The sequence below is a fragment of the Botryllus schlosseri genome, chromosome 15, assembly GCF_051294905.1.
Source record: "Botryllus schlosseri isolate E-star chromosome 15, Bs_hap1, whole genome shotgun sequence".
NCBI classification, from domain to species: domain Eukaryota; kingdom Metazoa; phylum Chordata; class Ascidiacea; order Stolidobranchia; family Styelidae; genus Botryllus; species Botryllus schlosseri.
This window is the reverse complement of record NC_137250.1, coordinates 597,612-741,790: the sequence shown is the minus strand read 5'-3', so window position 1 is coordinate 741,790 and position 144,179 is coordinate 597,612. Positions and strand designations below refer to the sequence as shown.

Below are 144,179 nucleotides of genomic sequence, written 5' to 3'. Positions count from 1 at the left end.
GCTATCTTACCATGACTCACAGTTTTATCCTTTAACGCCCATTACGTGAAATACGGAGTGCTTGGGACTCATCATAAACGATGCGCCAAAGGATTTGTTCTGTACGCATGATACCTATCACCATTTTTCTTAACGATTTACCAAAATTATAACGTTACACTTCATTACTTCCCTATAACAAACTATGAAAATCTCGTATTTACATCTAAATCTTAAACACCAATTCTTACCTTCGGATTTAGTCATTCTCCGTTGTGTTCCGTATTACTCTTATCGCCATCCATTGACTTGTTCCGTTACGTCTCCTCGTGTTCCTCAGAAGATTCAAGGTTCTACGTCGACGACACCTTATACAACCTACCCATAACACAATCACCAGAGCCATCAACCCTGTTACCACCAATATTACAACCACCGGTTCCATGATAGGTATCAGCTTTGCACCTTCCATAATAACCCTATCGATCAAGGATAATTCTCTTACCTTATATCCACCTTCCATCATCACCAGTTCGTGCAGATATCGAGTATAGTTGTAGTCAACGAAATCTGTGGTTGTCTTCCCCACGGTGGTTCTTGATATTCGGGAATACTCAGGAGCGGGTGTTCCCAAACTTCGGGTTTTCTGCCCGGGCTGCGGTGATGCGTTGGCCATCGTTGACTCCAAGTTAGTATTCATTAGCTCGACACTCTTCGGGGACGAGTCGTCTCCTGTTGAATACAAAACAGTTGTTTCGGTACTTACCTTACGGTTGTGGTCCGGGTTTTGGTAGGCCGTTCCGATGTCGGTCCTGCCGTCTTCCGTGGAGTTCTGCAAAGCCTTCGCAGTGGTGACCGGATGCACTCGCGTCGTTGTAGGTGTTTCACCAATGATTTTCGTCATTCCGTCGGTTTGGTTTCGCGCGCGAAGAGTTTGCAACTGTTGCTTCCCATAAGTCGCATCAGTTGGTTTGACAGTTTTATACTCCCCCTCTTTGTTAGCCATCGATTTCGATCGTCTTACTTGCACCAGCCTCGCTTTCATCCGCCATTGTATTGTTAGGGGTGGCAGATGTTTCAGCGCTGCAGAGCTTGGATCATAGTCTTTCGCCGCTGGAGTTACCCACGTCGGACTGTAGTAAGCGATCCTTTACACTTCTCGGGATGGGGTTCACCTCTGACGTCCGTCTTGCTACTATCGAGTGCGACTCGCCTTGTCTTGTAGTAATTCATTCATTTTCTCATGAACAACAAAAATAGCCAATTTTCATTCGGCAAAACCTTGTTCAATAATACCAAAATCAGGTATTTTATCTATTGCTTCCTTTAGTGCCTTCGCCTGACCCTCCCGCGTCAGGTTGTAAGGGCCAGAAACGAAAGGCTTAGTCGATGGGTCCTTACGTCCGATGTCGCATTGGTATTTCATGGATTGGGGGGCGCTGAGTTGGCCCCGCAGGCTATCAAGTTCGGAAGCAAATGGATCATAAACGGCTGTCAAGACTCCTTCAGGAATGGCGATATTTTCTAGGCCAGTCAAAAGTCAGGAGGTTTGTATGACAGCTTTGCCAGTGCTACCAATTGTGCTCAGAGACTTTCGAGTTCCGTCTTCACGCTGGGACTGGTGTCTTCTTGTAAGGTTACATAGTAATTGGGCCAGTTATTGGCCCAATGCGAATCTCGTGATGAACGGGGTTTTGGTGTTGGTGGAGAGAGGGCGAGGTTCTTCGTTGTCAGCGGGGATTCCCAACCTATTCAATCGGACCTCTGATCTCGGCGTGTGCCCACGCCTACCGTCACGCCGGCGGATTCAGTCGCCGCCGGGGGCCCGTTTCTGGGGAGACGTGCATCTTAAAATCCCCAGACTCCTTGCCGGACATGACCGGGCGTGTATCCGGTTGACCGGCAATAGCTGCTTTGTTTGAACCTTTTGGTGTAGTACTCATGACTGTGGCTGTCGTCATGCATCTATTATGTGCCGAATCATTACAGTTATTCGGACAAATGCATCCACGAGAGCATTTAGGACCAGTTTTCTCGTGCAGGTCCTTATTTACGCCAGCCGGGATTCCGCGCTCGACGTCTTCATTAATGGTGCCAGCAGGGATTCCTGACTCGACACATCTTTAGTTAGTGCCAGCAGTGCTAACTGACCCGACACTTTCTCGACTAGTGCCAGCAGGGGCTACCTGACCCAACACTAGGGATTTCCCATATTTTTTGACCTTTTGGGAAAGAAGGTAAGACAGTTGCCGTCGTAAGATCGGCGTATTCATGATTGGTGCCAGCAGGGATTCCTGACTCGACACATTTCGCGCCAGTGGTGATTACCATCTCGACACTTGCGCCAGCGGCAACGGCCTGCGGCGACACAGACAACGTGCCGGCTCGACGCTTATTTGATTTGCAGCTTCCATCAACCCATCATCGGTTACAGTGTCGCGAAGACTGCTTCCGACTTTGGTTCCGTCCCGTTGATCACACGAGATCTCGTCATGAAGCGTTACTAAAGACAACTCTTCGTTTGCATTAGACGGAGATTCAAATTCAGTCGCTATGTTTGGTAATTGTTGTACATGATCAATCCATTTTAGACCTACAATATCGAGAGGTCTCCTTCCTCGATCGCAAATGGAGCCGATAGTCCGTCGAAATTGATTATTACTGAGGAGTCAACGTGGGAGGAGTCACCTATATCACGTAGTTTCATGTCTATAGGTTGCCGATCCTCCCAGCTTGGCGGGTATTAGGTTTCTACGACGTTTTTCAATTTGAGGACGCTTCCCGTGTCGGCGCAGAAAACCCCAGTTGTGATCCTTCGACGATCTTTTCTTTTCATAGATTGGCGTTCGCAGATAGTAAGGAGGTAATCGATGTGTTCGTCTTCAGACTCTCCCCCGTCCATTGAAATTGCCAAGAAATGACGCTGAGCCCCAGAAGACCTTCAGTTGGTGCCTCCATTTGATTATAGTGTAGCTTCATGGCGCTTGCCATGCAAGTATTCCACACTTGGTTCGATTTACTTCACAGAGCTCAACCCCATCTCCTGGCTTTTCCACATTTTTCCACACCCCTTATACAACCCGGTTTTGTCGACGTTGATTGAAGCATTGGTTGTAGATTGATCGAACGAAGTAGTGACCTTGGAAGGTCCAGCGGCTCAAACTATTCATACAATAGACAAGCCCCTTGGCTTAATTCAAGCAACATACTCCAATAATTATCATGCAGACAGCAATGAAGTATCTATGCAAAACTCGGTTAAGTTGGCACACGGTACATACGTCAATCACAACACGAGTCAAGATTTAACCTATTCATATTCATGCACGATTAATAACAGTTCAATACTCCAAGGTGTGTTTACACCATAAATGTGACGGTATTTCCTGCCGACAATATACATGCATATAATATACAATAAATATGCCAATCGATGCCACAAAAAAACAATACCACACAGAGTTCAAGTTGACCAATTTGCCGACCACCTTGTTTATAAGAGTTCCCCAGTCTTCCAGATGCAGATATCAAACTGCAATTAGTCCAGGAACCGACCCCTTGTTTGAGTCGTTACTACTTAGGATCATCAAGTAGCCTACTTGCGTGCTGTCGATTCGGAGATCGGACATTCAAAGTCCAACAGAACGCAGGGTTTGTTGAGGGTTCGTTGTAACGATATCCCGAATGCAATACCTCTATGTTCTTGGCTCTTTCCATCTTTAGCTCATCGGCTTTATGGAGCGATTCCAGCAAATTTGATCGAGCTGCTTCATTTATGTATACATTGCAATTTCGGTTAGCAGTCGCACCCATTTCATCGCGCTGCTTTATTTCTGTATACTTTGCAACTGCAGCAAGCAGCCGATCCAATCAATAGCATGTCAAGATTTTTCAGAGGGACATCGGAACATCACCCTTCAATCTCAAAAGACGTCAAACCCTTTCGCAATGCCTCCGTCAATGTCCGGTTTTCTGGATATAGTCTGCTACTGGATGCTTCGTTTGGGGCTCTGTTTCAGACTGGCGGATTTACTTGGCATAGAGTCACAAGTTCGCCGAAACTAGCGGACGCACCGATGTCGTCTTTATATGCAATAATTGGATACTACAACTGATTGTACAATTCATGTGGACATCATACATGGCATAGATATGCATACATATATCAGTCATACTTCGGCTCACTGTAAAAGCTCGCATACATGAAAAAATGGTGGCGCCATTTTTGGTAAAGCAAACTGATGGTATAGCTAACACTTAACATGCATACGACACAGTCCCAGATAAGCACAAAATGATACCATCTCACTTATAATAGTCATATGTGAACCAATATCCCAATTGTAATCATGCTATATTCCTTAATCTCCAGTATTGGTGTGCTTAAGCTTTTTTATTCATTCGTATATATCGTGCTTCATAGGCAATAGACTAGGCTTATCGCGAATTTCGAACTCACATATGCTCCAATGCGTTACCCCAAGAGGTCTTTAAATACCCATGTTACTATTGTCTTATGGTCCATTACACATCGAATTTTCAAACTTTTGTCCCGTTGGGGTGAAGGGTCCTGACACTAGTATAGGGGCGGGGTCAGTTATGACGCCTTATTAATACCTACAGTTGTAGTACTCGCTATTAAATTACTGCAGTAACAACCGACTATTCTCATATTAAATGTTCATAACTTATACCTATATTTAAGACATGTTAGCGTCATCTTAAAGCAATATGATGGTAAATGTCAAAGATTAGGTAAATGCAGTACTTGAACAATATAAGAAAGATAGGCGTCACGTTGCAATAATACGTCATAGTAAACCCTCCCATGAAAATACCCTTTTGCAGATTGATTTTTGCCAATACAGTAAACTTCATAGTTCATACACGTCATGATTGCAATACGACAAAATGGCGCTCGTCAGGCGCATTCACTTCGTAAAGTGAATACGCGGACAAAGCGGGTTTTAGGCTAGTGTCATATTCCATCATCGACACATCAGTTTCGAAAAACGAATGTGTGGATAAGTTCAACCATGGGTTACTTTTCTAAGGTCTTTATATTAGCAGTACTGGCCTGAAGTATTCCTAATGTTATAGGCCTAGTAATTCCGGTTATATAATATTTCTGTATTTATTGTAGTTGGTGCCTAAAACGTTTTGGAAAGTCTGTCGATATTCTTGGTCTAAAGACCAAGGTATCGATCCATTATTTTAGTAGCCCTAATCGTTTTGGAAAGTATATCGGTCTTCTCCAGGGTCTACCATAGGCTTACCATATTTTGAAAATGCAAAAAGAGGACACTTTTTCAGAAATTTGCAAGATACAAAACCGGAGTAGAATTCCCAAAATCCGGTGAATTTTTCCCAATTTGCGGTCGGTTGACTAAAAAAAAAAAAAAAAAAAAAAAAGGTCTTCACTTCCGCTCAGATCTCAAAATAACGTTTTTTACTCTACATTGCCAGGTGGATGACTAAAAAAAAAAAAAAAAAAAAAAGGTCTTCATTTCGCTCAGAGCTGAAATCACCGCTTTTCCTCCGAAATACCCGCCGGAGCTTCACTTCTTCGCTATTTTGCGGCATATCACTCGCAATTTCCTCTATATCTGACCTAAATTTTCAAAAAAGAGGACAAAATCTCAAAAAAGAGGACAAAAGGGCGTCCTCCGAGGACACTTTCAAAAAAGTCAAAAAAGAGGACAAATCCTCTTAAAAGAGGACGTATGGTAAGTGTAGTGGTAGCTCTATGGCGCCACTAGGGTGTGACGACATCGCAGGTGCTTCGGTGCTTGGTCGTCACTGAATACATGGCTGCTTGAGAACTCACGTCTCGTATATTAGACAGACCGTCAGTCACGTTACTACATGGTGGCAACAGTATAAAAGCAGCTGATAGCAATTACTTAGCTACTCAGAATTATGGCTAGTGGATATACTGCCTTGCAAGGACTGCACCCGAAGCCATTATCACTGGCTGGAACCAACCCACCTCAAGCGTGGGTTGATTGGAAGGAAGACTTTGAAACGTATCTCTGTGCTGCAGAATTATCACAAAAGGATGACTGCGTCAAGGTAGGACACCTCCTGAGTCTTATTGGTCCGGAGGGAAAATCAATTTACAAGAATCTCACGTGGCTTCCTGCTCGACGAGAAAATGATCAAGACATTCCTGCTGAGGATAAAAATGACTACAAACTAGTCATTGAGAAATTTGATGCGTGCTTTGAGCTTCGTGATGATCGCTTCAGAATGCGAAGGAAGTTTTGGCTCTTCTTGAAACGGGAGGAGGACGAGTCTTTTTTGCAATGGTCACTCCGTGTTCGCGAAGCTGCAGCCAAGTGCTGCTATCATCCGCAGAGGTGTCTTGAGGAAGTTATTATGGATAAACTCCTTCTGTGTTGTACGGACACCGGTACCTTGTCAGAACTCTTTGCCGAGGATCCGAAAACCTTGACACTGAGCAAAGTTGAATCGATCATCGATAAACGCGAATACGTCAAACAGGGTGTCGCGTCCTATAAATCTGCTACGATTGATGCAGTCACAAAGAAACCTCCACTAGAAACAGGATCTACTGCTCGACAGAAGGATGGAAAGGATGCCAAGACGTCGCTGATAAAATGCAAATACTGTGGTAAGAAGCACCAGTTTGGTAGATTTTTCTGTCCTGCTGCCGATTACAATTGCTCGGTGTGTGAGAAAACAGGACATTTCGAAACTGTCTGCCGTGCTTCTGCTCGGACAAATATACGCTCCGTGGAATCCGATACTGTTGGTGAAGACGATGTGGACGGACGCTCAAGTCCCATCGCACCAGTCTTTGTGGGATCCGTGATTGCTGCTGTAGATTTGGATAGTGCTCCCAATACCGATACAGTTAACATGGAGCCTGAAATCCCACACCAGGGGCTGACCATTAGCACGGTGGAACCAGCGGAAGATATTGGCTGGTTTGTCAAGCTCAAGGTTGCCCTTGACCTGCTTACATGGTGCGTTGATACTGGCGCACAAGTATCAGTCATGCCCTTGCACATATACAAGCGTCAATATGGATCCATCAGACCCTCCGACAAACGTTTGATGACTGCAGGGAATAAGGAACTTTCCACCCTTGGCTATGTCGCTATGACGCTCGGGTTTGAGGATAACTCCGTTGTGGAAAAGGTCTACGTTGTCCGGGATACGCCTAAACTACTCTTGGGTATCCCAGGGGCATTCAAAATCGGACTCCTGCAAGATGTGCCGGGTACAGTTAGCATCCGTGCAGTAGACTGTGCAGTAACTCCCTCGCTTCGGTCTAAGGAAGAGGTCATGAAAGCTTACCCTGAACTCTTTCAAGGAGTTGGAAAAATGAAAGGACAGTACTCTATCAAACTGAAGGCGAATGCTAAACCGTTTAGCCTGAAAGTACCTCGCAGAGTTCCCATTCCTTTGCTTGGTAGTTTGACTGCTGAGCTAAATAAATTGCAAAAGGCGGACATAATTGAGCCTGTCAACGAGCCAACAGACTGGTGCGCACCGATCGTTGTGGTACCAAAGAAAAACTCTGAAATACGCCTGTGTGTGGATCTAACGAAACTAAATGATTCTGTTGATAGGGAACTCTACCCTATGCCGACAGTTGAGAGCACCCTGGGGAAGATTGCCGAAGGAACTGTTTACACCAAACTGGATGCAAATAGTGGATTTTATCAAATAGAACTTGAACCGGAGTGTCGTAAGTTAACTACATTCATCACCCCTGATGGGAGGTTCAGATTCAAGAGGCTTCCATACGGTATCGCCAGCGCACCCGAAGTCTACCAACGGAAAATGAATCAGGTGCTTGCTGGCATCCCCAATGTGTTATGTCACATGGATGACATCATAATTGCTAGCTCACCACAGGATTACAATACCACCCTCGGACTTGTACTGGATAGACTCCGAGATGAGGGAATTACATTGAATAAAGACAAATGTGTCTTTTCAGCGACTAAACTGGAATACCTTGGACATGTTGTTGGTAAAGATGGCATCGGCAAGGATCCTAAAAAGGTTGAGGCGATTGCCAAGTTCTCCGCTCCCTCAGACGTCCCGGAACTGAGAAGGTTTCTGGGAATGACCAATCAACTCATGAAATTCTCACCCAACCTGGCTGAGCTTACAAAGCCTCTGAGGGATCTACTGAAGAAAAACACTTCGTGGCTCTGGGGTGCTGAACAACAGCTGGCCTTCGACCAGGTTAAGGCAGAGCTGTACTCGGATGTGACTCTTGCTATGTACAGCCCGGATAAGGAAACTGTTATCTCTGCCGACTCCAGCAGTTATGGACTTGGAGCTGTGCTGATGCAACGTCAGGTAGACAACTCTCTACGCCCTGTCGCTTATGCTAGCAGATCGCTGACTGAGACAGAGAGACGATACGCTCAAATCGAGAAGGAGGCCCTTGCTATAACGTGGTCTATGGAGAGATGGAAGGAACTCCTGATCGGCTTGCATCAACTTCGCGTGGAGACTGATCACCAACCATTAGTTCCACTTTTGTCAACAAAGACTCTTGATGAGCTTCCGCTCAGAGTGCAACGATTTCGAATGCGGCTGATGATGAAGTTCAACTTCACCATATCTCATGTTCCGGGGAAACTGCTATATACCGCTGACGCATTGTCTCGTTGTCCGCTGCCAACTTTCGAGGATATTGATGGCCTTCATAATGAGACAGAAGCCTATGTCAATGCCGTCACATCCAGCCTTCCTGCGTCTTGTAAACGGTTGGATGAAATTCGCTCAGAGCTCCAGAAAGATGACGTATTGCGCACAGTGATGCAATATGTATCCTCAGGGTGGCTGAAATGCAAAGAGACGCTGCATGGCCCACTTAGACCATACTGGAATGATAGAGCCTGTTTATCTACTTATGAAGGACTCCTGCTTAAAGGGAATCGCTTGGTGATCCCCTGTACGCTGAGACAAGACGTTTTAAGATACCTTCATGATGCTCACCAAGGGGTGACAAAATCCCGACTCAATGCATCACAGTCATGCTGGTGGCCTGGAATTTCTAAGGACATTGAAGAAACCGTCAGAAATTGCGAGAAGTGCACGGAGCATCAGCGAGAAAAGGTTGAACCGATGCTGTCAGCATCCTTCCCAGAGAGACCCTGATCCCGTGTTGGTGCCGACTTCTTTCAATATCAGAATTCCATGTACCTGCTAGCCGTTGACTACTACTCCAGGGACATTGAGATTTGCATAGTCTCCAAAACAGTTAACGCAGCAGAGACGATTCTGAAATTCAAGAAGATTTTCAGTAGGCATGGCATCTGCGAGACTTTGGTCACCGATGGAGCACCTATGTTCTCTTCCCGCGACTTTGCGTCATTTTGCGAAAGCTGGAAAATTGAACATATCATGTCCTCACCTAGATATCCACAGGGGAACTCGGAGGCTGAGCGTGCCGTTCAGACCATCAAAAACCTTCTGCGAAAATGTGACGATGAATATCTGGCGCTACTCACATACCGCAACACGCCATTGGCTATCGGCTACTCGCCAGCAGAATTGAGCATGGGCCGCAAACTAAGAACAAGAGTACCGTGTCATCCAGACGATCTTCTGCCCAAGTCTGTCGACCGAACCGCCGTGAAGAAAGCTGAAGCAGATTACCGACGCAGAGTTACTCGTGATTACAACAAAAGACACAGAGTAGTACCTGGAGATGAGTTCAAGGTGGGAGATCGCGTCTGGATTCCGGACTGCAAATCGCAAGGTGTTGTGGAAAAACTTGACACTGACACTCAACCCAGATCGTTGGTTATCAGAACTGGGCGTGGCACCTTCAGAAGAAATCGCCGAATGGTGCGGAGATACCAGACGGAGAATGCCCCGCAAGAAGGCGTCGACATTACCGCCAGTGAGGCAGCTGAATTCTTCAAATTTCCCGATCAGGGAGGAGATAGCAGTTCGAGCGCTACTAGTGTCGATCGTGATGACCATCATGAGGCGGCGATAGTCCGACGGTCGGATCGGAACAGAACCGCACCTCGCAGATACATCGAGGAGTACTGATGTAGTTATAGGAGTAGTGTGTGTAAATATGTTGTGTTCTTCATTCACCTCTTGCCTGCCAATTGCTTCATACCTTTGTACCGCTAACTGCCTCAATTCGGATTGTTTATTGTCTTCATTCTGTGCTTGCGTTGTATATGTTTGTGCTGCTTATAAGCATTTGTGCTTGTCCCCGAGGAGGGAGATGTAGTGGTAGCTCTATGGCGCCACTAGGGTGTGACGACATCGCAGGTGCTTCGGTGCTTGGTCGTCACTGAATACATGGCTGCTTGAGAACTCACGTCTCGTATATTAGACAGACCGTCAGTCACGTTACTACAGTAAGCCTAGTCTACCACCAAGGTACCGATGTAGCAATTTGAAATCCGTTGACATTGTTGTTTGCGATTAGATAGCCGGCAACTATACTGGCGCTTCAGCGCTAGGACGTAAAATCGACACAAGGCCCCGATACACATGACAACACAAAATGGACACAGTAGCCAACGAACTGGCTCGCTGCTCCGTGACCATTTACAGCGTCTCCACAGGGGCATTGACGTCCTGATCAGAATGGTATTGAGTGTATTGACCTTGCCGGAATAGTAGCGCTTGTGACGTTCAGATATAGTTAAATATATTTCCATTTCGAGTCAGACCCAGACAACTAGAAAATTTTCAGCTTTTCCGAATTAGATGAGATTTAGAGCTACACAGCTTTTTCAAATTATGTTAAAATTAGAATTAGATTACTGGCATTTCGCTCTAATTCCGTGAGATTAGACGACTAGAATTATTTAGTTGTCCAAGCCTGGTTCGAGTCGCCTGCTGGCAGTACCAATAATAAATCCAATTTGACTTTGTCCTTGTTATTACTTAATGCGACAAGTGGGTATATTTCTGAAGCTATTCTTGAGTTAGTGCGTTTCATCTTACGTCAGCGAGGTAAATTGTCCTCAAAAACACTGAACAAGAATGCTCTAAAATGCTGACAAAACCATGGAATATCTAGGTACAAAGGCACCTGCCTTATTGTCGGCATAAATATGCACAGCGAACGGCACAATTGGCGCACTGCGATACCACACATTTACAACGCCGCAACATACCCTACGGAAACTTTATCGCTGCTAGTGATTATTTTTCATCCTCACTAATTCTTGGTCCTAGTTCGGCCCATGTAAGCTTACACGAAATAATAGAGTGTTTTTCGGCATATTCAAATCTTGACTGGAGTCAGGCTCACTTTCAACTATACACTTTCATCTCGCAAAATCTGTCGCAGCCAATTACTACACGCGACAGGATAGTTAGTACGACTGCCCTGGATCGCAGTTTCGTGGTGTTTTGAAATGATGAAAATATTAATAAAACTGATTGACTAAACGCGGCATAAGCACTCGTCGTTTCCTGCTTTTATATCTCTAGACATTATAGTATCTCTGGACTTTAATTAAACTATACTAACTGTCCTACTCAAATTTTCGCGTAAATGAATTACATACTTTTCGTATTGATTATTCGAGCGGGTTTCTGCAGATATGGATCAATACCGTTAAGCATGATCCGTTTTGAATACTATCGATAAAATGTGTTAATATGGTCTAGCCTTCTTTGTTTCATCCATGGCGACTAGGACTATATACCGCGCATGTTTGAGAACAAACGGCAACATTCGCGAAGGATTTCATATGTCATCACCCATTCGAATTACAACAGAATATGACTGATATCCAGAGGTGGTCAGTCACGAAGTACTTGTACTTTTTGGAAGTACTCAAGTAGTTTTCCTCTACTTCTGGTACTTATTCAAGTAGATCTGATTTTTTCTACTTCTACTTCGTAATATTTTGTGATCTACTTACTTACTTTTCGCTATTTTCAGTTTGTCAAGTAGAAGTAGTCTAATTCCCCAATACGAACGATAACTTGAGGAATTCCGCGGCTGTTTTCATGGAGTACCAACATTTAATATTCATAAGAGTCAAGTAAAGCCCAGGAATTTTATTGCGCTTCGCGCATAGTAGTAATGGAGTGACAAATATGTTTTCGTGAAAGTATCAGTGAATGTAATTTAGGTACCGGATTGCTTGGTTCCTCTCACACCGCATTGTCGTCCTTATCAAATATTTCATCACAGTAAATATGGCCCACCACAACGTTTGAAACTACCGCTTCACAATCTAGCAATTGCCTATCATATTGTAATCTAGCAGCCCCTTACGTGTCTTGATAATCTGGAAAATCCAGCTTTTTTGAACGTTACACCTGTTTTAGCAGATGACCTTTTAAGCTTTGTAGACAAAATACAGGAAATATATTCTCCGCTTTTTAGAAGTGGTATTTGTATTTCATTTTAATTAACGTATAATAATCACGCAAAGTGATGTAACCGTATCCGATACATTTTCTACGTATTGCTCTTCGCCTAAACTTGTGGCCTTATAATATGGGGTAGGGCGCCATCCCATGATATTCTCTAAAAATGGGGTGTTCCAGTAAACAAAAGATAAGTATCGCATTTTCATATCAGTACTATAATTTGAATCCCATGATGCGAAACAATAGTTATTATGTCGAAAGTTGATACCTCCTGGGATGCATCAATACGAATCAAGCTCCCTGCACAGGCCGCATAGCTCAATTCGCAGCTTTTGACAGTCCATGCGAACGAATTAAGACTGTTTTCAAAACTACTTACTTACTTGAGTAGATATAAAGTCAGTTAATTCTACTTCTACTTCAAGTAGTTTTAGGTGGCTTATTGAAGAAGTACTTCTACTTGTACTTGAGTAGATTTTTCCGTCGCTACTCCTACTTCTACTTGAGTAGCTTTCTTGACTACTTTGGCCACCTCTGCTGATATCATCCATAAGTCAGTTTTTCTTTTCTTTAGCAATTGTCATATAATTCGGACCCTCTCTGTCTTTCAGCGTTCCCTTTATTTGAATTCAAAACGACTATCACTTTTTATACAGTTGCACTGTGTTCCAGAATAGCTATAACCATAAACTCTTGTGACCTCAGAACAGTGTGGAGATCAAACCACTACCTTCGAGTCACGAGTCACCTTGAGACATTACACATTTCGACCCGAGCCCAGCCAAGTACCGTCAAGTCATCATTCAAGCCAAATTGAATTTTCGAAGTATGCATGATTGCATGATGATGCAAAGTCACTACACTTTGCCAACTGGGTGTAGGACAAATTAATTGGTCATTTATCTTGAATCAAATACTGAATAAACTTAAATATACATACGCTCTGATCTTCGATGACGAAACCTCGGTGCAACAATGCCAGCCTCGTCCGTGCGTAGATGCGGTCTGTCTAAGCTTCAATTCCTCCGCTTCGTGTTGGAGTCCGAATTGGACTGGATGGATGGTGATTCGAGGCTGCTTATATGCATTTCTGTTTCAAAAACAAACAAGGACTTCCCTGCCAAGAGCTGGCTATAAGTTTCGGGCCCAGTTCGTGATGAGTTATTTTCTTTTTAATCTTTTTATGAATCACAGTTCGTGCTCCAGCCACGGCCATTAACTAATTGTTTTCGGCTCTATCAGCTACCAAAATGGCACAGCTTCGTGTGCGAGTTAATCTCCCTCATCATTATAAATGACCCATTATAACGACTTCGTGCACGAGCAGAAATGACTAAGTGTCACGATTCGGCCTCGGCTCCTTATTTGGATAGAAACATCGGTCGCCCTTTTTGATTTTGTGCCAACCCAATACATTGCAGTACCTCGCTCGCTGCAATCACCTTTCCCCCGCTCAGGGAAATACATTACCTTTGGGTTGTCAGTCCTTTTACAAGCTTACTCAGCAACCCACACACAACAACGTCTAACAACAAGAATTCTTCAATTCGGGTTTTCATGCGAAGCCTAGCTTGAACTCCGGGATCCTAGTATTTTTAGGCGTCAGAGGCATACCCTGTACGACCTTAGCTTGGCTGGCCCATAATTGGTCGAAGCGACGACCTAGCGCATCACAAATAGCCCCCCTTTTTTTATTAAAAGGGCGACTTTTGTTCATATATTTCTTTAGGTCGCCAGCGGGCGCTGTTGTTTCATTATGCGCTCACGAAATTCATTCGAGGCTCTCCTAAACTGGATTATAGCATAGAGAGTACCGCACGAATAATTTGTATCTTCTTTGTACGGGCGAAACCAGAATACATATATTCTTGCGCGCTGTGTCAAATACATGCGACATCATATGCCAACGATTGTTAACACGCGGCGTTGATCACCGGCGTAAATAACAATCCAAATTGGGTTCAAATTTAGGATCACGTACCATTGTTGGTTTTCTTGCCATGAATTTATTGGAATACTTTCAGCAGCAATTCAAAAGGTCATGAATTCCTTGCATTCGCAACGTATCTCCAAGGCTACGCGTAGCTCTCATAGGTCGTGGCTATTTGATACATTCGTTTTCTTTCACCAAATAGTCACAAATGCGCGGAGTTTAAAAGGGTCCAAAAATACAACTACAGGTCACATTTCTATAGTAAATTAACAGTCGGCTGCACGCCTCATATTAACTTTGCTGCAACGATAGTTTTTCGCATCTCATTCTAGTTACCATATGGCATCGATTATGAAATTTGACTCCTTATAATTTCCTGAATTTGCATCGCACGTCAACAAGCTTTAACGGATAGCCTATTCACTCTATCGGGCCAGATTTAAAAATGTTGCCGCAGTTCGCTGATTATAGCCGCGGCGTCGAGTTCATATTTCGGCTCATTCAAAATGGCCGACGAATTATTCTTCTGTCAATTTATGGTTGTTTCTAGCAATTATCCTTGTTACACGTACACTACATTAATACCCTCAAGTTCAGATTACTCTACACTACATTTCCACCATTTTCTTTACGCTTACACGTCAATTTTTGGTGGGGTTAAATTCATCTGTTCCATATAAGTTCAAATAAACTTCAATAAATTATATGCTTCGTCATAATGCACTTCTTTTACAACCATTCTCTCGAATTTCAAACAGTGTTCTCCGTGTAGAGTAGGGTTCTTAGTATACTTGTACCAAATAGTCAATTCTTTGTTATGAGCTGTGATAAAAGCAGAAGGGACATAAAATAACTAATAAATAATAAATATTTTTGAATAAATAAATTGACAGTTTCGCACAAAGCTATAAGGACTTTCGATGAACTCGACTATGGAATTTGCAACTTCCACAGTATTTGTTTAGCATCTGAAAAAGATATCCTGTTTTAACTATGCTGATGAAAACCCATAGGCCATTAATTGAATCTTTTCCTTGTATTCCTACTCTTGCCTATGCATAGCATAAGCAAGAATTGAATACTAAACTGATTATTGGTCGAACTGCTTGTACTCGATCATGGACAAAATACGAAGAGTGAGATGGACATTATTACAGATTATTACAGATATTGATGATGAACATTACATAGAAGATATGGTGACACGGATTTCTGCTGGTAGTCTGGTCTGGTCATTCCATTCATATAGCTGCAACGAAATGTTCTGCTATCACTTTACCATGACCTGTTCATTACAACTGATGTGACTGATCTGGGCATGTCTGGCTGCTATGCTTATTCTGTTATTCACTTACCGGTGAAAATTTCTGGGGTATCGACGCTTTACCATCGACTCTTCATCACTACTGCCGTTACTATTACTTCTCCCGTACGACTCACTGGATATCTTCTTCCGCCTTTTACTACACCCAGGCACAGCAAAGGCTACCACCTGATGAACGTACTATCTTCGACATGTCGAATTACACAGAATATCAATATACTGACACGAGATATTGGGCTGAAACAAATCCTGAATGTTAGAATAATTAGTCATTCAAAGCTCTATACGCATACAATACTACAGAACCAACACGAATCAAATATATTCAAACACTGACCGCTTTTCCATAAGCCCCTGTACTAAATCGATTAACCGAGTACCCACAATGCATCTGCGCATTGGGATCACGCAAATTTGCTTAGCCGGAGATAGCAGTAGTTCGGGGCTTGGTGTAGATACTTGGCCTACGCATTGACGAGCAAACTAATACTTCTGACGTAATAATGAGCAGTGGCGTTTAAAAACCATACGTTTCTGCTATCACTAACATGGCATAATATCTCTTTCTTGTTCACGAATGTTTAGTTTATGTATAGAATGTGACATTCTATAGTTTATGTCATTGCCCTTGTGCAAATACAAATTAATCGTTGTTTCACAAAGAAATCGATTAGATATGTGAAGTAGTCGAATACGATTACTTCTGAATTTTTTCGATTGTAATCGATTGCGATTACGATTACTTGAAAATGATGTAATCGTCGTAATCAATTACGATTACTAATCGCGATTACCCCATGTCTGGTGTAAAGTACCATCCCATAACACATACTCAACATCAACTAGTGATTTTCAAATGGATGTTATTTTGCTTTGCAATGGTTGTTAGCGGACATAAGGTCATAATTTCATCAATATAATCGATTGCGATTACGATTACTGTTGTCACGGGGCTATAACTACGGTTACAGAAAAATCTTGAAGTAGTCGAAACGTAATCACTAGCAGTAAACCACAGACACGCTACTAAGCATAGGAGGAGGATAAATCCCCACTCTGCCTGGTTTCAAATAGTAACGCAATAGACACTTACGTGACCTTTGACACGAACCAATCAGGTTGCAGCAGGATGTAAACAAAGAACAAGGCCGGGCAAGCATACTATGAGCTCTTATGGAAAAGGATTGGAAATTGAAGGTTTCTAGCAACATTACATTGAATTGGGGATGGCTGGTCTTAATGAATAGTAATAGCGTAGAGTAGAGCTAGTATGTAGTTGCATCGTTATAGTCTAGGATGAACATGAATGGTGGCAAGTACGCATCAGCGTCCTATGTCAAAATGCATGGATTTTTGACAACTTCTCCGATGATGCGACGATTTTTGTATATTATACTAACTATAGGATTGTGGTAATGCATATTTTGACGATTTCATAGGCTCCAGGTCTCGAGCAAAATTTTCAAGCATATCTCATTTTCAGAAATGTATGCTAAGCTGCTGCTACACATTACAATTTTGGTGTATTGATTGAAACTAGTGTGGCCTCCCGGGGTTTCTAGAATGTTCGATATTTGCCGCTTAGAAATTACGTTGCGCGTGGTATGGCTGGAGACCGCGTGTGGAGTTGGTTGAGTGGAGAGTTGGCTGAGAGCGTGGCTGAAGCTGGATGTGAGTGAGTATGTCTCTGTGTTTGTTAGCGTGAAGTATGAGTAGTCGCGAACAGCAGCATGAAGTAGTGGTAGTATTGGGCAGTTAGGGTGTGAAGTAGCAGGTAGTTGGCATTGTATTTGTAGGCTTGAGGTGGATGTATCCTGTCGGAATCTATGTTCGGATAGATTGGCTGGGGACATGGAAAGATCACGGACGATGCTGCGCAAGCATCTGGGGAGTGATATTGTCCCGTAGTTAGTCCCTCGCCGGTAGATGGAAACGCCGCTGCTAGTGTAGGTTTAGGCCTAGCTGTTGGAATACGGTTTGGGTGAACTTGTGTGCTGTGTGTAGGCCTGTGTCTCGTATTGTTAGGTCGCATGTTCCGTTATCAGTTTGTATGTATCGCTTTGTATATTGTGTAGTATAAGTCTAGTGTGAAACGCTGTTTTGAGTACTGTGTCGTGGAATATAATCTTATTATAACAGTATGGACTGGTGTACTGTGTTAGGCGTTTCGTGTAGCGAGTGCACGCAGGAGGCGATCGCAGAGAGACGAGGTTCCGAGCCCAGGATCACACCGGCTTCCCTGTTAGGTACGTGACGCCGTATCAGGGTCGCTACACTAGATTCTATCGAATTTTTGGATTTGAATGGAACAGCATTTTCTTCTAACACCGCGGAGAAAGCTACGAAATATTTCATGGAGCGCTACATACACGACTTAAAAATAAAGATTGAGGAGACAATCCGCTCTTTGTGGAAGCAATATTCTAGTGAACAACCAATGTTATCGCAACATGCGGAAAAGTGAGATACCACACTCAATGGAAATATACGTTCTCAGAAAATCCATCATTGATTCGTCTTGCACTTGTAAGACATAGGGTAAGTAAGGAAAAAGACATTTTTCAGAGACTCCTGCAATAGATATCGTAACCATGATTTATTTTCACAGTAGGTTCTGTTATATGCTCTCATGCATATGCATTGATTAAGACAATCCAGCACCTGAAGCTACAAGGACTGAAAGACATATACATTGTGATTTGCATCAGCATCAGCGAGCTCGATTGTGATTACCAAGCCATCTCTCGACCGTACTTGCAACCGGTCAACTCCTGCCTCAAGGTAGATTTTGGTGTATCTGGTGTCTTCAGTTTTATTGCATTCCACCAAACACAAATAATCCTAGAACATTTGCACCTGGAGAACTGTTCATTCAACAAATTGGGCATCTAAATGAGCTTCAACAATGCACACCACTGGAATATAGTATGAATAGACAATTAGACATGCACTGTTGTTACACACTGACCATGGCGCCGCGCAATTAAGATCCGTAGCATGCTATTAGGCATTACGATATCCACAATCGAACTGAATTTGCTCAATTGCCGAATTTGTTGTGTCGTTCATTTTTAATCATGAATTAGAGTAAGCAATTAGTCCATATTTGGTTAGTTGATACACAATGCTGCATAGTACGACACCGGACATGTGCAGGAATATTTAAATCTAGATTCAATTTCTTGATTTCAGACTCAATGGTGAATCCCTTTTCTGCCATGATAGTATTTCCTGGTTCACCATAGCTGAATTCCATCATTTTCTTTAATTTCTTATTGAATCCACATATTTCACCAATATTTCGATCTGTGATGCTCCCTGTGAATAGTTCCTGCACAAAAGTAAGTGCACCACAATCCATCAATCCTTTCAAGGTTGTATGTGATTTATAGACAGACAATAATTATTCTAGTTTTGAGAATTCATGAATGGATGCAAATGGTGCATTTTTAAGAACCACATCTCTACATGGCTAAATCGATATTCAATGAGGCAGTTACCCAATGGTTTAATACTATGCTTACAGCAATAATATAAATTTGACGTCAGTAGGATAAGTCAGGCAATTCAGAAAGAATTTTATGTAGTCCAGTATAAAATTTCAGCTTCTCTGCATCTTTTGACATTATGATGCTCCTCTGGGAACTGAAATTCACTGGCAATAATTGTCCGTCAATTTTTAATTTTCCTGGACGAGTTTCCTGTTTTGTGCTTCTACTTCTTCCAGAAATTTGATTTTCTTGCGTTTTATCCATCGACTTCCTCTTTCTGCAGCTTCATAAAAGATATCCATCATTCCATCAAGCCTGCACAAAATATATAATATGTTCATTTTACAGAGCAACACTGCTGTGCAGGCACCTATCAAGGCGTACTCGTCCGGCTCATGCAACGTAGCACCACTACAAATTTCAACTATCCATCTCATTATTGAATATATTGCTCTCAACAATTTCAATCCATTACACACCATCAAGCAACAACACTGGAGCGGAATAATACGAGACACACACCAAGTCGATTGTTGCATCAAATGTGACTGTATTTCAGATTGGACTTATTTTGAAACGCAATCACGATCCGATATTTTTGGTACAATAATAGATACGTCATTTTATTAATAAAATGAGAATTCAGATGACTACAAGGAAGTCTACATGCCTTTATCCAGATTATACATTCTTCCATGCATGTTATCGGCTCTGGGAAAGGTGCAAGCGCACACCAGAAACAGTCTGGGTAGCCATCTCCAAGTTACACAGGCTATTATTAGCACAGTGTTTATCCGGCATTCATCCTGATTGATTCAATACATGAGCTAGATCAAAAAATGACGATTTCAGCTGGAAACGGATCATGCTGCCCAACGTATATCATATTAATATGATCATTGGATATGCAGACAAGTGTCCAGTGTAACAGTGATTTGCTAAATAATGATACAGACTGTAGGCTGTACCATATACGATTCCATAAACAGAACGCATATAATACCGAGCCCACATCATGAATACCCCACATATCCTGACTGAAGATTCCTCTAATACATGCTGTTCGGTACGAAAATCCTGTAGTATACGACTAAGGATAATACAGCAATAGTTGCTTCATCCGAAAAGTTGTCAGAAATCCATTTATTTAGACGTACCATGCTGATGCGTGCTTGCGACCATTCATGTTCGGTGTAAGTTAGAACACTGCAAATACATACTAGCTCTACGTTATTACCGTTCACCAAAGCCAGCTACTCCGAATTCAATGTAATTTTGCTAAAAACCTTCAGTTTTCAACCCTTTTCCGTAAGAGCTCATAGTAAGCTTGCCCGGCCTTGTTCTTTGTTTACATCCTGCTGCAACCTGATTGGTTCGTGTCAAAGGTCACGTAAGTGTCTACTGACGTTTCGTTGAGTTAAACGCAGTTCGAACCCTGCTGCTTAGCGGGTGGTAGGCCTATGTACAGCGGACATTTATTTGAAATTTTACACTCATCAAATAAATCATGACAATTTCAAAGCATTAAAATCAACCGGTGCTAAAACAAATCATACAGTAAATTATACAGAAATTATATCTCAAGTTTCGTGTCCTTGTCAAGAGGTCAAGCGAGGCGACTCACGCAGTTTATTCGTTTTCGCTACAACATCTCCCCTTTTGATTGCCGTACAACGGGTCATAAAAGAATTGCTGCAAAACTGGGAATCAGCTATGTCTTTAATTATCTATTATATTGATAATCTTAGTTAATGTAAGTTAAATCTTTGTTCGGGCGTCTAATACACACTTACATAACTACATCTAAGCCCCGGCTATGTGCATTAGACGCCCAAACAAAGATTTAAATTGAATAAACTAAGATTATCAATATAATAGATAATTAAAGACATAGCTGATGAAAATATAAAAATTACTAATAAATACACAAGTTTCGTGTCCAGAGGTCAATCGGGGTAAAATCAGGAGGCGAGTGGAAAAGTACAAGTAGAATTACTAATCATCTCACAAGTTTCATGTCTGGCCAGAGTACAAAAGGTCAATCGAGATTCTTGGCTTGTTCTTTTTCTCTCTAGCGTCAATGATTCCCACTTTTTTGATTGCCACACACAGGGTCATAAAAATATTGCTGCAAAATTGAGAATTAGGTAAATCTTTAATTGTTTATAATACTGATCATATTTGTTTGTTTATTTTAAATCGTGTTCGGGCGCGTCGTGCGCATTTGCCTAACTACTAAGAATCACGCTATTGAGATTTCGTCTATCGGTAATGATACTTGAAATTGCGACCAGAAATTGCTAAAAGCAATGAAATATATACAATGATATGAAACTGCCACGCCCCTTAACGCTACAAGATAGGTTCCCGGCGAAATCAGTCCGTCGCGGGATATGCTTGAGCAGAGGTACGGGATTGCGTATGTCGACTTTGGTGAAGTGCTGCAATCGACCTTGCTGGCGTACTAATTCACTGATTTTCCCCAATCGGTTTAGTTTTTGTTGGTTTCCTGAGCATAGTAAGGCAATGCTGCATACTAGGATAGGGTTGCCATACGTCCGGAATTTCCCGGACATGTCCGGAATTTTACTGTTCAAACTAGCGTCCGGGAGGAATTTCTGAAATATGCCAAATGTCCGGAATTTTGAAGACTTGAGGTAGGCTCATAATTTTTTCGTAAATCAGCATAAAAAGAATATTTTTTGGGAATATTTATGCTGACGGATGATATTATTCTTCGCGCGATTTACTATCATATCTATTGATTTTAATATGGAGACTACCAACCACGCATAAACTGCAATAAAATATAAATATAAACAACGTTCATTTACTGGAATAAGCCTAATTGTAATCGCAATCCAAATGGGGGGGGGGTCGTTTGCCTTTATTCTGGGGTTTGCGAATATGTTGAACGTAATCAGCTTTTAATATAGCCAGAGTAAGTCGGGGCAAAGGTGCTGACTTCTTTTAGTAATCAGCTCGTCAAATTTTTATCTGGGTCACGGAACATTTTCAAGTTAGAGATGGAGTCACGGCCATAAAAGGTTGGAAACCACTGGATGAGGGGTGTTTATAAAGCTCCGTGGTGCGTACCAGCATAAGGCTGAGATACAATCTTATCGGTAGGACATGAACAGAACATGACTTAACGATGTGCAATTACGCTCCCTGTATTTTCGAACTCATCATCCTCCACCAGCTCTACCACTAACTCTGATCACGTGGGCAGAGAGTAATATCTATATAGTCATATATGAAACGACAAATATTATTCACAGAATTCATTCAAATAATTTAACGACCAGATGCATATAGAAACCAGATTCATATAGCACGCAAGAAGTTGCATCGATTACCCTATAGTGTGGGCTCGAAAGCAGTGTTTATTTGGGCGGGAGGGGGCTAAAAACATGTGCTTTCGGTCCCGGTTACACAACACACAGCCACATACTCCTGAACCGGATCGTGACCACCTCTGGTCTATGAGCAAAGCTTCGCTAGTGTGACGTCATAACTCATTCTGAAATCCACTGGTGGGCGCTAAAGAGTGTCCGGAATTTGGGTTGCTGAAATATGGTAACCCTATACTAGGATGTAATACAACTTTTAACAATGCACATTTATCAAAGTACCGACTAGCTGCGAGGCATTTTAGCATTGGTTGCAACCATGCATGTACAACACAGCCTAAAAAATTTATAGATACTGTGGGTGAGCGTCAATATAGATGTGCAGAACTTGCTAAAAGAGGATTTGAAAATTTTCTGGCAGCATTTACGTCACCTGATTATTTAAAAGAGAAGGGTTGATTACAATATTTGTGTGAGCAACTAAGTTGTTTTAAATAGTACTGTATATATTGTAATATTGTGGGGCAGAATTTACCAAGGGCCGAGTTCACTGGCAACCATAGTATCAATATATTGAGTGTACCTTCATAATATAAAACCGGAACTAACCGAAAACTATCATTGTACTGATTGCTAAAATGCTAACATATATAACTTTTTATTGGGTCAGGCCGTTAAATCCACATCAATGATGATAATCGGCATTGTACCAAACAATATTCAATCGGCAAAACAATGCACTGATAATCACTACATAGTTGATATTGTTCACAGCGACCTGGCGTGATCTGTCGTACTCCTCTCAATAGTTGAATCTTTCACACCGGGGTGTCCGAAAACGTCTACCAATGCCCATTTATTCAAAATATACCTGGTAAACGTTTTGGCACTTCTTCGATATAAACTACACGTTGTGAAGTGTTCCCCATGAATTGCCTGTAAACCTTGAAAATTAACAAGGAGTACCGTACTCGTTAAGATTGATAGCTGGAAGGATTGTACAAAATAGATGATTTATGCATTTGCGAGCAACATTCTATGGCGTCTTATTCATTGAAAGGTTAGGAAATGATTTCGTAACCTTCATCATTGTATAGTGTGTACGTCTATGGTATTTTATGTAAAACCTTCATAACTTTTCGCTGTTTGCATCACGCTTTATGACCTGAGCATGAGCATCAACTTGCATTTGTATGTACTGCTGCCTGAAATACCCAGGTTATTTTTTCAGCAATGTAACTCCACAATCCTCCAATGCAAAATCTCTCTCTTGAATATGCTCATGCTCATTGCTCATATATATTGCATATGCTGTAATACGGCTTGAATATTTACCTTGATTTCAATTGTAGTTGACTGGCAAAACTGTGACATAACAAATTCCCATTCTGTAAATGTCTAATGCATAAATTTTTTACAGGACCGTCATTAACATTTTTTATAAATTACAGTCCATTCTAACTTTCAAGAAAAGATTGTTCGTGTATTGCAACAGCCGCAAAGTAACCCACAACCGCGAGGAAATTGAAAAGAATTTATGGATCTTAATAAAAGTGCAGATCATTATCTTATGGGATTCCTACACCCCGGGCAGTCCGTGAGAAGCAACCATGTCATGTTCCACTCTGCTTCAGACATTGAGATATTTCCAAAGATTGTAGTCAAAATGAATAATACTTTGACGATTGGTGCCGGATTGGATTGATACTCATTGGATCGATTGATGCAGAGAAAAATAGTCTTGCTGAAAGACTATGCATATTATTCGAGTGCGAGAGGTGAGGAGATGGACACTACAATGCAATCTGTGGATAATTTCGTGTGCCTTGTGAATATGACAAGTGACAACCAAGTTCAGCTACAACTGCCATTTAAAGCCATATTGCATTACAGATAATATTGCTTCACTTGTACTAGCTGGAAAAAGATATGCCGCTACTGCAAAACTGGAGATATTCTTATGCCGCAGAAACAGCAACGAAATTCGTGAGCAGGGAAGCTTATCAAAGAGACAAGAAAACAACAATGATAAATTTGATACGGACATTTTTGCCAATACATCGAGCAGACTACCTCATTATCACCAAAAGATTGAGTCTTGATCCGTTATTGGAATCATTTTTAGCCTGATCAGGAAATCTGGCCGCACCTGCGATATGGTAATTTTCAAAGAATAATTGATTTCCAAAGAGGCTTGAAACATCCTCGTGTTCAAATGCCATGGTACTTGATGCTTCAATGCCCTCCGATGCTCAACGTCATGTAAGATCGCTGCTCTACCATCCATCTGCAGTCCTGTTATTGTCATTAAGAGAGAATATGAAAGCTCGAAAAAATAACATTTGAGAGTATATATTTTTGTTACGTGACAAGGAACATTGACGTTATCAACTATTAGGCACAGTTATTCGATTGTTCATAATAGCACAGCACAGTTTCATAAATTACAACAAAAATAGATGCACACGGTAAATTTATCGAATGGCTTGAACATAGGTATATCTGATATTGTAATTTGCATAAACATGAAAATCCCTTTTTGCTACATATTGACTTGACTTAAATGCTTTCCGTTGACTAGGATTTTGGTTCTTGTTATTCTGAATTTAGATGACAACTAGTCTGACATAATAACAAAAGTTGTTTATGCAGTTTTCAAGTGTTATAGTAAATGAAATATCTATACCCTGTATAAAATTCTCAATGATATTATGGTGTTGGTATCCTCATTGAAATTTAGTCACGACTAGTATCAGCGCATTTAGGAGTCCATGGAAGAGGTGAGGTATTTAAGCTGTCCAAAATCCTGATTCTGTAATACCCATCCGATGACACATTGTTACGACGCTCGGATTCGATCAACTTCTTCCATGATCACCTCGACCGTTGAGGGAATAGATGGTGATGTGTAAGTTCGGAAATTTGTTGAGTGAAGGGGATTGTTGGACAGTCTCTATTCCGTCCCATTCTTCGAAGTCACCATCTTGCAAGTCAACTATGATTCTAAGAGTTGACTAACTGGATATGGTTAATATTACAATTAAATGACTATACAAAGTTTATGCTGTGAACAATCATTTATGTATCATTGGCTGTGCACAAGTCTATCAAACCTGAAATGGACAGTGGCAGGAACTTTATACCTATTGTGGGTCGCTCTTGCGCACACATACACTTATAAGATATACCATCATATCATGGGAAATTGTACTCATGAAGTAGTTTGCAAAAGTAGGTTAAGACCAGATTTTGCAGACGTTTGTTATTCAATTGGATATTGAAATCGACTTGTTCAAGCAGAAAATGAACGGTCTGAAAAGTACTCGTGAACTATGAAGAAATGAGTTAGACCAGCGGTTCCCAACCGGGGGGAATATCCCCCTTGGGGGGAATTTTGAAATTTTTAGGGGGAATTTGGCTTAAATTTTTTAGGGGGAATCTGGCTTTGCCATTGTATCGGAAGATACACTGGGTTCACAAGGTTTTTAGAATTTTGTGGTATATAACTGTTAAGTAGAAATTAGTTCTTAAGAATTGTATGTTTTTTTGGCGGATTTCAAGCTAGGTGTATGTTTAAATGCCTTTCGTTGATATTACACCTACTGATGAAGTGAGGCTCACGAGACGATTTCGATGCGCCCGCGACAATCTCTCGACCAAATTAATACTAAGCAGAAAAACGTCAAGCCGACTTCAGCAAGAAGGCCGATAGTGATGAAATTGTTTAAATTTTCAAGCCAACATATGAGCTAACGTGAAAAACATACCAAATTCATCGATTCAACTAAAGTCCTTAGCAAGCGGACTAGATGATTTATTTTTCGTCAGCGTAAACATGACCGGTCAAATTTAACTGTACTTTACCAAAGTTTAGTGCGGTCCGCATTCGACATAGTTCGAACATATCCGAATATGTTTGGCCATTAATTGCTCAGTCAACAAATGGTTGCGCGTTAAAAAGCACATTATTTTTAGTCACTGGCAACTTTTTCATAGGGGGGAATTTTAGCTCAAATATTGGCCAAAGGGGGCACGAGACGAAAAAGGTTGGGAACCACTGAGTTAGACTATACATTGTATACATCCGTTAGTCAATTGTATACTGTATCCCCAAGCTGCTGGCGATTACTTGCAAGCATATTTTCTGTACCACCATCACTGCCGTGTGTTATGTATTTTGGTTGGATGAAAATAAAGACTCTCTACTCCTGATAGGTATCAAACAAAAATATTTCTATTTATTCAATTGTATATAGGAGCATTCGAATCACAAGATGAATCTCCGTAACAAAGGAATAATGACTATTATTGCTTCAAAAACGTGATGCTTTTTGCGATATCCTCAAGTAGGTTTTGCCTACTTTCACAACTTCAGAAGGCCTGACTTCAGAGTCAGTTTTAGAACCTGCCTGAATTGACTTGAAAAACTTAGAAATGACTTCGTGACTTGATTAAAAATTTGCAATGACTTGAAGATAGTGACCTGATCCCAACTCTACCTCGTACTATGAAGTATCCAACTTTATTTGATACTGCGAGACCACCTCCGATCACAATGTTCATCCCGTAGGCACACTGGTACACCAGTTTCGTCTGAATATTAAGCCATGCTACTGGTATTGGCCAAAACCTGTACAGTATGACCACATTTCACCTGCAACAGAGGTCTCGATAAAAAAACTTTTCACTACGTTAACGCCAGTTCCTGAAGAAAGATTGCTGGCGAACCGTTTGTTTACATCGATTTCATACCCCTGGTGAAGCATGATTCGCGACGCGCTCAAACGCAGAGCTCACTGGAGTTTCCAATCATTGTATATATATCATTGGCTAAAAGTGAGGAAAATCAACGCAAATCATTCGATATCACCAATCAGAGTTATAAAGAGTGGGTTCAACAAGACTTTAACTGAAAACTGAGCAGTCAACACCAGAGTTGGATCAATTGTAATTTGTAATTGAGATGAATGTAATTAATTACATTTTTTCATGTAATTGTAATTGTAATTCTAATTGAAGCATTTGTATTTTGTGTAATTGTAATTGTAATTTGATCAAAATTTTGCTCAATTACAATCTCAATTACATTTTCATGGAAACCTGACAATCACAACATAAAATAATCATTTATTCAGTCATTTATTCGTCACACCAGTGAAAATCCGGTACGAACCAGGATGACGACGAGGGGCCTTAAGGCCTTAGTAAACAGTCACCACATGTGATAATTAGCCTATTTACATCGGTGTTCTACACTGTTAAAAATATTCTATGCCAAATTACTGGTCTGGTCCTGGCAGCAGTTTTACGACTCTGAGACCAGTAAATTTGAAAAATATTTTCCCGTAAATATTATTGACCGTAATTTATTTTTACAAATACTGACTGTTAAAATTTTTACGGAATACTCCCGTTACTTGATGTAACGGAAAACGGCTGTAATACCAAGTTACTGGTCTAGTCCAGTGCAGCAGTTTTACGCTGATGAGACCAGTAAATTCGAAATAACTCTCCCCGTAATATGATTTTACATATGCTGACCGTAGGAAATTTTACGGAACATTTCCGTAACCTAAGGTAACAGAAATCTGCTGTAATATCAATATACTCGTCTGGTCCCTTGCAGCAGTTTTACGTTCCTGAGACCAGTAAATTTGAATCAGGTTTATTTGGTGCGGGAACACGTAAAAAAAAAGTAAGTGTGGATAATGATGGAAATCCAGTCTTTCTTGTGGAGATCATCGGTCAGCAACTGCCTGAATGAAGAGGGCTTCATCAAAACTTCAGCAGCAGTTGAAGGACTGTACTTTGGGCCATGCTCTTTTGTAGGTTCTTCTATAATCTGAACAAAGATTATGCTGTCATCAACACCGTTACAATTTGGAAACTTTGAGACGCTATAGTATGACATACTGCGACTTTTCATATTCTTGTCAATTTCTCAAATGATGATGGCCTAGGATAGCGATGTCGAACGTAAGGCCAGCAGGCCGCATGCGGCCTGCGAAACAATTCTGAGTAGTTTGAAAAACCCCTGTATTACCCAGCACATTTTCTAACAAATGTTGAGATATTATTGTAAGAAATGCTTCCCGCAAGGCCACAAATGTCAAGATCATAGACCGTAATATAATTATCCGACAGTGGTGTTATGGTTTTACTCTAGTCGTCATCAGGAACAAGTTGGTGATACTGACATCCAATTCCAAAAACTCCAAAAAGTGCACACTGAGTTCATATTTTTATGAAGAAATGAGCCAAAAAGTAGTTATTCGTGAAGTGAAAAAAACTGTTATATGCAGGTCGCATGGAGAATATAATAGTTATAAAAAATACAATTCAAATATATTTGGTCGCACTGCTGTATCACTTCTACTCAAAGGCCCCAGACAGACAGAGAAACCCGAATGACGACTTAATAATGAGCCAAATTTTAACGCCTGGTTTACAATTAAATCACTTGTGTTCCTCAAAGCGCATACGATGAGTTAACGGCAGTTTACGATTAAAACAAAGGGAGCATACAAATATGTCAGCTTATTCCGTGGTTAGAGTCAGTGTTTAAGCGGTTGAATTCAAACGATCAATCTTTGAATTTTTGCCAAACTTCCGTTGTTTGCGAGTAAAGGTGCTGCTAGAATATATCCATATGATATGATCGTGAATGTTATGTAATATACCAAAATGTATACAGGATTGATAATAAACTATTCAAGCGAAAAGTAAGGTCGGGCGTTTTGATGTACCGTAACATTTTGGAATGATTTGACTGATCCGGCCCGCGAGCGGTTTGAAAGTTTGAATCTGGCCAGCGACGCAAGTTGAGTTTGGCCTAGGACTTCGTACCTGAATCATCTTTTCCAGCGTGATTGCAAACTTTTCTGGCAATACTCCTTTGCATCGCACGTCCAATGTATTTGGCACTGCATCGTGCTAGAAGCGAGAGGCGAAATGATCCCTTTCTATCACATAAGCATTCGACGTCATGATTCATAATGCCATAACGCTTCCATTTTCGTGTAGTTCAATGTCAGAAAATGTAATACATTCTTATAAGCCATAGCTTCTGTTCACCATTAAACTGTAACGAAAATACATACGTCTTCAGAAACAGGACTGAGAATAACTTGCCAGATTTGAGCTCGGATACTGCTATACCTACAATATCTGCTATCAACACCTGCAATATTCTAAAGCTAGAGTTAAGCTGTGGCTTCGAAACCCTCAATATCTTACAGCAACGCATCTTGTTATTATCCAATACGAAAACATCGCGTCGATATAATATCTGTCTCGGAACATTCAGCCGCACGTGCTCTGGCTCAGATATGTCTGACGCCACTATGTCTGGAATATGTATGACGTCACAATGTACTGTTCGCTCGAGCAGCTACGAATTGATAATCAAACAATTCACAAGGCCATTCGCAGGAAAAAGGTAAAGGACGTCTACTAACTCTCGTCTCAATGGCAAAGGAGCATGGCGGCTAAACACCAGGAGTCTACAATGGTGGCAGAACTGGTCCAACAGATAATTACACAAAATATCATACCTGCAGTAAAACTACATAACATACCAAATTCGCTTGCCATGCTACTATTGCTAGACCTTGATGTCTCAAAGGATACTATTTATAAAGCGATATAAACGATGGTATCTGCAATGCCCAAATGTTCGGATACCATTAACCGATTAGCAATCAGCACGGCCATCGATGTCGTAATTTGGTTGATGATTGAAACATGATGTAATTACGAAAATCATATATATATATTATATATGTCTATAAGACCGTAAGCGTGTAAAATGATCGAATTGTGAGTTCAATAGCAATGTTGCAAATAATGATTATCCAGTAAATCGCTTTTACGAATGCAAAAGTAAATCCTGAATACTTATTATCCAGTAAATTGCTTTTACAAATCCGAAAGTAAATCTGAAATACTGGTTATCCCGTAAATTGCTTCTACGAATTCAATCTGTAATTTTTTTACCCTCTAAAAACAAGTAAATTTACTTTTGACGTGCCCGTATATTAATTTAACGGGCATTTACCGTTAATATAACTGACGGGACAAATTTACCGGTATAATTTGGGTAAATCTACGAATATTTCTAAGAGTGTATGCGTGCCGCGTTATAACTAGATAATTCAGTCACGCTAAACTGTTTCCCATACTTCAGTAGCTACAGAAAACTTTGTGAATTACAATATAGGCTAAACCAGTGGTTCTCAAACTGGGGGCGTGCCCACTTGGGCGGCGTGAAAGCATCTGGACGGGGCGCGACGCTCCAGTGAACTGAAATCTTTTCCGCGGTTGGCCCGATTCACCTCCGTTTTATGGTTATTGCTCGGTGTATAGTCTGAATTTCGTATTGGAGAATTCTCTCACAAACAGTCATAACCTTCCATACCATCAAACTACATGTTAGGATTGCTAACTTTCCGGTTTCATTGTGTGCTATGACGATAAGGGGGGGGGGGCACGAAATATTCACTGTCATAAAGGGGGGCGTGTCTAAAAAAGTTAGAGAACCAGTGGGCTAAACTAAATCTTAATATTTCAAAATTGGATGAACAGCAAATAAACTATTCTGAAACCTGTGCTGAACCATTTCCTACACCACGGTCAAAGTTTTTTTTAAAATCTCTGACCAGTACCGAGGCTTGTTGCAACAATAGCATAGAAATTCAAGTCTCCAACCAAGGCTTTATCAAACTTGATCACGCATTTGTAGAGATGTTATCCCAATCTTACCTCCAATCTTGGCCAAATTTACTGGGGCCAGAAACTTTTCGCACCCTAATGTTCATCAAATGCAATCTAACAGTTTCCGAGCAAGTGAAAATGTAAATTCGAACCAAAATATTGTAATTCTTAGTTATAAGGACGTTCTTTCCTTTAGCATTTATTTTAATTTTACGCACCTTATCGGTATCATCCTTATCGCTGACGCCGTACCAATTACATTTCATTATCCTGACCCAGCTCTGAGTAGCCTAATCGTTTGATTACATTTCATTCACTGTCCTGTAGCCTATTCGCTGTTAGTCGCTCAAACCTTTGGTTCTTAACAGTCACTTGAAACATTTTTCTGTGCTTGTAGTTTTCAGTACTCATGATTAGCAATAGCTCGAATACGTTCGAGTTTTTTTTTAATTAAAGGGTATCCTACATATCAGGAATGAAACATGAATATCTTGAGATTGTTGCTAATTACGTCGCTGCGGTTGTCAAAGAACACCTCTTTACTAAATCAATTACCTGTTTAAAAGTAATTAATTACATGTTTAACAATAATTGTAATTGTAATTTGATATTTTTAGCATTGAGTAATTGTAATTGTAATGTAATTGAAACATGCAAGGAAGTAATTGTAATTGTAATTGAATTAAAATATTGTAATTGATCCAACTCTGGTCAACACAATGACTTGGACTCGGACTCAAGTCATGATACCATGACTCGGACTCGACCCTCTGCACGCTGACTTGGACTCGGACTTGACTCGAGTCAAAACTGTAAAAGGGAAATTGACTTGTGACTCGGAACCTCGTGACTTGGTTACAACCCTGAGTCGAAGTAATGTCTTAAGTATATACTAAAATAAAAATAGCGATTTCCAAGGGGGACCTATGTAAAAGAAAAGTATTGTAGTCCTGGTTTGCTTTAAAAATCGAAAACGGGTTATATCAGAGGTTAACTTTTGTAATCGCGCAGACCTTCAAGTTTTGTGAGTGATTGCACGTACCCCCAAAATTTGGGACACCGATGATTAAAGCAAAAGAATAAGCTCACCACATCAAGCTCAACTTCATTTAGGTAGGGTTTCCTACCGAAAAATATGACACTTTTTTCGAGTTACAGTAACAGGGAAATTTGGGGAAAATATGGTCATGACTCTGATCGCTCGGTAGGTTGACTCAAAAAAGTGATCTTTCCCCGTCAATACCTCAAATCAGGTTTCCACGGACAGTTTCCGTTTATTAGACAATTTTTTTCATTATTTTTAGTCAACCTACCGGGTGATCAGCATTATGACAATTTTTTCGATTTTTGTAGTTTCTTGATGATGTAGTTAGACATTGCCCTTTCACGGACCCCCTGAAACTAGTTCACGGACCACTAAGGGGTCCTTGGACCCCAGTTTAAGAACCACCGGGTTTAAGAAGAAGCGGAAGTAAAAACATATCCATGTGAATAACTATAGCGCCCGTCTCCCTGATGCAGACCGCTGCCAAGCTGTTCGACCGAGTACTGCTCCTTCGCATACGTGAGCAACTCTCTACCAAGCTCCTGAATGCTCAGAATGGATTTCGACCATCCCGCGGTACAACAGAGCACATCCTGGCACTGCGCACAATCATTGACACCTGCCGCTCACACAAAAAGAATGTTGTGGCCGTTTTCGTTGATTTCGCGAAAGCCTTCGACTCGGTCTCGCGCCCAGCCATGGCGGAGATCCTCAGATTCTATGGAATTCCTGAGGTGATAACGTACGCCATTATGGCCCTCTACACTGACACACGAGCGCGAGTCCGAACAGATGACGGCCCAAGCGGAGATTTCAACACTTCGGCTGGTGTGCTTCAAGGTGACACCCTGGCACCATTATTGTTTGTGGTCATCCTTGACTTCGTGCTGCGAACGGCCTTCCCGGATACTACGAACTTCTTCGAATGGCGGCCACGGCAAGGAACGCGCACGCGTACGACTCGCGAGGCAATCCACGTAGGTGTTCTTGCCTACGCAGACGACCTAGCCCTGCTTGCCCCGAACACCGCATCGGCACAGCGTCTCATAAACCAGCTAGAGGCCGCCGCCGCTCTTGTTGGCCTCCAGATCAACGCTAAGAAGACTGAGGTTCTGGCCATACCAGCTCTACCGGCGAACGCGACACCAATTCAACTGGGAGATATCGATCTCAAGTATGTAACGAGTTTTGTATACCTCGGTATTGACGTCGCTGACTCTGGAAAAGCGCTCAAGGCGAGGCGAGCAAAGGCCTGGGGCGCGGCAAGACGGCTACATAGCCTCTTCCACTCAAGTGCCTCAACCCAGCTCAAGACCCGCATCTTCCGTGCCACTGTCGAGCAGGTTCTTCTCTACGGAATAGAAGCAATCACGCTGACAGAAAAGCTGGCTAAGACACTCAACGCCAACTACGATGCACTCCTCCGCTACGCACTCGGCATCCACCACCCGGAGCACATATCCACCAATGCTCTGCGCAAACTCACAAAAACAGTCCCATGCCGTTTGCTGGCTGCTGAACGACGCTTACGCTTAATCGGTCATCTAGTGCGGCATCAAGACGATCAACCAGCCGCCGCCATCATCAACCACATTCCGACGGAGCCATGGCGCAGAGGTGGCTGGAATAGAACCACATGGCGCTCAACAATAGAGACCGAGCTAGCGCAACGCGGGCTATCGCTCGAAGACGCCCACGACCGCCCACGATGGAGGCGCTTAATAAGGGCCGAAAACTCATTATCTTGATGTTCGTTTGTTTCCTGTTTTCTTTTGCCCTTTTATTTAATTGAAAGACGATATATATATACGTAAAACCAATACTTGATCGATTACTTCAAAACAGTAGCAGTACTTCGTCACTGGACACCTCTAGTGTTAGGGTCAGAGTCCCCCTAGTAATTCTATTTCAATCCGCATATAGATACAGTATTCCACTCTCGTTTAGCTTGCTAGTGAAAAGTCCTAACACGGTACTATCACTGATAGACTTTGTTATATTGACCACTAGGAACATATAGTTCCATGAATAAACAGACATGGTGCAAAAGGCCTCAGTTTACCGAGCAGCACCCCGTACCCCCTATCCATGCATATTGAACACCTCTGGTTAACCGACTGGGTCGATTACTCTCAGAAACCATGTACCCTGACTATGCTCATATGTCGCGAAACAACGTAGGGCATGGATAGCATTTGTATTCGATTCAGTGTGTCCCACGCATACAAAACATTTACGGCGATTCTTCAGAAATAGATAATCTGAAATGTTGCCACGCGATCAGATTTTAACGACGTACTTTCCTATCAGCGCAGCCCGATCAAGCTAAAATCCGGAAGAATAGTTCATGCTCCGTCCGAGGACGAAACCCGAGTCATCAAGGTCTTAGATCAGATGGTTCTCAACCGGGGGTCAGCGAAGCCTCAAAATAGTTGATAAGCTAATGTGTCTTTTTTTTAATTAGGAAAATCACGAGGCATTTTCGCTTCATTACTAGTAAAACTCAAGGGCTCACATCAACAGAGAATGGCAGTCTAAGACGAAATATCCTACTTCGTAGATTCATTTTAATTGCTAAATTGCTAAATTGCCAATAGCCTACGGATACAAACATTTTCCTGTTTAGAGATGTTTTGTTGGAGATTGTGGAAAAAAGTTGGATGAATAAAGGTCAACCACTCACGGTGACTTCGAAATGTTTACAAAAATCAATTTTCTCCTGTGATATGTATAACAATTTTTCCATAATAACTTCAAGATAAGCTGCTGGATAGAAATGACAAGGCTTTACGTTATATGTTCATTAAAAAAATTTGCAGTCATATTTGTTGCGATCATACCTAAATGTGCCATCGGAAACGGTACGCGTTATTATTACATTCGCCACCACCTATATTTGTGGAAATGGATTTTCGGCACTCGTTCATATCCAATCGAAGGCGCGGATTTTCAAGACACGACCGCGTATTTCAAGAAATGGGATTGCAGAATTTGCTTCGGAGTAATAAAAGCCAACTCAATCTCTATACATGGATAGTTTGTTCTTATTTTCAAGAAAAGTCATTTTGTTGCCGTTTATCACTAAGCCAATAGTTATCCTTTGCACAAGACAGACAACGATTGCACGCGATAATTGAGCTAAATTTGAACTAAGACTTTGTGGGGGTCCGCGGGGGTCTGCGACGGTCCGAAAGGGGTCCGCGAAGACGAAAGGGCTGAGAACCACTGTCCTAGATGTTCATGATCAACGATCATGATTTGGGATTTCGCGTGATCGGACAGGATTCCAGAAAGTTTTTCTGAAACATGCTTGGATTCGGATTGATATTTTTAGCCCGTAATTTAAATCTAAATTTCTAATAGTGCATGACAGTGACTTTCTGTTTGTTTACTTTCAATGTCTTGCACGAAATGGAACTCTGCCATGTTCTACCATGCAGAATTGGGCTACTTGATAATTCTAGTTGTCCAAGAAGTTATCTAAGAACACTAATTAAATCGAAATGCAGGTAATCTGATTGTAATCTAATTTGTATATTGTTTCCAAGTTCTCATTTTAATTTAATGTAATTTCCCGTTTCCTGAAAATGCAAAAGGAGAAGTGCATCGTGCGAAACGAGCCAAGCTTGCTGCACAGACATTTGCCATTCTCATACTGATGAAAATCAACTCTGATTTGATATGAACGGGACCTGATTCAGTTTGCAAGTGAGTTCAGTTTGCAAACCTTGATTTTTCTATGAAGTGAAGTTGATTTTTGTTGTAATTTACTCGAATTCGGAATTAGATTCAATTTCCATGATTTTGTGAATTCAGTAATTGCCATTCTAGCCTAGCTTGGAAAATAAATGCGTAGCGTGAGTCGACACCGATAAAACCGATTACTACAACAACTCAACTAGATCTTGCCTGATCTTACATTAATTACTCAAGTGGTCCTGGCCTAGAATATGTTTCCTTTTTCACGTACTGGGAAACCGCTACTTGCATTTGTACCCGAGTAGAAATTTATGACGTTACTTCTACTTCTGCTTGTGAACCTACGATGAATACTTTGACCACTTCGGCCTGTAATCTATCAGAAATGAGATCAATATTCCGAGTCTAGCAGATTATAGTTCACTGACCTGACTCCATACTATCATTCTATGACGTGACAAAAATTGCAGGTAGGCCTATTTTTTACCCCTAATGGTTGATACCGACTTTTTTTCAAAGTGTGACATCGAATCGATTTTATCGGCGAACAAAGAATCGGTTGGTTTCTAATTCTAATTTTAATCTATTTTGGAAACGTTCAAAATGTTGTGGATATTTTTTCAATCTGTTGTGTGTAGCAGGATCTTCTCGATCCGGAATTTAATAATAAAGACAGAAGCATAATCTGGATCGGATTCTATATAGTCGATCAGGATTGCATCGTGATCAAATAAACAATGATTCATACGTCTCTATACGGTGATCAGTAAACGCGTGTGTTCAACAGCGTGTCATTTACTGCCGTCTCTCGTGCGTTTGAAACAGCGATTCAAATTCGCCCTCCGAAAAGTCCCCATCGCACATTCCGCGATTATCTTCCGAGCACAGACGCGTAAGATTGTTTTCTGCTAGATGACGAGCGCGCTCTGGAAACTGAGTAGGCGTGGAGTTTACGCGACGAATGTTCGGTCTTATCTTAAAGTCGGACATTTCTTCACGGTGCGCCTTCGTCATCGATCTTGACAGTCCGTTATCGGGCGCCAAATCGCCGATGCTGTCAAGTGGCGAATTAGACACGCTGTCTGCCTTCCTGTTTTCGAGATTCATGATAATCTCGGTCAGGGAGAGGATGTAGTTTCGAGCCAGCGTCAGTGTTTCTATCTTGGACAGCTTCCGGCCGTTTTTAACGTGCGGGCAAATCTCGCGCAGACATTGGAAGGCGTCGTTGAGCTGATGCATTCTCATTCTTTCCCGCTCGTTGCTTTCCAATCGCTTTTTGGTGCGAATCTCTTCGACATCACCGTCTTCCGACGGACACGATTTGACGGAATTGCATTTTGTTCTTGTGGAGGATGCGCGCCTTTTTTTAGATTCGTTGCCGATGCTGTCTGCAGCGCTGCGGGAAAGAAATAGTTGGTTAAACAGTTGCAGGGTGGTTGAATTGTCAGCATTGGTACTCAACTAGAGGTATTTGAAGAGACTCTGGGAAGTAGAGAACTTCAATATACAATTGATTAGTATATTCATATTGAAATACCCTCGAATATTTTCAGCTGATATTCCCTAGGGGTAATCGTCAGTGACTAGAAGAGAAAGGCATCTAGCTCCCAAACTTTGGAGTATTTATTCGAACAGCTTTCCAGCCAAAGCTATGCTTGGACATGACTTTAACTAGAACGTCTGGACATCTGTAAACCATATGAATATTCCCAATCTAGTAGTGGCAGATTATAGTTCTAGCCTCCCAACTACCATCCAAAATTTTTATCTCTAATGGCCCATACCAATAATCCTTTCAAAGTTTGATTTCGACCGAAAATTGATCGGGCACCACTCGTAATATCGAGTGCATATGGTCTACTTCGGACTTGGCATGCGTCACAATGCTGGGAGTGTTGTGCGAAACTGTTTAATGTAGCCTCGTTTAGGACCAGTAGTATGTGAAAGCTAAGAAAACCTTTTAAACAAGTTCAAGTTCAAGTTTATTCATAAAATTTCAAAACATCACAAGACTGCGATACAATGAAAGACAGGAAGATGCCGAAACGGCCTAGAGTAGTCTTTGCGATCATACAAAATATGTATAATCAATAAATAATCAATATAATCACGTATAACTATCAAAAAGACAGCAGGTTTGTAGTAATTACATCGTGTATTATTTTGAAGACTCGCCCGTCCGCAACATTGAAATTTTACCGGTGAACACTCTCAAAAGGTTGAAAACTACTGCGCTACAGCATTCCGAAAAAGTAAAAGCAATCCGTTACTGGCTTTAGGGCTGTTCAAAAATATCTTTTTTCAATTTTACTGGCTTCGCTTCACACCACTTTTAAGTCAATTCTGACCTATATGTAGAAGTATTGCTATGTAAGAAAAAAAGTTTTGGATCTATTTAATAAAAATAAATGTAAAATTTTTGCAAATTTCTCCGGCTACTCCATGAAATTGTTAGGTTGTCTGATAAAACGATGCATAACAATTTTAGCACAATACCAACGAGTAGGAGCGAAGTTATCGGAGTACAAAATTTTTGATTTGAGAAAAATAGTTTTTAATTATTACTTTTAGAACTATTCACCGTACAAATACTCTAGTCACTCTAGTTGTACTATCTCAGTATATGGTGGGGATAATGAAGCCATGATGAGCCTGCGCTGTTTTGCAGTCTATATACATTAATGCATTCAATTGTTTGTGCCGAATCGATCATCACCCGCGACACTTCCCTTCACGTTAAGTGCGAAGGAAGGAAACGCTCGGATACCGGTTTTAGAGACTTTAGCTCTAACGGCAGTGATTTACTTCGGAACACAAGCTAAAAAAGCCTTTTTGAAATTTGCTCATATCTTACACTGGGTCGCGTAGTGCGGTTCGGGCCAAATAATGATAGTCCTTACTTTTAGCACAATGAATTCTAGTCCAATGTCCATACGAAAATGACCTCGTGGCAGCAGTTTCGATAAACGTGGTAAATCAGTACCATCCATGCTCTCGATTTGACAGGACACGGCTGCCGATTTTGTTGAATGAGATTGACTATATTCATATCCAGAGCTGTGCACAATGATTCGAGCACTCAAATCCGAATCCTATATTAATTGTAATGATTGGAGTCGAGTAGTGAAAAGTGAGTTTTTGCAATACTGAAATGATATGCTCCTTGCAACTAAGAGTTAATTAAACAACGAGAATTATAGTTTCGATGCTATTTTCCACTGTGGAAGCCTTCAAACCTCGGTGGGTCGTATCGCAGCATTCGAAACATGTAGTACGAAGGCACATACGCTAGGAAATAATATATCTGTAAATGCGTGGTCAACCCACATCAGCATTACGACCAAGTGCAATGAATTGATATGGTCGAAAAATACCGAATCAATTGTAATGCGGTGTAATAGAACTGGTATTACATATTCTTTGTGGTCGCATAAATGGTACATATTTGAACTCCCCACGTCATTCACACTGTTATTACACCATCATGAACACTGTGCAGTGATTCCCAACCGCGGCTACAAGCTAGACTTCTTGCGGCTCTGATTGACCTCCGAATATGCAACAGAATATATATTATCAGTTGTTGTTTGTTTCCGCGAATAGTTATAGTCAATTTCTGTATGTGAATGCTAAAATAGCGCCAAATGCCGCTTCTGAAAACGGGGAAAGAGAATTCTTGCAGACTAGCTTGATTTCTGCTGGTCATAGACCTTTATAGATAGTGTCTGTGAAGAGTAAATTTCGACACGATTTTACTGACATCAAAGGGCTGACGGCTCATAGTCAAGTATAAATTGCAATTTTACTCAGCGTGCAATTCTCCTCCAACTTGTGCATTAAGTGCTGGAATGTATGAAGACTGAAGAGCTATCACATAACGACATTTATAGTATGCTGTAGTAATTATATGCATTTAGTTTATTTCAATGTAGGCTATAGCACTCGCCAATCTGGGTCTACCAATGCTAAAATAACAGATATAGAATCTATAGAAGTCTATGTGCAATTTGTGCATGCTTTAGAATTGGCTGACGCTGAGATCTAGAGGTAGGCTAGCTACCTTTACATTTTAGTTATACTTAGCCTACTTGAGTTTTTTCATGCGGCTTCATTGGTAGTTTGAAGTTTGAAATGCGGCTCCGACATCCAAAAAGGTTGGGGGCCACTGGTCTGGTCAGAATCGAATTACTTGGGTAGGCCTATTCGATTTTGCCAAGTCATATTCACATCATCCACGCGTTGATTTTATTGCCGGATCACTGATATTTTGAATATATTATTGTTGAATTCAAGTCTTTACAGTACGCAAACGAAGCTACGATAGCCACTGACCAGCCAGATTTCCGGATCATTAATTAGAACTTCGACATAGTCAAATTTACAGTGTACGTACACTCTGAGCGAGAAGAGTTCATTATCAACGCCCAAAAGTACTACACGAAGACAGAGCCTACCTTTTGCCTGTGAATCCACCGGACTTTTTACAAACCAACTACTGTTTTTCAGTAGTTCCAGTTCTAGTTGCGCATTTTGTAAAGCGAGTATTTCTAGTTCTAGTTACGTATTTAAAAAACAAATTCAGTTGCCGAACAACTAAACACGTGTCATCGTTTGGCGTGAGTCGCGAGACCGGCGTTCTGTTGTGTGATGTTCTTGCAGTCTTTGCTTGCTCAGAGTCACTACTACTAACAGTGACGTACAGCCAGGGGCAGGTTTTCAGGGTCGAAACCCCTCCTATTTCAAACATGCATTTATGTTCACGTGGAAGCCGAACAGATTCCGATAAAATAAAAAAAGCTGCTTCGCAATTGAATCAAGTCAGTTGTGTTTAAGTTAGTTAGTTGCGGATTTTTGAAGTTTCTTGTGTCTAGTTGTAGTTGCGAGATTTGAAACGTGTGCATTTCTAGTTCTACTTCCAATTGCCCATTTCGAAAAGCAGTAGTTTGTACGTCTGAAATACGCGCTCCTTGAGAGTGTGCTTTCAATTCTTTTCCCCACCACTGCAAATGGTGGGTTTTGTTCCGTCAATATGTTTGCATATTTTCGAGGTGGCCGAAGTCGCGATTATATTTATTCGTAGTGCATTTTTCATTTCCACGAATACATGCCGAATAAAATATTACAAACAAACAAAAAATTGATGAATAACTCTTAAAATTGAATAACATATTATTATTGAAATCACTCGGCTGACACTCGTCAGGGGTTATCGTAAGCAACTCGTGGAGAATTGGAAATAACATTGTATATGAACGAACATGGAACAACCGTATCACCAGATAACCTCACCTTTCGCTCTTGCGTTTCGGACTGGACGGATTCGAGATGCCTTGGTGTTGCATATTATGTCTGGAAGCCTTTAGCCTGTGGATCGGAGATGGCGAGTCACAACGGTTCATACTGCTATCGCCGCTTCCGGTAATTGGCGCAGAATAGGAAGCTAGATCATGCAGGTTCTTGGTAGGCTGAAAAACGTCGTCTTTTCCATTACGGCGTAGCGCCTGAACGGAATCTTGCCGCATGTAGTCATCATTGCAAAGTCCTATGTAATCTCTAATACTGCGGTCTCTGTCAGGCGAGTATTCCGCATCATCCGGAGAATTAGCAATACCGTCTGACATGTCCACGTTCTTTTTATTGGCGAGAAGAGAAATCGGTGGTAAACGCTGACTGCACGACGATTCCATGTGCAATTCAGTGTAAGCCTGCGGTTGGTTGATACCGTTTGAGTCCTGGATAAACTCTGATGAGATACAGTCTCTTTGCTCTTTGCAGTTAACATGATCGCCGGCGACACCTTTGAGAATGTCAGCTTCGTAGTCTCCACCATCGTAATAAGTACCGTACGGCATACTGCGCTGGGACTCGAACGTATCCATGTAGTATGCTGCTTTGTAGAAACCCTCGTCGTTTTTGCTTTCTCTCCAGGAAGCCCAGGCTGGGAAATTGACATCTTTTGGGGTTACGTTATTATTATTGCTCACGTTGCTCAAAATAAGTTGATCGTCGTCCAAACTGAGCAAAACGCAGTTTCTTTTAGCAGACTTGTTCGCAGATGTATCGTACCGATCTGGGGTTACGTTCATGGATTCAGACCTTATTGGGTTTATCCCGCTGCGAATCGCGTCGCCTTTCCAAGGCACTGCCTCTGAACCCTCCTGGCGATTCATCCCATCGCTCTCTTCCAATTTGAAGCCGTGCATACCGTTTATCGAAGCGTGACCCGCCATTTCAGACATCCTGCCAAAAAAAAAATTATTATTTCAATTATATAAAAGTGATTATTAGTGATTGATTCGATTCTGAATCGAGCTGTTCGAGTATCGCTTATCATGACTCATAACAGTATGAAAGACGTGGAAAATTGAAATATGCAAATTTTATGCTATCACAAAGATCACAACGCCATTTCTACACCACATTAAAGATGATTTGTTATTTTGTAGACCATGCCTATACTTCCTTGCACTTTGTGGCAATACTGTGGGTCGATCACGACTTCGCAAACGTGTCATTTCCACAAACGTGCTTAGCTTTGTGCTAAGTTTCATGCTGCGATGAGGCCAGTCGAGTATTGCAGCCTTACACAGTGTAAAACAGTATCGAAACTACAATTCTCGTTGATACTCGAATCATTATGATAAGCTCCAGTGATTACATATATATCAACAATACTAATATTACCTTGGACTGACTGGCGAATATCTGGTCCAATCTTCCATGATGTAGACAGCAACAGTATCCTCAGCTATATAACTGTAAAGCAATACACAGTATACAATAATCCGCTGGGCGTTATCGTGAACGTATATCTTCCCGACATGCAAAGAATTATCTTGAATGCGAAGCAGATGCATTCTTTGTTATCATATGATAGTCCGTGGATCATGTTACAGCCCAATACGTAGTAAGCGGCACAGTTTAACTCGGCCTCTACCACAAAATCGCGAAGAACACAATGCGATTATTTCAATGCCGGGAAGTAGATCTTCTTATTCACAACGTAAATACGACTTGGCGGCAAATTTAAGACTGGAATTCGCTATTGTATGTCTGTAAATACACTATACCGACTTCTTGTCCTGAGTTCCAGACTTGTACAACTTTATCATTCTAGTTGTATAATTAGAGCTAAACGCCGGTAATCTAATTGTAATCTAATTCGTGATATGTTTCTATGCTATCGTTTCCATTCTAATCTCATTTTCTTTTTCCTGAAAATGCTACAGGAGAACTGCTTGGTGCGAAACGAGTCAAGCTCGGTGTACAGACATTTGCAATTCTCGTGCTTATGAGAAACAACAATGATTTGATATGAGCGTATTCAGTAATTCTAATTATGATTGAAAATTTAGAGCAAACTATGAAACTATCATTCTAATTCCAATATAATTCGGAAAAGCTGAAACTTTTCTTGTTATCCAAGTCTGTAGAGTTCCGCGCAACGAATTGCCTAGGTAAATATATAAATACTGGCATATATGTTGATAGCTGCTGATCGCTCATTCGCAAATTATCGCGGCAACCATCGTGACAACCGTAATTATAGCGGGATGATGATAGAAAGTTATGCGGCGTTTGATGAGGCGAGGAAGGATGTCACCAAAAGACAATGCAGGTTTGCCGGTGTACGGCTTCCGCAAAAAATCTAATCTCTTGATATACTCTTGCGCGACTATCTAGAAATGATGCGCCAAGAGGCTATGCGCTATTCCAGAGCAAGTTTTGCATGCGATCGAACAAGCCGGAACAATAGCAAACGGCCGCGTACAAAAAGGCCAAATATATCCCGACTATACATAAATCGGTGGATGAAGACACATCTACAACGCGATGTCTGAAAAGCACCATTGGAACCTTATATCATCGGTCGCTCGGTTATTTTCATCCGCTCATGACAGAAAATGAACAATGCGATACACACGGCGCGACAAGGGCTGGACGCAATGATTTGAGTGCTCGAATCTGCATCAAGTATTAATTTTGATGAGTCGAGTAATGTGGCGTGATTTTTTTCGAGTAATCAAGTCATGCGATCATTGCCACTTGGAGTTAATTTATCACCGAAAATTATAGTTTCAATACTATTTTCGCCCGTGGATGGCTGTCGCGTCGCTTTGTATGAAACATGCAGTATAAAGGGGCGCTCGCAATGGAATGGGCGTTCGGGCGGCACTGAATACATATATTGGGCGGCAGGGGGCGCTAAGAGCGAATGGGCGCCGTGTAGGTTTAAAAGGAAACTGCTGCGTAGTTTTGAAACGATTGATGAATAAAGCAGTAAAATACGTAGTAACAAATGCAAAATCGATTCAATCAAGTCAATTATGGTCGATCCAGGCGTCGGTCTCTATTCAATCAGCTGTACCGGAAAAGTACATTGTTACTTGCCAATTTTGATCCAGCCCATCAATGGATTGATTCAGCAATCGGCATAATCACTAGACATCGTGGTTGATTGTGCGTTGTGAGAACTACGAAGTATTTGAACAGTTCTTGCTGCATAGCGTGGCTTTGCGGAACGGCTCGCGCGATTTTACTCTCCGTTTCAAACGATCGCAGAATTTTCATACATTGCGAGAAACGATAATGCTTATACTTGACGAAAATATTCTGCAAATTTGCCTTTTTTTAAAATCCCTTTTCATTTTTACTTTACCTGGTATTCACACGTGCTGCTGTGTTTCCAAAATAATCACGAATCAGACGATACCGATATCGTCAGTGATCAACAACGCAATATCGCACCATAAACAAAAATCGCGAAATCGATGAATAATCGCATATCTACCAACGTCTAAAATAGTATCAAAGAATTGCGTGTCATTCTTGTCAAATATTTTATTATACTTCCATGATCTATCTCAGGGTGACTCTACTGGCGCACTGTGGTCAAATGCGGACTTGTCTGCCAAGTTTATTTTTAATAAATTAAATATTGAAAGAACCAGCAAGTCATAAAAATGTCATTTCTCCTACTAGCAGTGACTGAAAAATAAATACATTACGATTATTCCGTTTCCCAATGCAGCTTTAAGGTACTTTATACTTATTTATTGAGACTTTTAACTCGGGCTACCATATTTTGGAATCCGGAAAGAAGGACATTTTCTGCAAATCATAAAAATCAAATTACCGGACTAGAAAGCTGCTGAATCCTAAAATTTGTACTGGATATGTTGTTGGGGTGATTAAAAGAATGTCATTATTTCGACTGGATTCACGAATTACCCACTCTTTAACGATACTGCTCTGGTGTTGACTAAAAGAAAAAAAGCTCATTTTTCTAGTCCTACTCCCGAATGACCCGCTCGAACGTCCGCATTACAGATTTTGCGTCATTTATGGCGTATTTAGTTCAGCCTGTTGATTCGATTAGCCTGGCTGTCAAAGCTATAAAGGAGGACGAATTTACAAAATGGAGGACATTTAGGCGTACTCGGAGGACATTTACGATTTGCTGAAAGAGGAGGACAAATCCTCCTAAAAGAGGATTTATGGCAACCCTGCTTATGACGGACCTGAACAAATTTTAAACTTTTGTAAATGGAGCTTTGCTAAACAATGAGTAGTCCTGCTAGCAACAAAAAGCAATACAAACTGAACATTAACGACAAAATAGCTGGTAACTGCTGACATGAGATAAAACAATCAATAATAGTTACCAGCAGCAGTATATCATATTAGTGGTGGCCAGGCCTGTTTGTAATCAGCCTGCAAGCCGACTTTGCATGACTAAGTGCAAATTTTAATCTGTTATAACTGTACGTGTACGATTGCTAAGAATTTTTGAGTAACCCTGATATATATAGAAGCGGTTCAAAACGAACTAAAGCATTGAGGTACGGGGTTACCCGTCTGAGATAATACCAGCGGTCTTTCGTTGTTTTATGTTATGAAGTAACATGTAAATTCACGGGCCAAATACCTACAAGCAGTCACGAAGACACGGGCCGAACGCGTTCTTAAAAAGTCGGCATGCGTCACGTCGATTCGCCCAGGATACGACAGCTTCATGCGGTGAGAAGTTCTATCTTATCGTGGTCGGCGGGTTCGTTGAAAAGAGAAAGACTTGCGTGCGGTGATTGTAGGACTTGCGACGGTTTCTCGAAAAGTGCGCCCTTACGCGCTAATAATAGACGCTGTGTGCGGATACTTATTTCACGAATTTCAGCATCAGCACAAAAATACTTGCATACAAATAACCACGTTGGCAATTTTATACATGTCAAAATACGGTCATAGTAGTAAATGCTTAACTTTCACTTAATATATTTATATATGCGACAATAGCCTGTCTCAACAGCGTGAAAATGCCATATTCGTTGGTTAGCGTTAGAACCTTGTATAGCAACGCGTAACATACCCACACAACTTGATTGCGTTATTATTAGCGCTTGACACATTGATTCTGATACTCAAATCTGAATCGGGTATCAATTCTAATGATTTGAGTCGATTAGGGAATGTTGATTTTTTCAAGTACTGAAATGATACGATCTGTCACTATAAGAGTTAATTTATCAACGAAAATTATACTTTCGATACTATTTTCCACTGTGGAAGGCTGTGTACACCGCGATTGTTCGTATAGCAACATATGAAGCATGCAGTACAAAAGCTACTCACGTTACTGAAAATTGCATGTCTGTGAAGTCGTCATCAACCCAAAGCATTGCCGCAAGAAATAGATGTGGTGGAAAAATAGCAAATTCTATTTATTGCGATGTACAATTGGCATTATATTGTTTGTGGTCGCAAAAAAGGTACGTATTTGAACTTTCCACGTCTTTAGTACTGTAATGACATCATATGAAATGGTGCTCGGATCAGAAGCGAATCACTATTAAGGTACTCGATTTTGCTCAGACCCAGTTATTATGTCGGGCGATTTAGGATCTGTGAATAGATTTATGCGATTGGACTATAACCTATGAATTGACTTTAATCAAGTAAGTCATTGCGGTATCACAGCTATAAAGTTTAGTCCATTTTATCAATATGATTCAATGGCGTGTATGTACCAGTACGTATTAAAAAATATTTGGACTGACTCCATGGATATTAATGTAAGACCTTGGTAGCTTCCACACCCTATTTATTTATCCACTTGCAAATGAATATAACTTTATTAGTTTCACGAGCTTTAGGAGCTCTTCTCCTTCATCAGAAAGTAACGCGAAAAGAGCAACGTAAAGAGATTTTGAATTTGAACAGATACATATTATGACATCATATTGGGTAAAATCTTTTTAGATTCCAAAATCGCGTACTTTACTTCATATGCACTAAGATCACTTTATATTTGAAATGCATACTGTAATATAAGTTGTGCTCCTAAAAATTGGATACGATAAGGTGTTTATAGTATAATACGCGTGCAGGAAGGTGTCAAGTGAAGTATTACATGGTGTAGTGAGATATGCTCTATCTATATTCAGCCCTTGTCGGAACGTATCAAATTTTTCAATGTATTTTTGTTCAGTAGCCTTGCTTGTGTTCCCGACCAGTGCGTTGATAATTATGTCGTTCTTCGAGCCGAAGAAAAATGTACACCGACAGGTTTCGATTTGTTGACTTTCAGCATATCATGTCGATGACCATTTACTCTCTTGTGCAGAGGTTGACTATATGGTTTCTCCAACATACCATGCATTGGTACATCCTTTTCGGCGGCAAATCAAATACATGATATTACTTGATTTACAGGTGAAATGGCCTTTGGTGTTGTGCTTGGCATGTCTTCATTCATGGATATTGTAATCTTCCGGTGGAGGTTTAGACTTTGATAGTGCTGTCGGTCCATATCCGACTGAAAGCCTGCATCGTACAACGATAAATAAATCCGAATCCAAGATCTACTTGGTGTTTTATGTCAATAGTGCCTTATTTGTATTTATTCTTTCTACCAAGTTTAGTGTCAGCCTTGCTGTAAAAGTAGAGTCGTGAATTTTAACTCAAATACAAGCAGAAGTAGCGATTTCCGGGACACGTCCAAGCTACTTCGAGTGGCATTAAATATTTCATGTCAGACGGCCATTATGTTTATGCGAGTCCTGAAGTTGTAGTAGTTATGAAGCGAAACTGCCTCGTGATTTCTGTAATCTAAAAAAAAAAAAAAATTAGGTTATCAACCATTTGGCAAATTCGAAGGTTTCGCGGATTCCTGAAAATGCGAAGTTATTGGAGTTGAAAATTTTGAATTCGCAAATTTAGCGTGGACGCGGTGGATAATACTAGAATTATGAATAAAAAGTCAAATAACTTCGCTTCTACTGGTTGGAATTGCGTCAAATTTGTTTTACATCGTTTTTGTCGAAAACTCGACAATTTCATGGCGTTGACAGTAAAATTAATCAATTAGTGAATCCCCGGAATCCGTAAAAAAAGTTTTTTTTGAACAACCCTACTTACCACCTACGTTTGCAAATTCGAATTCTTCCTGGTTAAAGATATTTTTGGTCCGTATATGACAGGGGCTGGAAGCCTATTTCGTCAAATGAGCTATATTTACCCTAAATTTTCAATTGTGGATATTTAATCCACTATGGCTTAGAAAAAAATTATACAAGGGCCGTGTTTTAAACATGTTTGTTTTAAACACAACCCTGGCCACAATGATTCGAGTAGGCCACTCCAATCTGAATCTAATGATTCGAATAGAGTAATAGTGAGCGATGATTTTCTTCGAGAAATGATAGTTGGAAGACTGTGAAAGGCTGTGAAATATCGGCTTGTGGTATCGCAGCATACCAAACACGTAATACAGAGCTACGCATGTTATCAGTAATGACATATCTGTGAAGTCGTTATCACACCAAAGCATTATCAGCACCAGGGCTTTGGAGCCGGAGCCGGAGCCGGAGCCCCGGAGCCGTGCATTTTCACCAGAGCTGGAGCCGGAGCCGGAGCTCTACATAAAATTCAGCCGGAGCCGGAGCTGGAGCCCGTTATTTGAGGAGTAGCTCCGGCTCCGACGTATTTCATAAGATGCTATTATATATGCAACAACCACATCTGCTGATTTATCATAATTGAACAGCAGGCCTGAATTTTAATGCTGTGCACAGCAATGGCACGGAGTAAAGTGCGTTCTAGTGCAACTATGATATTATCGACAATTGACAAGTATTCATGATGACGTCACAAGCCGGCCCGGCGGCACCTATGTCTTCGTTGCTACATCGGATGTTACTGACAGTTGACAGACTCTAGATTACTATAGATAACTAACCTATGGGTAGATTAGTAATCTATATAGACCAGGAATGGCCAACCTTTTCGGCTAAAGGGGCACATGCAATTGACGAAAGTGTGCGCGGTCCACTAACCGCGCCAAGCGGGTAAAATTTTCAAAGTTTATAAATAAACTAGGTCAATAATATTATTACTTGAGTATATTGCGGGTCTACTGTATACCGCCCGCTAGGCTCAGTTTGCAAGGACGCGACTATTCGGCGTCTGGACACATCCATATCGAAGGTCTCCGATAATATGCGACTATGATTTTGTGCCTACATTTCACCGTCGACGATCTTTATGCGAGCGCAAACGCGAAAAGACTTTCTCCCGTAATTGCGAATACAGTTAGACTCAATCGGGTAAATTAGGCGTTTTTTTCTTGTTATTTTCGGTAGAGGGTAGGCTACCAAGCAAGAAATCGTGTGACAATTAAACACGCGAAGCGTGAAGAAAAATTTCACTACTATTTTAGTTTATTGTAATGTACGACGATTTACTGAAAATGTGACTGGACCATGGATCTGCCAATGCGTCGGAACTGATATTTTAGTCATTAGCATCCCAAGTGTCGCAGCCAGACTTGTAATTTTTGGTTGGCACTGCAAGTTCACAATCTGAGCAATTCATTTTCGATAATATAATAGGAAATTACCTCCGGGGCACGTTTGGCCCGCGGGTTGGCCACCCCTGATATAGACAGGCCCATTCGATAATTTCAGAGCCGGAGCCGGAGCTGGAGCCGGAGCAGTGGTAATAATGCGGTTCCGGAGCTGGAGCCGGAGCTAATGTATGATAGAAGAAAGCTCCGGAGCCGGAGCTGGAGCAGTTTAAATTTACGGCTGCTCCAAAGCCCTGATCAGCACACAGTTCAATGAAAATCGTGGGGTCGAAAATAGTGCTTTTTAACCTGTGGGATAGTACGCACCAGACATGGGGTAATCGCGATTAGTAATCGTAATCGATTACGACGATTACAGCATTTTCAAGTAATCGTAATCGCAATCGATTACATTCGAAAAAATTCCGAAGTAATCGTAATCGTAATCGACTACTTCTCATATCTAATCGATTTCTTTGCCCTTGAACGATTACTTTTTATTTGCACAAGGACTATGACATAAACTGAACATTCGTCAACAAGAAGATATTATACCAGATTTATTGATAGCACAAATGTCTGATTTTTAAATGCCACTGCTCATTATTACGTCAGAAGTATTAGCTTTGCTCGTCATTGCGTAAGAAGTATCCACACTCCAAAGCCACACATATGAAATAGGCATTCGATGTTCATCGTAGTGCGATTGTAAGAACACCTGTCATGCTATGCTGTATATCAGGTTATCAATACACTCCAGACGCCACTACCTTGCAGCAGGATAATAATCACCACTCTGCCTAGTTTCAAATAGTAACTTATAAGTGGCTACTGATGTCTGCATGGTTATTGGTTATGCTTAGTTAGACCGTTGTTGCTTGGCGGGCAGTAGGCCTATGTACATACGTACTACGTACACCGGACAAAGATTTGAAATTTTGTACTCGTCAAATGAAAGAAACATTACGATTTGCACAATGAATCTGCTGATATATATCATAACCGAGCCTTTGTTCGCCGTTTCTCGTAACGACAGCTTGCAGTATCTGTATTAAGTGGAAGACAAAATTTCATGTTTACCTTATCTTTTTCTCTTATGACTCTACTTGAAACGGTCTCCAATCGTTATTACCCAATTCTTTACTCCACATTTGGAACTGCCGCCATAGCCATCCGCTGAAAGACCACGTTAACTTGGGTTGTAGGTGTAGCTAGAATCAGAACCGAAACAGCAATTCGTACCCCAACTCCAAACGTTAGTCTTGGGCCCCATACGGTGTTAAATTTTCAGGTTGATGACTGGATTTCGTCAGAATATTGGTATTTACAATATATTACTAGTCATTTTTAATCCTTTCAACTTCCGATGGTCAGATTTAATGATAGAGCTGGGGGCACGTAATTCATAATTATAACATGTGATATGTTGTTATAATTGCTTTATTGTATGTTGTTCATTCGTGACCTACCATCTGTTATATAATCGAATTATAGTGTAGTCACTCAAACGTAGCAGACTAAACTTTCGTGAGACGCACACACAAATTGTCATGTCTTCATTCCTGTGTGGGTGCCCCCGGTGGCATTTGTATTGTGGGACTGAGATTGAAACGTCAGGACTATTCGTTACGTCCATCCAGGGCGGCTATTGACAATGGACCCATACTGAAAGCTTCGGCCTAGGACTTACTTTGGTAGCACACTTTGCGGAGTAGCATGTTGACCGAATTTGCATATATCTGTGGGTGGGGCGCCGAAATGCCTACTCCTATAACTTAGGCATGCTTTTACTCTTGAGGGAGAGACGAATGCATTTCAAAATCAAATTATTTAGAGACAATAATTTGCAAAGCTCGAAGAACATTTTTAAGTTAATTAAATCTCTAGAAAATACCCTATATAATTTATGTTATGAAATACTTTGGAGTTCCCTTCGAGCTCACTCCCAACCAGGGTTGTAACCAAGTCACAAGGTTCCGAGTCCCTAGTCAATCTCAGTTCATGGTTTTGACTAGAGTCAAGTCGAGTCATTTTCAATTCACCAACGAGTCAAATCTGAGTCCAAGTCAGCAGGTACGGGGCCGAGTCCGAGTCATTATATGTTCACTGTTCAGTTTTCAGTACAATTCGGTTCAACCCACTTTTTCAACTCTGCTTGAGTGATATAAATGGCTCGCATTCATAATATCGTAACTTTCCTCAGTCTTAACACTTTCTGGCCGCATTTTTCAAGTATCAGGACTGATAGACGAGAGAGAGAGACAGTTTTTATTGAGCAAAAAATTACATTCAAAAACAAAATACATGTTGCAGCGATACGGTTCCTTAGGGACCATCTAGTCAGCTGCGAATTATCAATAATGTGTTAACTTTACTATTCTTCGAAGTTACAATGAAATGTCTGTCTTTGCCGCCCGAGTCTCGAGTCGTATGACTTGGTTTCAGTCATGCATAATGACTCGAGTACAAGTCGAGTCAATGCAAAATTTGACTCGAGTCGAGTCACCAAAATCGCGACTCGAGTCATTACAACCCTGCTCCTCACCCTATTAAGGAGTTTGGGGTGCGGCAGTTACGGACATGGCAAGAAATCAAATGGGTGGGTGCGATAAATCGTCATCTATAAAGTTGGGCATTCGGTAGGCCTATATTATGACGTAACACGCAAATGATGTATCATCTATAAAGAAAGTTGTCATCTCATTACGCCTTTTCCTCACAATATCTTCTAAGATTAGTTCTAAGAAGCAGAATAAATGTAATCGTGATTACTTTTCCAATGTAATCGTAATCGTAATCGACTACTTCCTGATTTTGCTGTAATCATATTCGTAATCGTAATCGCGTGATTCAGAAGTAATCGTAATCGCAATCGATTACATTCATGAAGTAATCAACCCATGTCTGGTACGCACTCGTGCGGACGTGAAAAATTGCAGTACATATGACAAACGAAATATGAAAATCGTGATATTTAGCTATTTTTTCTCGCTTCTGGAATAATGAAAATGAATAAATAGAATAGTAAGTACGATTTCTCCCAAACTTTTGTCGTTGCGACCAGGGCTTTGGAGCCGGAGCCGGAGCCCCGGAGCCGTGCATTTTTACCGGAGCTGGAGCCGGAGCCGGAGCTCTACATAAAATTTAGCCGGAGCCGGAGCCGGAGCTGGAGCCCGTTATTTGAGGAGTAGCTCCGGCTCCGGCCTATTTCAGAAGATGCTATTATATATGCAACAACCACATCTGCTGATTTATCATAATTGAACACCAGGCCTGAATTTTAATGCTGTGCACAGCAATTGTCGCAATTGACAAGTATTCAGTATGAAGTCACAAGCCGGCACGGCGGCACCTATATGTCTTTGTTGCTACATCGGATGTTAATGACGGCTGGCGGACTCTAGATTACTATAGATAACTAACCTATTAGTAGATTAGTGATAGACCAGGAATGGCCAACCTTTTCGGATAAAGGGGCACATGCAATTGACGAACGAGTCCGCGGTCCACTAGCCACGCCAAGCGGGTAAAATTTTCTAAGTGTATAAATAAACTAGGTGAGTATTGCGGGTCTATTGTATACCACCCGCTAGGCTCAGTTTGCAAGGACACGACTATTCGGCGTCTGGGCACATCGATATCGAAGGTCTCAGATAATATGCGACAATCATTTTGTGCCTACATTTCACCGTCGACGATCTTTATGCGAGCGCAAACGCGAAAAGACTTTCTTCCGTAATTGTGAATACAGTTAGACTCAATCGGGTAAATTCGGCGTTTTTTTTTAAATTTTCAGTAGGGGGTAGGCTACCAAGCAAGAAATCGCGTGACAATTAAACACGCGAGGCGTGAAGAAAAATTTCGCTACTATTTTAGTTTATTGTAATTTATGACGATTTACTGAAAATGTGACTGTACCCTGGATCTGCCATTGCGTAGGAACTGATATTTTAGTCATCAATATCCCAAGTGTCGCAGCCAGAATTGTAATTTTTGGTTGGCATTGCAAGTTCACAATCTGAGCAATTCATTTTCGATAATATAATAGGACATTATCTCGCGGGCCACGCAAAACCCTCTCGCTGGCCACATTTGCGGGCCACCCCTGATATACACAGGACCATTCGAAAATTTCAGAGCCGGAGCCGGAGCTGGAGCCGGAGCAGTGGTTATAATGCGGCTCCGGAGCTGGAGCCGGAGCTAATGTATGATAGAAGAGAGCTCCGGAGCCGGAGCTGGAGCAGTCGAAATTTACGGCTGCTCCAAAGCCCTGGTTGCGACGCATTTGTAAAAACTTGTTGAGCTGAGGACGAACCGCTCATCGTAGCTTATACAGTAATTTTGTCTCTCGCCGCGGCCGGAGCAGATTAATATCTGCGCACTGTATAATCATTACATAATCAAAAGTTTGCTTCCTTATCGGGAATAGGACCTGTCCATCCAAGCACTAGAACAGAGCTAATCGAATATTAAGTCTCATAAAATAATTTAGTTTTTGAAATATTGGTTCCAAAGCAGTGGCTATATATTGACCGGTATTCCACACAACCGCAGTCTCATGGATTCCGTGCAGATCAGGACACACTCACAACTCATACATATGATTTGTGATGATCCGAAGATGTTGGCTATTGTAGTAACGTGACTGACGGTCTGTCTAATATACGAGACGTGTAGTTCTCAAGCAGCCATGTACTCAGTGACGACCAAGCACCGAAGCACCTGCGATGTCGTCACACCCTAGTGGCGCCATAGAGCTACCACTACATCTCCCTTCTCGCTTCTCGGGACAAGCACAAAAGCTTATAAGCAGATCAAACACAAGCACAAGCGCAAGCGCAAGCACAGAATGAAGACAATAAACAATCCGAATTGAGGCAGTTAGCGGTACAAAAGTATGAAGCAATTGGCAGGCAAGAGGTGAATGAAGAACACAACATATTTACACACACTCCTATAACTACATCAGAACTCCTCGATGTATCTGCGAGGTGCGGTTCTGTTCCGATCCGACCGTCGGACCATCGCCGCCTCATGATGGTCATCGCGATCGACACTAGTAGCGCTCGAACTGCTATCTCCTCCCTGATCGGGAAATTTGAAGAATTCAGCTGCCTCACTGGAGGTGATGTCGACGCCTTCTTGCGGGGTATTCTCCGTCTGGTATCTTCGCACCATTCGGCGATTTCTTCTGAAGGTGCCACGCCCAATTCTGATAACCAAGGATCTGGGTTGAGTGTCAGTGTCAAGTTTTCCACAACACCCTGCGATTTGCAGTACGGAATCCAGACTCGATCTCCCACCTTGAACTCATCTCCAGGTAGGCCTACTATACTCTGTGTCTTTTGTTGTAATAAGGGCTTTGGAGCAGCCGTAAATTTGCATTGCTCCAGCTCCGGCGCTTTCTTCCATCATACATTAGCTCCGGCTACAGCTCCGTAGCCGCATTATTACCACTGCTCCGGCTCCAGCTCCGGATCCGGCTCTGAAAACTATCGAAGGTGTCTGTCTGTATCAGGGGTGGGCATCCCGCGGCCTGCGGGCCATATGTGGCCCGCGAGAAGGTTTTGAGTATAGTCCGCGAGCTAATTTCCCATTATATTCTCGAAATTCTGTTATATTATCGAAATTGAATTGCTCAGATTGTGAACTTGTGAACCAAAAATATGATTAGTCTGCCAGTTACACTTGGGATGTTGATGACTAAAATATCAGTTTCGACGCATTGGCAGATCCAGGGTCCAGTCACATTTTTAGTAAATCGTCGTACATTACAATAAACTAAAATAGTAGTAAAATTTTTTTTCACGCTTCGCGTGTTTAAATGTCGCACGATTTCTTTCTTTGTAGCCTACCCCCACCTGAAAATGAAAAACCGCCAGATTTAGCCGATTGAGTCTAACTGTATTCGTAATTACGAGAGAAAGTATTTTCGCGTTTGCGCTCGCAGAAAGATCGTCGGCGATGAAATGTAGGCACAAAATGATTGTCGTATATTAGCGGAAATCTTCGATATCGATATGTCCAGATGCCGAATAGTCCTGTCCTTTCAAACTGTGTCCAGCGGGCGATATGCAGTCGACACGCAATATACCCAAGTAATATTAATATTAACTCTGAAAATTTTAGGCGCCTGGCGCGGCTAGTGGGCAGCGCACTCGTTCGTCAATTTCATGTGGCCCTTTAACCGAAAAGGTGGGCCACTCCTGGTCTATATAGATTACTAATTTACCAGTAGGTTAGTTATCTATAGTAATCTAGAGCAGTGCTCTTCAACCTTTTTCGTCATGGTACACCCTTTTAAGGTTTACTGGAAACTGGTACACCCCTGACCGGATAACTCATCATTGATTACATGTAGTAAGCCTAGACCGGGGTGTTCAACCTCCTTGTTATTCACGGCCGTGCTTCGATTCCTTACATAGCATACCGTATTCCGGCGTAGAGTCGTAATCGCCCATCTGGATGTCATATAATCAGGACTCTAACTGCCCCACCCCAAACCCGTCGATGGGGGGGGGGGCGAGCCCAAAGGGGTCCCAAACTTATTTCTTGAATAAACATAAATTATCGAGCATATTTTTAAAAATTTGTTCAACTTCAATCAGTTTTTTGTGTCCTACGCTCAATTTAATGTCAAATTTCTTGATTATTGGGTGGCCTTCCCCAAGAAAAAATATGCAAGATTAATAGCATGGGCATTGGCCATTTCGGTGTCCGCCATTACCGCGCGACGACGCTTCAAGACATATAAAGTTATAGGCCATGTAACGAAATGCGATCCTAGAAGTGTGCCAGAATGATGGGCAGCGAGAAAACATTGGTCAAAAAGGACCGCCTTTGTGCTGACTGAAAACCCCGAGGGGTCCAAGGGGCACGCCCGAATTATTTTTATTTACGGTCGCTACATTTTCCAAAACATTTTATTTTGATTGTAAATCTTGAAGTAAATCTGATTACGTTGGCAGAGAGAGAGAATAACAAAATTTATAACAATAAGTATGCAATTTCTGATACTATTGACGGATTCAATCACAAATTATAGAAAATTTCACACCTCGCGCGATCTTTCGCAATCAACTAGCCCACTAACGTGTATAGCAAATTTCGCTGACAAAGTAGCGGTTATAAAACGTAGACCGTGATGAGGGGTCTACTGTTTGGTTTATATGACGCTATGCGGGCCCAACACCAACGCTTTTTAGGGGGGGGGGCTGACGACGTGCTGTTTCGGCCCTGCATATACTCATGTTAAATTGGCTACTGGCAACTTCACACCGCGGAGAGCGCTTGTGGTGTTCTGCGCCATCACTGATTTCTTGAGGTAGGCTATACCTTGCGTATACAAGTTTTGAATTGTAACAGTAGTCGCGCGGGCGCTGAAAACTTTTACATGTGGAAGATTTATTTCGTCTATAATATGGGTAGTTTCATATATTACTGTCAACTATTTATCTATTCTTGGCACACGTGAATGATTTGGCGATGGAGCTGATGGAGGGGGTGTAGCCATACACGCATACGAATCCGTTTTGGTATTTCTTTATGGGGTGCATCATTTTCCTTTACGGTTTGCATTTGTTCGGTGGGACTCAGATTACACTATAAATAAAATACGAAAAATCCTGGTCCCCTGAATCGCGTAAGCGTGAATAAAATTTTCAAGTTTAAAATCTCTCAAAGATTTGACAACCTATTCGTTAATTCAAATTTCATATTAACGGACGTCAAAACACGCTCTAATTTAATTAATATGTTTTGCATAAATATTGTTTAATGGCTGCATGCGACCGTATGTCTGCAGGAGCTGGCCTGTTGAAATAAGGATGAACAATGCTGCAACGTAGGCCTATTTGAAATGCTAAATACTAATCAGGGCTCGAGGATCCGGACCACCAGCTAGCACAGTGGTTCTGAAACTAGACCCCCTCGAGACACCCTGGCTACGCCCCTGTAATGATTACACTGCGATATTTATAAGGAGCTCGCATAAAGTACAAATTCAATATTTCTGAACCGTCGCAGTGGACTCCTCAAGCATCATTATAGACGGATATTGCAAGCGGAACACATGTCATCTCATCTCCATCGTTTTATACTCCAAAAGGAATCAAAACGCCCATAACAACATTTAAGTGATGTGCACAAACATATGCTTATGATACACCAAAAGGAATATAGCTTACAAGCTCGTACAGCTGATATGAACATATTTTACGATAATGCACGCCCGGTCAACATATTGATGTTCTGAACCATACTATCTTCTTTACTTTCATTCAGTGTGCATGCCTCCTCTTTACATCGCCTAGGCCAAGGTGGGTGTCATATTCCATAGACTACTCCTTGTCGCTTCGACATCTTCCTGTCTTTTCATTGTATCGCATTTTTTGTGGTGTATTGAACTGATAAAATTGCTAATAAACCAATGATGATGATGATGATGATGATGAATTGCCTGTTTCTTGTGATAGCTATATAGTCATCGGTCTATTTTGATTCGGATCTGGTACACCCCTGTACACCCCATGTGAGTGGTACACCCTTTTAAAATTTTGGTACACCCTAGGGTGTACGACAACCCCGGTTGAAGAGCACTGATCTAGAGTCTGTCAGCCGTCTGTAACATCGGATGCAGCAACGAACACATAGGTGCCGCCGTACCGGCTTGTGACGACATAATGAATACCTGTCAATTGTCGATAACATCATAGTTGCACTAGAACAGTGGTTCTCAACCGCCGGTCCGCGGACCGGTGCCGGTCCGCGACGACATTCCTGCCGGTCCGCCAGGTAAATTAAAATTTTATACCTTGAATTCAAGATGCAATGTAAAAAGCTTGTCCATTAATCAAATAAATAAAACATGTAATTTTAAACTGATTCAGAACTTCTTGAGGTAACACTAGGGATGGAAACATGTTCGATTTGACTTAAAGTTCAAGACGTGTCATTTGACGACATGCGAGCGACATGTACAGAACAGGTACGAGCTGACTCATCGCTAAACAGCGCAGTTTGCGCGATCATTCGTCTTCGATTCATTCATTTTGTGCACGACCGCAACCGGGGCACCCCAAACCGCCTAATTGGAGAAGGGCTGAGCTTGAAAATAACCCGAAATTATTTTGCAAATGAACATCAGGGTTGTAACCAAGTCACAAGGTTCCGAGGCACAAGTCAATCTCACTTTTTTAGTTTTGACTCGAGTCAAGTCGAGTCATTTTCAATTCACCCCCGAGTCAAGTCCTAGTCCAAGTCACTGAGTAGACTGTCGAGTCCGAGTCATAGTGTTTTGACTCGAGTCCGAGTCCAAGTCATTGTGTGGACTTTTCAGTTTCGAGTTAATGTCATGTGAGACCCACTTTTCTCAACTCTACTCGGTGATATCGAATGCTTCTCATTCATAATATTTTCATTTTCGACACTTTTAACCGTTTCAGGTAGCGTTTTCAAGTACCAGTATGGATAGACGAAATAGTATCAGCGTAATAACTTCACTATTCTTCGAAATTGCAATGAAATGCATGTCTGGTACACCCAGTCTCGAGTCATATTACTTGGTCCGAGTCACGTGCAATGACTCGAGTACAAGTCGAGTCAATACACAAATTGACTCGAGTCATTACAACCATGATGTACATAAATCATAGCGTATTTATTTGAATCTTTTTCCAACATTTTTCAATTTATTTTCGCTCTTCGCGCGATTTAGTGTCACTAAACGTCTTGCATATTATAAAATGCCTATAGATGCCCTTCTCCGAGAAATACGCATGATTTATAGAAATAGGCATTTGGGCGTCAGCCATTACCCCGGCATGACGTACCAACACATAATAATTGAAGATTAGGCTAACATGCAACTCCGAAAGGCGTGCAAAAAATACGGCAGCGAGAAAACCGATTCAGTCATGAATGGTGGAAACTTTTCGCTATTGACGCGATTAAGCTACTTAAACTCTTTGCTTACACTGAGTAGAATGAATGTGCTCACAAGTACAGGTGAAAACATCCGCCCAACTGTGGCTTTATCGACCTGTGGGGCACAAGATCGACGCTTTTCGGGGTGGGCTGACGAAGTGCTTTTTCGGCACGGATCGCCGGTATAGTTGGCGTGGTCGGTTAAACCCAGCACGGCCTTCGGCACGAAAGACTGTAAACGACTCTCGGCGGTAGCACGTTTATCTGGATAAGGCAATTTTGCATCGACTCAGCAGACTGACTACCATAAAATCACATGGATACCGTCGTGAAGATAATTAATTACGATCAAAACCATCTAAATGTCACTCTCTAGCATCATATATATAACTGCAAAAAACGGCTGCATGCTTTACATATTGGCTTAATTTCAATTTTGAAAATTCACCGGTCCGCCAGTCATTTCTTTGAAATTTTACCGGTCCGCAAGGTGAAAAAGGTTGAGAACCACTGCACTAGAACGCACTTTACTCCGTGCCATTGCTGTGTACAGCATTCAAATTCTGATGCGGCGTTTTAACACTGGCACTGTACTCGTAAACATTAAGCCATACAGCTCAATTCAATTTTTAAATGTGCTATTATTATTCAACTGTAACTGTAGTAAGAGCAATATGGGCGGATATTACGACGTGATCAATAGAAATTCGATTTTACCGAATGGCCAATGATTTGACGTTCGATATTGGTGCACTCGTTATAGTCGTTACCAGTCCATCCGGTGCCGATCAAGTTTATCTGAATATAATATTTTCCGGTTGAAACAAATCGAATATTCGAATTAAACACTGTGCCATGCACATTGCGCCATGCCCATAACGAATAAAACTATGCAGTATGCACATTCCACATTTACAAGTCAAAGTGCGCGATAATCTGTAAATACTAGAGTATCAAGCAGACATCAAGGATGAATTAACGGAACAGATGATTAGAAATTGGAAATCGCGTATCAAATCAGTAATTTGCCTCCAACATAAAATGCCATGGGGTTTTCGGCTACTCTTCCGCCATCCCTTATTTACGCTTGAAAATCCTTACTGGAGTGAATGGCGATGATGCGCAGTAATGAATTCCAATTAGCATGCATAATTGCATATTCAATAACACTGTCCAATTTCGCGGCCCGATTAAAGAACTATCACGAAAGAACAAGTATTTGCTCATTCGATTCATAGCAACGATAAGATAGAATTTCTCGGCTCGTGCTCGTCATATAGACATGTGCAACGAAATGTGGTGTTATGATATGCTTGATTGATCATGCGATGGGTTTCCGGATTGTTTTGATGACAGACAGGCATGTGGTCTGGGGGAATACACTTCGAATCCGACTTGTAAAAGTATCTGTCTAAGTAGACAGCTAGAAGCTTAGTGATAATACTACATGGTGGAAGCGGATAACTTCGAACTAGCCTAATAACTAGATTATGGCGGCCGTTGTATTAGGTCCGGGGGATCTCACAATAATAGGCGCCGTGAATGAGGCAGAAGCCTGGCTGGAATGGAAAAAGAAATTCCTGATCTTTATCGATGCAGCAGGTCATGCTGAATCACCTGGGCGCCATAAAGTTGGATTATTACTGCAATTCATAGGCAATGAAGGAAAGGAAATATACGAGGATTTCGTGTTTGCTGAAGCAGTCGCAGAATCAGACGGTGTGGAAGCAGTTGCAGCAGAAGACAAAACTGACCTTGATACCGTCTTGAAGAAGTTTGATGAACGTTTCAAGGTTCGGGATGGCAGGTTTGAAGCACACCTTCAATTCTTCCATTTCTTACAACGCAAAGAGGGTGAATCATTTGCATCTTGGGTACATGCAGTCAGAAAGGCTGCACGAAAATGCCAATTTCCTCCAGCAGTGTACGACGCAACCGTTCGGGCTAAACTTATTGTCGGGTGCGTAGATGATTCTGAGATGTTGTACAAGCTATCGGAAATCGACTTTGACAAGCTAACGTCTCAGAAGATTATCGACGTTGTGACTACACAGGAGACGAGACGGAGCTATGCTTATCGGAGATCTGCGCCTACAGCAATAGAAGCGGTGGCCAACAAAGCGAGATCTCAAACTTTTAAAAAGCCTGCAGTTGAAACTGTGCCTATAATAAACTGCACATTTTGCGGTCGACGGCACAAAAGAGGCAGAGGGTTCTGTCCAGCAGCCTCAGTAAAATGCTACAGATGTGGTAGAACGGGCCATTATAAGGAAAGGTGCAGAAGTAGAAATGTACGCGTGCTGGATAGCGAAACGATTGAGGAAGAACCAAGCGCTGAGTGTTATGACGAGGAAGAACTTCCAGACGCAATGTGTGGAAGTGTGGGCGAAACCCAGGAAGCAGAAGCATCGGTAGGTTCAGCACAGGCTACTAAGACTATCCAGTGGACTATCATGTTGAGAGTCGTTAACACCACTCTGAAATGGATTGTTGACTCTGGAGCAGAAGTGTCTGTCATGCCGCGGCGATTGTACAAGAGACAATATGGGCCTATACAGAAATCTGATAGACGGCTCATTGGAGTTAATCGACAACCTCTCAATACTGTTGGTTTTGTACGGATGAAACTCAGCTCCGACTTCAAGGCGTTAACAGAGAAAGTCTACATTGTATCGGATGCGGATAAGCTACTCCTTGGCGCTCCTGCTATACTGGAACTTGGACTTCTTCAAGAGTGCCAGGATGTTCAAGTATCCATCAGGGCAGTCAAACTTACCCCTGAGAGTCGTTTGCGGAGCAAAGATGACGTCAAGAAAGCATACCCAGAGCTATTCAAAGGCATTGGCAAACTGGGAGAGCCGTTTACTATTCACATGAAAGACGGCGTTGAGCCCTTCTGTTTGAATTTGCCACGTCGTGTGCCAATCCCATTGCGCCAGAAACTCAAAGAAGAGATAGATAAGCTTGAAGAGCTCGGTATCATAGAAGAAGTGACGGGACCTACAGATTGGTGTGCTCCAATCGTAGTCGTAGCCAAACCAGACGGAAAGGTGCGACTGTGTGTAGACCTAACCAAGCTCAATAATGGGGTAAAAAGGGAGCTGTACCCTATGCCTACAGTCGAAAGCACTTTGGGGCAACTGTCAAAGGGGACGGTCTTCACTAAGCTGGACGCAAACTCTGGATTTTATCAAATTGAGCTCGCCCCTGAAAGTCGAAAGTTGACAACGTTTATCACACCGTTTGGGAGATATCAATTTCGTCGCTTACCATTTGGCATCTCGAGCGCACCGGAAGCGTTCCAAAAACGTATCAGTGAAATCCTGCAAGGAATCCCAAACGTGATTTGCCATATGGATGACATCCTAGTAGTTGGCACTCAAACTACGCACGATGAGACGCTGAAGGCTGTATTGGACCGTCTAAAATGCTCTGGCATGACTCTAAATGAGAAGAAATGCATCGTTGCTGCAACTGAACTTGAATATCTCGGTCAGGTCATCGGCCAAGATGGTATCAGCAAAGATCCAAAAAAGGTGCAGGCTATTGTGAATTATGCTGCTCCTACTGATAAGACTGAACTTCGCAGGTTCTTGGGAATGGCAAACCAGCTCATGAAGTTTAGCTCCAACCTAGCGGAACTGACCAAGCCGTTACGAGAATTGTTGGCGAAGAAGGTTGAGTGGTACTGGGGCCCGTCACAAGAGGAATCGTTTGCAAGAGTGAAACGCGATCTGTCTTCCGATGTTACATTAGCCATGTATTGCCCAGACAGGGAAACTGTGCTCTCAGCTGACTCCAGCAGTTACGGCCTTGGTGCCGTTCTGATGCAAAGACAAGATGACAATAACCTTCGCCCGGTCGCATATGCCAGCAGATCAATGAGCGACACTGAACAACGGTACGCCCAGATAGAAAAAGAGGCCTTGGCAATCACTTGGGCAATGGAGCACTGGAGAGAACTCTTACTGGGTATTGAAGATCTGAAAGTTGAAACTGACCACAAGCCACTAGTGCCTCTGCTCTCAACGAAATCGCTTGACGAATTACCTGTCAGAATTCAAAGATTCAAAATTAGGCTGATGTCCTATAACTTCGCAATTTTCCACACGCCAGGAAAGTCGATGTACACAGCAGACGCGCTATCACGATGCCCTTTGCCGACAACGGATGGCATCGAAGACACCGATCTTCACAAGGAACCGGAAGCATGTGTGCGTGCTCTGGTCAGCGGGCTGTCTGCTACTGACCGACGCCTGGAAGAAATAAAGAATGCTCTTAAAGAAGACAAGACACTGTCGACTGTTATGACATATGTTGTTGGAGGATGGCCAAAGAACAAAGAAACTTTAAATGGACCGGTGCGTATCTTCTGGAATCTCAGAGACGTGTTAACAGTACATGACAATCTCTTGCTGAAAAGCAACAGACTCGTCATACCACCGCCGTTGCGCGAAGATGTTCTGAAGCACCTTCACCAATCGCACCTTGGAATAACCAAGACCAGACAACTTGCAGCACAAGCTTGCTGGTGGCCGGGTTATTCAAAAGACATTGAACATGCAGTACTCAACTGCAACCGCTGTGAAAAGCATCGACGAGATCGAACTGAACCAATGATGGGGACCGAATTTCCGACACGCCCATGGGCTAGAATTGCTGCTGATTTTTTCCAACTGGAGGACAAGTACTACCTTTTGATCATGGATTACTACTCCAGAGACATAGAACTGTTCTCAGTAAAGAAAACGATCTCGTCACGGGACACAATTTCTCACTTCAAGAATGTGTTCTCTCATCATGGCATCTGTGATGTCTTGCTTACGGACAATGCTTCGGTCTTCGTTTCCTCTGAATTTTCTCAGTTCTCCAGAGCCTGGAATTTTCAGCACCTCACCTCTTCTCCAAAATATAGCCAGGGTAATGGCTTCATCGAGAGAGGAGTGCAAACTTTAAAGGCCCTGCTCAAGAAAACAGATGATGTCTATCTGACGCTACTGAACTATAGGAACACGCCCTTGCACTCCGGGTTATCGCCCGCCCAATTGAGCATGGGACGCAGATTGAAGACAAAGGTGATTTGTCATCCTGACCAGCTACGGCCACAGACTGTTGATGTCGAAGATCTTCGAAAAAGGGAGACGGAGTATAGACAGAAAATGGCTGCGAGTTACAATAAAAGACATCGTGTGGTTGAGAATGATGGATTCGGAATTGGAGACCATGTATATATTCCTGATTGCGGAAGGATGGGTATCATCAAGGAGATGCATGAAAATCCTAGAGCGATCATCGTTGAGACGAACAATGGAATAATGAGGCGTAACCGAAAACACTTACGGAAGTACAACCCTCCGGAGGAACCCAAACCATCTGTTCCGCATCAGAATAAACCGGTTGAATATTGTCTTGTAGCGTCGAAGAAACCAGGACACCATCAAGAAGCCAACGGTTCAACTGAACCTACCGGAGAGAATCCCGCGAGACGATCCTCGAGAATTAGAAATCTGCCACAACGATTTATTGAGCAATATTGATCACACACAGGTTTCAAGATCAGGGGCAGAATAATCCCCTAACCTGTTGTACACCTTGATAGTAGTCTACCTCCCTGGTGACTCTGTCTGTTAAGTGCAAATGCCCTGCTCTTGCTAACCTTGCAGGGGTAGTGTCACCTTGTATATATTGTTATCGCTGCTGTATTGTGACTTGTATATAATGTAAGTAGTGTTGATGTCTCTTCCCCTAAAAAAGGGAGATGTGGTGTTATGATATGCTTGATTGATCATGCGATGGGTTTCCGGATTGTTTTGATGACAGACAGGCATGTGGTCTGGGGGAATACACTTCGAATCCGACTTGTAAAAGTATCTGTCTAAGTAGACAGCTAGAAGCTTAGTGATAATACTACACGAAATCACGTTTTTATCCTCTCTCCCATTTCGCGTAATACGTAGTGATCATTATTTTCGAACCGTATACCATTGGCCAACAAGGTTGTGCTGATGATGAAATTGCGGGTATGCCGAATACCCACAATATTCACAGGCATATTTCGCATACCGAGATCGGCACTCATGTATGGATATTGAACATTGAACATATGACTGCTCTGCTGGTAAATCCCCAGGAACATGGTTAGTCGGAAAAGGTAGCGCCAAAGAGGAAAATATTCTTAATTTCGCGAAGGCCTGCTGTTGAATTATGTGAACTCAGCAGATATGATTGTTGCATATATAATAGCATCTTATGAAATACGTCGGAGCCGGAGCTACCCCTCAAATAACTGGCTCCAGCTCCGGCTGAATTTTATGTAGAGCTCCGGCTCCGGCATAAATGCACGGCTCCGGCTCCAAAGCCCTGATTGTAATTACGAGTCACTCTGCGTCGGTAAGCTGCTTCGGCTTTCTTCACGGCGGTTCGGTCGACAGACTTGGGCACAAGATCATCTGGATGACACGGTACTCTTGTTCTTAGTTTTCGGCCCATGCTCAATTCTGCCGGCGAGTAGCCGATAGCCAACGGCGTGTTACGGTACGTGAGTAGCGACAGATATTCATCGTCCCATTTTCGCAGAAGGTTTTGAATGGTCTGAACGGCACGCTCAGCCTCCGAGTTCCCCTGGGGATATCTAGGTGAGGACATTATATGTTCAATTTTCCAGCTTTCGCAAAATGATGCAAAAGTCACGGGAAGAGAACATAGGTGCTTCATCTGTGACCAAAGTCTCGCAGATGCCGTGCCTACTGAAAATCTTCTTGAATTTCAGAATCGTCTCTGCTGCGTTCACTGTTTTGGAGACAATGCAAATCTCAATGTCCCTGGAGTAGTAGTCAACGGCTCACAGGTACATGGAATTCTGGTATTGAAAGAAGTCGGCACCAACACGGGACCAGGGTATCTCTGGGAAGGACGCTGACAGCATCGGTTCCACCCTTTCTCGCTGATGTTCCGTGCACTTTTCGCAATTTCTGACGGTTTCTTCAATGTCCTTGGAAATTCCAGGCCACCAGCATGACTGTGATGCATGGAGTCGGGATTTTGTCACATCTTGGTGAGCATCATGAAGGTATTTTAAAACGTCTTGTCTCAGCGTACAGGGGATCACCAAGCGATACCCCTTAAGCAGGAGTCTGTCATAAGTAGATGAACAGGCTCTATCATTCCAGTATGGCCTAAGGGGGCCATGCAACGTCTCTTGGCATTTCAGCCACCCTGAGGATACTTGCAACACTGTACGCAATACGTCATCTTTCTGGAGCTCAGAGCGAATTTCATCCAACCGTTTGCAAGACGCAGGAAGGCTGGATGTGACGGCATTGACATAGGCTTCTGTCTCATTATGAAGGCCATCAACGTCTTCGAAAGTTGGTAACGGACAACGAGACAACGCGTCCGCAGTATATAGCAGTTTCTCCGGAACATGAGATATGGTGAAGTTGAACTTCATCGAGCACTCTGAGCGGAAGCTCGTATCGAGTCTTTGTTGAAGAACATAACATAACATGGTTGGGTTATATTTTTATCTGAACAAGTCACACACAATGTACAATGCGATAAGACACAATGCGATGTCATGAACAGATAGGATGTAGAACGACACGCATCAGTAGCGATCCTTTACTCTAACATCCACCTCGGCCTAGAGTGCCCGATGTCACAGTTCTTTTTCGATGTTGATCTCTTTGAAGCCGCGGCCCTTTCTACTAGTTCTTTTCCATTCATTGTGAGTGCTTTCTTTCGTCGGGTCTTTTTCTGGGCTTTTTTGTCGCCGTAAGAACGGCAACGGCAGGGGAAGAGGAGCCCAGATAAACCTCCGACGGGAATCGAACGCGGTTCGCCTGCGTGCTGGGCGCTTATCGTAACCACTACACCAGGGGTTCTCAGCCCTTTCTTGGCCGTGGCCCATTTTCCGGTTTAAAAATGTGCTGTGGCCCACCTGATATCTTACAGTCATAATCCTGTTTAATGCATGGTCATGGACAGCGCCGATATGCCTATTTCTCTAAAATATGCGCATGCATTTTCTCTAAGTGATGATATTTAAATCCCGATCTCCCGGGATACGAAATCGCGCGAAGCGCGAAAAAAAATTCAAGTTGAATAAATATCCTCCAGTTACGGCCCTGGTAGATCATATCCTAAAACTCCTAAGTAGATTATTTTCGTCCGCTGCTCCATTCGCGTCGCGAAAGACAATGATGAGATCCCCGCACTGTGCGATTAGGACTTGAGTGATACTATTGTGGGGAATATTATAATCATTCTGGGCCAGCATCGAACAATTAATTGGTGAATGGAGTACTACAGAGAAGTGGAGAAAGATTTTTCCATATGCATGATGTAGGCTACTTTGTACGTCTTGTACCAAAACAACCAAAGTTGCGATGTCAGAATATTCAATCCAATGATACAATCAATTCCTGTGACTCTTTCATTATGTACAATGATTTCCAGGCCGGACATTTTAAACCGACTTCTAAGATTAATGCGCTCCGTTAAATCCTCAATCCATTCAGATTCGTTGCGGTGGTGCAGTATACCTCGGCCAGAAGTTGCTAATAATTTGCAATTATGGCTAATTTTAGCTTGCAATAATACGGCCTGCCGAAGTACAGTAAATCTGTACATCAATTCCACTTCATTGCAAGTTCATTACATATCCCATTCAACGGCATACGACCTATGACCCTGCTTGAATACTTGGTTACTTCAGCATTATCTTCCAGTTAGACCTATTATGCGATTGAAATTATTTTAGGTCCTGTTAGCTGTAGGTTGTCATAGCCAGTAGAAAAAGCCACCGTTTCTCCCTTACGTTTTCGATTTGTACAAGCTGACTTCATACGTGCCACTACGTCTAATCAGAGTCGGATGAAAGGCTTTATGTATATAGCCTACGTATAATTAGATAATACGAATGTATATTTAGCAAAAACATAAGAAATATAACTGAACTTATATTAATTTTGATTTTTCTAAATAGCTCTGTGGCCCACCTAAAAATGCTCTGTGGCCCACCAGTGGGCCATGGCCCACCCTATGAGAACCCCTGCACTACACTATCTCCCCCGCTAGAACTAATGGTTGGTGATCAGTCTCCACGCGAAGTTGATGCAAGCCGATCAGCAGTTCCTTCCATCTCTCCATAGACCACGTTATAGCAAGGGCCTCCTACTCGATTTGAGCGTATCGTCTCTCTGTCTCAGTCAGCAATCTGCTAGCATACACGACAGGACGGAGAGAGTTGTCTACCTGGCGTTGCATTAGCACAGCTCCAAGTCCATAACTGCTGGAGTCGGCAGAGATAACAGTTTCCTTATTCGGGCTATACATAGCAAGAGACACATCCGAGGACAGCTCTGCCTTGACCTTGACGGTCTGTCTAATATACGAGACGTGTAGTTCTCAAGCAGCCATGTATTCAGTGACGACCAAGCACCGAAGCACCTGCGATGTCGTCACACCTGCGAGATAGTGTAATGGTTATGCGTCCGGCTTCTCGAGCGGTAGGTCGTGGGTTCGATCCCCGGCCGGGTCATACCAAAGACTCGAAAAATGGTATCCGCAGCTATCCTGCTAGGCTGCCAGCAATCACGGATAGCATGGAGGAGAAAAAAAAACGGGGGCGCAGACTAGATGACCTCATGGGGCCGTATCGCAACTCCGTCGCCAAAGCATCTCGATGGTGCAGGCGAGGAAGAATATCATATCTCTCTCTCACCCTAGTGGCGCCATAAAGCTACGATTACAGCTATTGTTATGTTCGTGCATTTACGTTTAGTGTTGTTCAACTCCTAATTTCTAGAGGACTAGTAATTACCGCCAATCATTATTTCCTCGTGTGTCGTGCTTGTATTTATACCCTATGTTCTGTTGTCTACGGGTCTTTCGTTTAACTGAACTATAAATCGTGTCGCTTGTCTATAGTTATTCTGCTGTACCATATACTGATTTCATAGTGCAACCTCGTCGTATGAGTTATTGTTCAAACAAGATCAAGAACATAACAATTGGTGTCAGAAGTCGGATTCATAGTTATTTCTGCGACGAAGATAAAGCATGGATTCAGGTATACTGAAGCTGCTCGAGAAGCAGCAGGCAATGATGGCGAGCCTACATGAAACAATGGCAAATCAAAAAGCACAGCGTAAAGAAGAGCTGGATCAGCAAAACACTCGGCACAAAGAAGAGATGGCGCAGCACAAAGAAGATATGGCACAGCAAAAGCTGCAGCATGAGGAAGCCATATCGCAATTAGCGCAGAGGTTGAGTCCCGGTGCGTCAACATCTGAAGCTACTGCTCCCAAGTTTGATTCGTTCATAAAATCAAAGGAGAAGTGGGACCAATATCTGCAACGATTCAACCATCACCTAGCAATTTACGGCATTTCCAACATGGAGAAGAAAAGAGCGTGTCTACTCTCATGGGTCGGACCTGAAACCTACTCGCTCCTACGTAATTTGTTTGGTGCTGCTGATGTCAGTGCACAATCCTTCGACGCGTTGACTGAGAAGTTGTCTACACACTTCAAGGACTCAATTCATGTGCAAGCAGCCAGGTACGAATTTTACAATTGCAAAATGCGACCGGGACAGTCGTACGATGATTGGATCGCAACTCTACGCGGAATCTCCAAGGATTGCAACTTCATATGCTCAAGAGATGGCTGTGATCAGAGCTACGTTGATGAGCTAATGCGCGATCTCATCATTAAAGAAACGCCGCACGCGGATGTGAGACGGCATTGTCTAACACAAACCAATCCATCCCTCGACGACGTTCTCAAAGTAGCCGCAACACACGTGAGAACGCTGGAAACCGATAGGGTTATCCAGGGCGAGAGTAGCGGTAAAGACACTTCCATCGTCAACAAAATGACGGGAAGTTATCAGAAGGGGAAAAAACCTTCCAAATCCAACCAAGGCAACTTCCCAGAAAGACTGAAATCCTGCAGCCGCTGTTTCATCGATCACCAGAGAAAAGACTGTCAATATCGACATGCAGTATGTCAGAAATGTGGTCGTAAAGGTCATATCAAACCTGTGTGCATGTCTACCAAACCTAGTATCACGCAACAGGTCACATCCGTCAATTTCTGCCCAGTGCCACTCCTCTCCTTCGACATCGATCAACTATATCGACGCGTAGGAAACCAGCTCTGGATGAACTCCAGCATCAACGGCATACCGTTGCCGACACAGTGGGACACTGGTACACCCTCCGCCATGGTGGGGTTGACTGGGTACAAAACTTTGGGCTCTCCGAAACTCTCCGCATACCATTGCTCTTTCGTAGCGTACGGCGACAAGCCACTGAAAGTGAAAGGTATTTGCACTGTAACCGTGCAGGTGGGTTCCGAAGTTCAAGTTGGCTTAAAATTGGTAGTTCTCGACGAACACCGTGGGCAAAACATTTTTGGTCTCGATTGGAGCGATGCTTTCTCCATGACCGCTAAGGGAACGTCTGCTTTGGATGCAATTTCCTCGCAGATGGTCGAATCGCAATCATGTAATGCTATTAACATTTGTGATTCGAACGACAAATTGGCATCTTTTCAGTCCAAATTTCCCTCCGTTTTCTCTAATGTATAAGGACGATGCACCAAGACAAAGGTGACGATTCACTTGAAACCTAATGCCAAGCCCGTCTTTAACAAGCCGCGTCCTTTGCCTTTCGCAAGGCAAATCGCTGTTCAAACCGAATTGAATAGATTAGTCAATCAAGGCATTCTTGAACCAATCAATTACAGTGATTGGGCAGCACCAATCGTTGCCGTCACTAAGTCTAATGGATCAGTACGCATTTGTGGTGACTTCAAAGCATTGAATCAACAAATTCAGATAGATCAACATCCCCTGCCCTCCTTAGATGAAATTCTTCACAAGTTACAGGATGGTTGTATTTTCACGAAAATTGATCTTGCCGATGCTTATTTTCAGCTAGAATTAGATGATGATGCGAAGAATTTGTGTGCCATCCACACGCTTACAGCGATGGTCATTAACGCTCATGGCTTACCAATATGACATTCGCTATAAACCGACCATTCAGCACGGAAACGCCGACGGTTTATCTCGCTTACCAAAGGGTCCAGACCTTGAGTTTGACGAACTGGAAATTCGTGAAAACGCGGTGATCGTTCACGCTATTGATATGGCATTCGATGGCTTACCGTTAACTCGCAATGAAATTCGCGACGCGACGCTGAAAGACAAAACCATGGAACTAGTGAAATTATCCGTCACTTATGGTAACTAGAATCCAACGACGCACATTGATGATTTTTCTTGGTTTTCGACTCGCAAACATTCGCCTTCGCTGCACGAAGACAAAGTCATGATCAGAGTTGGATCAATTACATTATTTCAGTTCCATTACAATTACAATTACAATTACTTTCATGCATGTTTCAATTACATTACAATTACTCCGTGCTAAAAATATCAAATTACAATTACAATTACTCCTTTCATGCTTCAATTACATCACAATTACAATTACAATTGCTGCTGTTGAACATGTAATTGAATAATCATAAATTCAACCGTGCTCCTTGACAACCGTAGCGTCGTAATAAACAACAATTCAAGTATTCATGTTTCATTCATGATACGCAAATACCCGTTTATTAATAAAAAGAAAAAACGTTTTCGAACTATTCCAGTATGCAGTATGTCGTTGAAAAAAGTATTATAATATATGCACGTGTTGGATTTGCGTATATAGTATATAATTTAAAAAAAATATATTATAAACAAAACCGTGCTTTGTCAGATAAGACATTATATAATATCCAGTGGTATGGTTAGTTAGCCAGACGAAGTAACGATGCAGCATCGTGATCTGAAATCGTATTGTAGATTGCCAACCCACGGATGGATTCGCAAGATGTGAGTCACGGATGAATGCACCGACAAACGTACTGCAGAGCCGGCTAAAAGCAGCAAACTTTGTAGTCCTAGAGCTGGCGATCCAAGCGTCCAAATTTGATGCATCTGGTCTTTATCGTAAGCTATTGATGCACTAATTCCGAAAATACAAATTAAAATCTCGTCAGGGCAATGTAACTGCTCCAAAATAGCCGTTTAAGGCCGACTGTTCTGAAAAGTGAGAGCGCCGCAGCAGCATGACCACGACAATGACCAATTACGCCCAGCGATTGTTCAGAACAATGCCGATTCCCAGACTTTCACGACTATTTTGGGATGGTACCATTGCCTGGAAATATACTTTTATTGCGGAATCAGTGCGACACTTGCTTTCGATTAGGACAGGGCTGGCCAATCTTTTCGGCCAAAGGGCCACATTTGATTGACGAACTATTGCGCGGGTCACTAGCCGCGCGAAGCGCGAACATTTTTCGAAGTTCATAGGTCAATAATATTGTCACTCAACTATATTGCGGGCCTGCTGTATATCGCTGGGCTCAGTTTGCAAGGAATGGACAATTCGGCGCCTGGACATATCGATATCGGAAGCTTTGACCAACATGCGTCAATCATTTTGGGCCTAGGTTTCATAGTCGACGGTCTTTCTGCAAATGCAAACGCAAGGTCGCATATGTTGAATGACACTTTGTCTCGTAATCGCGAATATAGTTACACTCCATCTGATACATTAGTCGTTCTTTCATTTTCACAAAGGGGTAACAATATTAAAAGCAAGAAATCGAGTGACAACATGTTGCGCGGAGCGTGTATTAAATTTTTACATATGATAAATCTATCGCAAAGTATTCTGCTTTATTGTAATGTACGAAGATCTACCAAAATGTGAATGGCTCATGGATCTGCCAATGCGTCGGCAATGATATTTTATTCATCAAATCTCAAGAGTTGCGGCCAGACTAATCCAATTTTTTGTTGGCCTTGCAAGCTCACAATCTGTGCAATCCATTTTTGATAATATTACTAATTTTGGAAATTACCTCGCGGGCCACTCAAAACTGTCTTGCGCGCCACATGTGGCCCGCGGGCCACGGGTTGGCCGGCCCTGGATTGGGACCATACATATCAAATTTCGACGCTTGGATCGCCAGCTATGGGACTATCAATTCTGCTGCTTTTAGCCGGCTCAGCAGTTCGCTTCTCGGCGTATTCAATCGTGAGTCACGTGTTGCGAATCCATCCGTTGGTTAGTAATCTAATAATTGTATACAATGACAGCCGAGGCCAGCATAGCGGTAAAAATAAAAAACTTCGCCCGCAAGGGCGCAGTCAAGGGCTTCCGCGAATGGATCCACCAAATTCCTTGTCGACATTTAAAGATAATGCATTATAAGTCAATTATTTTATGTTGTGCTTGGCAGGTCTCAATAGCAATTTAATGTAATTGAAATTGTAATTGAGCAAAATTTTTGTCAAATTACAATTACAATTACACAAAATAAAAATGCTTCAATTACAATTACATTACAATTACAATGAAAAATGTAATTAATTACATTCAGCTCAATTACAAATTACAATTGATCCAATTCTGGTCATGATCAATATTGATGGTTTTCAGAGCGTAGTAATTCCGCAGTCACTTCGCTCGCGAGCCTTATCATTGTTGCACGAAAGACATTGGGGTATCGCGAAAATGAAGCAGATGGCTCGACGTTACATCGTATGGCCTTCCGTTAATCGCGACATTGAAAATCTCGTGAAGAGTTGCGACGCTTGCCGTGAAGTGATGAAAGCGCCTGATCGTCAGTATCACGAATGGCCCAAAACGTCTGAAAGCTTTGAACGGATTCACTTGGATTTCGCAGGTCCAATAAAAAATAAAATGTTTCTTGTCATCGTCGATGCGCATTCGAAATATCCTTTCGTTAAAGTAATTATTGTCGGATCTACCACAACCTTGTGTGTAGTCAACGCTTTGAGGGAAGTCTTCTCTATTGAAGGCTTGCCCGTAACAATCGTCACGGATGGCGGACCGCAATTCACATCGAATGAATTCGATACGTTTTATTCGAATTTGGCAATCAGCCATATCGTATCACCGTCTTTTCACCCTGCCTCGAACGGGGAAGCGGAGCGTTTTGTCCAGACTTTAAAGGCTGGATTGATAAAAAATTGCGACGGGGGAAAAGATTTCAACTTTGCGCTCCAAACACTGCTCCCTACGTACCGATGTGCACCGCACCCGGGCATAGACTGAAAAACGCCTTCTGAGATTTTACATGGACGGCAGCCGCGCAATTTGTTAAGTTTGTGCTCGCCCTTCGACAAATCGAAACCCGTTACGCTTGGACAATCAGTCACTCATTTCGAGATTGGTTCCTCGGTTTAGGCGCGCAGTAACCGACGCGGATCAAAGTGGGTTGCTGGCGCGGTGACGGAAATACTGGGACGTATTGTGTACATTATAAAAACAGATCATGGGTATTGGAGGAGGCACAAAAACCAACTCCAACCACGCTTGATTTCCACTGGTCATGATACACCCACACAGGAAGTTGCTCAGCCGCAACAGTCACAAGCTGAGCATTGAGCAACCATTGGTCAGACATAGGGCACAACGTCCTGCAGCTAGTCCTGCTCGAACGTCGGGCAGACGTTATCCGCTTAGAATTAGAAAACAAACAGTTCTATCGGCCAACGTAAATTACGTTGTACTCTTAACTTACAGGGGAGGACTGTTATGTTCGTGCATTTTACGTTGGTATCGTTTGTTTCTTATTTGTCTAGGGTTAGTAATTACCGCCCATCATTATTACCGCCCATCATTATTTCCTCGTGTGTCGTGCTTTGTATTTATACCCTGTGTTCTGTTGTCTACGGGTCTTTCGTTTACTTGAACTCTGGATCGTGTCGCCTGTCTTCAAGTTATTCTGCTGTGTAATATACTGATTTCATATTGCAACCTCGTCGTATTGAGTTATTGTTCAAACAAGATCAAGAACATTACACTTCAAGAACATAACACTAACACTGATATTCATGACTTCCCCGCTTGGCGCTCATGCATTATTGGGATAGCATGGAGGGTGGTACAAGACTTAGAAAGCCGCACATGGCTATATCTGTACCCTTCATGTCCAGCGGCATATGAACATCACGCACTCATGGTATGCATATGTAGAAAATTTTGGTTTATCACCTTTGGGGGACCCGAAACCACCGTTTTTGTGGGGGGGGGGCAGACGAAATGCTGTTACGGTCCTGTTTGGAGTAAGAGGTTGTGCCCAACTGGTCTGAAATTGCCAGAGATACTCTGCAGCAACCGATTCGTTTCCACTTCTTCTAATTAGGAGTACAATCGATTATGATGTACCGCGAACCAATATTTGGGTAAACTCAATATGATACGTAAGGAAGTTCTGAGTTTGTGTTGTGGTGCAATTCGAAGCATTCCTCTTGTGTCTTAGAAGCCGAACGTGTAACGAGATGCCGCTTGACATATCCTACATTTGTAACACTGCCTTAATCAGCAGGTCCCATAGCATACTTTATTCTTGCACTGAAAACAATCCAGCAAAGGAAGTGTTAAATGATGCTTGGCACGAAGTGGCGAGATAGCGTAGTGGTATAATCCGCAGTTGCAACACCAATGGGTTGCGGGTTCGATTACGACCGAGGTCGGCTCCAGAATTTCTACCTAAGTGTTGGAGTATTATCTAGCTAGGCTTAAGGTTGCATTTAAAACCAAAATAAATTTAAAACAAACATGTTTAAAACAATTTATGCCCTACTTGTTTTTTATTGTTTTTTTTAAGCCATGACGCCACGAATATTCAATTGTGACATCATAGTCGATTGAAATCGACAAAGGAAAATATAGGGTAGATATAGCTCCTTTGACGAAATATCTACGTAGCACTATAGCTTTTGAGACGACTATTTTAAGGGTTCCTACCACCCCATATCGTATACGTCAGCTATACCGGGTGGTAGGCTAATTGTCCGTAGGTTCATACAACATGTTTTTTGGAAAGTATTTACACAATTATGGTATGATTTTACAACTTGAAAAAAAAAAACAGAATTTAATTTTTAAAGGGGCTTTTGCTGTTTAAAACACTGTTTTAAACAAAGTGTTTCAAATAACCCTAAACAATCTTTTCAACTTTCAAACGTATATGTGGGCAGAGGTGGTCAAAGTGGTCGAGAAGGCTACTTAGAAGTATAGTGACGCTAAAATCTACTCGACTAAGTATAAGGAAGTAGTTGTGAGAAGCAGTTATAAATGCGCTCTCGTGTGCTGTCAAAAGTTGTAAACTGAGCCCTACGGACCCTACAGAGAGCCGGGTTCGTGCTCGCTGCATGCAAGAGGTACAAAGTTTCCACACATAAGAATAGGACCGCATCATGGAATGCAAATGATAGTGTCGCTTTGGAACGGCCCCAAACCCCATTTCAGATAATGTCATGGAATGGTCCTATTGTAATACCGTAGGGCGTAGGCCATAGGGCCATGTGGATATAAAGCTGTATCGGCTGTATCAGCTGTATCACAGCTATCACAGTTTTATCAGCTGTATCACTCTACCTGTATGAAATCGGTGTCTTGTGTTCACACCAGAGTTGGATCAATTACAATATTTTAATTCAATTACAATTACAATTACAATCACTTCCTTGTATGTTTCAATTACATTACAATTACAATTACTCAATGCTAAAAATATCAAATTACAATTACTGTTAAAAATGTAATAATTGCAATTATAATTACAATTACTTTTAAACATGTAATTGATTCAGTAAAGAGGTGTTCTTTGACAACCGTAGCGACTTAACTAGCAACAATCTCAAGCTATTCATGTTCCATTCCTGATATGTAGAATACTCTTTAATTAAAAAAAACTCGAACGTATTCGAACTATTCCTAATCATGAGTACTGAAAACTACAAGCACAGAAAAATGTTTCATGCGACTGTTAAGAACCACAGGTTTGGGCGACTAACAGCGAATAGGCTACAGGACAGTCAATGAAATGTAATCAAACGATTAGTCTACTCAGAGCTGAGTCATTTTTTTTCTATTTGGCGAATGCTAAATAATGTGCAATGAGAGATATGATATTCTTTTTTGCCTGTACCATCGAGATGCTTTGACGACGGAGTTACGATACAGCCATGAGGTCCTCTAGTCAGGATAATGAAATGTAATTGGTAAGGCGTCAGCGATAAGGATGATACCGATAAGTTGCGTGAAATTAAAATAAATGCAAAAGGAAAGAACCTCCTGATAGCTAAGAATTACAATATTTTGGTTCGCATTTACATTTTCAGTTGCTTGGAAACTGTTAGATTGCATTTGATGAACATTAGGGTGCGAGAAGTTTCTGGCCACAGTAAATTTGGTCAAGATTGGAGGTAAGATTGGGATAACATCTCTACAAATGCGTGATCAAGTTTGATGAAGCCTTGGTTGGAAACTTGAATTTTTTTCTATTGTTGCAACAAGCCTCGGTACTGGTCAGAGATTTAAAAAAAACTTTGACCGTGGTGTAGGAAATGGTTCAGCACAGGTTTCAGAAGAGTTTATTTGCTGTTCATCCATTTTTGAAATATTAAGATTTAGTTTAGCCCACTGGTTCTCTAACTGTTTTAGACACGCTCCCCTTTATAATAGTGAATATTTCGTGCCTTAATTATAGTTTGATGGTATGGAAGGTTATGACTGTTGATGAGAGAATTCTCCAATACGAAATTCAGACTATACACCGAGCAATAACCATAAAACAGAGGTGAATCGGGGCAAGCGCGGAAAAGATTTCAGTTCACTGGATCGTTGCGCCCCGTTCATATGCTTTCACGCCGCCCAAGGGGGCACACCGTCAGTTTGAGAACCACTGGTTTAGCCTATATCGTAATTCACAAAGTTTTCTGTTGCTACTGAAGTATGGGAAACAGTTTAGCGTGGCTATCTAGTTATAACGCAGCACGCATAGAACACCGATGTAAATAGGCTAATTAGTACATGTGGTGAATGTTTACTAAGGCCGTGCCGTAAGGCCCCTCGTCGTCATCCTAGTTCGTACCGGATCTTCACTGGTGCGACGAATATATGATTGATTAAATGATTATTTTATGTTGTGATAGTCAGGTTTCCATGAAAATGTAATTGAGATTGTAATTGAGCAAAATTTTGATCAAATTACAATTACAATTACACAAAATAGAAATGCTTCAATTGCAATTACAATTACATGAAAAAATGTAATTAATTACATTCAGCTCAATTACAAATTACAATTGATCCAACTCTGGTTCACACAATTCTTGATTTTTTTAAATATTTCATTTAGTTACTTTAACTTGGAGAATCATCGCTGCTCCCAAGGCAAAACGTACCGAGATTCACCCAGGTATCACTCTGCACACGTCTATACTATGTCTGGGATGCGCGAAATAGTCAAGTAGGCTATCACTCAAGTATCAACCATGTCACTCAGGTATGGGCTGTATCACTCAATTATTAGCTGTATCATCCAGGTATCTCTCTGCATAAAAAGTATCACGCCAAGACTATGTCTGGGATGCGATGCAGTCAGGACGATACCCTCCCCTTCAGTGATTATGCGAGCACGCAATGTCACACGCACCCGATTGTGCCGTTTAATCCGAGTGCCATAGGTCCGTGGACATGGACATACTTGTAAAATATGCCTCAGCGAAGCTATTTTCCCACAGCATTCGCACCTGGAGTTCGTGTTCGGCCTCCCCCTTGATTTTCGTGATGGGTCAGGCATCAGATTACCTCTGATTTTAATTGCGCCGATATAGCCGATATAGTCAATAAAGCTACTTGAGTAGCTTTATTGACTACTTTGACCACCTCTGGATTCAGGACGCAGTATAGCAAGGCAACAAGATGATTTGTGCGATGATGAAGTAGACCAAGATTCACTCACTCAACAATGATCACTTCAAAGTCCCTAATGATGCCCCAGAAACGATAGGTGTAAAAGTGACCACATACTATGCTGAATATGATATGTCAAAGTCCTTGATAATCGCGCAGAAAAGGGGTGTAAAGGTAAGCACAGACAATGCTGCATAGTGCATGGTATCCAGCAAAGTTAGTATATCATATCAAGCATAGTCTGTGCTTACATTTACACCCCGTTTCTGTGGCATCATTAAGGACTTTGAAAACACTTACAAGTGAATTCAATTTGCTGCAAACATCTGATAATGCCAAGCCTAACCGTCTGATTCAGCCGATCCCTATAGAGCATTCAAAACTTCGACTATGTACTGTGCCCAATAAGATCACACAAATTATAGTGTCATTGTTAAGCTTTATATTTGTATTCGATGATGATATATCCTTTCTGAAACTCAGAATCCGTCGCCACTTGTATAAGCGCCTATGCTTTACCTCGTTGAAAACAAGGCATAAGGTTACGGCGGTTTCCTTGACAAAAAGCGGTCATGCTTTAGACGTTTTTGTGAAGCAGCTGTTGTCTGTTCATCATGTATTTCGTACCTCAACACACCCTGAATCAATGATATATTAACAATGATTGGAAACTACCGTGAGCTCTGCGTTTCAGCGTGTTCCGGGTCACGCTTCATCGCATACACAGTTATGCCGTAAACAAAAGCTTCCTCAGCAATACTTCTTTGACGAACTAGCAATGATATATGATTTATTGGGTATATTTATCAGTGGTGCATTTCTTTCGCGCGTCATGCAGGTATCGCAAATCCAATTCAAACATTGATGACTCGCGATCATGCGCAATCCCCGTGCTGTAGACTTGTGACGACCAACGAGGCTTATGTTCACACCGTCCCGGTTCAATCACTTTTGCATTTGACACAACCTTCATTCCAACTTGACGTGTCGCTTTTCCATCACATTGATACATTAGTAACATCATATATAAATAAATATCAAGCCGAGGTTGTTTTTAGAGAAGTGATTCTGAGTACTCAAGTAGGTTGCCTACTTCCGCGAGTGATTGTGTTTTCATACTACTCACCAAACAAAAACATCACAACTTAGTTTTTGCCAGGGATATCTGTTTTAGAAAATAGCACCCACATATTCATTGGTCAATGGTCATTTTGTGGTAGTTACTAAGCTTCACCCTGCAATTTCAAAAGTGACTATTTCCCACTGACTGCGAGCGAAGAACCAAATCTACTTTTAGAACTTTTTAAAAGTACTTCACAGATTTATATTTTCGCTACTTCTATTTGAACCTGAGTAAATCATTGTAGCAATGCTGCATGCATCAACCCCCTACCTCTCACAAAAAGTCACCTATCCATGATCATTCCACGAAATCTCGATGCCTTACAATACAGAATTGAATTTTCAGGATCTTGTTATGTGAAGAAATGAGGAATGATGAAACAAGATACATACACTTCACATATGCAACATTTACGAATACAAACTTTAATCCTCAATTCCCTAATTCATGTGCATATAAACGAAATAATAATGCATGCATTTGAAAAAAGTCACATTAATATGCAACTGAACAGAAATAGATCGATGCACAAAAACAATGTGGACAACAAAAACAGTTAATGCGTGATTTTTTAGCAATAACAGTAGGCTACTAGATATCAATTTTTGTCATCTTCAACTTGGAAAAGTGTTTGGATGATGTCCTTCAAAAATGCAGCAGTACACTCGCTTTCGTTGGCTCCAAAGTGGCTAATTACGACCCGAATGATGCCGTATCTACTCTCGATGAAATCTGCGTTGTTTAGATGTTTGTCCATATTTGCTTGCTCATTGGTAAGATGGGGAACACCCTTTTTCCGTAATTTTATATGATATCAAGGTGTCACCAAATTCATTGCCTAGTGCAGAATAAGGATTTTGACCATTTGACCGTACCTGTCCACTGTCCAGGGGTTATTAAATGCATTAATGGTTATCAAGACTCAAGAAATTTTTGGTTTTCTCAGTTGCTGTTCATCCAGCACAAGAATCTCTGCATTTTCGCATTTGAGGCAAGAAATCATTTTCCAGCCAGTTCAAGCGTGAATCGTCTGGACTGCAATATGGTTTAAGTCTTTGCTGTAACTGGACTTGGTTGTGATGTATTCATAATGTCGATCCACTTATTGAAAATACCGGCAAACCATGCAGAAGCTTCCATATCCTCACCTCCCATCGCTCGCATAATACGCCCAACACAGAAGCTGAGCAGCAAAAATCACCCACATCTTTGCAAAGCTTTGCATACGAAAATGTGCATCCGTCAAATTGTAGCATCCCACTTCCGTCGTTTCAAACAGTTTGGGAACAGCCGTAAAATGCCGCCATGGAATAAATTTACCATCCGTGTTGAGAAGTTTCGTACCACCAGTGCGGCTGGCGTAGAGGTTTAACAAATGGGGAGGGTTGAATATATTTCTGCATTTTCAAGGATACTTCAAGTTCACGTTATTCACTTCTTGTTCCATCAGCAACAAACGCAGCTACCCGAACTCCACAATCCTGCAAGATGCCAACACATTCCCATAATATACTTGAAAGTTGAAATGAAGCCACCGACTTTGCTGCGTAGTATGCCACAAGTTTGGAAAAAGAGGTTACCAGGCCCCTGGCTTGAAGAGCGAGTGAAGCTGGTTCACCATCATCTACAGGTCTTGACTCCCCGAGATCAATGAATCCTACCATTCTGTCTTTCGTGTGTACTGAATACAATACTCTCGTTCACTGAAAATGCAAAAATCAGAAGTAGTTAGACACATGAAACATCACATTGAACAGCATTGCTGAAATATTCGCAACGAAGTTTTCGACACAGCTATAAAGTCCCGAGAACACAATCTAGCCAATTTAGAGACAAATTTAAGGTTGCAATTGATGCAATTTTCAAATTAATCGATTTGTGTCCTGTCCGCAAAAGCAAATGCATTAGACATTGAAATAAAACTCGTTTTGTCAGTTTTACCAGTCAACTACCATTGGAGTAAATAACAGTCAAGGTAGCCTACCACTCTGAATAGTGCTTATGCAATGAAATGATGAAGGGTACAGTATAGAATCATTTCCTCACCTTTCAACAAATCAGATGACGCGCAATGAAATTACCAAATCTTTAAATCGTCTTTTTTGTACAATTGATCTCGCCACAGATCTTGACGCAAGCTCCTTACAAATTTCTCAATGTTTTCCGCCCATTCATATTTGACGCCAGTGCAAAAACGTTTTGCTGGAACTTAAAACAAATGCACATTGGCAGAGGTTTTAGCACACCCTGGTATGCAACTCTGTCTCCCCATTCTGACGCAACCAACTATTCATCTATCAACTACAGTGAGAAAAAGGGGTGTATAAATATTGCCGCAATACAATGGTGATGTTCCTGGTGAGTAGAAGTATAGCTAACCAAAGTATTATAGGGTTAGCTGGCTGACTACTTAACCTGGAGTCCTGTACTGTATCCTGGTGAGATCTTCTTAAGACGCAGATAGACGCAAGACATACGAATATATTTCAGACGTTGTTACAAGTAGGGTTAGCAAATGAATCTCATCTCGAGTCAACTAAACATGCGCTTATATAGACTCGTGATCATTGCAATCGGAAGTCTTATTCGTTTCCTAATATGGCGTGGAAAACACAATGTTGGATATTATCATATGGTCCCGCAAGCAGGTGTATCACAGCTGTATCAGCGGTATAAATTGCAACACTCTGCAACAGTTTGACAGCGGTTGCCTCTGATCGAATGAAAGCCAGATCGAATGAGATCTGCTTGCGGTTAGTATAGGTTCATGTAGGTTTGGAGGTTGTCAGTTACGAGATATACACATTTCATGGTTGGGGTATAGCCTTCAATAAAATTACTTTCTGTTAAATGGGTCTCATTGAATTTTCAGGTTGGCCACCCACCAACAATAAGATTACTCACACAAGAATCTTGATCAGTTTCGCTTTCCAGATATCAGATGGCGTTAATTGCATCTAACAAATGTTCGAATCTCAATCTGTCTTCATTTTCCAAGCTTTTTCCGCTCATACACAGATGCAAAAACCTAAGCAGCTAGTCAGTACCTGAATATTGCGCATTGGCGGAAGTTTGATTAGACATTAGTATGCAGTACTGTCTCACTATACTCGCAAAACTTATTTACAATCAACCAATAAACGAAAAAACAGTGAAATATCTGCCAACAAAGGTGATAGCAGCACTGCACCACGGTCAGCATTGCTCAATGAAGTGTACGCAGTCAACCTTATCCGCGCGGACGCTGATTTCGGCGGGAGTAGACCTTACAGCGTTAGGGAGCGAGGCAGTTTCCAATCATTGTATATATATCATTGCCCTGAATCAATCCTAAATCATTATATGTCAACCTACATACAATGCGCTTTCAGAATCGCCGAGGGTAGCAGACTCCTTGATCACCTAATCAGCAAAATGTGCTGCCTTGGTCATTGAAGCATAGCCGATTACCCAATCAAGAGCCGTGGTTTGGTGAAGACTAGTCTTCTCGCCGTTCTATGGTTGGTGGCACGCCCATTCTTCGGCAGCTACCTTCAAACGCTTTGCACGAAATCTTAACGGCCTTCCTGTGAGCTTGTTTTAGGCCCAATGTCGTTTTATATCAATAATCGTCGTCGGAGGTTTATCTGGGCTCCTCTTCCCCTGCCGTTGCCGTTCTTACGGCGACAAAAAAGCCCAGAAAAAGACCCGACGAAAGAAAGCACTCACAATGAATGGAAAAGAACTAGTAGAAAGGGCCGCGGCTTCAAAGAGATCAACATCGAAAAAGAACTGTGACATCGGGCACTCTAGGCCGAGGTGGATGTTAGAGTAAAGGATCGCTACTGATGCGTGTCGTTCTACATCCTCCTATCTGTTCATGACATCGCATTGTGTCTTATCGCATTGTACATTGTGTGTGACTTGTTCTGATAAAAATATAACCCAACCATGTTATGTTATGTTATGTTACAACGGAGGATTTGTAAGATTTTCCAAATTTTGAACAACCCTAATGTCCATTGTCCAGTCCATGTCCATGTCCACATTCAAATCAAAATACTCTTAAGAATGAATATACCTACTAGTCAGCGCTTGATATTGCTAGACCACGATCTGATATATCGACATCGCCTTCCGTCACAAGCCTCCTCCTTTTGTCGCTTGTCTGTTTGCGTTAGATTCTATTACTTTTCATTCACTACCCAGTGTGCAACTGTGCATGCCTCCTCTTTACCTCACCTATGGGCATAATGGTGTCTGATTTCAAAAGCTACTTCAAGTAATTTCGGCACCTTCCTATCTTTTCATTGTATCGCAATCTTGTGGTGTATTGATCTAATAAAATTCTTAATAAGAAAATAAAATGATTCCACAGCCACGTTCTATGCCGAATTGCCCACGGCCGTAAACGACAATTACTAACTCTCGTTTTCATTGGACGAAAAGTAACATTTATGGCTCTCTACTGTGTAGAAAAATTACTTTTGTCGGATAGAAATTTTGGTCAATATTTTGATGTCAATGAGCTTCCATTAAATCCCATTTCGGTAGCAGCTAAAAAGAAGGGTTTTGGTTTTCAACAAGTTTATTTTTATTCAAATTAATGGCTGATAGTTGTCAGTATGGTGATAAGTCGACCCGTTTACGACCAGATGGTATTGTAGGTAGGTAATATAAAAGAGGCTAGTCTAGTATCATAGCAATACGAAGGTTTCATGCAGATGCAGTTCATGGCGTTCACATTCAATTTCTCACATAGATTAAGATTACGGTATTCTGTAAGGTGGCATGCCGTAAGCTGTATGTCATCCCAGTCTGTTTTATGTATAACAGTCCGCATCATCGATGTGAAGAATGAGAATTGATATTGTTGTTTGTATAATGGCATGTTGGGTGGGAGTCTAACGTCACTCTAACCCATGACATATGGTCATATGCTAATATTAGTACTAACTTTTGTTATATATATTTCATTTATGAAGAGATCGCGTTGACCTGTATGACTAATGGAATAGAACCTTTAAAGCCCTTGTTGATCATCATTGCGATAGATTTCGGAGAAGAAAATATGAGACGTTATATGAATCCTTATTGACTTGTCACACCTCAAAATCAAATCTGCCTCATGACAAACATTTCCATCACACGCAATTATCTGCAGTAAACGTACCTTGATTGCACCATGGGCGAAAAATCATGTCAGTTTCGTCACATGTCAGTTCCGTTTCTGGACATGTTCGCAAGATAGAATAACACTTAAAACATTATTCGTATATGTACGATTTCACGAATGTGTCAACTGCAGACGCGCTACCCATAAAGTATTGTATAAACACAAACTTGTTGAATAACAAAAAAGATCGGCATCAAATCATTTGACGAACAATAATTTCCACTTCACGTGTCTATATTAATATTAAGGGCAGAAAAGTGATGTTTTTGACTAGAAACAGATCAGTACTTATGCTACGCCCTTAACTTCTGCTTTTCAATGGGCGTTCATAGGATTGATATTCATTTTATATAACTTAGTTTTGTCACGCCCAACGGTTCCTTAGAATTGTCAAGATAGCCATACCACTCATACGGTGTGCCACACATGAAGCGATCCGACCTCATGCGATATTTATTTATTGTGGACAAGGTACAGGAATTCTACTCCAAATCTCATATATATCTGAGTCTGAAAGACACCCTCCCTAGATGAATTGAAATCATGTAAATACATGGGCTAGTCAGTATCTTGTATCAAACTTTGAAACAATCACACAAGTCACAAGATGCAGCAACACTTGCACTCCATATTAGTGGTTTGCAACCCTATTGACCTTACGGACCAGTAAAACTTCAAAGCAAATGTTGCGGATCGGTGAAGGGTGAACCTTTGAAAATCAAACTTAACCCCGAATTTGTTTACTAAAAATATTTTATTTCTCTAATAATGGACAAGCGTCCAACTTCTTGTATTGTAGAGTTGAGATATAAAATTCTAGTACATTTTGCGGACCGGCGGTTGAGAACCACTGCTCTATACCTGTACTAAATTCGATCGATGCCACAAGTCTTCTAAAGTCAGGAGTAAACCGCCTTCCCAAAAACTATATTCACACCCTCTTATGTTCTATTATGGCTCAGTGATTAGCCCCTCTGACATGACAGTTGATAGCAATGAAATTTTATACAATAAAATTTACTTGTTGCTACATCTTCGAGTTCACTGTGTATTTCTAATGTTCGAGGCGTTCTCAACTGTTTTAGAGCTAGCGAATCGATCAGATTTTGAAAGAAATTTTGCGGACCTGTGAACCTTATCAATCAAAATGAACCTGAAATGTAATTACGACAAGTATATGCAACAATTATCGGAAACTTCGATTTGATGAGAAAATTTCTACTACGGTACCATTTTGAATTCTGTGCCGAAATAATCCAGTTAAAAACCGCTGACTTGATTTGTGATTGTTGTGTTTATTTTGGAAGAACTGCGACTTCACCGTTTGATAGCCTCTATTATACTGTGAAGTGTTGCTAAAATGTACTGTCAAAATGTAACGAATTTTCTTTAAAAAGTCTTAAATTAAAATATAACCGGTCTTATCCGAGCTGTAGGCTGTTGTTGAATAGTTGGGGTGCAGCGCTTGTCACATTGTGAAGAGACCATGAGCTCTATATCACGTCACCATGCAGCAGAATACGTTCCAAATTTCTGAATCATATTCAAGTTTGTTAAATCAACGTATCTTTTCTGCAATTAGTTATAATAGGCGATAGGAATATTTCTCGTGAGGCAGATCTTAATTTTCAGTTTGATGATGAGACTAGAACCGCATGGCAGCTTTCTTTTCTTAGTACAAATTCCGTCATAACAGACCAACTGCACAATGTTGGTAAGGCTTAAGTGTTGCCATTTCATTAGGAATACAAGTCATCCCATACTGAGAAGCTAAAGCACTTTGTAACCTACAATATTTCACAACTTGACCTTGATACCTCTGAAATGAATAAATGGAATTTAGGGATTATAAATTGAATTTGTTTCACTTGAAATCTTCATTGTTATGAATGAATACCATTTTTGTTGCTTTTCCTTCGTCCAAATCTACCCCTGTATTTGGTGCAACTTTGGACAAGCTGTAAGATTCTGTAATTTATTTCATAGTAAGTATTTATATTACCCCTCCCATTGAGGCTTCATTGACCTGAGTTCAGGCTTCAAAACACTTTTATTACAGGAATTCACAAAGAACAATGTCTGAAAATGGAACAAAATACGCTAGGCCTATCCTGCGGGTGGATCCCTTGTAAATTATCTCAAAAGTTTGTACGGCTATCTGTCACTTGTGACAAAATAGCATTTGTGATAACTGCAGAGATGAGCTAAAAATAACCAGTACTAATTATTAACGCAGTCCATCGCATTAATGGTGGCTAGGCCTGTGTTTAGTAAGCCTGTCAGCCCATGCTACACGACTGGGTGTAATAGCCAAATTTTTTGGGGAGTGATGGTTTCCCACAAGGCAGACGTGGGATTCGATAAAATCTGAAACCGTACCATAGAGTTTAAGCATTGTCCCATCTTCTGTGAGCGTTCAGCATTTCGTTCTAAAAATGAAGGAGTCATAGATATCTTAAAGATATAATTATGAATAGTATCGATTCAAGCATTAGGCATGTAGCGCTTTAAATATGCTGTAGTCTCTAATTACAGTTCAGTGTGAAAAACATTTTCGTGGCTGATATTATCCTCAGAAAACCAAGGTATTTGCACTGCAGCTCAAAGATTATCACATAATGTGCCATTCCAGAAAAGATAGCGTAATGGTGAAGTGTCCGGCTTCTTGATCGTTAGGCCGTGGGTTCGATCCCTGTCCGGGTCATACCAAAGACCGGATTAGTAACACTGGTATCCATGACGTCCCCGCTTGGCGCTCATGCATTACTGGGATAGCATGGAGTGGTGGTGCAAGACTTAGAAAGCCTTTCAAGGTTATATCTGCACCTTCCTTGTCCAGCGGCATATGCACATCACACACCCATGGTATGCATTTGCACATATCGTGTGTATGTATATCATGAGTCGGTGTATATGCCGCAAAAACATTAGGGACAAAAATAAACTACCGGTACGTCCTTTCCAATCCATTTCTCCCTGTGGTATAGAGGTCATGTGTCATTGAGACTTTAAAAACTAGAAAATTCTAGTTGACTAATTAGAACGAAATGCCGGCAATCTCATTCTAATCTAATATTTCTATGCTATCGTTTTAATACTGATCTAATTTCTTATTTTCCTGAAAATGCTACAGGAGAACTGGATCGTGCGAGACGAGCCAAGCTTGGTGTGCAGACATTTGCCATTCTGGTGCTCTGATTTGATATAGATTTAACTTGATTCAATGTCCAAGCTTTTGCGGATTCAGTAATTCTAATCTAACTTGGGATAAACTGTATAGTTATAATTCTAATCGAATTTGGACAGCGGGAAATTTTCTAGTTGTCCGATTCCGGACTGTCATTGATTATTAACCCTTTGCCGAACTGCTGACACGCATTAGCCTATTTCACTGTTGCTGTTGGTCCATAAGATAGTTCATAATATTGGCTGAAACTATCTAAAAATTCTCTGCGTGCCTGCTTGACTGGCTAAGTGATGCGTGCAACAAAGGTTGCAAATGATAATGCCACAAAGAGATTGGAACAGTAAATTTTGCGAAAGTATTCTAGCTGCAGTTCGAAAACGATGACTTTTTTGAGGAAAATGCCTGCTGCCAATATGTTTTTCACAGATTAAACTCAACTTTCAGACCACATCGTATTTTCTAGGATGGTGCCCCTTTAAATATCGAGCAGTATGCAGGATAACGTCCGTGTTGTGTTGCAGTCTATTTAGTGGAATATCCATTTATAGGGCTGGGCACAATGATACGGGTAGAGGTTACATGAATCCGGATCAAGTATTCATTCTGCTGATTCGAGTCGAGTACTGACCAATGATTTTTTCGAGTACAGAAATGATACGCTCCTTGCAGGCGCGTAGCCAGGGGGGGGGTTTCGGGGGTCGAAACCCCCTCCTTTAGAAACGCGAAACCCCCTCCTTTAACGCGAAACCTTGCTCTTTTTAAATGACCGCTCTGACGCTAATACTCGGTTGCAATTCAATAAGTCGTATTATCAGTATTGTGCGCGGCAAATTAACGAAAGGCGCGGCCAATTAACGAAAGGCGTGTTGCTAATTAGCCAGATTCGTGCGTGTTGCGCACTGCACAATGTAACGCGACACGATCTCCCGCTGAGATGATTGGCGAAATCGGGTCATTCATTGTCGCGCGTTCGGCAATCATTGCTAGCCTGATTTACCGCGTCTCCGACAAGCCTAATTCCGCTGGCTTGAATAATCACATCTGCAATAGGCCCTGTGCGACAGTATCGTCACTGGCCTTCACAATCACATCTGCATTGGCTTGGTGTGCACGATATCTTTGCTGGCCTACACAATCGCATCTGCAATAGGCCTAGTACTAAAGATATCGCTAGCGAGCCTAACTACCACTCGTCTTGGGCCTACCATGCTTTGGCTCCTATTTCTCGATGGCTTAGATAAAATGCTATTAAGTATAAGCTGATTAGCGATTGTGATTTAAAGAGTGACATCTCGTAACTGAATGACATCGAATGTCCGCAATCATGTTCGACGCGTGCGTACATGCGTAATTGATTTCCACTAGTCTTCTGTTATAGTCCAGTAGGCTTGAGTTATAAGAGGTAAGGTTTGAATCACCTGAAATCGGCGTCATTATAGCACATATTCCATAAAAACTCGTACATTTTTACTTGCGCAAATCGTCGCCGAGGCTACGTAAGACGCAAGACGCATTGATGAGCGGGCGTATCCGCGTATTTAATTGTTGGACGCTTTGATAAGGGCGCGAATTCAATTGTTCAGCGCGTTGATAAGCGCTCGTATTCAAATGTTCGACTCGTGCGTATTTCATTGTTCACAACAGATCAGGGAGTCGCTAATTAACAGCACTTCCGGACTCGTCGACAAGCTTATCATACGCCTATAATCGCCAACACGGGGATGTTGTATAATCGTTATTTACGCATCGCATGTACTTAACCCTAATGAATCGATGCTACGTTACTAAATTCGGAAAAAATCGAACCCCCCCCCCTTTTATTTCAAACCCCCCCCTTATTTTTCGGCTGGCTACGCGCCTGGCTCCTTGTCACTAAGAGTGGATTTATCAAAGAGAATTCTGGTTACAATACTATTTTCCACTGTGTAAGCCTTGAAACGCCGACTGGCTCGTGGGCCGCATTCATTTTGAAATTTTCAACTTATTTGCTAATCCGCCCATGTTAATAATCCTATACACCGGACCAGGGTTGCAACCAAGTCGACCGGTTCCGCGTCACAAGCAATGTTCCCTCTAAGCTGCGCACGTGCGCAAATGCGCAGTGCCGACACGGTCTCTGCGCACAGAAAATATAAGTTGCGCACTAGAAATCCGTAGTGATGACCTTTTTTTAGTCGTTACGCGCTGTTTTCCAAGGGTCTGCGCAGTGAGTTGGTGAGTGTGTGCAGACTCAGCAAAAATTAGAGGGAACATTGGTCACAAGTCAATGTTATTTTTATAGTTTTGACCCAAGTCAAGTCCAAGTCGGGAAACAGAATGTTAAGTCATTACAACCCTGGTCAGCTGGTCTAACCAGACCACTAGAACTATTTATTTGTCCATGTTTGGTGCCTAGACCTAGTTTAATTTCTTGGTTAACTTGTCAGATTTTGGACATTTAATCTCTTTACCGTATGCTATGCTGTAAAAGAATAGAAAATGTGCGATGAAGAATTCCAGCCGCCGCCTGAGGCACCGGTTTTTGAACCTAACGAACAAGACTTCGCAGACCCGCTCGGATACATCGCAAAAATTCGACCGATAGCGGAAAAAGCCGGGATATGCAAAGTACGCCCGCCACCTTATTGGCAACCGCCGTTTGCTATCGACGTGGAAAATTTCAAGTTCACCCCCAGAATACAACGTCTCAATGAATTGGGTATTCAGACGAGAATGCGCTTGCAGTTTATACACAAAGTCGCGAAATTCTGGGAGCTACAAGGCACTCAGTTTAAATTACCGCATATCGCGGGAAGACCTTTAGATATATACGGATTACACCGGGCCGTGCAGCAGCTCGGGGGCTTTGAGAACATAACCAAAAACCGTCAGTGGAATTACGTGTGTCAAAACATGGGATTGATCAAAAATCTATCGGCCACCGTGAAGCAACATTACGAAAAACTGCTGTACCCGTACGACATCATGCTGTCTGGTATTTTGCTGGAAGCCGTTTCCGAACCGTGTAAAGTCAAGCCTGGGAGAATGGGTGGGCATTTTGCGTCTCCTCACAAACCAAAAGATGAGACGCAGGAAGAGGCGAAGCCAAAGTGTAAAAGACGTTACGTGGAAAACAACATGCTCGTCGACGTGTCAAATAATAAGGAACTCGCAAAATTGCAGTTATTCGGCGCAGGGCCGAAAATGATGGGGTTGGGATTGATAGCCAAACGTAAAAACAGATTGAAATCGCAAGAAGCAGAGGAGGCGAAAGTGAAAGATGAAGTTTCAAAGTCAAACGATAACTCTGACAATAAAAACATATTCGATCTCATGGCTTTTGATAGTAAGGAACAAGTCACCGTGAAAAACGAGGCTGATGTTTCTGACAGTCAAAAAGTGGATAGCGTCGTTGAAACGAGACGTAAAGGCGCAGACCAGATTCCATACGCCGTACTGGATAGCATCGACAATTGTAAAATATGCATGAAAGACGAAAACGAAACGTGCCTGCTCCTATGCGACGGTTGTGACGATAGTTACCACACTTACTGTCTGATTCCGCCGTTACAGAGCGTACCAAAAGGAGACTGGTGCTGTCCGAGATGTCTCGCGAAAGAGTGTAACAAAAAAATGGACGCCTACGGCTTCGAGCAAGCGCGCAAAGAATACACTTTGCAGAGTTTTGGCGAAATGGCCGACACGTTCAAGTCTGAGTATTTCACAAAGCCGGCGCATTTGATTCCGACCGAAGTCGTAGAGAAAGAATTTTGGAGGCTTGTGGGATCATTGGAGGAGAATCTATCCGTGCAGTACGGTGCCGATATTCATGTGTTAGATCAAGGCAGTGGGTTTCCGAGGTTGTGCGATAATAGCAAGCATCCGCTTTCTCCGGAAGAAACAGCTTATGCGAAAAGCGGTTGGAATCTCAACAATTTGCCCGTGTCCAAACAAAGTCTTTTAAACTGCATGAGCGGCGATATTTCTGGCATGAAAGTACCTTGGGTTTACGTGGGCATGTGTTTTTCTGCGTTCTGCTGGCACATCGAAGATCATTGGACCTATTCTATCAATTATCTTCACTGGGGCGAGCCAAAAACGTGGTACGGGGTGCCGCGTGAAGATGCCGTCAAACTCGAACAAGTGATGAAGAACGTAGCGCCTGATTTATTTCAGCAGCACCCTGATATCATGCACCATCTGGTCACTACTATTAATCCGTCTGTCCTGGTTAAAAACGGGGTGCGTGTTGTGCGTACTAATCAGTGTGCTGGTGAATTCGTGATTACCTTTCCGAGAGCGTACCACGCCGGTTTCAATCAAGGATATAATTTCGCAGAAGCCGTTAATTTCAGCCCGGCAGATTGGATACCGATCGGTCGACAATCGGTGAAGCATTATCGGTCTGTAGGCCGCCCGTGCGTCTTTTCGCATGAAGAGATCATCTGTAAAGTTGCTAATTCTCCAGATACTCTCGACGTGCAGTTAGCGGCCGCCGTGTACAAAGACATGATGCTGCTGATTGAAGAAGAGAATTTCGCGAGAGACAAATTGAACTTACAAGGCATTGTCGCAACAGAGAGAATTGCGTTTGAGCTTGTTCCTGACGATGAAAGACAGTGTTGTGTGTGTAAAACGACTTGTTTCCTTTCTGCTGTTGTGTGCGCTTGTGTTCCTGAGAAGTTAGCGTGTCCCGATCATGTCAAAGAGTTGTGTGGCGCGTGTCCAATGTCAAAATACGTTCTACGATACCGTTACACGTTAGACGAACTCAAGCCGATGCTTTGCAAAGTGAAACAACGTGCCGAATCATTCGAGACTTGGAGTTACAAAGTGGAAAGTGCACTGTCCCGTAGTGATGACAAATTGACTCTGGCAGAATTAAAGGCTCTGTTTGAAGAAGCGGCCGAAGGGAAATTTCCGGAAAACGATAAATTGCACAAGCTACAATCGGCGATACGTGAAGCCGAGAAATGCTCGAGACTGGCTCAGCAACTGGTGAACGTCCGAAAACACAGGACGAGGCAGAAAGAAATCAACAACGCGACCGGCGCTGTACCGCATTCGGCCGGATGCATGCTGTCTTTGGGCGAAGTACGAGCCTTTTACGAGCAGCTCATCAATCTTCCGTGCAGCATCGCGCATTTGACGCAAGTGTGCGAGTATATTGAGCGTGTCGAAAAGTTTGTGGAGCAAACTGAACATATTTTACAAGAGGACGAACCGGAGAGCGAAAAAATCCAGGTTTTGATCGAAAATTCTCTCGACTTCGATTTGGATCTACCCCAAATCGTGCTGCTACATCACGCTTTACAACAAGCCAAATGGTTAGAGAGAGTGAGGGCCACACTGCTTCCGGATAATGATGATGGTGTGGTTACTCTGGACGAATTGCGGCAATTGATTGACGCCGGTGTCTCGTTAGCGCCTAGGGCTGCTGTCGAACGCGCCATGGCTGAATTACAAGAGCTTTTGAACCTGTCCGAAGCCTGGGAGGACAAGGCACATGCTTTTTTGGAGTTGTCCGGGCAGGGTAGTTTGAAAGCGGCTCAAGTTATTACTTCCGAGTCTGAGAACGTGCCTGTGGATTTACCGTACTGTTCGCAGTTGCGAGAAGTCGTTAATCGCGCTGATTTGTGGGTGGATCAGCTCCGTTCGATCCAAAATCTGAATTTCTACCCGTACCTTGACACGTTGGAGTCTTTACTGTACCAAGCGCCAACCGATATCAAACTGCTGCAACTCCCCTTGCTGACCACGCAAGTAGAAGCGGCTCAAGAATGGAAAGATAAGACCAGCCGAGCATTTTTGAAGAAAAACAGCCTCTACACGCTACACGACGTTCTGCACCCGCGTACTGGCGCGAACGAGACTTGTAGTTTGAAAGCAATGCGTCGTAAGATACGAGACGCTGAAATCGAGCATCAACAGTCGAGGGAAAGGATAGCAAAAATTGATTCTTCAGAGTACAAAAACCAAGTCCATCCCGGTGAAGTCGTGGATAAGATCAAGGCGATGGAAGAGAAAGAAGTGGATATGATCAAAAATGTGCGGATTCAAAACAACAAAAAGACAGGGGTCGGAGGTGTGGTCGGTCTCAACACGACCGACGTGTACTGCGTGTGTCGCAAGCCGTCGTCTGGGTTTATGCTGCAGTGTGAGTTGTGCCACGATTGGTTCCACGGATCTTGCATGCCGCCCATCCGATTCAACAAAGGGAAAGACAAACTCCGTCAAATCTATGAGCTTAAATTCCTGTGTCCTTTGTGCCATCGGTCGCGAAGACCGAGGTTGGAAATCATCCTGTCGTTGTTGCTGCAGCTTCAGAAGTTACCGGTGAGAATTCGAGAAGGCGAGGCGTTACAATGTCTCACGGAAAGAGCCATGAATTGGCAAGACAGAGCGAGAGCCATTCTGCATTCGCAGTCTTGTGTTTCTTTGTTGAAGGAAGTCGACTCCAAACTAAAAGATAACGTTTTTAAGAACGATGACAATCAGACTACGGCGCAATGTACGAAACGCGTGTCGTCTTTAGATTCTATTGACGACACGATCAACAACGTGATCATGAAGACTTGTAACGAGGATGACGTAAAAATGGGGGCTTCCGGGGTGGAAGCTTTACTCTCGGCTGCATCAAAAACGGAGACCGAAGCTGAGGATGTAATGGAAGCCGCTGAAGTATTAGCGATGTTCGCTTGTGGGAATAATCAACCGATTCATATCAAACCTGAACAGGACGTCGTTAAGGTGGAAGGTAGCGTCAGTCATGTGAAAAATATGTCACAAAGTGTGGTATCTCAGAAATTTCCGCTCATCGACTTACCGCATTTGTTGAAGAATCAACTGGAGGATCTGATGATGGAAGGCGATTTATTGGAAGTGACTCTCGACGAAACGCAACATATTTGGACGTTACTGCAAGCTAGCCGGCCTCTCGATGATGCTCGATTTCAGGAATTGTGTGATGTTGACAGTGGTGATGTTTCCAAGCCGGTGACAGACAAGGATGCAAAGAGAAAACGCAAACCGGAATCGATCCAAAACGTGGACAAGAGAAAGCGAAGACAATCCGCTCAAGAATCAGTGATCGGAAGTAGCAATGGCGTTACCAAGGTAGACGGTGGCAAGAAGAAAAAATATCAGGCTAAAAAAAGCGCGTTAGCCGCGTTAGTGGCTGCTGACGATGACGAATTTGCTCTCTGTGCTATAAGCAATGCGACGGAAGGTCAAGTCAGGTGTCAGCAACCTACAGGGGAAGAAGTGGACTGGCTTCAGTGCGACGGCGGGTGTGAAGCGTGGTTTCATTGCGTCTGCGTGTCTGTCACGCCGGAGGAAGCCAAAGACTTGGACTATGTCTGCGACAAGTGTCGTCGTGTTACGTTTTGTAATCGCGACGATACGGGTCGAGTTTCTCGGAACGGAAATTCGCAGAATGTAAATACCGATCGTGACTTGACGAGTCACAATAATATCAGCGAGTTGCCACCGCTACTCACTTGACTTCAATTTCGATACTTTTCGCTCCATTATCAGACTCTGTTTTCACTTGTCGGTTTTGGCACGCAAACAGGGCTGGGCAGTGTGGAGCATCCTAGAGATCCGACTGTGAACTGAGTACTAGGCGTCCAGTATTTCGGTGTCACTCATTTTGACGACATAAGAGTATGAGATGATGTTTATGATTGAAATATGTGCCTCTTACGAGATCGTAAAGAAAATAATACAAATTCTACATCACATTAAAGATAATCTGGTATTTTTTCGACCATGCCTATTTCATTATACTTTGTGACAATGCTGTTAGTCGATCTCGGCTTCACAGATGTGTGCGCTTCACAGATGTTTTGGATTCTGCAATTCGATCAAACGAGGTTTCAAGGATTCTACTGGGGGAAAAAAGTGTCAAAACTATAATTCTCGTTGATAATATACTCTTAGTGGAAAGTGGCTGAAAAAAATCTTTTGAACGGTCAACTCAAATCGTTGCAACTGACGCTCGAAACATTGTGCCCAACCCTGTACGCAATTTCCCTTTGTAGGCCCCTGGCGCGTTTATGTTTTAAAATCATTTGTAGCCGTTTGTGCTTACTGCCTGCTTGTATTGAGTAGGACGGGTCGGGTGAAGTATACGTTTTGTACATAATACAGAATTTTCTTTGTCCAATCTTGCTTTTCAAGTCTGGTGTCTTTATGGCTGCAGGATAGTGATGATTCCATTTGATGCACCTATACACATATCTATATCAAGCTAATGTAGCTTGGACTAGAGCCGAACCGGTTGTCGATTTGCCGACAATACAGTGTCGATATCACACTTAAAAATAAATATCGCTATTCGTCGTTAGAGGTGGAAAATAGATCGGTATTTTTGTGACAACATGGTGTTAGGGAGTCAGAGAAGTCTGATCTGCGACCTGGCATATTGATCTATTTCCTATAGATTACAGGCTGATGCAGTCGATATCTGAAGATATCGGGGTGACGGTGTTAGTAATCGGCTCAAAAATCCGATAACGGTCGGGGTCTACTTCGGTATTTTCTATCAAACGCGTTGGTGTGAGGTATCAATCCATTTTCATTTATCTTCACCGCTGGATGTCAGTCGATAGTCGCGTGACTGTAGGCAGACTTGAAAAACTATAAAACTTCCAGCTTTTCCAAATGAGATAAGCATTAGAATTAGAGCTATACAGTTATTTCCAATTTATATTAGAATTATAGCTACAGTTTTCCAAATTAGATTCGAATAAGAGTTTCCCAAAACTTTGACATTGCATCGAGTTATGTTAGTTAGGGTTACCATATTTTGAGAATGTGAAAAAAGGCGACGACACTTTTTCAAAATTTTTAGACTGCGGACATTCGGAAAAATTGGCAAATTTACTCCGAGTTTGTAGTTGATTGACTAAAAAAAGGTCGTCACTTTCATTCGACTCCAAATTTACCCATTTTTCCTGAGTTTAGTGGTGTTGTCAAAAAAAGGTAATCTTTTCGACTCGACTCCTGAAACACCCACTTTCTGTGAGGTTTTTCCGTTAGTTGACTAAAAATAAATCGTCTTTCGGCCTCAAATCCCGAAAGACCCGCCGGAGTGCTGATCTCCTATATCTCAGTCCATTTTTCACTTACATTAAACCAAAGCTTTAAAAAAAGAGGACAAATTCTGAATAAAGAGGACATTTGGGCGTCCTCCGAGCAGGGCTGTGCAGTCGGAGTCTGGGTAATTTTCGCTTGATGGAGTCGAAGTCGTGAAAAAGATATAATAGCTGGAGTCGGAGTCGTGGGGAAAATACTGACTGGAGTCGGAGTCGGAGTTTGTGCGAATGACTCCGTCTGCAACTTCTCTATCATGAAAACATTTGCTTTCAAAGAATTTTCAATAGAATTTTTATGTACCACCAATCACTGTTATTAATAACCATACCGATCAGGTGCGGCCAGCCCGTGGCACGCAGGTCAAGTTTGGCACACGAGAAGGTTAGGTGTGGCCTGCGAGTTAATTCTCGAAATTATTTATGACATCAGGTACAATTGCAAGGCCAACCAAAATTTGATTAGCATGACCGCGAAATTTGATGATAACTAAAGCAACAGTTCTGACGCATTGACGTATCGAGGGGCCAGCCACATTTATCCCAGATCTTTGTATATGACCATGAAGTAGAATATTTCATAGCAGATTTATATGACTTGAAATTTTTCTCGGTACTTCGCATGATTTATTGTCACTAGATTTCTTGCATTCAGACTTTGAGCCCCCTTCTGAAAATTATAAATACTTGTTATTCACAGAATTGAGTCTAACTATATTCGCAATTAGGAGATAACGTGTCGTCCAACATGCGGCTTCGCTTGTGCACTCGCAGCGACATCGTTGACAAAACATTTGCACAAAATGATTGAGGCATGTTCACTGATACCGTCGATTTTGCTATGTCTAAACGTCGAATAATCCTGTCGTTGCTAAATGAGTCCAGTGGTATACAGATGCGACCCCCAATGTATGTTAGCAACATATTTATTGATATAATTCAATCATTATATTGCAAAAAAATTTCGCGCTTCGCGCGACCAGGGCCTGATTGCGCACTGCACAGTTGCATGACATATTGTTATCAATTTTAGAGCGCATTAATATAAGTCTTGTTGGCAATGTTACCTAATTCGGTTCGCTCCTATCGGACGACTAAAAAAAGGTTATCAACTTTCCAGTTGCCCGTGCAATGGTTCGTAAATATCATGTGTCCCTTTGGCCGAAAAAGTTGCCCACCCCTGATATAGATAAAACTAGACAATACTTGCAAATTACAACTCAGTTGCACAGGGGTATAAAATCGCAATATGCGTTTTCGCGATGCAGTCAAAATTCATGCAATTTTTGGAATTATACCATGATACTGTTACAGAGCAAATGCATCGGCTGGTTTTGTAAAATTGTGAAAATGATGTAAATATATGACCAAACGATGCTTCCCACTTGACAAAATTAAAAATATTTGTAGTGTAGCTTAGCTGTTTGGGTCGAACAAATGATTAGGACAGACTGCAAGTCCCAATCCTTGAATACTTGATTAAGTACATGTAGACTAGACATAGGCTATGGTCTTTGACTACTTAACTAAATTCCATTTATGACCAATGTCTATTAGTAGTAAGAGTGTGTGTGCTTGTAATCAGGATAGTGTGCAATGACAAAATTAGTAAGTTCAATCTCTTTATTAGTTGCTGACTCATACACAAGAGCTACACTTGGATTTTTTATCTACATTTTTATTATACAGGATTGGATATCTGCCATATTTGAATGATTCACACATTTCAGGATATTAGAGAGTCCATGTTATAAAAACTTGATAAAGGAAGGATATTTAACAAATCGTTCTTTCATGTTAATTGCATAGTGGATAATTCGAGCTGTGCCACAATGAAACAATTTAGCATGCCACCGTTAATCATATGTTTGCATATGTTCAATGGTTGTATGATAGTCATTCAACCGACAATGTGGCAAATAATTTTCGAGGTAGCCTAATGATGCTGGAGTCGGAGTCGGTACGTTCAAAGACTCAGGAGTCGGAGTCGGAGTCGGTACGTTTAAAGACTCAGGAGTCGGAGTCGGTATATTGAAAATGTGCGGAGTCGGAGCCGGAGTCGGTGGTGAAATTTACAGACTCCACAGCCCTGCCTCCGAGGACACGTTAACAAAATTCAAGAAACAGTCAAAGTCAGAAAATTCTCTTAAAAGAGGACGTATGGTGACGCGCTACCGTGAGTAGCCTATCAATCATAGTTCATTCTGATGAGGATGAGAATAGCAACTGTCTGTACAGCAAACTTGGCTCGTTTCGCACTTTGTCCTGTAGCATTTACAGCAGTGGCTCTCATGCAACCTTTTTTTCGACACGCCCCCCTTTATGATAGTGACAAATTTCGCGCCCCCCTTATCGTCATATCTCAAAATCCAATCGGGATGCTAGCAACCCCAACAGATTGTTTGATGGCATGGAAGGTTATTATGACTGTCGATGAAAGAATAATTGAAAAATATGAAATTTGGTCTATATATATAGAGAGAAACATGAGTGAATTTGAGGTAAATCGCGCTGAGCGCGAAAAAAAAATTCAGTTCACCGCTTCTTCGCGCCCCCCTTCAGATGCTTGAATTCACGCCCCCCCCCCCAGGTTGAGAACCACTGATTTACAGGGTTCAAACCAGAAATTATATTTTTTTTAAAACATTAGAATTAGATCACCGACATTTCGTTCAAGTAGTCTCTATAATTATACAAGTAGATTTAATTATCTAGTTGTTCAAGTCTGGCTGTGGGCTCCTTTTTGGCGTCAAAATAGGCTACTGTGTGAGCAAGACATCATATCCTACATGAATACTAGTCAGCCTTCAGGATCAACCGGGCCACGACCTAACATCGATCTCGACTTCCGCCACATACCACCTCATTTTGTCGCTTGCCTTTTATATTCTCTGCTTTACTTTTCATTCAGTGTGCATGCCTCTTCTTCACTACGTCCAGGCCAAAGTGTGTGTCTGACCCCAAAGACTACTCCAAGTCGTTTCGACACCTTCCTATATATCTTTTCAAGGCATCGCAGTTTTGTGGTATTTTGAAATGATGAAAATATTAATAAAAACTGATTGACTTTGATCGACCCATAATTTACCATACGCGTTTATCTGTTTAAAGTGTTTATCTTATCCGACGAATCATTTCTGCGGCGTAAGTGCGCGTTGTGTTGCAGTGGTTCTCAACCGCCGGTCCGCGGACCGGTGCCGGTCCGTGACGACTTTTCTGCCGGTCCGCGAGGTATATTAGGATTTTATACCTTAATTTCAAGATGCAAGATGTTGAAGGCTTGTCCATTGGTAAAATAATAAAACGTCAAATTTCGAACTGATACAGAACTTCGTGAGGTAGGATTATAGGCCCGGAAACATGATCGATTTGACTCGAAGTCCAAGCTGTCTCCGGTGATTCGCTAAACCACATAATTCGTACGATCATTCGTTTTCGATTCATTAATTTTGTGGATGGCCAGGTATCGTTGTTGCCAGGTGGGTTCGTGTGGCGCATTTCACTCGTAGTAGGCTATGGCTTGTAGTAGTGGGAAATGAACAAGATGGTTGCCGGTGAACTCGGACCTCGGCGAACCCGGCCTTACAAACTCGGCCCTCGGCGAACTCGGACCTCGGTGAACTCAGCCCTCGGTGAATTCCGCCCTCGGGAAATATTGTAATTGTAATGGTATTAACAAGTATTAATATGAAGTATTAAACTAGTAATGATATTATCAACTGATTTGTCAATTTTGTAAGGAGGTCAGGGCATGCGTAGATCACGCAGTCACGGCGTGATCACGGATTGCGCAAGCGCCAAGCGCGGGAAATGAACGCGACGTTCACATATTGACCACGCGTGGTCGGCTCAGTGTTGAACTGACTTGGCGAGGGGCGGACGTGCGACGCTCGACATCCTCGTATCTGTTCATGACATCGCATTGGGTCTTATCGCATTGTACATTGTGTGTGACTTGTTCAGATGAAAAATACATCCCAACGATTGTTATTGCTCACATATCAACCACGCGTGGTCTGCTCGTTATTGCAACTGTAGGTTGAGGTGGGGTGTTAGGGTTGGTTAGGGTAGTGGGGAAGGGAGACAATAGGGTTAGGGGAGTGGGACATTAGGGTTGGGGTAGGATATTAGGGTTGGGGTGGCATTAGGGTTGGGGGGAGGGAAATATTAGGGTTGGGGAAGGGGGACATTAGGGTAGGGGGTGGCATTAGGGTTGGGGGAGGGATATATCAGGGTTGGGGGTGTGGGATATTGGGGTTGGTGGTGGGTTAGGGTCCAAGTTGGATTTAAGGTATCCCAAGATTAGGGTTAGGGGAGGAGGGACATTAGGGTTGGGGGAGGGAAATATTAGGGTTGGGTAAGAGGGACAATAGGATTGAGATATGGTATTAGGGTTGGGGGAGGGGATATCGGGGTGGGGGATATTAGGGTTGGGGAAGGAGGACATTAGGGTTGGTGGTGGGTTAGGGTCCAAGTTGGGGTTAAGGTATCCCAAGATTAGGGTTAAGGGAGGAGGGACATTAGGGTTGGAGGAGGGGATAGTCGGGTTGGTGGTGGGTTAGGGTCCAAGTTAGGGTATCCCAAGATTAGGGTGCCCTGACATGAATATCCACCAGTCATATTATCTAGGGTTACCATATTTTGGAGGTCTGAAAAGAGGACCACATTTTCATTTATAGTTACGGAATCAGTGCGACAGTAGCTTTTGATCAAGACCAAATTCATTAAATTTTGTTTTAATACAAAATTCACCGAGGGCCGAGTTCACCGCGGGCCGAGTTTGTAAGGCCGGGTTAACCGAAGTCCGAGTTCACTGGTAATCAACAAGATAGCTGAACAAGGTGATTGGTCCTACTCCAAAGCGCTTCATCTCTGGATATTGTCGAAGAGAAGAATATTATTCGAGTTTGTGCGGTCGGTTCCACGGCATTCGGTAGCCTGTGTTTATCTGGGCAAGTCAATTTTACGTTTTACCTCGACTCAGCACTCGGCAGACACCGTAAAGTCACATGAATGCCATCATAAACATATTTCATTACGAACAACACCCTTAAAATGTCGCTCTCTGGTATCGTAGAAATATAAATTTTTGCTGCCGTGGACAGTGGACACGCAGTTCAATTAGTATGGGTTGGCGGCCGTCGACAAGAAAATTAATATCACGAATTAACTCTCGACTTTTTGAGATATTTTATTTAATCTTGAAATTTTCTTCACGCTACGCACGATTCAATGCGAATTCTTTTTTCGATTTTAATATAGTCATAGCGCCCTTTGCAATCTGAGCACCACAAAACAGATGCGAACAGCGGAGGAAGATGAATCACCCCATATAGAAATACCAACTTGGAATCGTGCGCTCCTCACGAAAGAAATTTGTTTCTGGTCGTTTGAAAGATTCCAATATCTTTCCACTATACCGACAATCCTGATGGGAGGTCAAAAAATAACAATACGTAACAAAGTTACAATAATATAGGGTTATTTTTAGGGATGGTGTGAACCTCTGAAAGGTTCAGGTTCGTGTGAACACGAACCTTTTTAAAAGGTTCTGTGTGAACGCGAACGTGAACCTCATGACATCACGTGACGTCATTTTGCTAATTCCAACCTTATCTTTCAATGAAGTATTAGCCTATATTAATGTTCAATTGTACACGATACCTAGCGACGACTCGGGTCACATAATGCCACAATGCTGAAGTACATATTGGCGTTTTAAATGTCGCCAAATGTATAAACTGATGCAATCAAATGATATAATAATTCCATAAAATCAATATCTTCCGTCGCTTCGCCGACAATTTCGACGAGAACTTGCCAGGGAATATAAGCTTACGCCTTAACGGTCTAGGTCAGACCGTGCAATGTAGTCGGCGTCTGAGTATTGTTACATTGATATTGAGCAGAGTTTAAAACAGGTTTCTATACTTGCCCCCGATATTACCCCATTAACAAGTTATAGCCTACGGCAGTAGCCAACACCTGAATCGAACGGATTTGGTTTTAATGACACATTACCATATGAAGTCAAGATTGACCCCGTGCGCCTGCTGGATTTTCTACATCAGAAAACGATATCAATCTCATTGATTGGTTGAATAAGCATCATTCGCTGACTACATGTAGTGTATTTCGCTCGTGATGTTGTGGGATTGCGGGTCAAGCTCACGGAATAGAGAAAGCTAGATATTTCGAGCAAACTTTTGTATCAAAGCAAGTAAAATTTTTGAGATTGCCAAGGTGCATGCTCGTTTATTGTTGATTTTTTCATGCTGCCAGCGCCGTGCATAGAGTGGCCCGCAGTTGAAATGCAATAAATTTGAACAAAAGATGTTATAATGAAGTGAAAATTGTAATATATGAAAAAGGTTCACAGTGCAGAACCTACCAAGGTTCTGTTGTGAACGCGAACCTCTAAACGTTGAGGTTCACACACAGAACGCGAACGTGAACCTCACGTTCACACCATCCCTAGTTATTTTATAATACGTCCTCCTCCTTTTCGACTTTTTTGAAAGTGTCCTCGGAGGACGCCCAAATGCCCTCTTTTTTGAAAGTTTTGATTAAATGTATGTGATAATTGGACTGATATATAGGAAATGAGTACTCAAGTAACGCTCCGGCTGGTCGTTCGGGAGTTCAGTCAGAAAGACGACCTAAATTTTCAAAATCACTCCTTCCATGCACTCTACTAATGAATCTGATCGCATTGGCTGAGAAAGGATAAATACTTGATAGTAACTTGTGAAACTACGAATATTATTGACGAAATTCATTCGTGAATCGTAAAATGGTTTCGCGCTTCGCGCGACCATGACCGTTCCCGGTACTTCTTAACATTATCACTATGTAGCGATTTTGGTGCGTATAGTAAGACGATATGAAAAGTAGATTAGTCCGGAGTTCACCAGAAATGGACAAGGTCAGTTCAAAATGGGCATTTCGCGTTCATTATGACTATGTCCTGGAATGCGGACGTAGGCCAAATATGTAATCGAAATGCGGCCGTGAATAGAAAAACGGTTGGCCACCGTGCTCCAGTACCACACTTGCAAAAAAACGGCTGCCTAAATTACATTTTGGTTTGATTTCAATTTTGTAAGGTCTATCGGTCCGCCAAATATATTTTGAAATTTTACCGGTCCGCGAAGTGAAAAAGGTTGAGAACCACTGGTGTATAATCAAATCATCAATCGCATTCAGCTACCGCGCCCAAGTGATTTACGTTCAAATTAGGTGTTTTCATACAGGCCTGTGACGAAGTGGTAGTTGACTTCTTTAGTAGAGATCAGGGCAGGGGTGGGCAAACTTTTTAGCTCGCGGGCCGCTGTCAACACTTGATTCTATATTCGCGGGTCGCACTATATAAAATTGGGATATAAGCCAAATTCCAGTATTGGTAATTGATTTTATAGTGACCGACGACGGCAACGACATGGAAATAATAATATCTATGTATTTGTTATTACAACAAACCGAAAATTTGATGATAACCCGCGCCAGCGACACATTCACGAAAATTCAAAAGCTGGTCGTCCTCATTGTCATAATTATAGTAGGGAAGGAGGTCGGTTGTCCCGATTCTTTGAACTGGATGTAAATTTGAGTCTGTGAGCGGCGATCTGTTCATAAATTTGCTGATTGAACTTTTAGTTCACCTCCGGGACACACAACGCTGACAGCATCATAACCATATGTTACCTTCTACAACAGTGGTCGGGAGCCTATGGCTCGCGAGCCATATATGGCTCTTTTGGGTATGAGATATGGCTCTTTGCCAAATATTTATTTTTGTACTGAATTGATCAATATTGCAGCGACTTGTTGGTAAATTTTCATCACGGACAAAAAAATTATTCTTGAGGCAGTATATACATGTCTTTGAGAGGTATGGACAATGCCATCTTCGGGTTTAGGGGCTCGGACCCCCTGTTTTCAAAATCATCAAATTTGAGTGACTGTCACGCCGGCGGCCAATATCACTCACAAATTCTATGTACCCGACTCGAAGTCCTGCGTTGTGCGATACGTTGATCAATCAAAGAGCATAGCAGACATGGCGACGCCCATTTCAAAGCGCAGTTTTCGAATACGCATTGTATTCCTGATCTACGGCGCAAAATGAACTGTTGTGGATGTGACATTCACAATTACAAACTCGAATTAAAAATAAACGCCATTGCTGTCCACGTTCTTGATTGGTAAGTATATAGCTCTGTGTAGTACCGGCGATAAAATGTAGGCTATGCGTGTAGCGCAACGTTATGTCACCGCCGAATACTTTGAGAATTGAGAAGTCGATAAGTATTCAGGTTTTCGGAATAAGTGTGACAGTCACATTCGATTAATATCAGTTATAATAAATTCTAAGCTACCTACGATGAATTGAGTTATCAATGGTGAGGTTCCACCCGTCTGTTACCTCTTGTTTCGAGCTATATTTTCGAGCAATAAATACCAGGTTTTACAGATAAAATTTATAGCGCATACGAGGAATCCCCTGTAGTGAGTTCGAATTGGTGTTACCATGACGTCACGAATTTTCAACTGTGACGTAACAGTTGATCTACATGTTGTTGTTGTTAGTATTGTACATATGGTGTTCGGCTACTATGGCCAGGTCTCAAGAGTCTCGTAAATCCATTAACGTCACAACTGTCTGCCGGCGAGGATAACGAATTCAGCCACTGGTAGTAAAATCCGTGGATCTGATAACAGTTTTGTGAGCTGAAACGGTATGCCTACATTCGCCGCTGTCGTCTTCAAGTGATCGCGGTGGGTCGAGTAGCGTTCGCAATGAATTAAAAAGTGGTCGACCGTCTCGTCGATGTCGCACGTATCGCATAAACCCGTGTCGTGACACCCGATTCTGTGAAGGTGCCAGTGGAGTCTGCAGAGGCCCGTTTGCAATCTTATCAGAATTGATGAGATTTTTCGTGAGGATATGTTGCAGCTTGGCATGATTGTTTGCGAAGCAAATATTTTGCGATATTGCGAATATTCATCTGATTCCTTGAATTCATCATTCCATCTTTCCTCGCAGTGTTTGGCAATTTGCGATCGTACTTCCTTGATTGACAGCGAGATTTGATCGACATGTATGGCTCTTTTGGAGTTGAGATGGAAGAAATATGGCAAATATGGCTCTTCGGACAAGAAAGGTTCCCGACCACTGTTCTACAATGTTATAAATATAAATACTTCTACACATTCAAAGAACGAATCTATCTAACACACTCGTGAATCGGTTTTTCCTAGTACAATGCTAAAAATATTAAACTTGTTCGCGTTACCAATCTAAAATCACACTCGTGGTCCGAATTAAGTAATTCATTTTTGTGATGTTTAGCAATTGAAACCTTCCAAAATGCATGGGCCTCGAGGTCGGGTTGTCGCGCCATCAATAAAATGCAAAAAATACCCCTTCTCAGACGCTTCCAGACGAAATTAGCCACGCTGAGGCGAAAGCCAAAGTACATCAATACTGTAGAGCGACTTGGAACACCGAATATCAACGAAATGAGCGAGGAGGTCACTATCGAAATTTCCATAGATCATTGACTGATGGCCACTGATGTCGATGCATCGACATAGGCTTTACGAACGATTAATATTTCGGCTTCGTTCAGGCCATCGCCGCCTGAAAGCGCATTTATATAAAAACAGTCGAGCATTTTGTGCTGCACTGCAATCGATATGATTTTCATCGGAACTTTTTATTCGACAGGGCGAGCGAACTCAAAATCACTGCAACACTCGAAAATCTACTGATCATCCCCGAAATGTTATCCCATGTTGCAGAATTTGTTATATCTTGTGGTACTTACTTGTAAATCGGTTCTTGCCCATATTTTGGTATATCGATCGCTCATTCTAGTCCGTGACGCACCTGGCCTCACAGGCGAAAAGCGATGAAAATCATATCGATTGCAGTGCAGCAAAAAATGCTCGACTGTTTCAGGTACTGTACAATGGCCGCATAGGTCGGTGTCGCTACATCCAAGCGAAGGATTCATTTTCGCAGCACAAGACCAATCGCTTCCTACAAAATACTATCGTAAAAGAATTCTCAAGCAAAACACGGACGGCAATTGCAGAATGTGCCACAACCAAAATGAAACTGTGGCACATCTCATGTCCGGCTGTGGTGCACTTGCAGCTACCCAATACACATGGAGACACAATAGGATTGGTCACTACATTCATCTTGAATTATGCAAACATTTTAACATCACCACTTCGACAAAAAATTGGTACGATTACAGCCCAGCACCAGTGACAGAAAACGACCTGGTAAAAATTCTGTGGGATGTACCAGTTATAACTGACCGCGAAATCAGAAGGATATGATCATCAAACTAAAAAAGGAAAGAGAATGCTTATTCATTGAACTGGCTGTCCCAGCTGATCACAATATACAACAAAAAGAATCAGAAAAGCAGTCCAAATACGCAGAGCTCAAAATGGAATGTGAGAAAATGTGGCGATGCAAAATAAACATTGTACCAATAGTCATTGGCGCTACAGGGGTCGTAAGCAAAAAACTCATGAGACATATCCAACAGATTCCGGGTAACGTTCGATTCGACATGATCCAAAAGATCACGTTATTGGGCACTGTGCAATTTGTGCATATTCTTAGGAAGGCCTTGAATGCACCACTGGACTAAAATTATACTAGTGAATACAGTCCATCCTCAAGATTACCGGACCACGACTGACCTATCGATCTCGCTTCCCATGACATGCCGCCCTATTTCTTGTCGCTTTCTTTTTCTATACTGTATTCTTTACTTTCATTCAGTGTGCATGCCTCCTTTTTACTACGCCTAGGCCAAGGTGGGTGTCCGATTCCATTGACAAATCCAAGTCGCTTCGACATCTTCCTGTCTATTCATTGTATCGCATTTTTTGTGGTGTATTGAACTGATAAAATTGCTAATAAACCAATGATGATGATGATGAATCACAACATCATTTCTGTAATTTCGATTCTTCATTTTCAATCATCTCTACCTCTGCTCTGTAACCCTTGCCAATTCTTCATCTACTGCAATTCTGTAATTGACTTCTCCATGTATTGCATAGGAATAACAATTTGACTGCATTACTGAAATTTAAAAATTTACTCCAATCTCGCCATTTTCCTTTGGGTGCAGGTTGCTCCCCGGATTATGTGTGTACTGTGTATTGACCAGTTTCTTACTGTGAATAAAGAATATAATAATAATGTTGAAATATACGCCATTTAGAAAAAGTTATAAGTCAAGTAACAACAGTAATTTGATTTTTAGTATGCATTTTATCAATATTTTACGTTTCTTTAGGCTTTCACTGGCCGCACAAAACCGTGTTACGGACCGCATGCGGCCCGTAGTTTGCCCGCCCCTGGACTAGAGAGAGAGAGATTTTATTGTTGCGTCAGCCGAACATTGACAATAACAAACAAACAAACTGAGTGCGTAATATAACAAAACACAAATAATATTATTTTGTAGCTATCTGTGTAACACGATACAGACTGGTGTCGGCGATGTAAAATATTTTCTAGCCGGATGACGACAACTGTTGACAGTGTTAAGCGTCGCATCTCGACTTTCGTCCATGTAAGCGTCAATTTGTTGCGGGTATAGTAACAAAACTGTTCATTAAATTGTAGCGATGTTTACTGTATGTAGGCTACGTCACACTGTGTCATCTGTTGTTGATCTTGGGATAGCTTTCTGACAGTCATTACTACGCTTGGGCATGAAATACAAAACTAGAAATGCTGCATCTGAAGCAAATGTGCTCAGTAAGTGTAACGGAACAGTGCTGCGTTGTCCGAGTACTCAAGTCTTGCCTGTAACTTGCACTACATTACTCATAAGTGGTTATGGTTTTTGAGTAGGGAGATGTGGTACCGATGGATCAAAAAATTGCAAAATGATCTCTGGCTCTCAAATCTTCACTGTTTAGAGTCAAGTGTACCTGTTTGATGCTGGTGTGATCAGACTAGATGACCTTCACGGTCTTATCGATCATTCCTATCTAATACCGAATACTGTGCATGCATATTTTCTGTACCACCACCACTGCCGTGTGTTATGTATTTTGGTTTGATGAAAATAAAGACTCTCTCTCTCTCTCTCTCTCATAGCAGATCTGTCGCTGGATCAACACTTTGATCCAATCTCTACCTATCGCGGACATATAGGCTACATGAATATCAGTCTTTTCAAAAAATATTTATGAACGTATCATCGGTCCCCACACCTATGAGACATATACGCTCAAAAACTCGAATTTTTCATCATTTTCTTTGTTGTGTACTATAATCTAAGCAATACAGCAAGCCGATGAAGAATGTTTCGTCACCACCTTCAAAAATAAAATAAGTTATATAATAGCCAACACCCCAATCGGACGGATTCGGTTTTTATGATACAGTAAGGATATCAAACAAAGATAGATCTCATATGCCTGATAGATACTTTACATTAAACATTGATGCATTTTTTATATCAATTTCACAATTCACTGACTTCCTACATGTAGTGTGTTTCGTTCTTGCTAGTGTGATTGCAGGCAAAGCTCACAGCAAAGCGAGTCACTTTATAAAAATACAATCGGAAGTCTGAATCTTCCGAGCAAACTTTCGAGCAAATCATTTTTGAAATTGGCAATAAGATGCATGCTCGTTTAGTGCTTGTTTGTTTATGGTATTCATGGTGTTTGTCGACTACTATGGTCATTTACACCAGGCCGATATTCTTCATTATTTTCCGTAACTGCCGACTTATAGCACGGCCCACCTCTAGGCTTTTCCTAAGAAACCGCTTATACGCGGATGAGGTGGCGAGGAGCCTAGGTAGACCTCCAACACTTAGGTATCGGAATTGTGAAGTCGACCTCGGTCGGACTCGAACCCGCGCCCATTGGTGTTGCAGCCGCGGATTATACCACTGCGCTATCTCGCCACTTCGTTTAGTGCTGAATTTCTTTTTGTGCTGCCAGCGTCATACGGAGAGTAGTCCGAAGTTGAAATGCATAGAATTTCAACCAAAGATGTGAAATGACGTGAAAAATTGCATTGCATGAAAAAGGTTCACAGTCCAGAACCTACCAAGGTTATTCGTTTGTGAACGCGAACCTTCAAATTCCAGAGGTTCACACACAGTAGGCTACGCGAATCTCACGTTCACATCGTTTTCAGTATTTTAGTCAAATGTCGTAGAACGTAAAATATCGTCTTCTTTGCCTATCTGACATGATGGAATGTCCGACTTCCTATCGGTATCATACCAAAGACCTGATCACTGATCAGTGACACTGGTATCCATGGCTTCCCGGCTTGACGCTCATCATGGATTACCGGGATAGCATGAAGGGAAGGTGCAAGACTTAGAGAGCCTGGCAAGGCTATATCTGCACCTGCGTCGTCCAGCGGCATACGCATATCACATTATCATGCACTCATGGCATGCATATTGCATGTAATGTTATGATGCACAGATTCGCTGTGCCTCCAGACAAAATGTCATCACACTTTGAAATCGCCACGTACTTCTACTTCTACTTCAGGTTACCATGCCTCCTACTTTCGGAGGATTTGTCGTCCTTTTTCAGGAAATCGAAAATATCCTCCGATGGCGCCCAACTGTCCTCCTTTTCGGCAGTTCGTCCTCATTTAGAGCTTTGACAGTCATGCGATCGTACAGGCACAACTAAAACACGTCATAATGACGCACAATGTGGCATCTGGACGTTCGAGCGTCGAGTTGAAAGATGTCCTTTTTGCAGTCAACGCAACAGTATTGCTGTAAACATTTTCAAAGTACTCGCTTTCTCGTCCGATATCATAAATTTCGTGATTTAAGTGTCCTCTTTTCCGGATCTCAAGATATGGAAGTACCAGCGATGACTACTTTGACCACCTATTATTACCTCAATGCGATTAGACATTTGATGAAGTGAAAAAAATCACGGTGCTAACGCATTTGCAATGATTGGCGCAGGCCCAACGTCGCAGCAGTTTCAGTTTCACTACGATGAATTACGCAATCACAAATCATGCCTCAGCTCATCTCTACGTCCCCCTCGCCTGTTGAGTGTAAATGTTTAAAATGCCAGAGTGATTCGATTAGGAATCGAGTATCACTCATAATATTCACTTATCATAGCAGTATGATATACGTGGAAATTTCAAATACGTACCTTTTATGCGGCCATAAGGGATATAATGCCAGCTCTACATCCCCCTAACTTTGTATTCTTTCGACCATGCCTATCTCGTTACACTTTGTGACAATGTTGTGTGCAATCTGTGCATGTAGATCAAGACTACATGCTTCGTATGCCGCGATACCACAAATTGAGGTTAACGGCTTTCCACGGTGGAAAATAGTAATGTCGCTGACAGACATGGGGTGATTACTTTATGAATGTAATCGATTGCGATTACGATTACTTCGGAATCACGCGATTACGATTACGATTACAGCAAAATCAGGAAGTAGTCGATTACGATTACATTGAAAAAGTAATCACGATTACTCACGATTACATTTGTTTAGCTTAGGACTATAATCTTAAATGATATATGGGAAGACAATACAAGGACTGCGATGAAAAGGCTTAATGAGATATCAACTTTCTTCATCATGCGTCATTTGCTTATTACGTCATAATATATCAATTGCCCAACTTTATAGTGGATGATTTATCGCATCCAACGATTTGCATTATTGCCAGGTCTTTACATGCCGCGCCCAAAATTCCTTAATAGAGTGGGTGCGTGCTCGAAGGGGACTCAAAAGTATTTGGTAAACCAACATATATTATAGAGCATTTTCGAGAATTTAATTAATTCTTGTAAATGTTTTTCGAGCTTTGCGATTCAAATATCTCTAGTACAGGTGTCACCAACGCGGACCAAATGAGTCGCCCGCCGTCGCTGTAGTAGTGGTGGCTTTTGGGGTGGGCAAGGTGGGCGGTCGCCAGGGGGGCTGGCCGAAGGGCTCCCCTATTTGAGTTATGCGCTTTTTTCAAGGATAATAACGAATAAACATGGAAATCCGTGTAAGGCAAGAATAGGATTCCGTATAGATGTGTCAATCATCATCAAATCTTGCATTTGTTAGAAAAGTACCGTATCCCGATAATCATCACGTCTCTGCATACGGTAGAATTACTTAGTTTTAATGTCGTGTATCTTTGCACACATGAAAAAATAGACATGGCCGAATCCAGCACCTGGCCAAACCTTGATAGATAGATAATAATAACAGATGCGAAAGAGGGGTCTGGGGGGCGAAGCCCCCCATAAGTTACGGAGAGATTCTTATAGGGGGCCCCCGGTAAGTCTCGCCAAGCCCCCCCCCACCCCGTTCGTATGGCCACCACTGCGCTGTAGCAAATATCCAAATGAGAGATTTGATAGTTGAAGCTCGTTTCATATGAGCAGCAGTTGAACATGGGTCGGCCGACGCCAAGGAACATACGAACGCAGTCGCTCGGGGCATTGCTTGTCTTCGCCCACGCGGCGGCTCAACGGGAATCTATATAGTTAATATTCCCGAGTCTAGACGCGGAGATCGGCGCTTCTGCGCGCACTGCAGCAACGCAACTGAGCTTGGAGGAGCTGGTGTGAGTCCCTGCGAGTGAGCGTTTTTTTTCTTGATAAGGGGCGGAAACCCGGCCCAGTGCTCTGATTGTCTTACTCTAAGTGAAGAAATCCAACTGAACATGGATAAACGATGGGAGTACGAGTTAACCCGTCGGTCGTCGCAATAATCAGTACACACTACACAAGAAGTAGTTTTTCGTTTCAAAACAGTTGATGACCCCTGCTCCAGTAGATAGCTGGGTTTGAAATGCATACCTCCTTCCCCTCAAGAAAAAACATACATAGGCTATATTTTATGGGAACAGGCATTTCGTAGCCGGTCATTACCGCGCCACGATCCTACAACACACCAAAACACATATGCAGTTTCGGCCAACACGCAACTCCACGGGATGTGATACCAAAGAAATACCTTGGCCGAAACTTAGGGTATTCGTCCATTGTCAATAGCCGCGCTGAGTGGGCGGGACTAATAACTCCTGTCCTTCCAATCTGGGCCCGCAATGCAAATGTCACCCGGCGCATCCACAAAAGAATAAAGCCATGACAATTTGTGTGTGCGTCTCACAAAAGATATTCTTTTAGTCTGCTACGTTTTGGCGAGTACAATATCTTGTGATTATACAACGGACTGGAGGTCGCGAATTAACAACATACAGTAATTACAACAATATACCAGATGCTATGAATATGAATTACGTGCCCCAGCTTTACAGGTAAATCTGACACTCGGGGCTCAGAGAGGTTATAAATGAATAGTAATATAATGCAATTACCAATATTATTGACGAAGTATTCACTTTTGAAAATTGACCAACGGTTTGACAGGGGAATTGCTGTTTTGGCTGAATTGCTGATTCTAGCTACAACCCACGCTAACATGTCAGGCTATATAAGCGGATGGTTATGGCGGCAGGTCCAAATGCTAAGTAACGAACTGTGCAATAACGATTGACGCCCGTTTCAAGTAGTTATATGAGAATAAGATATGGTTAACATAAAAATTCTGCCTTCAACTTAATACATATACAGCGAGCTGCTGTTACGAGAAACGGCTAAGCTTGGCTCGGTTATGAGATATATCAGCAGCTGTTTGTTTGTAATGCTTCGTTGTGGAAACTGCAATGTCTTATTCGACGAGTACAAAATTCCGAATCTTCGTCAGGTGCACGTGCGTACGTAGGCCTCCTGCTCGCCAAGCAGCAATGGTAAACTGCGTTTAACTAAGCACAACCAAACATTAATACATAAGTTACTATTTGAAACTACAGGCAGAGTGGTGATCAATATCCTGCTGCGAGGTAGCGGCTTCTGTAGTGTATTGATATCCTGATATATACCACGGGACGTGTTCATACAATCACACTACAATGTCCATCGCATGTCTGTTTACTATGTGTGGATACTTGTTACGCAATGACGAGCGGAGCTAATACTTCTGACGTAATAATGAGTCAGTGGCGTTTGAAAACAGACGTTTGTGCTAACGCTAACGTGGTATATTATCTCATTCTTGTTCACGAATATTCAGTTTATGTCATAGTCCTTGTATAAACAAAAAGTAATCGTTCTTTCACAAACAAATCGATTAGATATGGGAAGTAGTCGATTACGATTACGATTACTTCGGATTTTTTTCGAATGTAATCGATTGCGATTACGATTACTTCAAAATGCTGTAATCGTCTTAATCGATTACGATTACTAATCGCGATTACCCCATGTCTGGTCGCTGACTAAAGTCTTAGTCGCAAAGAGTGTCCAGCATCAGAATCTTCGTGCCCAGTTCAAACAACCCCTGAATGCTATCACTATTTTCTCGTAACTGTCATGTCGCGCTGATCTATTCCAAGCCAAAAATACTTGATCCAGACTAACAGTCAAGTGCGCGCATTAGTGATCAACACAGCGGAAAGATAACATGGTGATCAGGTCACATGTAAATGAAGAAAGTGGCAGTAAACTAGTAAAATACTTCCTCGGTAATAAGTTACGTGATTCGCAGTGTCGTTATATAGATACATGATCAAGTTTACGTATAACTTAACGAAAGAGTTCAATTAGATCAACTACAAAACATAATAGAAGTGGAATCATAGAGTTCCGTCGCTCAAAACCGACGCTGGGTTGTCAGTCGGTGGTCGGTAGGGAGACCTGGTCGGAGACAAGGCCGAATTTCTAGTGATCCTCGACGAATCGGACGAACGAACGAATACTTGAGAAGAATCGTCTTTGCCGATAATCTGATTTCTTAACCTGAACATTTCGAGTCGTCAAATCGGCTTGCAGAAAACGTTGGCTTTTCAAAAGTCGCAACTAAAACTAGGACTACTCACTTCTTCAAATCCGTAGCTAGAAGTAGAATTAGAACTACTCACTTTTCAAAAGTCGCAACTAAAACTAGGACTACTCACTTCTTCAAATCCGTAGCTAGAAGTAGAATTAGATCTACTCACTTTTCAAAAGTCGCAACTAGAACTAGAACTAACCTCCGTTAAAAATCTGCAACTAACAACAACACAACTAACTAGACGCAATTCCAAAGCAACTTATCAATTTTCATTTTACCGAAATCGGATATACTCACTTTTCAAAATACGCGACTAGAACTACTCACTTTTTCAAACTAGAAACCAGAACTAGAACTAACGACCTTTAAAATCCTCAAATAACTAACTAAAACTAGATTCAATTCTGGAGCAACTTATTTATTCTGAGTTTATCGGAGACGGATCGGCATAGCACATGGACATCTGTATAAATTTGAATTATGAAGGGTTTCGATCCCGATAAGCCACCAGCTGGCTACGCCACTGTTAAAAGCGATAACTCTGAGCTATCAATGGCTGCAAGATCATCACACAACAAAACACCGGCATTACGATTCATGCCAAACGATGAAACGTGTTTTCAGGTTGTTCGGCAACTAATTTGTTTTCAATCTACATATTGTACAACTAGAACTAGAACTACTCACTTTTCAAAATCTGCAACTAGACTAGAACTACTCACTTTTCGAAAGTGGCAACTAGAACTAGAACTACTCACTTTTCAAAATACGAAACTAGAATTAGAACTGATGCCATTTCAAAACTAACAACTAGCAACTAGAACTAGAACTACTCACTTTTCAAAATCTGCAACTAGAACTAGAAACTATATTCTTGGGTGGAGGTAGGAAGTAGTTCTACTTTTCGAAGTACTTGAAGTAGGTTTCACATAATCGCACGACTTCCTCAAGTAGTTATCATTTTAAACTACTTCTACTTGACAGCGTTCGGATTTCTGGGAAAAACTAGGCTTTGAGTGATTACTTTATTTACAGATTTGTAAATCGTTATTTTCACACCTACTGGAGTAGCAGCGCTACAAGCTTTGACCAGCTCAGAATACAGTGATAGGAAGTTGTGTAAAACTTGACCTGTGCATCTGTGTAGATTCTTGTCGGCCCGTTTCTTCGTTCAGGCTCGTCAAAGGAGTCTCTGGCAAATTTGGCTTGCACAGCAGTCTTTGCATTGGTTCCACGTTATATTCGTTCATCAGATCGCTTTTCCTATAACGGGGGTTTGTGGGTGATCCAATACAAATCACGAGCCAGAGATACTGTTTTGCTGAGGTAGGCTACTGTTTTGTAAAATTTGAAATTGTGGTATTTCATACAGTATAGCTTCTCAAAAATGGGTGAGTGCAAAGATTTCAGTCTTTTACAATAGTTACACAGGCCCCAATTAGGTTGGGAAGGTTTTTGAATCGGACGGTTGGGATGGGGAAAAGTCTGTATCTTCAACCGTTGCTAATAATTACATATAAAGTGTCCATATCCACTGTCCAGGCTGCAAGGCTATCATGCTCGAAATTTTCTATTCGAAGAGACTGTTGTATACATTTGAATATTATCTTGATATAGAAATAAAGCCGATATCTTTTCAGAATACTTTAATTCAAGCTACTGCCGTGACGGCGACCAATATCGATGTACCTGACTTGAATATTTTCGGCTGACACTCGTCGGGGGTAATGGTCAGCAACTAGCAGAGAATTGGAAAGAACATTGTATATCAACAATCGTATCACAAAATATGACAACACCGGCAAGAAGATTTATAATAATAGAGGCAAACAGATGACTTAAGCTCAATGTACTATTTTTAGATGATAAAAAAACTTGTTTGGATGGCACAAACAATGTTGGCGTGTTTGGTTACAAGTCGACTGCATGGAAGAATGAATGTCTGCTGACGAATTTACCCCATAGAGTTTGGGAGAGCTGGGGATAATTTTGTAATTTTTAGGGGGGATCCGTCTTTAGGATTGTAACAGAAGGTGCACCTGGCCTCACCAAACTAGTTTCTCCTAAGTGAATGTGGCGGACAAGTAGCAAGAAATGTTTAAAAGCTATTAAAAATCTTGTGTTTCTGTGCAAATCGCCTCCCCTCACGTTTTTGAAATTAGCTCAGGTGTGTTAAAGTGCGACTCGCAAAAAGATTTTGCCGGGCCTGTGATAACAAGTCGACCCAAAAAAATGTGTCAAATTCATCAATTCAACTCAAAACATCGCAGAAAACAGGACTACTTATGTTCAGTTAAAAACTATCAGATTGGCATAATTATTCGCAAATTTTATGCTTTCACGATGGGGAGTGACGACCTGTTTCCAGTTCACTTCTTGACAGTAGCCAATACCCAGCGATAGATAACTTGATACATTGCCAAAGTGCAATATGGTTTGAATTCAATATAGTTTGGGCATCTCTGTCCTGGATAAAGCCCATTTTTAGGCCCCAGCTAATTTTACTTGAGCGAAATTTTTGTTCAAAGATCGACTACGGAGTCCACGATACAACAAAGGTCGGGAACCCCTGATTTAATGGATAACTCTAGTTTTGCAAAAAATTGCCGAAAAGACAGATTTCTTCTAGTTGCTGACAATTACCCATGATTCGGGTTTATTTCAATATCAATATGTTATCCAAATTTCCTATTGCGCAGAAAATTTCACTTTGGTTACGCACAAAAACGGTACCATTCGTTTCACAAACCAGATCATAACTTGCAAACTGAAACTATTGCTGTAAAAATGCTGTAGAACAGGCTTACTTGCGCAGCATACTTACATTTCAATGCTGCACACCAACATGGAATGCTTCCATCCCTCCACAAAAGAAGGAGAGAGCTTGTACATTCTGGTGTAGTGTCTGATGCCGTGGACTAAATGCGGCTTCTCGCGACAGTGCGCCAGCAGTTTACGTAGGCCCACATGGTCGAATGTGAGATATCCGAGAGCTATCGCCGCAGAGCCACGGACCTTGTAAATGAAGCGCTGTAACATTACTCAGGCCGTATAGGGCAGGCTAAAATGGAGTACATGATTGATTTCATTCTGAATCAAATATTAAGCTTCGAGTCTAGAGTTCGAGCATCACTCATTGTAACATCTCAAAAGTATGAATGATGTGGTAAGTTCAAGTATGCATCTTTCATGCGGCCACAAAGAATATAATGCCAGTTCAACATCACATTCAAGATGATTTGGTATTTATTCGCCACACCTATTTCATTGCAGTTTGTGACCATGATATGGGTCGATCACGACTTCACGCCAATGTCATTTCCACTTACGTGTGTAGCTAAGGCAACAGCAAAGACTTTGCTACCTACTTCAGTTTTTATTCAAGCACCTCGGAGACGATCTGAAACGGTGAAAGTAGCCAGCGTTGCTACTCAAGCAAAACACTGGCTAGAATAGTGGTTTCCAACCTTTTTGTCTTCATTCCCCACTTCAGATTCATTTCCAGTCCTCATTCCCCACTACCCAACCCTCCTATCTACCCATTAAAATAGGCTTACCCTATTTTGAGATCCCAAAATGAGGACAATTTTTATCAATTCTGAAAGCTCCGAGAAAACTGGTGATTTTGAAAATTTTCTGACCGAGAGTATTGTGTTGACTAAACAAAGATCATCACTTTGACTCGGCTTCTGACGTTCGCTGCGCCGAAGTCACATTTCCGTGGCATTTAAATCCTTCCTTTTCAGAAAAAAAGAGGACAAATTCCAAAAAAGAGGACATTTAGCCGTCCACTGAGGACATTTTCAATTTATAATTTTCGATACATATATTCCAGAGCAGTTAACTGGTAACAGTGACCGTGCATGTGTCTCCGTAAATTTGCAGACTATCCTGTATATAATGTTTGACAAATGCGTCTATTACCCACCAGAAACCATTGAATTCCTCACAAGTGGGGAATTCCACACCTGTTTTGAACCAATGCAATAGAACGTACGGTAATAGATATCACGACTACTTCTTACCTGAGCGCTGTCAGATTCCAGCATAGAGAACAGGTATTTGACGGCATCAATAGCAACAAATGCAGATGGTATACCTGTAACAGAAGCAAAATATGAAACTGGTGACTTACCGTGACACCAGAACAATGGTTTTAGACGGAGGGGTTCACTGAGCCAGTATCCGGGGTAAGGCGGTAGTCAAGACACGCACCCGACTCATACAGCAGAATTCACGCTGATTTGTAGTACATGTTCATCATCATGTTTTGGCTTTGAGTGAAAATCATGTTTAATGGTGTTGTTCCTTTAACACTGTTGTTGATACAAAGTTGAATTTGCGCACCAGAATTCTATAGTTATGTATCAGATGTGTAATGGGGTAAATTTTTGTTTTTGTAAATAACCTAGAATTTAGATAAGGCAGAAAACTTACAGATTATCAAACGGGTTCGCCCGGTTGATAAAGGTTAAAAACTAATTTATAGACGTATAATTACCAACAGGGTTCTAACCAAGTCATAAGGTTCCGAGTCACGAGTCATTTTAACTTTTATAATTTGACTCGAGTCAAGTCGAGTCCAAGTCAGGGATCAACGAATCGAGTCCGAGTCATAGTGTTAAGAGTTGAGTCCGAGTCCAAGTCCTAGCGTTCACCGTCCAGTATCGAGCTCAAATCAGGTGCAACTCACTTCTGTGAAACTCTTGCGTTACAGCGAAGGCCTCGGATTCATAATATACTCATTTTTCTCCCTCTTAACATGTCTATTCAAACAGATCAAAGACAGTTTCTGGGCCTATTTTTCAATGATCAGTTCTGAATAAGTCATATGAAATGTGGCGAGTCTTGGTCAAATCATTGGCAATAGAGTCAATACACAAAGTGACTCGAGTCGAGTCATTGCAACTCTGACGAAGACTACCTGCACGTGTATGACATAATCGCGCTATACAGTCCGCGGCCAGGGCCATGGCGTCTTCATGGTTTGATTTTTGTAAGACCCGAACCAAAACATTGATGGCTTCTGCCGCAGACTCGGCTGGCTCCATATCGGGGATGATTCGTGACATGACCACGATCTGTAAATAAAAAAAAAACGTTACAAAATTCACATCATGCGAAGTAACAAACTTCCAATCTAGTTCATTGAGCGTAAACTAGCTACTGGTTTTTCAAGTAGTTCTAGTTCAGGTTCGAGTTGCGTGATTTGGAAAGTGGGTAGTTCTAGTTTTAGTTGTGATTTCAGAAAGGTGAGAAGTTCAATTCTAGTTGGCATTTCTGAAAAGAGAGTCGTTCTAGTTTTAGTTGCGCATGTTGAAAATCCAGTGGTTTGCACAAGTGTGAAAAAATGGGCTTTACTTGAAAAGCGGCATGTATGGCTTCGACGTCGTCATCAGAACTCAGAAATTCGATGAAGTTGTGCCATCGGATTCCGTCGCACTTTGCTATTTCTTGCTGCAAATTGATGTTGTTGTAACAGAAAGTGGCCAGCGCGTTCCCAGCTGACAAGCGGACGTTTCTCTTTTCCGAGTAAAATAATCTGCAATACACTCGACAGTTAACGCGGTATATGGAACGACATCTGTGCAGTGGAAATTACAGAATAACAGTTCATGGAAGAGGCAGAAAAAGATTTTTCTTTGTGCCAAATTTCAGGACCATAGCTACAATATCCAGTGCGCCGAAAATGCTTTGTACTGCAGGACTATTGCTCTGAGACAGAAATGGAGCACAAAATATTTGCAGCTTCTCCAGATTAGATTAAAATTGCAAAAACCATCAATATTCTGACTTGGAAAGAAAAACAACTGAAACCAAGCTCAGTTCATATCAAATGTCTGTGCAACAAGCTTGGCTCGTTACGCATTGTACAGCTCCCCTGTAGATTTTCAGGTTGCTTTTATATCATCACACCAGAATTAAATACTTGAAAGTTAAACCTACCTTATCACATGTAAATAGTTGAACTCCGAAAAATCTTCCAGTTGTGCCGAATTATCTCCGTGACCTAACACAGAAAGGGTGCATTGGCTGATTGTGTCCTAACAGCTTCATGGAGGTACAGAACTTCAGTATACAATTGAATAATATATTGATATTGAAATATACCCGGAAATTTTCAACTGACGAGTGTCAGCTGAATTTTTTCGGGTTTATTTCAATATCAATATATTGTTTGATTGTATATTGAAAACGGTATCCGTGAATCTGATGACATACAGACCTAATACTGCGGCGGCGATTGTCAACGCGGCTTCGACTTTGATTTCTTCGGATGCTTCGTAAACCAGGAATGTCACGAGGAACTTCAAACCACGACTTGTTGATACCATGGTTTGATTTCTTGAATTTGGAATGTAACCTGATCAATCAATGGGTTAACAATTACAACTGGGCAAAATCGATAATCACTCATTATCATGTCAAATGAGTATGGACGATTTGAAAAGTTCAAATATGCTGCACAACAAATTTGGCTCGATTCCAGCCCGTACAAGCGACGTTATTGGAGTTCAAAATTTCGAATTTGGAGAAAATATTATTTACGGTGGCAAATTATTCAATTCTTTATCGTAGAACTACCCACCGTAAATACTATGATATGAAATCTTAAATTTGGAATATCAATAACTTCACGTCTACCGTTTCGAATTGAGCCAAATTTGTTGTGCACCGTTATTCCAGACAACATAACAATCTCATGGCTAGCGAGTAAAATTTGAAAACTTTTTATATTTATTTTTATTACATAAAAATATTCTACTACAATAGCTTTGCTTCCACTGGAAGGAATTGAGCCAAAATTGGTGCGCAGCGTTTTTCTAGGTAGCCTAACAATTTTAAAAGGTAACCAATAAAATTTGAAAAAAATTATTTTTTAACACCCCTAATGTACCTTTTATGCGGAAAAAAATAACACCAGTTCCACACCGCATAAAGATAATTTGATGCGTGTTCGATCATACCTATTTCATTGCACTTTGTGACAATGCTTTGAGTTGATCAGGACTTCACAGATATGTGATTTCCACTAATTTACTACATGTTTGGGATCCTGCGATACAAACAATCGAGGTTTCAAGGCTGCCAAGTTGGGAAAAAGCGTTGAAGTAATAATTATACTTGATAATAAATAGGAAGTGGATGGTACAGGAAAAAAATCGCCTCTCATTAGTTGGCTCAAATCGTTACAATGACAATTCAATTGAGGTTTGAGTACTCGAATCATTGTGCACGGCCCTTCTAAATTAAATTTTTTCCATAATTTGAAATTTCAAGCAGTCTACTTTGTACTTGGAGGCCACTGGACACAACTGGAATTTTCTTGCACTCCATGAAGAGATGAGTTCTCCCCCGTGCCAACGGTTCGATTGAAATATCTCCCCCTCCCCATTTTTGGTACAAGGAAATATAGTGAAGGGTTGACGTTAACACAACACAGAAAGCATAGTACAAGGAACTTGCTGAGCGATTTTTAAGGAGTTCGACTATATAGTTTATGAGATCTGGCCACAAAAAAGGGATCATTACCCCCTTAAAAACATAAGAAAGAATGAGCACCGCACTGGATGTGGCCGTTTCGAAAAACCATGCAACACGATTGCTTTGGATCGACCAGCTTTTAATAATTCTCTGCACTTGGCCGGTTTCTTATGTATTGTAGCTTGAACATGTTTCATCCTCGACTCTCTTTTGTTATTTATCATGCCTACCATGGGGAAAAAGAATTGAAAAATATGAGATTCTGCTAAGCCTCTTGGATGAATAAATACTGGGCTTCTGCAACTGGTATGGTATACAGCACTTCAAAGCTCGGCGATGGACAATCTTCAGGATATCGATTCAATATCGCATACTGCCTTACGAATAACAAGAGGTACATGTTAAAACTCTCAACATCATTCATACTGTTATAACGTCAAAATGAATGATACTTGAATACTCGACTCGAAGCCTTATCCTCGATAGAACGACGATATTTACCTACAGACAAACAGGAATATCTCAGCGCCTTCAACGCCGACAACTTAACAAGCTCATTCTGTGAGCGTAGCAGTCGAACTAATGCAATAATCCCGGCTCCGTTGTCATCAACAGCCTCCCGTTGCATGAGAAACGACCCGTTCGCCAAAGTAGCTGCAAATCCATTGAAACACGATTAAAACAAGGTAGCTGTCGTGCGTTTTAAAAAGAACAAACCTAATCCTTCGCACGCAATGCAGATTAGATTGTCAGCGTGTTCACCTTGGGCCGCCAGAAAATCAGTCAGAAGGGGAGCCCCTAAAAATAATACATTTGTTATCTCGATCATTTTAACTGAAAAAAAGAAGGGCCTAACAACTTGACTTGTTCAAACTACTGGATTTTCAAATGCACAGCCAGATCCAGAACTACAGGATTCAAAACTCACAAGTAGAACTAGAACTCAGGATTGTAACCAAGTCACAAGGCTCCGAGTCACAAGTCGATCTCACTTTTATAGTTTTGACTCGAGTCAATTTCGACTCATCACTGAGTCCAAGTCAGCGAGCGGAGGGTCGAGTCCGAGTTATGGTCTATGACTCGAGTCTGTGTTCAAGTCATTGCGTTGACTGCTCATTTTCAAATTAAAGTCTAGCGAACCCACTTTTTATAACTCTGTTTGGTGATATCGAATGGTTTTCATTTATAATCTACTAAGTTTCCTCAGTTTCTGTTAGCGTTTTCAAGTACCAGAACCAATAGAGGAAATCCCAATCATGTGGTTACTTTACTGTTCTTCGAAATTACAATGAAATGTCGGTCTTGGTCATCTGAGTCTCGAGTCACATGACTTGGTTCGAGTCATGCGCAATTTCCGATTTTGAGAAAATGACTCGAGTCAAGTCGAGTCATCAGAAAATCGTGACTCGAGTCATTACAACTACTCAGTTTTCAAACCTCGCAACTACAACTACTCACTTTGCAAAATCTAAAACTACAATTAGAACCAGGACTACTCTCCTTTCAAATGTCGAAACTAGAACTAGATATAAATTATAGAACTACTCACTTTCAAAATACGCAACTAGAATTAGAACTAAAACTACTCATTTCTAAAAGAACTACTTATTTTTCGAATTTCACAACCAGAACTAGTTCTTAATTTCAAAATCCACAACTAGAACTGGCGCTATTCACTTCTGAAATTGTGTAATAAGAATTAGAACTAGAACTACTCACTTTCGAAATTCTGCAACTAGAAATAGAACTAGAATATCTCATTTTCAAAACTCACAACTAGAACTAGAACTAGAATTAGAACTACTCAAAAAACAGTAATGAGTTAATTGTCAACTAACTAGACCAGCGGTTCTCAACCGGGGGTCCGCGAAGCAATTTCAAGGGGTCCGCGAGACCACTAAATTTTTAAAATGGTTGATAACATAATTTTTATTTTATTTTTTAATTTGAGAAAGCAAGAGGCAATTTCACACCACAACTGCTGAAACCTCATGACTCATATCATCATAATAATCGTCTGACATGAACTATCGTAGTGTGGAAATTCATTTTCATTGCCAATTTTCCAATAACCTGCTGATACAAACATATTGCTGTTTAGAGACGTTTTGTTGGGGTTGGTTGAAAAAATAAAAATATGGAGATAGTAACGTCAATCAGGGTGACTTCGCAATGTCTTCTCGATTTGAAGTTGTCAGTCTCATCAAATTAGTGAACAGTCGTTTGAATAAAAATTTCCGAAGTATTTCCCTAATTTGTCCCAATGCAGGGATTGAAACCTCGTCACGAAATCCGTTTTATCCTGTGATAAACATAACCACTATTTGAACAGCTTCTTGAGGGTACAGAACTTCAATATACAATTGAATAGTATATTCATATTGAAATGAACCCGAATATTTTCGGCTGACACTCGTCATAAATCGGACGATGATATACCTGCTCTTAAAGCTCGGCTATCAGATTTGGCGCATTCTTGTTGCGGATGCCCTATCGACAAAGCTGATTTTTTGATGAACAAGGAGTGTTTCGTTGCTCTCAAAGCATTAGGCTCCAACCCTGAAATTTATATCACCAGTTATATTGGTATGCAGTAGGGTTGTCCAACATTTGGAAAATCTTAAAAATACCCCGTGATTGTGTCTCATTCCATAGATTATTGATAAAAAATAACAATGAGCCTGAAAGAAGCTCACGGGAAAGCCGTTAAGATTTCGGCCAAAGCGTTTGAAAGTAGCTGCCCAAGAATGGGCGTGCCACCGACCATAGAACGGCGAGAAGACTAGTAATCAAATAACCACGGCCCTTGATTGGCTAATTGGCTATGCTTCAATGATCACGACAGCAACAGCTTTCTGATTATGTGCTCAAGGAGTCTGCTAACGGTGGGATTCTGAAATCGCGTTCTTGGTAGGTTGGCAGATGATGATTTAAGATTAATTCAGGACATGTTAAGGTACGAAATACATGATGAACAATCAACAGCTGCTTCACAAAAACTTCTACAGCATGACTGCTTTACTGTGAAGGAAACGGCTGTAGCCTACATGCCGTGTTTTCATCGAGGGAAAGCAAAGACGCTTATGCAAGCGGTAAACGAATTCCCCGTTTGGAAAGGATCCATCATCAGTGAACACAAATATAAAGCTTAACAATGACACGATACCGTAATTTGTGTGATCTTATTAGGCTCAAGCTGTAATATATAGGTGACGTTTTGAATGATATTGGAATCGGCTGAATCAGCGGGTTATGCTTGGCACTCATCAGATGCTTACAGTAAATTGAATTCACTTGTAAGTGTTGCTGAAGTCCCTAATGATAACGCACACTCGCACAGGCTATGCCCAATGTGGTATGTCAAAGTCCCTATTGATCCCGCAGAAAATAGGTGTAAAGATAATCACAGACTATACTGCATAGTATCCAGCATAGTTTGGACATGATATCCAGCATTGTGCTTACTTTACACCTCTTTTCTGCAGCATCATTAAGGACTTTGACAACACTTACATGTGAATTCAATTTGCTGTAAGTATAACTGCCAAGCACAACCGGCTGATTCAGTCAATCCCTAGAGCATTCAAAATATCAACTATATACTACAACTTGAGTCCAATAAGCTCACACAAAGTATAGTGTCATGGTCAAGCTTTATATTTGTATTCACTGATGATGGATCCCTTCTGAAACGGGGAATTCGTTCACTACTTGCATAAGCGTCTTTGCTTTCCCTCGATGAAAAAACGGCATGTAGGCTACAGCCGTTTCCTTCACAATAAAGCAGTCATGCTGTAGAAGTTTTTGTGAAGCAGCTGTTGATTGTTCATCATGTATTTCGTACCTTAACATGTCCTGAATTAATCTTAAATCATCATCTGCCAACCTACCAACAACGCGATTTCAGAATCCCCACCGGTAGCAGACTCCTTGAGCACATAATCAGCAAGTTGTTGCTGTGGTGATCATTGAAGCATAGCCAATTAGCCAATCAGGAGCCGTGGTTATTTGATTACTAGTCTTCTCGCCGTTCTGTATTCGGTGGCACGCCCATTCTTGGGCAGCTACTTTAAAACGCTTTGGCCGAAATCTTAGCGGCTTTCCCGTGAGCTTCTTTTGGGCTCATTGTTATTTTTTATCAATAATCTATGGAATGAGACACAATCACGGGGTATTTTTAAGATTTTCCAAATTTTGGACAACCCTAGTATGCAACCTTGTCTTGTTAATGTTCAATTGTTCATGGTCGAAACTGTTTGCTCGTAATTTATATGTAAACCCGAACAAAACCAGTCGTTTCATGAGAGTCTTTCTCGGGACGGAAAACTTGGATCCATTCTTTGGCGCATAAAATTTGTCTATACTATTAGATTAGGATTTCACTTTGACGGTAGAAACTCCCTGTGGGCCGATCAAAATGCGTCGCGGACCGAATCCGGCCCGTGGTCCGTATGTTGCCCGTCCCTGCGCTAGGTGCTGGACGTGATATGTTCATAAAATATAGGTTTCTTCATTTTGGTACCATAAATGTTGCGATCACACACAAAGTATCGTCGGAAGCGTTATGCGTTAATACTGCATTAGCCTCCATCTATCTTTGCGGAAATGGTTTTCGGCACTCCTCGTTCATATCAAAACGAAGACGCGGATTTTCAAGACTCGACCACGTACTTCAAGAAATACAGCAGCAAAATTAGCTTTGAAATAATAAAAGTCTACCTATTTTTACATAAATAGTATGATATCATTTTCAAGAAAAATCATGATTTTGCTGTTTATCACAAGCCAACAGTTCTGCACAAGACAGATGAAGGTTGTTGTACCATAATAGAGCTAAAATTGAACTAAAACTTGAGGGGGTCCGCGAGGGTCCGTGACGGTCAAAAGGGGTCCGCGAAGCCAAAAAGGTTGAGAACCACTGAACTAGACTGTTAGTGTGTACAAGTTTGCTTAAATCGAGAAAATACACTCTGCGGTTGATAGGAGAGCATCATAAGGTGAAATAAGAAATCTTTTTGACAATATGTTGCAGTGACTAACTCTGACACTATTCGAATAGTAAAACTACAAGCAGTTGCAAGATACCAACACTCACCAACAGCTGAAGCCAAGGTATATTTTTTGCTTGCTTTGCTACCGGCCAAAGACCAAGCCGTACGCGACAATGCTTCTCGTAACGAGATGGCGCGACATTTTCTCAACAGTTCCAATATGACGTCCACACCCCCGTCGTTCACAATCCTGGCGACCGTGTGTTCATTGTCACGGGACAACGAGTACAGAACCTGCAGTAAAATAGCCAACGACAATTCAACAAGTTTCAAATGAATGAATACTGGTTGGCACTTGGCAGGGTTGCCATGACTCCAGCCGGGACTTGATTCAATGCGCATCGCTCGAGACATTCTATATCAGCGGCTCCCAACCTTTTTCAAATTATCGCCACCTTCCCAAGCTGGACATATATCCACCCCCCCACCCCCGTATTTTTGGAGCAAGACAGAGAACATGTAAACTGTAAATTTACACAGCTAACTTCGATCGCTGGTGTCTGAGGGGAGTTTGAGGCGAGTTGACCTTTTATTCGAATTTTCAGTCAAATTTTGGGCCAGTTCAACAATAACCCCGTGCCGGTATAGGTTGCCAGTTGTTTAAATATATCCGACTGATCGTTCTGACATCTTCGCTCCCAATTGCTCCTTTTGATATTACCGCCCCCTGTTTCTCAAAATCACCCGCTGGGTGGCGATATCGCTCACGTTGGGAACCACTGTTCTATATGATCTGATTCAAGTCGGGTGTATTGCTATATCTCAACTTTCGTTATGCTGCAATTGATTAGTTTCCCAATTATGGCTCATTATTAGGGCGATTTTCTTTTGGCGCGTCAATAAAAGTCAAAATTTTGTAAAAATAGTGTCGTTAGGTTCAAAAATACCAAAATTGTTTCCAAATTCAAAATTTATTTGCAGCCTGCATTTCGTTTGTATTGTAAATTTTGCACTGTCGGTGAACTTATCATTTGACATTTTACAGCTTGTAGCCTACTTTATAGGCCTACCGTTGTAGACGGTCCATTGTCTGGTCATTGTGAATCATAAACATCCAAATGAAACAAATAGGTTGACATGGTGTTATGCTCAACGTACCGCAATATCCTAACTGAAGCAAGACTGCGTGGGCATGATTCTTATATCAAGAAGTTCATGATGAAAAATTGTGATGTAGACACCATTGTCAGAATGAAGCAACACGGTTTGTCATCTGCAGTGTACGCACAACTCGAGTGTTGCCAGCAAAAAGCTGCTGTTGTTGAACGTTCTTTCTCCATTCTTGGCCAGCTACTTATTAAGGACGGACACTTTCTTCCCGAGAATGCAGGAAAATATCTTTCGTAGTTATACAATAAAATTTAATTATTTCTACCATAATGTGTGATGTACCGACTGGAATTCTTCATAGGGCCAGATTTCGTTGAAATAAAGTTTTTTTGATGTAAAAATTTGTCAGTTTTTGAGTCAAAAAAGTTTTTTCAGGCCAAACTACTTCGTAAGGGTGGTTACTTTACTATTATTCGAAACTACAATGAAATGTCGGTTTTGGCCGTCTCAGTCTCGAGTCATATGACTTGGTTCAAGTCATGCGTAATGACTCGAGTCCAAGTCGAGTCATTTCCATAATTTGAGAAAATGACTCGAGTCAAGTCGAGTCATCAGAAAATCGTGACCCGAGTCAGACTCGAGTCATTACAGCCCTGACAAACACTCTCAAATCTGCAGTGGAATGTGACCAAACGGTGAAGACACATACAGCACCTTAATAGCGGTGTATTGCCAGTCCTTGTGTTTCGTACGCGCCAGTTGAAGCAAATAGCCGGCAGCGCCTTCATCAACAGCCCTGTTCTGGTTCTCTACGTTGTCCTCTATAATACTGCCGATCGCTTTTGCGGCTGCCGTCACCAATGGTATACATGACATGTTTTCTGACTTTTTGAATATGGAGAGCAGTAGCTCGAATATCTTGGGAGCTTTTCCGATTTCGATTTTCGCTTCGTTACGCGACGATACAACGTGACACATGGTTTCCAGCATGCAGGTCGTGGTTTCTTGCGTCAGGCGCGAATTTTGCAACAGCTTCATGGCGTCCGTCAGAAACCCGGCTTTGTGCACCTGAAAACAGCGTGATATTTCTAACACAAGCAGGCATGGAAAACTAGTTGTATCATTATAATTCTAATCAGACTAATTCTGGTTAAATACAGGTAATCTCATTTCAGGAACTTCTGAAAATGCCCCAAGAGAAGTGTATAGCATGAAACGAACCAAGCTTGGTGTACAGACATTTGCTATTCTCGCGCTTATGAGAATCAAAACTGCTTTGATATGAACCTTGAACCATGGCCCACTAGGCCATGTATGAACTGAACATGAATTTTGTTGTATTTGTTTCTGATCAGGGATATACATCAATTTCCAAGTTTTTGCCAATTCAGTCATTTCAATTTTATTCGAATTTAGAAAAAGAAGTGCGTAGCTATCATTCTAATTCTAATCTAAAGAAGATCCGAAATATGCAAGTGGCTATGAACTATGAATACAGGGATGGGTTTATTAAGTAATGTTACTTGGAAATTGTTACTTTGATTGTCACTACTCATACCCAGTTTATTCGCAGAGATAAAAGACAGATTCTGGCCCGATTTGTCTTTGTGATTTGTCATACAACTTGCTCGAGTTATGAAAATCATGCGAGTCAAGTCAAATCGTTGAAAAAGTAAGTCTCGAGTCAGACTTGAGTCGAGTCATGACTTGAGTCATTCAAATCGGCTTTTCGGCAAATTAGATTAGGATAAGAATGATAGCCACGCAGCTTACCGTAATTTTCCATGCATAATCTGCAAAATTTTCACGATTTTTGCCCTAAAATCGGGGGGTGCGTATTATACGTGGGAACAACATGTTCGAAAAAAATCTCCCTAGATAAAAAAACTTGAAATCACACCTTTCTTCATGTTTTTTTCCAATCGCGCATCCCTTTCAGCCATCGTGCCCAGTAATTCGTATTATCAGTGTAACGCGCTACCAATTAGCAAAAAGCGTGTTGCCAATTAATGAGAGTCGTCTGCACAGCACGCAATCTTCTGCTGAGTTGGTTTGCCGTTTGCACGCGAGCGAGATTAGGTCATTCATTGGTTGCTAAACGCCCGCGCGGCAATCCTCGCTAATTCATCGACAGGCCATGTGCGCAAAATATAATCGCTTGCGTAATCAGTTACACCTCCAACAGGCGTGGTGTGCACGACATAACCGTTGGCCTGAGCAATCGCATCTGACCTCGTGCGCAAGATGTCGCGTCGCCGGCCTCGCAGGCTTTGGCTGCTATCTACTATTGCATAGAGGCAATACCATTACTTGTATAATGATTAGCAATCGCATCTGTAATAGGCCTCGCTCGCAAGACGTCGTGTCGCTGGCCCGAACTATCGCGTCGCCAGCCTCGCAGGCTTTGGCTGCTCTCTACTATCGTTTAGAGCAGGGGTTCTCAACCTGAGGGCGCGTGAAACATCTGAAGGGGGCGCGAAAGAAGTGGTCACATGAAAAAAATTTTCGCGCTACGAGCGATTTACCTCCAATGCAGGCATGTTTCTCTCTATATAGACCCAATTTCATATTTTTTATTCTCTCATCAGCATTCATAACCGACCATACCACCAAACAATCTGTTGGGGTTGCTAGCATTCCAGTTGGTTTTTTTGATATGGCGATAAGGGGGGCGCAAAACTTTTCACTATCAAATAGAGGGGCGTGTCAAAAAAAAGGTTGAGAACCACTGGTTTAGAGACAATGCCGTTAATTGCATAATGATTAGCGATGGTTATGTCATGATTGTTCGACAGTGACATCGCAAAACAGAACAACATCGCGTACTAAAACACAGCTATTCATGTACTGCGAATGCAGGGTGCGTACTATACATGGGTACAGGCTTTTTCCCAGAATTTGCATGCCATTTTAAGGGTGCGTATTATACATGGGGGCGTACTATACTTGGGAAATTACGGTATTGCAAATTAGACCAGAATTACACTTATGGCTACACATTCTTTTCCAAATGAGATCAGAATTAGAATTGCTGGATTCGTGAAAAATTGAAAATTGTATAAAGTTCAGTCAATATCAAACCATAATCCGTTCTCAAAAGCAGAAGAATGGCAAATGTCTGTACAGCAAGCTTGGTTCGTTTCGCACGATACAGTTCTCCTTTTGCATTTTCAGGAAAACCAGATATTAGCTTAGAGTTAAAATGACAGCATAGAAACATTTCACAAATGAGATTGGAATTAGATCACCAGAATTTCGCCCTGATTAGGCGAATCAGACAACTAGAATTATCCAAGTTGTCCAAGTCTGATTATAACCCTGATAAAAAGCAGTAGGAATCCACATTTTCACTCACTGCGATCGCGTAATCCGCCGAAAACTTCGCAATTTCTTGCAAGGTGGGCATACAAGCGTTAATCACAGTTTTGACCCCGCTTTTGATCAAATCAATAAACAGCTTGACACCGCCCGCGCGTACCGTCGCCTCTGGAACTCCGTCTTTAAGTATTATATTTTTGAAAGTATTCAAAATGTGTAGCTTAACGACGTTTGTGGGTGCTGAGCCGCATTTCTTGATTAACGCCAAAATTCCGTCTGCTTTTACGAGCTGTTGCCAATGCTGTTGGGTGCAGGGCTGCGGGTCCGTTCCTTGCGTGTGGGAGCGATCGGTCAATTTGTAAACCATCTTGGCAACCTATAAAAGCAAGTAACTGAATGATATATTCGATTGCATATGGAAGTTCTCTTCAATTCAGAGTTGGTCAACTTAATTAGTTTCAGCCTTTCCAAATTACATTACAATTAGAATTACAGCTACACAGTTTCTTTTCCAAAGTAGATTACAATTGTAATTAGAGCTACACAGTTTTTCTGAATTAGAATTAGAATTAGAGCTACAAAATGTTTCCAAATTGGAATAGAAGTAGAGTTTCACAATCTTTTTTTCCAAATTAGATTAGAATTGAAATTAGAGCTACACAGTTTTTTCCAAATCAGATTAGAATTAGTATTAGAGGTAGGCAATGTTTCCATATTAGATTAGAATAGGAATTAAAAATTAGAGCTACACAGTTTTTTCAAATTAGATTAGATTGTAATTAGAGCTACACAGTTTTTCAAATTTAGATTAGCATTGGAATCAGAGCTACACACTTTCTCCAAATCAGAGTAGAATTAGTTAGAATTTGTTCAAATAAATGCTGTCAAGTTTTGCAAAGCACCATAAGCCAGATGCCATATCTTTTTCATATCGACTGAATATATCGGGGTTATTAGTTTGGTCGGTATCGGGCAAGATTAGAACCGAATTGCAGAGTTCCGGATCAGCAGTCAATCGTACTTTGTAGTCTCGACTCGAGTCGAGTCAGGAAACAAAGGGCGAAGTCCGTGTCATAGTGTCGAGACATAGTGTCGAGACTCGAGTCCGAGTCGATTCATTTTCTGTATTTAAAAGAACGACTCGAGTTGAGACGAGTCAAAACCAAAATTAACTCGACTCGAGTTAATTCATTATACTTTTCTAAAAGAATGACTTGAGTCACGACTCAACTTGAGTTGGACTCGAGTCGCAATTTTTCACAGACTCGACTTGACTCGGGTAAATTAGTGTATTGACTCAGCTTGTACTCGTGTCATCACTAGGGCAACATTTTTTGACATGTCAAAATACGTCAAAATTTTGTTAAATTTGTAGCGTTAGGTCAGAAAATTGTCAAAATTGTTTACAAAGTCAAAATTTCTTTGCAACCTGCATTGCATTTCATTTTATTGTAGATGTTTGCACTGTCGGTGAACTTATCATTCGATATTTTACAGCTTGTAGCCTACTTTATAGGCCTACCGTTGTAGACGGCCCATTGTCTGCTCATTGTGAATTACAAACATTCAAACGAAACAAATAGGTTGACAATATGGTGTTGTGCTCAATGTACCGCAATATTCTAACCGAAGCAAGACTGCGTGGGCATTGTTCTTATATCAAAAAGCGCATGACGGAAAATTGTGATGTACACAACATTGTCGGAATGAAGCAACACGGTGTGTCACCTGCAGTGTACGCACATCTTCAGTGTTGTCAGCCAACAACTGCTGCTGTTGAACGTTTTTTCTCCATTCTTGGCAAGCAACTCAGTAAGAAAAGACACTTTCTACCCGAGAGTGTAGGAAAGTATCTCTCGTTGTACTACAACAAATTTTTATTATTTCTACTATAATGCGTGATGTAGGTAAGTACTGGAATTCTTCAAAGGTCCAGATTTCGTTAAATAAAGTTTTTTTATGTAAAAATGTGTCAGTTTCAAGTCAAAAAACTTTTTCAGGCCGAACTACTTCATAAGTACAGACTGTTCCAACCAGAAATGAAGATAAGCAGTAAAATTCTAACATTATGTGGGAAAACACATAATTTACATACGGTACACAAGGTCAAATTTGGTCAAAATTAAGTTTTTTAGGTCAAAATCTTCCGTTTATAGCAGCGGTTCTCAACCTTTTTTGACACGCGCCCCCCTTGACGATGGTCAAAAAAATCACGCCCCCCCCTGACCCCCCTTGCATTTATCGTCATGTCAAAGAGAGCACATCATCTAATACAGAGGTGGGCAACCTTCTGGCTAATCATGGCCGCATTTCAATTACTTATGTAGCCTAAGGCCGCATTCCAGGGCATAGCCGCAATGAACGATCTGGACGCAAAATACCTATGGTAAACTGTCCAAATCCATTCCCGGTGAACTCCGGACTACTTTGCACAGCGGCCTATTGCACGCACCGAAATCACGAGTGGCAATGTTATAAATAGTTGCTGGGAGTGCATATTGTGGCGCCGAGCGTGAAAATTTTTCAGAGCCGCAAATGAATTGTTATTTCTTGGCGATTCCCATTCCCGTTCAGATTAAGAAGGGCGCTACTGCATTATAATCGATAAATGAACTCTTGTTGTCGCGGAGCGCGAAGAAAATTTCAAGATAAAAAAAATCTCTCGAAAATTCGGCTGAATTAGGCGTCGTTCTGTCCTGCCATGCTAAATTTTATCAGTTTTGTAAATGAATTAAATTGTGTTAATTTATCGCCTAATTGATGGCAGTGCAATTCGCCAGCTATTAACAACAGCCACCTAGCGCACCGAGATTTAGGCTACTGCCAAAGCTATAAAGGAATGAATGACTTGCAGGTAGGAATTGCTCTAAATCTTTAAAGAATATCAAAAATTTGCTCAAAGGAAGTTGAAGTCAGCCTATACTCCGTTGAGCGCGACTGCTGGAGTTTGAGTTTGGCAAGCTTTCTAGAATACGAAATAAGTTTAATCTTCAACAATCATCTTTTCAGAATGGTTGTGAAACAGATGTTTAGTCACAATTTATACAGACTTTGTCAATTTCTCGCGCCCCCCCCCCCTGAGAGCCTCCCGCGCCCCCCAGGTTGAGAACCCCTGGTTTATAGGTAAAAAAATCGCCTTAGTCATCAGTCAACCACTTCCTATGACTCGACACATTTTACATGACTTGGTCAAGTCTTGTGTATCAGGGCCGATAATTGAAAAGTAGGCTGAAAACTGTCTTGTATCTGTTTGAATAAACATGTTTAGAGTGAGTAAAATAAGTATGTTATGAATGCTAGGCCTTCGATATCACCCAAGAGTTTCGCAGACGTGAGTTGAACTTGACCTGATCTCGATAACAGACAGTAAACACGATGACTCGGACTCTAGTCTTAACTCTATGACTCGGATCCGACCCCTTACCTTCTCAGATTCTTCATTGGACGCCGATTTTTCAACAAAATTTACGAGTCTTTCCCAAACATTGAAACCATCGATCGGTTTGTCCATGAAATGATGAAGCATGGTATCGTTTTCATTCATACTGCAAATTTCCACGATGCCATGATCGTAGTTGTCAACAACAGTGGCACACGCTCCTAAATCAAAGTAACGTATTCAATGGCATCCATGGAACATTTAAAAAAAATGAGATTAAAACGATTGGAACCAGGGCTGTAACCATGTCACAAGTCAATTCGAATTTAACTGTTTTGACTCGAGTCAAGTCCAGTCATGTTCACTGCACCACCAAGTCAACAATGAGTCCAAGACAGCGAGCAACGAGTATACAACCATATTTTCTCCCTAAAAACTCGTAGGCTACTAATCATCCTGTGATAGCGCAATTTATCGTAAATAGCTCATAATTTAAAATAACATTGTATCAATCTAATATAACCATGGCACTGATTCCGAAAATCTAATTATTGATTGAATTCTTAATTCGGCGGTAGCATAAACGTTGCACTACACGCCTACATTTTAACGACAGTGCTAGAAGCTACGTATCAATTTGGACGTGGATAGCGAAGCTTTGTTTGTAATTTGGATTTATAATCGGAATGTCACTTCCAAGGTAGTTCATTTCTCGGCGTAGATCAGGAAGACAATGTGTAGCCTATTTGAAAACTAGCTTGTCATATAGGCGTCTCAATGTCCGTTACCCTCTTGGTCAACCAACGTATGGTGCAATCCAAGATTACTCAGCGCAGCGCGCGATGCCGGGTACATCGAATTCGCGAAGGATATTGGTCGCTGGCGCTACAGCAACTTTAATTTGAGGATTTTGTAAAGGGGTCCGAGCCCGTAACCCTGGATACGCCACTGCCTTGACCTCTCAAATACATGTCTATGCTGTCACGAGAAAAATTATTCTGGTACTTAAGAAAACTTACAAACAAGTTGCTGCAATATCGATAAAATTAGGTACAAATTTTAAAAAATGTCAAAGAGCCATATCCTATACCGAAAAGAGCCATATATGGCTCGCGAGCCATAGGTTCCCGACTACTGCTATACATGTTTCTTCAAACAGATGGATAGGGCGATTTTTTTACCTCAAAAACGGAAGATTTGACCTAAAAAATCAGAATTTCGACATTTTTTTACCTTAAAATCATAATTTCGACCAAATTTGACCTAACGCATGCAAATGAGGTGTTTTTTGTGTAGGCCACATTCCGACATTCTCGGGCAGAAAGTGTGTGTCCTTACTAAGCAACTTGCCAAGAATGGAGAAAGAACGTTCAACAGCAGCAGTTGTTGGCTGACAACACTGAAGTTGTGCACACACTGCTGGTGACAAACCGTAATGCTTCATTCTGACATTGGTGTCTACTCCACAATTTTTCATCATGCGCTTCTTGATATACGAATCATGCAATGCCTACGCAGTTTTGCTTCAGTTGGGGTATTGCGGTACGTTGAGCATAACACAATGTCAACCTATTTGTTTCATTTGAATGTTTATGATTCACAATGAGCAGACAATGGGCCGCCTACAACGGTAAGCCTGTAAAGTAGCCTAGGCTGCAAGCTGCAAAATGTCAAATGATAAGTTCACCGACACTGTATAATCTACGATACAAATGAAATGCAGGTTGCAAAAAAGTTTTAACTTTGTTAACAATTTTGACATGTTTGAACTTAACGCTACAATTTTGACCTTGTTTTGACCTTCTTTTGACATGTCAAAATAAATCGCCCTAAATGAGTGATATTCAAAAGTCAACTATTTGATTCTGAATCAAATCACTGAGTCACTCAATTTTTTCACGCCGTGGTCACAAGTTGGCTATTACGTACTCACCTTCACGAAGAAGAAGATCGACGGCTTCTTTATTATTATAATGCACAGCCAGAAGTAACGGTGTCCGGCGAAAACTGTCGCGAGTCTCTACTTCGAGACAATCGGGATTCTCCTTCAGGCACTTTTCAATCGAGTGTATCCTTGTTGGTACTTTGTCGTCCGTTTCCATGTACCGATGGATGAGTGCCCAGCCCTCGTCATCAAATAGGATTTCCACAGCCATTTCAAATATAATCTGTACGGATAATGGCCTACCGACAGAACTGAAATGCCAATATGATGGTGCAACATGCTATTTATAGAGCGTCTTGGAGGTACAGGCCTTCAATATACACTCCAATAATATATGTATTGATATTAAAATAAACCCGAATAGTTTCGGCTGACACTAGTTGAAACGAACATTGTATATCGACAATAGCATCACCGAATTTTCATACCAGTGACATCATATTTTGTGATACGATGGTCAACATAAAATGTTTTGAGTTTGAAATGAGTGATGTTCGACCCCAAAAAACCCACCCCTGGCTACGCCCTGTTAGTAGCACTAATGACTCTGAGATAGGAGAATTCAACAATATTTTTATAAATTTTGAACTAGAAAAAAACTAGAACTAGTCACTCTTTAAAATTCCCAACTAGAACTAAAATTAGAACTAGGCCTACTCAAAAAACCATTAGTTAGTTGAGTGTCAACTAATTAAATTGGTAGTTTGTACCTGTTTTGTATTGACACACATATGGCAGATGTGCATTGGGGCTGTTCAACAAATTCATTTAATGCAATAAAAGTTTGCTCTAACAGACTATTTTTACTGGTAATAACAACTGAAATATCCCGATTCCAAAATCCGTCTCAAATCTACTGTTACATTGCTGATACCACCGTCGACACAGCCCGCGCTACTGACATGATCCTTTGGGCAAAAACAAAAACTATGTGCAATGTATTACATAAAGAATACTCGCTTGGAGTATCGGCTTACCACTTACATGTCATGACCTCTCTATAATGACAATGGAGATTCCAATATTGTAGCTAATATATCACAACAATGAACCAAAGTGACAGTATCCAGACAATTCTACCGATTTCCATCAACATACTAAAATCTTCTGTTGTTTCATAGCTAGAGCTGGCCCCAATGACTTGAGTACTCCAATCGAGAATTCATTGTAATGCTTCGAGTCGAATAGAGGGAGACGATTATTTCTAGCCCTGAAGTTATACGATCCTTGCGACCAAGAGTTAATTTACCAACAAGAATTATAGTTTCGATTTATTTGTTCACTGTTGAAGACTGCCGGTTGGTCGTATTGCAGCATACGGAACATGTATTAAAAAGCTATTTATGTTTGTGGAATTGAGATATCTGTGCAATTTGAGCAAGAGCAAGGAAAGAGCCAATACCTCCAATGTGCTGTAGAACTGGCATTATATTCACTGCGGTCCCATAAAAGGTATATTTGAACTTTCAGCACCATTTTTATTCCTAAAACGTTGTGAATACACGAATCGAAGCTCAATTCTCAATTAAGTCACTCAGGTACTCGATGTTGCCCAGCGTTAATTACAAGGTGAAAATTGAAGTAGGCTACCAAACATTATAAAAGTAGCCAAGAACTCGTTTAAAACCAGTAATAGCAAGCTAGGACTTTTTAAACCATTTTTTTAGTGCTACAGTAGGCTACAATTAGCAATTTAATAGAAGCTAGCAAACGTCTTTCAAAAGACACCGAACAGTCAAAATTGCCAAATTGTCAATAGCCTACCGATACAAAGATATTACTTTTTAGACATGTTTAGTCGGGGTTTTATAAAAGATTTTATTGCAGAATTCCATTTTCTCCTGTGATATACATAACTGCCATTCAGGGTCGTAAACTTGTAATGACTCGAGTCTCAATTTTTCAGTGACTCGGATTGACTCGAGTCATTTTTTCAAATGCGTAAAATGACTTGACTCGACACGAGTCAATTTATGTATTGCCTCGACTTGTGCTCGAGTCGTTGTGCATGACTCGAGACCAAGACAGCCAAAACAGACATTCCATTTTAACTTCGAAGAATAGGAAAGTCACCACATGAGTGGTATTTCGTCTATGAGTCCTAATACTTGGAAAATAGCGCCAGAAACTGTTAGGACTGAGGAAAATTATGATATTATGAAAGTTAGCCATTTGATATCACTCGAGCAGTGTTGAAAAAAGTGGGTTGAACTGGATTGAATTCAAAACTGAACAGTGAACACAATGACTTGGACTCGGACTCGAGACACGACACTATGACTCGGACTTGACTAGGTGGTAAATTGAAAATGACTCAACTTGACTTGAACCAAAACTATAAAAGTGAAATCGACTTGTGACTCGTAACCTTGTGACTTGGTAACAATCCTGCTGCTATTCCAGAATGGCTTCAAGATGAGCTTCTAGATAGAGATGACTAGGCTGGACGTTATATTTTATTGGTGACACCACCTATCTTTGTGGATATGGATTTTCGGCACTCGTTCATACCAAATCGACAGCGCAGATTTTCAAGACACGGTCGCGTCTCAAGAAATGCAGCCACAGAATTCGCTTTGGAATAATAAAAGTCTTCCCAATATCTACACAAATAGTATGATACTATCATCAAGAAAGGTCGTTTTGCTGTACTAGCCTACAGTTAATATTTGTGCAAGATAGATGATAGTTCATCCTCAAAATTACCAGACCACGACCCGACCTATCGATCTCGCCTTCCATGACATGCCACCCCATTTTTTGTCGATTGCTTTTTTCTATACTATCTTCTCTACTTTCATTCAGTGTACAAGTACATGCCTCCTCTCTGCATAGCCTAGGCCAAGGTGGATGTCTGATTCCATAAACTACTCCAAGTCGCTTTGACACCTTCCAATCTTTTCATTGTATCGCATTTTTGTGGTGTATTGAACTGATAAAAATTGCTAATGAACCGATGATGATGATGGTTTTATGATAATAGAGCTAAATTTGAACTAAAACGGGGTCTGTGACGGTCCAAAGAGGTTGAGAACCACTGGGCCTGTACAATTTTTGTCGTAATTACATTTTGAGATGATTTTGATTTTTGAAAATTCACCGTTCCGCAAAATTTGTTTCGAAATTTTACACATTCGCTAACTTAAAAGCTTGAGAACCGCTACACTAGGAAATGATTTTAATACTATCATTTAACTACTGAGCAATACAAAGTACGAAGTACGTTGGTCCCACATAGAAGATAGAAATAAGGTCACTTTAACGAAATATATTGTTAACGCCATGTAAGATTCGAGCAATAGGGAGTGTTATAAAACCTTACTTAATTCCCTGAAGTGAAAACCTGATAAGAACTTTGTGAGTCGTGTGAATATAGATAAGAGAAATAAATCTTAAGATGTTTGGGTGCATATATTCTCTCGTAACTATGATATATATACGCATGTAATACCACATAGAAACATTAATTCATTCTATTCGTTTTATCATTCGGACGTACTGTTACGCCGTTGTACGTTGAGTCAATAAAGTTACAAGTCGTGGAGAGACAAAACATTCATCCGTGTGATCTTCGAATACGTGTGCAAAAGACAGGCTTCGTGGTCTGTCAGCCAACGAGCCAATCCCTGACGTGGGACGCCGGTCAGTTGAACGGAAAGATATACGCAACGAATGCTACAAGTAACCTTCTGGAGTCAGATTACACACAAGTATAACATCTACAAACATTCGCTCTGCGTTATAATCACACATCTATCCAAATTCTGGAGATCGAATTGTTGTATGACTAGCCATAAATAACCATAACCATGCACAACATCTCAAACGAAAATATAGAGGCTGTATAATTTTATGATCTGTCCATCTCATATATAATTACTAACTTGATTCTGTCCCTGACTCATACATTTTTTTTTCTGCACAGTCTTAATTATGATTTTAAGACAGCATATCAAGGCCTATGTGTCTTTGTGTCATAGCCCATAAGTTATGGGCCATAACGGCTACATGGTGTTATGAGGATTGTGCAATTGAAGAGTAGATAGATTACATAGATATGCAATTTCTGCGCTGAATTATCTGAAAAAATCCGAAACCCATTAACTATATTCCGAGGAGTGGTTAATAAAAGATTCAAAATACGTCAGTCATCGCCACTCATGATTGCAGCAACGAAATCCGGCGAAATGCCGATTCTGTGGCACATTTTTGCAACAAAAGAGCTAGCAGCATCCGGTTACTATGGTAACGAAGGCTTCCGAATGTTTATATAGCTCAGTGTTCCGAATACAGACGCCACCAATCTGCACGAATCGAATCGAAAATCATCGCACCGAAATAATTCAGAACATCGCCGAATATTCTTAACGGCATCGCCCTTGGATATCAAAAAGAAATAGAGTACACTGAGATGCGATGGAAAGGAAACGTAGGTTATGGTGCCCGAGCCATATTTACACCTCCTTGCGGGCGTTCACAGATTGCATTGAAAAGTACAAAGTGGGAGCGGCTTACATTTTATACTTGCATCGCGATCATTGCGATATAATCAAGGACTTCGTATTTTTGAGGATTGAGTATTATAACAGCTAATCGTCGAAGTTTGATAGGACTGCACGGAATTATTGATTCCACATCCTAACGTTAATGTAGTTGTTTCTTTACATCAAACGTAGAATTGAGAGGTTCACGTATTTAAATTACAAAAATATTGCATCATACAGGAAATAGAAAGTATTCAAACAGTCTACATTTTTGATAATCGTTCGTGCATGATCAACGGCATTAGGTCTTGTTACAATGCAATTTCACATTTATTGCGATATATTGTCCAGACCGCAGAAGCAGTGGTTGTTTTCAGCATTAAGTTTGCCTGTGAAGGAACAGTTTCTTGAGAATAATTTGTAATTAAATAGAAAGTTGTGCGTGACATTGCCACCAATTCCGCTCTTGTATATTGTACATTTTACCACAATATATAATTATATGATTTGCCTTGAATTGGTACCGGTACCCTATTTGATTATTTCAAGACGGTTGGTGTGATCTGTGATTATGTTCAGAATAAGCTGACTCGCTATGTTAACAATAACCCCGATCCTAAGTACCCTAATAACACTAAATCACAATTGAACCTAAACATGGAATAGTAGCAGGAGTATTTTTCATTGACTTGAACGCGATATTAGTGCAATATTCTTCTAGTATACCAAAAAATTAGACAAATTTGGTCTTAATGTCTCAGATCGATTTTTTAGCAGAAAAAGTCTTAAAGACCAGTTAGTCTTACCAAGTACGTTCTGTCTCAAAAGTAAGACACAAATTGATCGAAAATAGTAGCAGCGATTTGGGGGCATCCTTTTCAATGTTGGGGTCGGAGCGAAGGGGAAGCATGAGAGAGACCTGAATTTGCAGTGTTGGGATAATACTGTACTAAGGAGTTTACAAGATATTCACTAGATAACTTTGTCAAGGTACATGCCACTTACTACTGACATGTAATATTAGAACAATATATATACGGTTGTCTGAGTCAAAACTAGCATTTCTGGTGAGTGGGTAAAACGAGACTAAAAAAAACTGCAAAATTCGTCTTAAAAACAAGACCAAAAAAACTGAAGCATCAAAAATTATCTCAATAAGCTAGCTGTGTCTGTAAAGTCCTTGGCGCAGTATTGTCCCATGGTCTCTATCACTCTCTGCCTTCACTCAGAACCTAACACTGAAAAGGATGCCCCCAAAGCACTGCTTCTATTATCGATCAAGTTGGGTGTTACTTTTGAGACAGAAAGTACCGTACTTGGTAAGACAATCTGGTCTTTAAGACTTTTTTTCTAAATAGCCTAATCGATTTGAGACCAAATTTGTCTAATTTTATGCTCTTGGCCTATGTCAACTTTCCGGTCTCATTTTTAAGACCACGAACAATGTTGTTCCTTCATCAGCGAAATCGGTTTTAGAAACAAGACCAAAATACGGATGAATCAAAAACTGTCGCAATAAGCACAATATGTATTATAAGATGCGCTTAATTGGTCTCATTTTTAAGATCAAATG

The 144,179-nt window shown here is 41.5% G+C and overlaps 4 protein-coding genes and 2 long non-coding RNA genes across 7 annotated transcripts in view; 1 reads left to right on the top strand and 5 right to left on the bottom strand.

Annotated features, from left to right (window-relative positions):
* Positions 1 to 3,197, bottom strand: part of LOC145458158 (uncharacterized) — a 5,356-nt gene extending 2,159 nt beyond the window's left edge. The window contains exon 1 of the mRNA XM_080336520.1: positions 1 to 3,197. This exon is cut by the window's left edge and continues 478 nt beyond it. Within this exon, the coding sequence (XP_080192646.1) occupies positions 239 to 1,024 (786 nt within the window). The 5' untranslated portion in view covers positions 1,025 to 3,197 and the 3' untranslated portion in view covers positions 1 to 238.
* A 24,883-nt stretch (positions 3,198 to 28,080) lies between these two features.
* On the bottom strand, positions 28,081 to 29,836 carry LOC145457863 (uncharacterized). The gene is made up of 2 exons (XR_013920989.1): positions 29,278 to 29,836; positions 28,081 to 28,273 (listed from the first exon to the last, which is right to left on the bottom strand). It is a non-coding gene; the product is annotated as an uncharacterized LOC145457863 (long non-coding RNA).
* A 4,533-nt stretch (positions 29,837 to 34,369) lies between these two features.
* On the bottom strand, positions 34,370 to 42,929 carry LOC145456840 (uncharacterized). The gene is made up of 3 exons (XM_080334966.1): positions 42,572 to 42,929; positions 41,177 to 42,127; positions 34,370 to 37,283 (listed from the first exon to the last, which is right to left on the bottom strand). The coding sequence occupies exons 1-3, from the start codon at positions 42,742 to 42,744 to the stop codon at positions 36,683 to 36,685; spliced, it is 1,725 nt and encodes a 574-aa protein (XP_080191092.1). The 5' UTR covers positions 42,745 to 42,929; the 3' UTR covers positions 34,370 to 36,682.
* Positions 42,930 to 80,911: 37,982 nt separating this feature from the next.
* Positions 80,912 to 83,890, bottom strand: LOC145457965 (uncharacterized). The gene is made up of 2 exons (XR_013921024.1): positions 83,483 to 83,890; positions 80,912 to 82,786 (listed from the first exon to the last, which is right to left on the bottom strand). It is a non-coding gene; the product is annotated as an uncharacterized LOC145457965 (long non-coding RNA).
* A 7,155-nt stretch (positions 83,891 to 91,045) lies between these two features.
* Positions 91,046 to 97,066, top strand: LOC145456855 (lysine-specific demethylase 5A-like). Its single transcript, XM_080334983.1, has one exon. It carries the CDS (start codon positions 91,399 to 91,401, stop codon positions 96,400 to 96,402), a length of 5,004 nt encoding a protein of 1,667 aa, XP_080191109.1. The 5' UTR covers positions 91,046 to 91,398; the 3' UTR covers positions 96,403 to 97,066.
* A 17,911-nt stretch (positions 97,067 to 114,977) lies between these two features.
* Positions 114,978 to 142,340, bottom strand: LOC145456836 (uncharacterized). Of its 2 annotated transcripts, XM_080334961.1 has the most exons (16): positions 138,111 to 142,340; positions 136,223 to 136,398; positions 132,836 to 133,174; positions 130,195 to 130,548; positions 128,475 to 128,664; positions 125,819 to 125,938; positions 124,097 to 124,177; positions 123,881 to 124,033; positions 122,121 to 122,258; positions 121,841 to 121,904; positions 121,256 to 121,436; positions 120,819 to 120,975; positions 119,920 to 119,993; positions 118,719 to 118,909; positions 117,026 to 117,157; positions 114,978 to 115,860 (listed from the first exon to the last, which is right to left on the bottom strand). In XM_080334961.1, the coding sequence occupies exons 1-16, from the start codon at positions 138,331 to 138,333 to the stop codon at positions 115,698 to 115,700; spliced, it is 2,736 nt and encodes a 911-aa protein (XP_080191087.1). In that variant the 5' UTR covers positions 138,334 to 142,340; the 3' UTR covers positions 114,978 to 115,697. The 2 variants fall into 2 exon arrangements, with proteins under 2 accessions (XP_080191087.1, XP_080191088.1); XM_080334962.1 differs by lacking the exon at positions 125,819 to 125,938 and having other exon boundaries at positions 138,111 to 142,337.
* Positions 142,341 to 144,179: the final 1,839 nt, after the last annotated feature.

Excerpts from the sequence above, each read along its gene's own strand:
- LOC145456840 (XM_080334966.1), bottom strand. The coding sequence starts at position 42,744 with ATGCATCTGCTTCGCATTCAAGATAATTCTTTGCATGTCGGGAAGATA. Across the intron at positions 42,128-42,571 it reads TATTCGCCAGTCAGTCCAAG|GATGTCTGAAATGGCGGGTC; the intron begins GTAATATTAGTA and ends TTTTTTTGGCAG. Across the intron at positions 37,284-41,176 it reads CCGAAACGCAAGAGCGAAAG|CGCTGCAGACAGCATCGGCA; the intron begins GTGAGGTTATCT and ends TCTTTCCCGCAG.
- LOC145456855 (XM_080334983.1), top strand. The coding sequence starts at position 91,399 with ATGTGCGATGAAGAATTCCAGCCGCCGCCTGAGGCACCGGTTTTTGAA.
- LOC145456836 (XM_080334961.1), bottom strand. The coding sequence starts at position 138,333 with ATGGCTGTGGAAATCCTATTTGATGACGAGGGCTGGGCACTCATCCAT. Across the intron at positions 122,259-123,880 it reads ATATTCCTGTTTGTCTGTAG|GTTACATTCCAAATTCAAGA; the intron begins GTAAATATCGTC and ends TTGATTGATCAG. Across the intron at positions 121,905-122,120 it reads AATCGCCGCCGCAGTATTAG|GTCACGGAGATAATTCGGCA; the intron begins GTCTGTATGTCA and ends TTTCTGTGTTAG.